The sequence below is a fragment of the Trachypithecus francoisi genome, unplaced genomic scaffold (genome assembly GCF_009764315.1).
Source record: "Trachypithecus francoisi isolate TF-2019V2 unplaced genomic scaffold, Tfra_2.0 Lachesis_group4, whole genome shotgun sequence".
NCBI lineage: Eukaryota > Metazoa > Chordata > Mammalia > Primates > Cercopithecidae > Trachypithecus > Trachypithecus francoisi.
Genome location: NW_022681469.1, coordinates 118915849 through 119055543, shown reverse-complemented (window position 1 = coordinate 119055543; position 139695 = coordinate 118915849). Strand labels below are relative to the sequence as shown.

Sequence of the window (139695 nt, the reverse complement as noted above, 5' to 3'; positions counted from 1 at the left end):
GGAGGCGGAGCTTGCAGTGAGCTGAGATCCGGCCACAGCACTCCAGCCTGGGTGACAGAGCGAGACTCCGTCTCAAAAAAAAAAAAAAGAAAGCCAAACACACCCACCCCTTCTCCAGACAGACAGAGGCACACACACGGCTCTCTGAGCCCCAAACCAAACCCCTCACCTCAAGAGTTCTGCTTCTCAGATGGCCAGAGTAAGAGGCTGCTTAGGGGGCCGGGTGCGGTGGCTCACGCCTGTAATCCCAGCACTTTGGGAGGCTGAGGCGGGTGAATCATCTGAGGTCAGGAGTTCGAGACCAGCCTGACCAACATAGCAAAACCCCGTCTGTACTAAAAATACAAAAATTAGCCAGGCGTGGTGGTGGGCGCCTGTAATCCCAGCTACTCGGGAGGCTAAGGCGGGAGAATAGCTTGAGTCCAGGAGATGGAGGTTGCAGTGAGCCAAGAAGGCACCACACTGCACTCCAGCCTGGGGCAACAGAGCAAGACTCCGTCTCGAAAGAAGAGGCTGCTTAGGGACTTCAGGGAGCTAGACAGAGAAGAGAAGGAGCCTGGGGGCAACAGAGATAGGGAAATGGCAATTGGGGAGGGGTGAATGCCAGTAACCCCACTGCACAGGAAGAAAAACACAAACTGAGTTACATGGTTTTTTGGATTTTTGTTTTTTTCACAGGAAGAAAAACACAAATTGAGTTACGTAGTTTTTTGTTTTTTGTTTTTTTTTTTTTTTTTTTTTGAGACGGAGTCTTGCTCTGTCGCCCAGGCTGGAGTGCAGTGGCCGGATCTCAGCTCACTGCAAGCTCTGCCTCCCAGGTTCACGCCATTCTCCTGCCTCAGCCTCCCAAGCAGCTGGGACTACAGGCACCCGCCACCATGCCCGGCTAATTTTTTTGCATTTTTTAGTAGAGACGGGGTTTCACCGTGTTAGCCAGGATGGTCTCGATCTTCTGACCTCGTGATCCGCCTGTCTCGGCGTCCCAAAGTGCTGGGATTACAGGCTTGAGCCACCGCACCCGGCCTTCTTTTTTCTTTTGTTTTTTTCTTTTTTAAAGACAGGGTCTCACTATGTTGGCCAAATTGGTCTTGAACTCCTGGCCTCAAGCAATCCTCCTACCTCGGCCTCCCAAAGTGCTAGGATTACAGGCGTGAGCCCTCACACCTGGACTGTTTTTTCCTTTTTTAAAAAGCAGGTCAGGTGCGGTGGCTCACGCCTGTAACCCCAGCACTTTAGGAGGCTGAGGCAGGCAGATCACGAGGTCAGGAGTTCGAGATCAGCCTGGCCAACATGGTGAAACCTCATCTCTACTAAAAATACAATGATTAGCTGGGTGTAGTGACAGATGCCCGTAATCCCAGCCACTTAGAAGGCTGAGGCGGGAGAATGGCTTGAACACGGGAGGCAGAGATTTCAGGGACCCAAGACCGCAGCATTACACTCCAGCCTGGGCGACAAGAGCAAAACTCCATCCAAAAAAAAAAAATAGAGACAGGGGTCTCCCTATGTTGCCCAGGCTGATCTTGAACTCCTGGCCTCAAGCAATCCTCCCGCCTCTGCCTCCCAAAGTGCTGAAATTACAGGTGCGAACCACGGCACCCCACCTCAAATTGAGTTTTAACTCACCAGGGCCAGGCACTGCATGGTCACAGGCACCTGAGGTGTGGGTGTTTTTCCCACTTGCAGGAAGCTCTAAGAGGAAATTTCCTGTCCACGAGCACCAGCTGCCCCCACCCTTCCCTCTTCTGCCTCCTGCCCCCAGTACTGTCTCCACACTTCAGGCTCTGTCTCTGAGAACACACATAAATATCGGTGTCTCAGCCTAGATGTCAGTATAACAAAAGTTAGCTGGGAAATCACCCTTCCAGGAAGTCCCTGGAGTCCATGGCCATACTTGTCAAAACAGCCCAGCACCTGGATACACAGCCGGAGCACCCAAGATGCAAACCTGTTTGGAGCTTCCTGTATATGCAATGACTTCTTTAGTCTGTCTCACCCAGTCTGGAGTGCAGTGGCGTGATCTCAGCTCCCTGCAGCCTCCGCCTCCCAGATTGAAGCAATTCTCCTGCCTCAGACTCCCGAATAGCGGGGACTACAGGTGTGCACCACCACACCTGGCTAATGTTTGTATTTTTAGTAGAGATAGGGCTTCACCATGTTGGCCAGGCTGGTCTCAAACTCCTGACCTCAGGTGATCCACCCGCCTCGGCCTCCCAAAGTGCTGGGATTATAGGCATGAGCCACTGCACCCGGCAGCAATGACTTATTTTTCCCCTTCTGACCAAGGCTTCCCAGGGCAGGGCCAGCCTCCTTCAGAAGCGTCTCCCAAAGGCATGGCCATGTCTCTCCAATCAGACTAACGCCTCCATATAGAAGATAGCAGAGGTGCTAGATATGATTATTTTGATGGAAAGCAATCAAAACACAATGCCTAACTTAAGCCAAGGAAGAAAAGTGTGGGTGTTGGAGACACTGGCTATAGGATGGATTTTATATAGCTATATATGAACACATATATATGAATGTATATATGTATAACATAAACTAATGTTAAGGAAAAAAATTATTCAATAATACTTGAGGTTTTTTTTGTTGTTGTTGTTTTGTGTTTTTGTTGTTGTTGTTTTTGTTTTTTTATTTTTTGAGACGGAGTTTTGCTCTTGTCACCCAGGCTGGAGTACAATGGCACAATCTCGGCTCCCTGCAACCTCTGCCTCCCAGGTTCAAGCAATTCTCCTGCCTCAGCCTTCTGAGTAGCTGAAATTACAGGCACACTCCACCATGCTCAGCTAATTGTTTTGTATTTTTAGTAGAGGCGGGATTTCACCATTTTGGTCAGGCTAGTCTCGAACTCCTGACCTCATGATTCACCTGCCTCTGCCTCCCAAAGTGCTGGGATTACAGGCGTGAGCCACCACACCCGTCCTCAATGATACTCGTTAAAGCACAGTAAGGAAGACTTTATTTAGGATTATTGCTTTTGGTTTTGTTTTTTGCTTTGTTTTTTGTTTGTTTGTTTTTTGAGACAAAGTCTTGCTCTGTGGCCCAGGTTGGAGTGCAGTGGCATGATCTTGGCTCACTGCAACCTCCACCTCCTGGGTTCAAGCAATTCTCATGCCGCAGCCTCCCAAGTAGCTGGGATTACAGGCATGTACCACCATGCCCGGCTGATTTTTGTATTTTTAGTAGACAGGGTTTCACCATGTTGGCTGGGCTGGTCTCAAACTCCTAACCTCAGGTGATCCACCCACCTTGGCCTCTCAAAGTGCTGGGATTACAGGTATGAGTCACCATGCCTGGCCTATTTGGGACTATTGTAATCACTATTAGGGACACTTAATAAGGGCACTGCAATTGGGTCTTGCACTGGGGAAGAGAAAGACATTCTTTTTTCCTTTGAACAATACAAGTCCAGTTTTTGGTTCAGTCATCAAGCACAATAAATTATCCTGATAAAATAGAAAATCTTTATTTTCTAGGTCAGTTACTTAAAAGGAAAAAAACAAAACAAAACAAAATCTTCACATTCTCAGACCAATAGTTCAAGAAAATTTTGTCATTTTTTACAAAGAAGACCAAATTCTACTTTTGCATCAATGTACTACCAGAACTAATTGTTAATCAAATTTCATGAATAAATCTAGCCAATCTTAGCTGGTTCATTAAGGACCAGCGAAATCATCTGTTGGGACTTGTTAGTGGAGATCTCCTAGATAGTGTAAGTGTAAGTCAGCAGGTTTTTAATAAGGGAAGTTTAGTTTCTATGAAAATAAAAGAAAAACAAGGTTAATAGTGGGAACAAACTGTAAACTCAGTTTCTAAATCCAAAGGGCAGCCGGTCCAGAAGATTTCTAGATGCTGGGCCTGAACCATCTTCAGCAAGCAGTGGAAAATGACAGATTTCCCTGGTTTGCTGTTTGGCTATCATGAAGGCTGGCCATACATAAACTGTTGTGGCAGCTTCTCTGAAGTTTGTATCAAGTTGTCAGCTTCAGCTTGCAGGGTTTCAGGAAAAGAGCAGTTTTAATTTCAGTGATTCCAAACCAGAAGGGTGGGAGAAAATTGGAAATATTCGTTTGAAGAGTTGTAGTCAGATGATGGAGAAAATGAACAGAATTCAAGAGCTCATTCAGATTGTAGGTAGATAAGAAAACTTCAAAAAATAAATAAAGAACAGTGCAAGCATCTAATAACATAATAACGGATGGACTATAGTTTTCTTCTGAAACATATTTTTTCTCTTTATAGTCACCCCCATTTCTAACAAAGATAATCAAAGACTGGTTTGTTTGCAAAATAAGTTTAGTTCATTAAATTTGGTTTGATTGGCCGGGTACGGTGGCTCACGCCTGTAATCCCAGCACTTTGGGAGGCTGAGGCGGGCGGATCACGAGGTCAGGAGATTGAGACCACCCTGGCTAACACGGTGAAACACCGTCTCTACTAAAAATACAAAAAATTAGCCGGGCGTGGTGGCAGGCGCCTGTAGTCCCAGCTACTCAGGAGGCTGAGGCAGGAGAATGGCGTGAACCCGGGAGGCGGAGCTTGCAGTGAGCTGAGATCATGCCACTGCACTCCAGCCTGGGCGACAGAGTGAGATTCCGCCTAAAAAAAATACATATATATATATTTGGCTTGATTATTTACTTAAGTGCAACAAGAATAGTGATTGACCACATAAGTTCCTTTTGAAGTTTGCTTTGCTAGAACTTTTGATAATGAATCTCAGATTAGACTTTTAAAAGCCTCTCAGCCGGCCACAGTGGCTCACTCCTGTAATCCCAGCACTTTGGGAGGCCAAGGTGGGCGAATCACGAGGTCAGGAATTCGAGATCAGCCTGGCCAACCTGATGAAACCCCGTCACTACTAAAAATACAAAAATTAGCTGGACATGGTGGCAGGCTCCAGGAATCCCAGCTACTCGGGAGGCTGAGGCAGGAGAATCACTTGAACCCAGGAAACGGAGGTTGCAGTGAGCCGAGATTGTGCCGTTGCACTCCAGCCTGGTTGATGGAGCAAGACTCCATCTCAAAAAGAAAAAAAAGAAAAAAACAACTAATGAATAGCTTCTGAATTCTGGAGGGACTAGGTAGGGAGAAAAAGTAAATGTTTCCATTTTTGTCTAATAAAGTAAACTTTACCAAGTTGCTGTAAGCTATAGAGAGTTTAAAAGGGGGGGGGAGCCAACTTTAAATTTTTTATTTACTTAATTTTTTTTTTTTTAGATGCAATTTCGTTCTTGTTGCCCAGGCTGAAGTGCAATAGCATGATATCAGCTGATTGCAACCTCCGACTCCCGAGTTCAAGCGATTCTCCTGCCTCAGCCTCCCAAGTAGCTGGGATTACAGGTGCACACCACCACATCCAGGTAATTTTGTATTTTTACTAGAGATGGGGTTTCACCATGTTGGCCAGGCTCATTTCAAACTCCTAACCAGGTGATCCACTTGCCTCAGCCTCCCAAAGTGTTGGGATTACGGGCATGAGCCAAGGCACCCAGCCAAAAAATATCTTTTTTAAATGTGGAAAATAGGCCGGGCACAGTGGCTCATGCCTGTAATCCCAGCACTTTGGGAAGCCAAGGCAGGTGGGTCACGGGTTAAAAGATTGAGACCATCTGGCCAACATGGTGAAACCTCATCTCTACTAAAAATACAAACATTAGTTGGGCGTAGTGACACGTACCTGGAGTCCCGGCTACTTGGGAGGTTGAGGCAGGAGAATCACTTGAACCCGAGAGGCGGAGGTTGCAGTGAGCCGAGATCATGCCATTGCACTCCAGCCTGGGTGATAGAGCAAGACTCTGTCTAAAAAACAAAACAAAAACTCATGAATAGCTTCTGAATTCTGGAGGGATTAGGTAGGGAGAAAAAGTAAATGTTTCCATTTTTGTCTAATAAAGTAAACTTTACCAAGTTGCTGTAAGCTATAGAGAGTTTAAAAGGGAAAAAAACACCTTTTTAATTTTTGTTTATTAAATTAAACACCTATTTAATTTTTTTTAGATGCAGTTTCGTTCTTGTTGCCCAGGCTGGAGTGCAATAGCGCGATCTCAGCTGACTACAACCTCTACCTCCTGGATTGAAGTGATTCTCCTGCCTCAGCTTCCCAGGTAGCTGGGATTACAGGCACCCGCCACTATGCCTGGCTAATTTTTTTGTATTTTTAGTAGAGACGGGGTTTCACCATGTTGGCCAGCCTGGTCTCGAACTCCTGACCTCCAGTGATCCGCCCACCTCGACCTCCCAAAGTGCTGGGATTACAAGCATGAGCCACCAGCGCCTGGCAAAAATAACTTTTTAAAGTGAAAATTATCTTCATCAGTTTATTCAGCCCCATGTAGTTAATATTTGTTCTGCTTGATCTTGAGATCACAGTTTCATGAGCCCATCATTTTCACTAGAGTTCTGGAAATTCTAACCCAGCCCAATGGTATTATCTTAAAGTTATCAGAAACCTGCATTCCAGGATAACTGACACAGTGTTTTTATTAATTTCCTTGACAAAGGAGCAACTTTAAACTGCAGCTAAGTGTTGCAAATGCTTTTACAGAATAATTAAAGTAAAATAACTGTCTATGGATGATAAAGATGTAAAATGGCCATGGTTAAAGATCTGATGAGAGTTCATTATAATAGTGATACAATTACGAAAATTTGATTTCTGTGGCATACAACCTTTTAACATAATAATCAAAATTATGATTGATAACATACTACATTCTAGGAATTTCCTATAGTTCCTGGAGCACATATAAATAACATGTCTATACAAATTTAACTCAGACAAGGTTAAACATTATTTCTTATTTCACAATGCTTCCTGTATAATTTGACATGTGAAATAAGTGTAATTATTTTAATGTCTTTCTTTTACTAGGTGAGAGATATACCTTTTGAGATATCCTGGGGTCCAACTGGAAAATACCAAAGTTAACTTGAAGTTAAAAAGACTTAATTTAGAGTATGATTTTGGGAAGTTTATTAAAAATGTCAAAAGGGTTAAAGCACTTAATTACACATAATCTCGGTTATCTAATCAAAATGATGATAATTTTTTTTTTTTTTTTTTTTTGAGACAGAGTTTCGTTCTTGTTGCCCAGGCTAGAGTACAGTGGTGCAATCTCAGCTCACTATAACCTCCGCCTCCCAGGTTCAAGTAATTCTGCTGCCTCAGCTTCCCAAGTAGCTGGGATTACAGGCGCACACCATCACGCCAGGCTAATTTTTTTGTATTTTTAGTAGAGACGGGGTTTCACCATGTGGCCAGCCTGGTCTCGAACTCCTGACCTCCAGTGATCCGCCCACCTCGACCTCCCAAAGTGCTGGGATTACAAGCATGAGCCACCAGCGCCTGGCAAAAATAACTTTTTAAAGTGAAAATTATCTTCATCAGTTTATTCAGCCCCATGTAGTTAATATTTGTTCTGCTTGATCTTGAGATCACAGTTTCATGAGCCCATCATTTTCACTAGAGTTCTGGAAATTCTAACCCAGCCCAATGGTATTATCTTAAAGTTATCAGAACCTGCATTCCAGGATAACTGACACAGTGTTTTTATTAATTTCCTTGACAAAGGAGCAACTTTAAACTGCAGCTAAGTGTTGCAAATGCTTTTACAGAATAATTAAAGTAAAATAACTGTCTATGGATGATAAGATGTAAAATGGCCATGGTTAAAGATCTGATGAGAGTTCATTATAATAGTGATACAATTACGAAAATTTGATTTCTGTGGCATACAACCTTTTAACATAATAATCAAAATTATGATTGATAACATACTACATTTCTAGGAATTTCCTATAGTTCCTGGAGCACATATAAATAACATGTCTATACAAATTTAACTCAGACAAGGTTAAACATTATTTCTTATTTCACAATGCTTCCTGTATAATTGACATGTGAAATAAGTGTAATTATTTTAATGTCTTTCTTTTACTAGGTGAGAGATATACCTTTTGAGATATCCTGGGGTCCAACTGGAAAATACCAAAGTTAACTTGAAGTTAAAAAGACTTAATTTAGAGTATGATTTTGGGAAGTTTATTAAAAATGTCAAAAGGGTTAAAGCACTTAATTACACATAATCTCGGTTATCTAATCAAAATGATGATATTTTTTTTTTTTTTTTTTTTTTGAGACAGAGTTTCGTTCTTGTTGCCCAGGCTAGAGTACAGTGGTGCAATCTCAGCTCACTATAACCTCCGCCTCCCAGGTTCAAGTAATTCTGCTGCCTCAGCTTCCCAAGTAGCTGGGATTACAGGCGCACACCATCACGCCAGGCTAATTTTTGTATTGTTAGTAGAAACAGTGTTTCACCATGTTGGTGACCATAAAATATTTTAAAGGCAAATACCACAGATTACATAGTTGTGAAGAAGAACTTAGGTTTTTTGATATTGAGAAGACTTAGTTTTCTCAAGTAAGCAAAGACCTGATAAAAGACAACATCAAGCACAAGAAATTCTCTTGATAAGACATAAAATTTTTATTTTCTAGGCCAATACCTACAGGAAAAAAGAAAACCCTTCACATTCTCAGATCAATAGTTCAAGGAAACTTTGTAATTTTTAGAAAGAGGACCAAATTCTACTTTTGCATCAATGTACTACTAGAACTAATTTTTAATAAAACTTCACAAATAAATCTAGCCAATCTTAGCCAGCTTTGACCACACATGACAAGATTCCTTTTCCATAGCTGAGTCTAGATTTTTAATGAATATCAATTATTCAATTTTAGTTAACACAACTTTAAGGTTACAAGTCGTCACAAAAAGATTTTTGAAACTATTTTCAAGTAGACATCTTTTAAAGCATAATTATTTTTTAAGAGTTCATTTACAAACTTTTATTCTACTACATTCACCTAATTTATTTATTCTCAGCAATTGTTTTTTAACTGCTCATGAAAAATTTCATGAAACATTAGACAAAGGTAGGCACTATTTTAAAGTATTTTTCCTGTAATAAATCAGATAAGTATCAAAAACATCACAAAAGCAATGAAACTAAAAAGTTAACAAGGTTCTTTTTTTTTTTTTACTTTTATGTCTGACATGCACAAAGCAATTAAGCAATTCATTTTTCTTGTACATTCTGTTCCTAGATTGTTCCTAGATTTATAGTTTTATGACCTTAAACATCTAGCAAATACAACACAAACGTATCTTACCAGCATACTCAGGAAAAACTGTATGTCTGTATTTCATGATAACAGTTCTAAAGACATTCCTATTTTCATTTCACCAACAATTTTAAAACTAGCTTTTATTTACTAAAGACTATCCTGGATCATGTGAACTTAAAAAAAATTATTCAGTTTTTTATTTTTTCTGATAATTTTATGAATACTTGATTTGTTTGAGTGCCCATTTATCCCTAAGACAATTTGCTATTTTAGTTTTGTATTAGCATTGAAGTTAGAAAAATATCATGTAGGCCGGGCACCGTGGCTCAAGCCTGTAATCCCAGCACTTTGGGAGGCTGAGACGGGCGGATCATGAGGTCAGAAGATCGAGACCATCCTGGCTAACACAGTGAAACCCCGTCTCTACTAAAAATACAAAAAATTAGCCAGGTGAAGTGGCAGGCGCCTGCAGTCCTAGCTACATGGGAGGCTGAGGCAGAAGAATGGCGTGAACTCGGGAGGCAGAGCTTGCAGTGAGTCGAGATAGCGCCATTGCACTCCAGCCTGGGCAACAGAGCGAGACTCCATCTCAAAAAAAAAAGAAAAATATCATGTATACATAACAAACATGCATATATACATACATGTATACACACATAGACATACAGACAGATGTAAACAGATCTTATAGCTTTTCATCTTAAAAATTTGAATCATGAGGCAGTAAACCAGGATAATACAAATTCACTGGTTTATCTCCACTTTATATTTTATCCAATTATGTTTCTGATGAAAATGGGACAAATTAAGGTTACCAACCCAGTAAGGACTAAAAATTTTTACCAATATCTGTGAAGGCAGCTTTTAAGATTTTTCATTTGTCCAGTTTTCTTTTTCTTTGCTTTGCTTTTTTTTGATTTTTATTTTTGAGACAAGGTCTCACTGTTACCGAGGCTGGAGTGCAGTGGTGCAGTCACGGCTCACTGCAGCCTCGACCTACCGGGCTCAAGTAATCTTCCAGTCTCAGCCTGCCAAGTAGCTGGATCCGCAGGTGTGTGCCTTCAAACCTGGCTAATTTTTAAGTTTGTTATAGAGATGGGGTCTCGCTATGTTGCCCAGACTCATCTCAAACTCCTCAGCTCAAGGAACTCTCCTGCCTCAGCCTCCCAAAGTGCTGGGATTACAGGTGTGAGCCACCACACCCAGCCTCAGTTTTCAAACAGTTCTATTTGTTGTTGTTTTTCTCTTTTCAGCTTCAGATGCTTGCTTGGGGGATGAGGTGCTGAGTTCCTTGAGAGCCCTCACTGAAGGGTAGGGGACCTAAGGTACAAGAGACTGAGGGGCTGGAGTGGAGAGGAAAAGGGCCTGGCAGTGGGGTACACAGTTGGCAGAGGATAGAGTCAGCAGGGGTTTGAGAAGAGAGCTTTCAGGTGACAGAAAAGTTCCCACAGGAGAAGCAGGATCCAATAGAGAGAAGAGAGAGAATAGGGAGGCCTCACAGAGAGCCAGGAAGAGGACTTCCAGCCCAGAAAGTACCTTTCAAACGAAGCCTGGGACTCTAACCCAGCTTCAGCAAATACACCCATAATTTAAGAATCAAAGTCTGGCCAGCAGTGGCTCATGCCTGTAATTCCAGTACTTTGGGAGGCCAAGGCGGGCAGATCACAAGGTCAGGAGTTCGAGACCAACCTGGCCAACATGGTGAAACCCCGTTTCTACTGAAAATACAAAAATTAGCCGGGCATGGTGACACATGCCTGTAGTCCTAGCTGCTTGGGAAGCTGAGGCAGGAGAATCGCTTGAACCTGGGAGGTGGAGTTTGTAGTGAGCCGAGATCACACCACCGCACTCCAGCCTGAGTGACAGAGCAAGACTCCATCTCAAAAAAAAAAAAAAAAAAAAAAAAGAATGTACCAGGCATAGTGGCTCATGCCTATAATCCCAGCACTTTGGAGGCCAAGGTGGGAGGATCACTTGAGCCAAGGAGTTCAAGAACAGCCTGGACAACATAGTGAGACCTGTCTCTACAAAAAACAAAAAATAAAAAATTAGCTAGGCATGGTGATGCACACCTGCAATCCCAGCTACTTGAGAGGCTGAGGTGGGAGGATCACTTGAGCCCTGGAGTTTGAGGCTGCAGTGAACTATGACTACACCACCGCACTCCAGCCTGGGTGATAGAGTGAGACCCTGTCTCAAACAAAGAAACAACAAAAACCACAGAATCAAAGTCTGTCCTCACCTGCTTCAACGGATGTTTGTCTGGAGCAATGGTTCGGGAGTCTGACTTCCTGACCTGTCAGTCAGGAAGGAAGACAAAGACTTCAGAGGCACTCACTTAATGTCGTAGGGAGAAGCTAGCTCCAGGGATAAATCTGGTCCTATCTGAGTCGCAGCACCGTAACTGTTAAAACGTTATTCGATAATACATGTTAAAGCATGGCAAGGAAGACTTTCTTCAGGACCATCGTGATAGGTATGGGAACCACTGCACCAGGATCTTGCGGTGGGGAAGAGAGATTGGGCTCAACTCTGAACACAGCATGGGCAAGTAGGAATTTATAACCCAGGAGCAGAGTGGGAGTCGGTGGATGGAAAATTACTAAGAGAAAACATCAGGAGTGAAGGGAATCCTAGCTAAACCGACCTAGCAGGATTGTTGCTGAAGACAGGCCAGGGTAATCAGACATCACGTGGGATATCATGGAGGGTGGGGAAGTGATTAGATACTAAGGATGATCAGGTATTGAGGACGGAGAGTTCTTGCTAAACTGACCTAGCAGGATTCTTGCCAAAACTGAGTTTTATAAGAAAGTACATGGATGGGCTTTGGAGAAGACTCAGAAACCTGACTAAAGTTTGGACAGGCAAAGAACCTTTCGTCACTAAATATCTAAATGTGGAGAAAAGAACTGTAAAACACTTAGAAGAAACTATAGGAGAATACCTCCATTTCTTGGATCTAGAGAAGTATTTCTTAAGTAAGACACAAAAGATACATGAAAAAGAAAAAATTGATGGAAATGGACATATTAAAAACTTGCATGACGCCAGGCACGGTGCCTCACGCCTGTAATCCCAGCACTTTGGGAGGCCAAGGTGGGCGGATCACGAGGTCAGGAGTTCGAGACCAGCCTGGCCAACATGGTGAAACCCCATCTCCACTAAAAATACAGAAAATTAGCCAGGCATGGTGGTGTGCACCTGTAGTCCCAGCTACTCGGGAGGCTGAGGCAGGAGAGTTGCTTGAACCTGGCAGGCAGAGGTTTCAGTAAACCAAGATCGTGCCACTGCACTCCAGCCTGGGCGACAGAGCAAGACTCCATTAACAAAAAAAGAAAAACAAAAAACAAAAACAAAAAAACATTGCATGACAATACATGTAATTTTTAAAGTTTTAAAATAAGCTAAATGCAACCCATATAGCCAACAAATGTCTAGTAATCAGAGTATATAAAGAACTCAGCTGAGTATGGTAGCTCACGCCTATAATCCTAGCACTTTGGGAGGCCAAGGCAGGTGGATCACCTGAGGTCAGGAGTTCGAGACCAGCCTGGCCAACATGGTAAACCCGTCTCTACTAAAAAAATACAATGCCGGGCACAGTGGCTCATGCCTGTAATCCCAGCACTTTGGGAGGCCGAGGCGGGCGGATCACGAGGTCAGGAGAGCGAGACTATCCTGGCTAACACGGTGAAACCCCATCTCTACTAAAAATACAAAAAATTAGCCGGGCATGGTGGTGGGCGCCTGTAGTCCCAGCTACTCGGGAGCCTGAGGCAAGTGAATGGCGGGAACCTGGGAGGCGGAGCTTGCAGTGAGCCGAGATTGTGCCACTGCACACCAGCCTGGGTGACAGAGCAAGACTCCATTAACAAAAAAAGAAAAACAAAAAAAAAAAAAATACAAAAATTAGCTGGGCATAGTCGTGGGCACCTGTGAGGCTGAGGCAGGAGAATCGCTTGAACTCGAGAAGTGGAGGTTGCAGTAAGCATAAATAGTGCCATTGCACTCCAGCCTGGCAGCAAGAGCAAAACTCCATCTCAAAAAAAAAAAAAAAATGCAAGAGCATACATATAATTTTTAAAGTTTTAAAATAAGTTAAAATGCCAACAAATGTATAGTAATCAGAATATATAAAACAGCCGGGCACGGTAGCTCACACCTGTAATCTCAGCACTTTAGGACTTGGGATTTTTTTTTGGTTATAGAAATGTTCCAGGTCTTGATTTGGGTGGTGGTTACACACGTGTTCACAAATGTAAAAATTTTATCAAGCTGTACCTTTAAGATTTGTGTATTTTACGGGCGTGGTGGCACATGCCTGTAGTCCCAGCTACCTGGGAGACTGAGGCAGGAAAATTATTTGAACCTGGGAGGCGGAGGTTGCTGTGAGCTGTGATTGTACCACTGCACTCCAGCGTGGATGACAGAATGAGACTCCGTCTCAGGAAAAATAAAATAAAATAAAATAAAATAGTGCATATGTCTCAAAAAGGAAACTTCATGGCAAAAAAAAAAAAAACATAGAACAAAATGGCCAAAGATAAGCTATCATCTGTGAGAAAATATATGTAAGCCTTATAATCAACAAATGATTAGTACTCAGAATATACAAAGAAATTCTACAAATTGCTCAACATCACTCATCATCAGAGAAATGCAAATCAAAACCAAAGTAAGATACTATCTCACACCAGTCGGGGAGCTATTACTAAAAAGTCAAAAAATAACAGATATTGGCAAGGTTGGGGAGAAAAGGGAACACTCACACAGTGTTTGTGGGAGCGTAAATTAGTCCAGCCACTGTGAAAAGCAATTTGGACACTTCTCAAAGAACTCAAAATACAGCTACCATTCCACCCAGCAATCCCATTACTGGGTATATATCCAAAGGCATATAAACTGTTTTACCAAAAAGACACATGTGGCTGGGCACGGCGGCTTACGCCTGTAATCTCAACACTTTGGGAGGCCAAGGTGGGCAGATCACTTAAGGTCAGGAGTTCAAGACCAGCCTGGCCAACACAGCAAAATCCCATCTCTACTAAAAGTACAAAAAACTATGACCGGGCGCGGTGGCTCACGCCTGTAATCCCAGCATTTCGGGAGGCCGATGCTGGTGGATCACAAGGTCAGGAGATCAAGACCATCCTGGCTAACACAGTGAAACCCCGTCTCTACTAAAAATACAAAAAATTAGCCGGGTGTGGTGGCGGGTGCCTGTAGTCCTAGCTACTTGGGAGGCTGAGGCAGGAGAATGGCATGGACTCAGGAGGCGGAGCTTGCAGTGAGCCAAGATTGCACCACTGCACTCCAGTCTGGGCCACAGAGTGAGACTCCGTCTCAAAAAAAAAAAAAAAAGCCGGGCGCGGTGGCTCAAGCCTGTAATCCCAGCACTTTGGGAGGCCGAGACGGGTGGATCACGAGGTCAGGAGATCGAGACCATCCTGGCTAACACGGTGAAACCCCGTCTCTACTAAAAAAATACAAAAAATTAGCCGGGCGAGATGGCGGGCGCCTGTAGTCCCAGCTACTCGGGAGGCTGAGGCAGGAGAATGGCGTAAACCCGGGAGGCGGAGCTTGCAGTGAGCCGAGATCGCGCCACTGCACTCCAGCCTGGGTGACAGAGCGAGACTCCGTCTCAAAAAAAAAAAAAAAAAAAATTAGCTGGGCGTGGTAACATGCACCTGTAATCCCAGCTACTTGGGAAGATGAGACGGAAGAATCACTTGAACCCAAAAGGCAGAGGCTGCAGTGAGCCGAGATCTGGCCATTGTACTCCATCCTGGGTGACAGAGCAAGAGTACGTCTCAAAAAAGCAAAAGAGGACACATGCATTCACATGTTTATTACAGCACTAGTCACAATAGCAAAGACACGGAATCAATCTAGGTGCCCATCAGTCGTGGACTGGATAAAGAAAACGTGGTTCATATACACCATGGAATACTACACAGTCATAAAAAAGAATGAAATCATGTCCTTTGTAGCAACATGGATGCAGCTGGAGGCCATTATCCTAAGTGAATTAACACAGAAACAAAAACACATATTAGGCAAGTGGTACAGCAGGGGCTTCGGCAGAAAGTTAAGATTGTTGATCTGAGAATACAAGATTCTTAGAGTATCACGTGTTCTCACTTACAAGTGGGAGTTAAACGTTGGGTACGTGTGGACACAAACAGAAGGACAATAGACACTGGGGACTATTGGGGATGGGGTTGGAGAGACGGAGCAAGGGTTGAAAAATCGCTACGTTCGTTGTTTGAATGGTGGATTCAAAGTCGAAACCTCAGCATCACGCAATATATCTGTGTAACAAACCTGCGTGTGTACTCCCTGAATCTAAAATGAAAAAAGAAAGAAAGAAAGAAATTCTACAAATAATGAGAAAAGGACAAACAACCCAATAGAAAACTATCTAAACTTGGCCGGACGCAGTGGCTCACGCCTGTAATCCCAGCACTTTGGGAGGTGTGGGCGGATCCCCTGAGGCCAGGAGTTTGAGACCAGCCTGGCCAACACGGCAAAACCCCATCTCTACAAAAAATACAAAAAAATTAGCTGGGCGTGGTAACATGCACCTGTAATCCCAGTTACTCTGGAGACTGAGGCAGGAGAATCGCTTGAACCCAGGATGTGGAGGTTGCAGTGAGCTGAGATCGTGCCAGTGCACTCCAGTCTGGGTGACAGAGTGAGATTCCGTCTCATAAATAAATAGCCCACAGAAGAAAACACTGAAATGAATAAACATAGAAACGATACTCAATGCCGCTAATAATTAGAGAAATGTGAGTTAAAATGAGATGCCGCTGGACACCCACAGAATGACACACAAAAAAACAACCTCTCTGATATGCTGAGGGAGTGTCAGTGGGTACTGCAATTTTAGAGAATCATTTGGCAATATCTGGGAAGGCGGGAGGTGTGTTTACCTGACGACCCAGCAATTTCATTTCTAGGGGAACACATGCGCATCTGGAGGTATTTGCAAGGACGTGCATTACACCTTATTTGCCGCAGCAAAAACACTGGAAACTATCTAGATGCTTACCAAGAGGTGAATCAGCCGGGCGCAGTGGCTCACACCTGTAATCCCAGCACTTTGGGAAGTCAAAGCGGGTGGATCACTTGAGGACAGGAGTTCAAGACCAGCCTGGTCAACATGGTGAAACCCTGTCTCTACTAAAAACTAAAGATAAAATAACATAAAAATGAGCCTGGCGTGGCGGTGTATACCTGTAGTCCCAGGTATGCAGGAGGCTGAGGCAGGAGAATCACTTGAACCCGGGAGGCAGAGGTTGCAGTGAGCTGAGATCACACGGCTGCACTCCAGCCTGGGCAACAGAGCAAGACTCCATCTGACAACAAAAAAAAAAAAAAGAAAAGAATTGGCACTGTTTTGCTGCCAGTGGGCTCTGGCATCAGCCATAGTGAGAGAAAACCCTGCACGGCCTCCCTCCCTGCATACCATGGCCACTGCGGTCAGAGCCCACAGAGCAGGCACTGGGCTGGCTGGGGAAGAAAGCAGCTGCTTGACACCCACAGGGCTGTTCAAGTAGATTCTCTTTTCTATTGGAGCTCAGGGCGCACCCAGGCAAGGGAGCGTGGCCTTTGTCAGTGATAAGGCAGGAGCCAGAAACAGTTGAGTAACCTCCGATAGGACCCTATCTTAAATCAACTTCTCTCTCCTTAGGCCTTGAAAGCTGCTTTGTTTAACTTTGTGCTGTTAGGATCAAGCATATGATAAGGCCCACACGTTTAAATAAACTTGTAAGTCAACAGAGTCTATTACTCCGGGAAGAAGGCTTAAGAGAGAGATGAGGACATATGCCCCCACAGAGGCTGGAGATGGAGGTCTCTTAGCCCCGTCTCACCTGAAGTACCCCTGTCCCCACCCCCACCCCAATCCAAACTGAGATTCCCTTGGATTTCTTTCTTTTTTGGAAAAAAAAAAAGTTTTTGTAGAGATGGGGTCTTGCTATGTTGCCCAGGTTGGTCTCAAACTCCTGGCCTCAAGGGATCCTCCTGTTTTGGCCTCCCAAAGTGCTCACAGTTGTGAGCCACCGTACCCGGCCAGGATTCCTTTCTTTTCCTTTTCATCTTCTTTGCTAGTAAGGAACCCAGAGCCAAAACACCAAACTGCAAAGGCCCAAATAATCTCAAACCCAGATGGTTACAGGAACTGAACGGGTAACTGAAATGTGTACAATAAGCCGGGTAAAAACAATGGGCGCGATATTTCGACACGGTAAAAACATAGATTTGGTCTCTGACCCCAGTTCTTGAGCCAGAGCTCCTAACACCCACATTGATAGAGATGCTGGGAGAATCTTAGGTTCTAATATTTGGTCTCTGCCCTCGCGGTTCCTGACGCAGAAGCTCCTAAATCCCCGGGAATTTTCTGCGTGGTAGGATCATCTTTTGTTCTGATGAGGTGACTCTTGGTGGATTCCTGGAGAGCCTCGGGATGGGGGCTGGTTGCCAGGGGAAGCAACCCTGTGATTGGAGGGTTGGACCACTCAGCCCCACCCCCTAAGCCTCTGGGGAGAGGAGAGAGGCTGAAGGCTGAGCTGATTGCCATTGGCCAGTGATGCAATCAATCATGCCTATGTAATGAAGCCTCCATAGCCCCCACCCCCATTCCCACAAAGGACAGGGTTCTGGGAGTTTCTGGGTTGCAAAACCTGTGGAACTGCTTGGAGGATGGCATATCAGAAAAAGCAGGGAAGCTCCTCACCCTGCCCGCACTTTGCCATATGCACCTCTTCCATCTGACTGTTCATCTTTCATCTCTACCCTTTGTAATACTCTTTTTATTTTTTTTTTTTTTTATTTTTTGAGACGGAGTCTCGCTCTGTCACCCAGGCTGGAGTGCAGTGGCCGGATCTCAGCTCACTGCAAGCTCCGCCTCCTGGGTTCACGCCATTCTCCTGCCTCAGCCTCCCGAGTAGCTGGGACTACAGGCGCCGCCACCTCACCCGGCTAGTTTTTTTTTTTTTTTTTTTTTTGTATTTTTAGTAGAGACGGGGTTTCACCGTGTTAGCCAGGATGGTCTCGATCTCCTGACCTCGTGATCCGCCCGTCTCAGCCTCCCAAAGTGCTGGGATTACAGGCTTGAGCCACCGCGCCCGGCCTCTTTTTTTTTTTTTTAAATGGAGTCTTGCTCTGTTGCTCTGGCTGGAGAGCAGTGGGAGGATCGTGGCTCACTGCAGCCTAAATCGCCTGGGCTCAAGCGATCCTCTTACCTCAGCCTCTCCAGTAGCTGAGACTACAGGCGTGTACCACCATGCACTGGAATGGTATGTTTTCTATTTGTAGAAAACAAATATTTTTTAAGTTGTAGAGAGGAGGTCTGGCTATGTTGCCCAGGTTAGTCTCAAACTCCTTGGCTCAAGCGATCTTCCCAGCTCAGCCTCCAAAGTATTGGGATTACGGGCATGAGCCACTGTGCCCAGTCTGTAATATCTCTTTTATAAAAAATGGGTAAATATAAGTAAAGTGTTTCCCTGAGTTCTGTGAGCCACTCTAACAAATTACTTGAACCCAAGGAGGGGGTCATGGGAAGCCTAGATTTATAGACGGTGGGTCAGAAATACAGGTCACAACCTGGGACATGCAAGTGTCACAGAAGTGGGCGTGGTCTTGTTACAGGAAAGGGGCCTCAATCCAGAACCCAAGAGGGGGTTCTTGGATCTCACACAAGAAAGAATTCAGGGAGGCCGGGCGCGGTGGCTCAAGCCTGTAATCCCAGCACTCTGGGAGGCCGAGACGGGCGGATCACGAGGTCAGGAGATCGAGACCATCCTGGTTAACACGGTGAAACCCTGTCTCTACTAAAAAATACAAAAAACTAGCTGGGCGAGGTGGCAGGCTCCTGTAGTCCCATTTGCTGGGGAGGCTGAGGCAGGAGAATGGCGTGAACCCGGGAGGGGGAGCTTGCAGTAAGCTGAGAGCAGGCCACTGCACTCTAGCCTAGGCGACAGAGCGAGACTCAGTCTCAAAAAAAAAAAAAAAGAAAGAGAGAATTGAGGGCGAGTCCGCAGTGCAAAGTGAGCACAAGTTTATTAAGAAAGTAAAGGAATAAAATAATAAAATAAAATGAAAGAAAAGAAAAGAATGGCTACTCCATAGACAGAGCAGCCCTGAGGGCTGCTGGTTGCCCATTTTGTGGTTATTTGTTGATGATATGCTAAACAAGGGGTGGATTATTCATGCCTCCCCTTTTAGACCATATAGGGTAACTTCCTGACGTTGCCATGGCATTTGTAAACTGTCATGGCGCTGATGGGAGCCTAGCAGTGAGGACGGCCAGAGGTCACTTTCGTCACCATCTTGGTTTTGGTGGGTTTTAACTGGCTTCTTTACTGCAATCTGTTTTATCAGCAAGGTCTTTATGACCTGTATCTTATGCTGACCTTCTATCTCATCCTGTGACTTGGAAGGCCTTAACCATCTGGGAATGCAGCCCAGTAGGTCTCAGCCTCATTTTACCCAGCTCCCGTTTAAGATGGAGTTGCTCTGGTTCACACGCCTCCAACATTTTCTCCCTCCCTTTTATAAAAGAACCCTTAATCCTAAGGGTTGCAGAGGGACAAAGATCCATCTTCTTCTTTTTTTTTTTTTTTTTTGAGATGGAGTCTGGCTCTGCCGCCCGGGCTGGAGTGCAGTGGCCGGATCTCAGCTCACTTCAGCTCACTGCAAACTCCGCCTCCCGGGTTCACGCCATTCTCCTGCCTCAGCCTCCCGAGTAGCTGGGACTACAGGTGCCCGCCACCACGCCCGGCTAGTTTTTTGTATTTTTTTTTAGTAGAGACGGGGTTTCACCGTGTTAGCCAGGATAGTCTTGATCTCCTGACCTCGTGATCCACCTGTCTCGGCCTCCCAAAGTGCTGGGATTACAGGCTTGAGCCACCGCGCCCGGCCGGAAGATCCATCTTCTATAACTTCTTATGGCTGAATAGGGGCGATGATATTCCTGCCTAACTATGAGGGTCTCTTGCATTCAGCGTAGAGAGGAGCTTAGTCAGAAAGCGTCAGTATGCTAAGGTCCATTCATAACTCTTGAGTTTTGACAAAAGGTGACATCTGGAAAATTAAATGGTGTTTAATTTGAAGCCAGGCACGGTGGCTCACTCCTGTAATCCCAGCACTTTGGGAGCCTGAGGCTGGTGGATCACCTGAAGTCAGGAGTTCAAGACCAGCCTGACCAACATGGTGAAACCCCATCTCTACTAAAAATACAAAAATTAGCCAGATGTGGTGGCAGGCGCCTGTAATCCCAGTTACTCGGGAGGCTGAGGCAGGAGAATTGCTAGAACCCGGGAGACGGAAGTTATGGTGAGCCGAGATCGAGCCATTGTACTCCAGCCTGGGGGACAAAAGCAAGACTTCATCTCAAAAAAAACCAAAAGACAAACAAACAAACAAACAAACAAGTGTTTAATTTAAGAAAACATTCAGTAAGCTTGTCCTGTATTCCTACACAAAGAGTATAACAGCAACATGTTCCACAAGAGTAAAGAAAAATAAGTAAACTTATTCCAAGTAAACAAAATTAGAAGGCTTTCCACGAAGTGGGCAACTGCTGGAACTAAGCTGATATGGGGTTGTTAGCTAATTCTAATTTGCCCAGAATTAGAATACTGATCCAGATTTTTATATTGCCCACCTCTTTTTTTTTTTCTTTTGAGATGAAGTCTCGCTCTGTCGCCCAGGCTGGAGTGCAGTGGCCGGATCTCAGCTCACTGCAAGCTCCGCCTCCCGGGTTCACGCTATTCTCCTGCCTCAGCCTCCGGAGTAGCTGGGACTACAGGCGCCCACCACCTCGCCGGCTAGTTTTTTGTATTTTTTAGTAGAGACGGGGTTTCACTGTGTTAGCCAGGATGGTCTCGATCTCCTGACTTCGTGATCCGCCTGTCTCGGCCTCCCAGAGTGCTGGGATTACAGGCTTGAGCCACCGCGCCCGGCCTGTTATTTTTTTAATTTCTGAACAACACTGAGATCACTGGTTGGTTCACAGGAATAGGCAGGGTTAGCCTAAATTGCAGAAACAAACTTAAAAACAACTAATGAGACTAGAATTTAATAACAAGTGTACCATAGTTCTTGAAACATAATATTTCTCTCTCCAGTTTCCCATTTTTACTAAAGACAAATCATGGTAAGACTGATATGCTTTATTATACTTGACCTGATTATTTGTATAAAGTGCAGCAAGAATAATTGTTTTTCACATAGGTCTTTTTCAATTGGCTTTGATGGAACTCTATTCCATAGAAGAAATTTTAGAAAAGACTTTTTAAAGCCCAGCCCAGCCATGGGTTTGTACTCTCAAATACCTATGAGTTGGGTACATTTCTTTCCTCTTGAGGTCCCAAGATAACTTGCAGCTCTGGACCTATTAGAAAGTGACATTCTTTTCTTGCCACAGGTCAGAAGCCCTGTATAGGGATTGTTATATGCAAGGTATGAGGCCGGTTCCCCATGGGGCTTTTATTGGCTTTATAAGTCACGTTTAATTCCTTAAAGGAAAACACACCATTCCAGTCAAAGCCTTGGTTTAATAACCGATTTTTTCAACTGTGTCCTGTTACAAAAAAAAACAGATTCTTATTGCACTTATGCAAATAACTATATTGCCACAAGTTGAGAATGCTCACAACTAGTTTTTAAATTTTGGAGAAATTAGGTAGAGAGTAACAAATATATTCCAAATTTTGTTCATAGCAGTATACTTTACTCAATTGTTACAAGCTGTAAATAGCTTAAAAGAAAAATTTCCTTGACTCTGAAAAACAAAACAAAGGATCAGCAATGTTTTAAGCAAAGTTAAAAAGATTACTTCAGTTTTCTATTGGTTCAGTTAATTCAGTTAACTTGTTTGATATTTATGAGCATTCCAGCTCTTCATGAGAGTTTTAAAAGTTGTTTCCTCTATTCTAATATTACATTTTTCAAAGTTATTAGAAACCTGCATTTAAAAACACCTGCTAGAGTTCTATAGTTGATTATAAACTACCTTCTAGAGAGGATTAAAATAAGACAACAATTGTCTGTGGATGATAAAAAGTCTTAGGACAGCCACTATTAAAGCCAAAAATGATAAGAAAACTTGGTTACTTCTGTGGCACACAAAATTTTACGTCACAATTAGAATTATTAATAACATACGCTGTCATATTAGAGTTATAGAAGTTTCCCATAACTTTGGAACATATACCAAGAACACATTTATGCAAATATAGTCCAAATAAAGCAAAAAAAACTATTTTATATTTGACAGTGTTTCCTGTATGATTTTTGTACCAAATAACCCAAATTTCACCTTTATATTAATGTGCTATTAATGTTAAACCCAATTTTTAATAAAACCTTATGGGCGGCCGGGCGCGGTGGCTCAAGCCTGTAATCCCAGCACTTTGGGAGGCCAAGGCGGGCGGATCACAAGGTCAGGAGATCGAGACCATCCTGGCTAACGCGGTGAAACCCCGTCTCTACTAAAAAATATAAAAAATTAGCTGGGCGTGGTGGTGGGCGCCTGTAGTCCCAGCTACTCGGGAGGCTGAGGCAGGAGAATGGCGTGAACCCGGGAGGCGGAGCTTGCAGTGAGCTGAGATCCGGCCACTGCACTCCAGCCCAGGCGACAGAGCGAGACTCCGTCTCAAAAAAAAAAAAAAAAAAAAAAAACCTTATGGGCATATTTACCCAATTTTAATGTTTGAGTTTGTTGTTGTTGTTGTTGTTTTGAGACAGAGTCTTGCTCTGTCACCCAGGCTGGAGTGCAGTGGCATGATCTTGGCTCACTTCAACCTCTGTCTCCCAGGTTCAACCGCTTCTCCTGCCTCAGCCTCCCAAGTAGCTGGGACTGCAGGCACCTGCCACCATGCCTGGCTAATGTTTTGTATTTTTAGTAGAGACAGGATTTCACCATGTTGGCCAGGCTGATCTCGATCCCCCGACCTCAGTGATCCCCCCACCTTGGCCTCCCAAAGTGTTGGGATTACAGGCGTGAGCCATGGCGCCCGGCCCAATTTTAATGTTTAACTATAAGGTAAGATTCTTATAAACCTTTAATAACCCTTTACATTTTTTTGTGAAAGAGCAGATGAGTGCTCTAAGAAAACCCTGCTCTGCTTCTATTCCAATGTTCAGCCGGTATGTTACACACAGAATCTCTTACAATTTGTTTAAACCTTTAGATTTTTTCTTACTTAAAACAATCCTTTTAACACTTTAGGCAGAAAAAAAATCCACATTCCCATGTCTTCTTATGATCTTTTTTTTTTTTTGACACCAAAAACACATTTCACTTTTCTTACACACCTTGCGTGTAAAACTGTTTCTTCAATAGTCTTTTTGTTTTTTGTTTTGTTTTGAGACAGAGTCAGGCTCTGTTGCCCAGGCTGAAGTGCAATGGCACAATCTTGGCTCATTGCAACCTCCGCCTCCCAGGTTCAAGCGAAGTTCCGTCCTCAGCCTCCTGAGTAGCTGGGACTACAGGCGTGCACCGCCACACTCAGCTAACTTTTGTATTTTTAGTAAAGACAGGGTTTTGTCATGTCGGCCAGGCTGGTCTCGAACTCCTGACCTTAGGTGATCTGTCTACCCTGGCCTCCCAAAGTGCTGGGATTACAGGCGTGAGCCACTGCACCCGACCTCTTCAGTAGTCTTAATTACATGTTACAATGTTAAGTCTTAGCAACTTTTGTTTTTGGTGAAAACCTTGGCAAGTAAGGGATTTTAATTATGTACTGGGTGTGGAGCCTGCCTGGGACACACCAGGCAGAAGTGCAGATAAAGGCTGACTCTCCAGCATAGCTAGGGGGTGTAGCTAACTCCACACGTCCCCAGGCCTTGCCTAGATTCTAATGGCTTTAAGGTAGGAAAATTAAACAATTTTCAAAGTTAAAGAAACAGTTTGAGGTCAGGTGCGGCGGCTCATGCCTGTAATCCCAGCACTTTGGGAGGCCGAGGCAGACCAGCCTGGCCAACATGGTGAAATCCCATATCTACAAAAAGTTAAAAAAAAAATAAAATAAAGTAGCCGGGCACAGTGGCATGTGCCTGCAATCCCAGCTACTTGGGAAGCTGAGGTGGGAGGATTGCTTGAGCCCGGGCCATCCCGGTTGCAGTGAGCCAAGATCAAGCCACTGCACTCCAGCCTGGTTGATAGAGTGAGACCGTGTCTAAAAGAATAAAATAAAAAATAAAGGAGGTTCTGACATAAGCTACAACATGGATTAATTTTGAGGACATTATGCTAGGTGAAATGAGCTAGTCAGAAAAAAAGACACTATATGATTTCACTTATATGAGTTATTTAGAGTAGTCAAAATCCTAGAAGCAGAGACCAGGCATGGTGACTCATGCCTGTTATCCCAGTATTTTGGGAGGCCAAGGTGGGAGGATCGCTTCAGCCCAGGAGACCCAGACCAGCCTGAGCAACATGGCAAGATCCCATCTCTATTTAAAAAAATTTTTTTAAAGATTAAAACAAGAGTAAAACAAAAAAAAAAATTTTTTTTAATTATCAAGACAGAAAGTGGAATGGTGTTGACAGAGTAATGCCCTCAAATGCAAAAAAAAAGAAAAAAAAATAGTGGAATGGTAGCTGCCTGGGACTGAGGGGCAGAGATTATGAGGCTTTATTGTTTTTTTTTTTTTTTTTGAGATGGAGTCTTGCTCTGCCACCCAGGCTGGAGTGCAGTGGCCGGCTCTCAGCTCACTGCAAGCTCCGCCTCCCGGGTTCACGCCATTCTCCTGTCTCAGCCTCCCGAGTAGCTGGGACTACAGGCGCCCGCCTCGTCGCCCGGCTAGTTTTTTGTATTTTTTAGTAGAGACGGGGTTTCACCGTATTAGCCAGGATGGTCTCGATCTCCTGACCTCGTGATCCGCCCATCTCGGCCTCCCAAAGTGCTGGGATTACAGGCTTGAGCCACCGCGCCCGGCCGGCTTTATTGTTTAGTAGGAATAGAGTTTCAGTTTTACAAGATGAAAAAAGTTATAGAAATGGATGTTGGCAATGATTGTAAAACATTATGAATATATTAATTAAACTGAACTGTACATCTAACATCAGTTAAGATGATAAATTTTATGTTATGTTTATGTTGTTGTCGTTGTTGTTGTTGTTGTCGTTAAGACGGAGTTTTGCTCATGTTGCCCAGGCTGAATTGCAATGATGCCATCACGGCTCACTGAAACCTCCACCTCCCGAGTGAGAGCAATTCTCCTGCCTCAGCCTCCCAAGTAGCTGGGATTACAGGCATGCACCACGATGCCTGGCTGATTTTTGTGTTTTTGTAGAGATGAAGTTTCGCCTTGTTGGCTAGGCTCTGTAGAAACCTGAAACCTCTACTCCTGAGCTCAGGTTATCCACTCGCCTTGCAGGAGTGAGCCACCACGCTTAGCCTCATCAATAATAATTTAATTGTACATTTAAAAATAACTAAAAGTGGCCAGGCGCGGTGGCTCACGCCTGTAATCCCAGCACTTTGGGGGTCCGAGACTGGTGGATCACGAGGTCAGGCGATAGAGATCATCCTGGCTAACACCGTGAAACCCCGTCTCTACTAAAAATACAAAAAAATTAGCTGGGCGTGGTGGCGGGCACCTGTAGTTCCAGCTACTCAGGAGGTTGAGGCAGGAGAATGGCCTGAACCCAGGAGGCGGAGCTTGTAGTGAGCCGAGACTGTGCCACTGCACTCCAGCCTGGGCGACAGAGCAAGACTCAGACTCAAAAAAAATAGTAATAATAAAATTAAATTTAATTTAAAAATAACTAAAAGTGCCGGGCATGGTGGCTCACATTTGTAATCCCAGCATTTTGGGAGGGCAAGGCGGGTAGATCACTTGAGATCAGGAGTTCCCGACCAGCCTGGCCAACATGGTGAAGCCCCCTCTCTACTAAAAGCACAAAAATTAGCTGGGTGTAATGGTGGCGCCTGTAATCCCAGCTACTCAGGAGGCTGAGGCAGGAGAATCGCTTGAACCAGGAGGTTGGAGGCTGCAGTGGAGGTTGCAGTGAGCCGAGATCGCACCACTGCACTCCAGCCTGGGCAACAGAGCAAGACTCCCACTCAAAAAAAAAAAGGCCAGGCACCATGTCTCACACCTGTAATCCCAGCACTTTGGGAGGCCGAGGCGGGTGGATCACGAGGTCAGGAGATTGAGACCATCCTGGCTAACACAGTGAAATCCCATCTCTACGAAAAATACAAAAAATTAGCCAAACGTGGTGGCGGGCGCCTGTAGTCCCAGCTACTTGGGAGGCTGAGGCAGGAGAATGGTGTGAACCCGGGAGGCGAAGCTTGCAGTGAGCAGAGATCAGGCCACTGCACTCCAGCCTGGAGACTCCGTCTCAAAAAAAAAAAAAAAAAAAAAAAATCTAAAGGCTAGAATTTGATTGTTTGTAACACAAAGGATAAATGCTTGAGGTGGATCCCTCATTTGTTTTAATGTGATTATTACACATTGAAGCCTGTATCAAAATATCCCACATAACTCATAAATATATACACTTACTATGTACCCACAAAACTTAAAAATAAAACAAAATTGTTAATGTAAATGGTCTCAGTATGCCAATTAAAAGAAATTGGGGCCAAACGCAGTGGCTCACGCCTGTAATCCCAGCACTTTGGGAGGCCAAGGCAGGTGAATCACCTGAGGTCAGAAGTTTGAGACCGGCATGGCCAAGGTGGTGGAACTCTGTCTCTACTGAAAATACAAAAGTTAATTGGGCATGGTGGTGAGTGGCTGTAATCCCAGCTACTCAGGAGGCTGAGGCAGGAGAATCACTTGAACCCGGAAGGCAGAGGTTGCAGTGAGCCAGGATCACACCACTGCACCCCAACCTGGGTAACAGAGTGAGACCCTGTCTCAAGAAAATATAAATAAATAAATAAATGAGTTTGGAAGAGTGGATTATAAACAGGACCCAACTATATTCTGTCCACAAGAAATTCACTTCAAATGTAACAATATAGGGAGGTTAACTGGAAAAAGCAATAGTATGCAAACATTAATCCAAGGAAAGTGGGAGTAGCTATATTAGTATAAGATAAAGTAAGCTTTAGAGCAAAGAAAATTATCAGAGACAGAGAGGGACATAATGTAATGATTGCAAAGCCAATCTACCAAGAAAACATAGCAATCTTTGTGTGTTTACATTAAACAATAGAGCTGAAAATATGTGAAGCAAAAATTGACATAACTGAAAAGACACATAGAAAAAAAACACAATTAGAGCTGGAGACTTCAATGCTCTTTTCTTTTTCTCTTGTTTTGTTTTTGTTTTTGAGATGGAGTTTTGCTCTTGTTGCCCAGGCTGGAGTGCAATGGCCTTATCTTGGCTCACTGCAACCTCCACCTCCCAGGTTCCAGCGATTCTCCTGCCTCAGCCTCCCGAGTAGCTAGGATTACAGGCATGTGCCACCACACCCAGCTAATTTTGTAGTTTTAATAGAGACAGGGTTGCGCCATGTTGGTCAGGCTGGTCTTGAACCCCTGACCTCAGGTGATCCACCTGCCTTGACCTTCCAAAGTGCTGGGATTACAGGTATCAGCCACTGTGCCTGGCCCAACACTCTTTTTCCAACAGTTGATAGAACAACTAGACAGAATAATGCAAAGGTATAGAACTCAATACCGTCAACCAATAGGATCTAGTCGACCTTTATAGAACATTCCACCCAACAACAGCAGAATACACATTCTTTTCAAGAGCCCATGGAACATATACCAAGATAGACCACATCTTGGGCCAAAAAACAAATTTCAACAAATGTAAAAGAATTGAAATCATATACAGTGTGTTCTGTCACACACTGGAATCAAACTAGAAATGAATAACAGAAAAATAACAGGAAGATCTGCACACTCTTGCGAACCAAACAACATACTTCTAAATAATCCATGGTTTCCTCTTGCGTATTTTCAGAAAATACACTTAAGTAAATGAAAATTAAAATACAACATATCCAAACGGTGGCACACACATAAAGCCATGCTGATAAGGAAATTTATAGCACTAAATGCATATCAGAAAAGAGGGAAAGTCCCAAATCAATAATCTAATCTGTCACATCAAGAACCTAGAAAAAAAGCCAGGTGTGGTGATGCATGCCTGTAGTCCCAGTCACTTGGGAGGCTGAGGCAGAAGTTCAAGGAAAAAGTTGCCTGAGCCCTTGGCCGGGCTTAATGGCTCACGCCTATAATCTATTGCCAACATGATGAAACCCCCATCTCTACCAAAAATACAAAAAAATTAGCCGGGCATGGTGGCGCATGCCTGTAATCCCAGCTATTCAGGAGGCTGAGGCAGGAGAATCACTTGATCCTGGGAGGTGGAGGTTGCAGTGAACCAAGATCACACCACTGTACTCCAGCCTGGGCAACAAGAGCAAAACTATGTCAAGAAGAAGAAGAAGGAGAAGGAGAAGGAGAAGGAGAAGGAGAAGGAGAAGGAGAAGAGGAGGGGAGGAGGGGAGGAGGAGGGGGAGGAGGAGGAAGAGGAAGAAGAAGTGGTTGCCTGAGCCCAGAAGTCCAAGGCTGTAATAAGATATGATCACACTTTTGTACTCAAGTCTGGGTGAAAGACCAGGACAAGACTCTATAAAAAATCAAAATAGAGAATAGAAGAACCTAGAAAAGAAGAGCCAAATAAATACAAAGCCAGTAGAAGGAAGGAAATATAAAGGTAAGAGCAAGAACTAGTGAAACTGAAAACAGAAATTTTTTGAATAGAAAAATATAAATGAAACAAAAAATAAATCTGAAAAAATCAGCAAAATTGACAAACTCATAGCAAGACCAACAAAAAAAGAAGACACAATTTATCAATAGAACTGAAACACAGGGCCAGGTGTGGTGGCTCACGCCTGTAATCCTAGCACTTTGGGAGGCTAAGGCAGGCAGATCACCTGAGGTCAGGAGTTCAAGACCAGCCTGACTAACATGGTGAAACTCCACCTATACTAAAAATACAAAAATTAGCCGGGCATAGTGGCAGACACCTGTAATCCCAACTACTTGGGAGGCTGAGGCAGGAGAATTGCTTGAACCTGGAAGGCAGAGGTTGCAGTGAGCTGAGATCATGTCATTGCATTCCAGCTTGGGCAACAGAGCAAAACTCAATCTCAAAAAAATAAAAATTAAAAAAAAAGAGTCTGAGCACAGTGGCTCACACCTGTAATCCCAGTACTTTGGGAGGCCAAGGAGGGTGGATCACGAGGTCAGGCGATTGAGACCATCCTGGCTAACATGGTGAAACCCTGTCTCTACTAAAAATACAAAACATTAGCTGGGCGTGGTGGACGCCTGTAGTCCCAGCTACTCGGGAGGCTGAGGCAGAAGAATGGTGTGAACCTGGGAACGGGAGCTTGCAGTGAGCCAAGATTGAGCCACTGCACTCCAGCCTGGGCGACAGAGCAAGACTCCATCTCAAAAAAAAAAAAAGAGAAATGAAACATGGGCTATTACGACAGATCCTACAGACACATAAAGGCTAATAAGAGAACACTACGAACAACTCTATGAATAAGGGAACACGTAAATTCAACAGCTTAGTTAAAATAGCCCAGTTCCCCCAAAAAACATAAACTACAACAACCCACCCATTATGAAATATATAATTTGAATGGCCTTATATCTATCGAGGAAATTAAATTTGCAATTTTAAAACTCTCAAAAAAGAATCAACAGGCCAAATTTTCTTTGGAAAATGCTACCAAACGTTTAAAGAATTAATACCATTTGATATAGTTAGGATGCTTGTCCCCACTCAAATCTCATGTTGAGATGTAATCCCAATGTTGGAGGTGAGGCCTGGTGGGAGGTGTTTGGATCATGGAGATGGATTCCTCGTGAATAGCTTGGGCCATCCTTTTGGTAATGAATGAGTTACTGCTCTGGGTTCACATCAGACCAGGTCATTTAAAAGTGTGTGGCAGCTGGGCACAGTGGCTCACACCTGTAATCCCAGCACTTTGGGAGGTCGAGGTGGGTGGATCACTTGAGGTCGGAAGTTCCAGACCAGCTTGGGCAACATGGAGAAACCCTGTCTCTACTTATAATACAAAAATTAGCTGGGTTGTGGTGGTGCACTTGCCTGTAATTCCAGCTACTCAGGAGGTGAGGCAGGAGAATCGCTTGTATCATGCCATTGAACTCCAGCCTGGGCAACAAGAGTGAAACTCAAAAAAAAAAAAAAAAAAAAAAAAAAAAAGAAGTGTGACATTCTCCTGCACTCTCTCTCTTTTTCCTGCTTTTGCCATGTGACATGCTTGCTCCCTCTTTGCCTTTGCTATGATTGGAAGCTTCCTGAGGCCTCCCCAAAAGTCAAGCAGATGTCAGCACTATGCTTCCTCTAAAGCGTGCTGAACCATGAGCCGATTGAACCTCTTTTCTTATAAATTACCCAGTCTCAGGTATATCTTTATAGCAATGCAAGAATGGCCTAATACACCATTTCTATGCAGTCTCTTCCAGAACACAGAAGAAAGGAGAATATTTCCCAGTTCATTTTATTTAGTATTACCCTGATATCAAAATTAGACAAAGACAGTACAAAAAAAAAAAAAAAACAACTTCAGACTAATAGTCTCTCTCATGAATATAGACTCAGAAATCCTTAACAAAATGTTTTCAAATAGAATTCAGCAATGCACAAAAAGAAATACACACCATGATCAAGTGAGTTTACTCCAGGCACACAAGCCTGGCTCAATATCCAAAAGTCCATGTGATTAACAAGCTAAAGAAGAAAAACCACATCATTTCGATTGACATAGAAAAGCATTTGACAAATTTCAACCCCATTCGTTATTTTTTGTTTAATCCCTCCAAAAAATAGGAGTAGAGGCCAGGCATGATAGCTTACGCCTACAATCCCAGCACTTTAGGAGGCTGAGACAGGTGGATCACTTGAGGCCAGGAGTTCAAGACCAGCCTGGCTGACATGGTGAAACCCTGTCTCTACTACAAATAGAAAAAATTAGCAGGGCCTGGTGGCATGTGCCTGTAATCCCATCTACTCAGAAGGCTGAGGCATGAGAATCACTTGAACCTGGGAGGCAGATGTTGCAATGAGCCAAGATCACACCACTGCACTCCAACCTGGGAAAAAAGGGCAAAACTCTGTCTCAAAAAAAAAAAAACAAAACAAAAAAGCATAGTCACCAACACCTAGCCCTGTTTGACAGTTTCTTAAAAAGCTAAACATGCAACTGCCATCTAAATCAGAAATTACACTCCTGGACATTGATTACGTAAAAATGAAGACTTGCATTCACACAAAAACCTGCACATGAGGCCAAGCACTGTGGCACACGCCTGTAATCCCAGTACTTTGGGAGACCGAGGCGGGTGGATTGCCTGAGCTCAGGAGTTCGAGATCAGCCTGGGCAACATGGTGAAACCTCATCTCTACTAAAATACAAAAAAATTATCCAGGTGTGGTCACAGTCGCCCATAGTCCCAGTTACTCGGGAGGCTGAGGCAGGAGAATCACTTGAATCCAGAAGGCGGAGGTTGCAGTGAGCCAAGATTGCACCATTGCACTCCAGCCTGGGCAACAGAAGGAGACCCTGTCTCCACCACCCCACCCCGCAAAAAAAGACAAACCTGTACACGAATGTTGATAGAATGTTGCTCCTAACTAGAGACAACCCAAATATTCTTCAACTAAAATATAAACATCCATACCATGAAATACTGTTCAGCCATAAAAAGGAATGAACCTTTTTTTTCTAGGGACAGGGTCTCACTTTGTTGTCCAGACTCGAGTGCAGTGGCGCCATCATAGCTCACTGCAGCCTCAACTGCCTGGGCTCAAGTGATCTTCCTGCCTCAGCCTCCCAAGTAGCTGGGATTACAGGCATGAGCCACTATGCTGGTTCATTTTTTCTATTTTTAGTAGAGACAGGGTTTCACCATATTGGCCAGGTTGGTCTCGAACTCCTAGGCTCAAGCAATCCTCCCTCCTCAGCCTCCCAAAGTGCTGGGATTACAGGCATGAGCCACCACGCCCATCTAAGGAATGAACTACTGATACCCCTAACAACCTGGATGAATCTCCTGAGAATCTACTGAGTGAACAAAGCCACTCCCAAAAAGTTAGATACTGTACGATTCCTGAAATGACAAGAGTATAGAAATGGAGAAAAGATTAGTGGCTGCGGGGTCAGGAAGGGGTTGAGTTAGGAGGGAAGTAGGTATGGCTGTAAATGAGGAACAGGAGGGATCCTTACGGGGAAGAAAATTCTGTATCTTACTACTGTCAATATCCTGGCTGGTGATATCATACTACAATTTTCCAAGATGTTATCATTGGGGAAAACTAGGTAAAGTTTACAGGATCTGTTTCTTTTTCTTTTTCTTTTTTTTTTTTTTTAACAATTGCATGTGAATGTACAAATCTCTCAAAATTAAGAATTTAATGAAAACACAAAAGAAAATAGGTGTGTTTTATCTCAGTCCAGAACTTTTTTTTTTTTTAAAGCAAAAGAGACCAGGTGCAGTGGTTCATGCCTATAATCCCAACACTTTGGGAGGCAGGGTGGGCAGGAGTTCAAGACCAGCCTGGCCAACATGACGAAACCCCGTCTCTACTAAAAACACAAAAATTAGGCACGCGTGGTGGTGCGTGCCTGTAGTCCCAGCTACTCAGGAGGCTGAGGCAGGAGAATCTCTTGAACCAGGGAGGCAGAGGTTGCAGTGAGCCAAGATCGTGCCACTACACTCCAGCCTGGGCGACAGAGACTCCGTCTAAATAAAAAAAAAAAAAAAAAAAAAAGTGAGAGAAAGGAAGGAAGGAGGGAGGGAAGGAAGGAAGGAAAAAAAAAAAGAGAGACAGAGAGAATAGGTGTGGAATGCCAGTAGTAAGTGAAGTATGCGTACCCCACCTAGAGGCATTCTATTTCAGATTTGAGAAAAACTTTGTACTGGCCAAACAAAATTATTTGCAGATAAAATTCTGCCCCTGGGCTGCAGTTTGCAACCTCTGGCCGAGACCTGAGAACATAGCTCAGTGCTGAGAGCAAATGAAACTGACAAGAAGGTTTAAAACATATATTTAGTTGTTGTTTTTGTTTTGTCTTGTTTGTTTGTTTTGTTTTGTTTGGGGGAGTCTCACTCTGTCGCCCATCCTGGAGCACAGTGGCGAGATCTCAGCTCACTACAACCTCTGCCTCCCAGGTTCAAGTGATCCTCCTGCCTTAGCCTTCTGAGTAGGTAGAACTACAGGTGTGAGCCACCACGCCTAGCTAATTTTTGTAGTTATAATAGAGATGGGGTTTCACCATTTTGGCCACGCTGGGCTCAAACTCCTGACCTCAGGTAATCTGCCCTCCTTGGCCTCCCAAAGTGCTGGAATTACAGGCGTGAGTCACCGAGCCTGGCCTAAAACATATTTGGTGACATGCATTATCGTTACTGTTCATTTCTTATCCCCACACACCCAGACACACCACACACAAATACTGCACACCCACCGATACACACATAGGCACACAATCAGCCACAAATGTCATGCTCAGTTACCTGCATTTGGTCACATGCCACACACACATCTACAGTCATGCACACTCCCATGCACACACTGACACCCACATTCTGCAGCCAGATAAGGGGTGATGTTTCTTCAGTGTCTCAGTGACCACAGTATGCATGCACCGGCTTCCAGTGCACGCGCTCTCCATGGGCTTTGCACGGTGAGTCCCCCAGCCAGAGCAATGGAGGACCCAAAGCCCCACAGACACTAGGCTCCTCTCCTCCACGGTTCTGCACACAATTTCATCTCTCTTTTTCTCTCTCTCCCTTTTTTTTTTTTTTTTTTTTTTTAGAGACGGAGTCTCGCTCTGTCGCCCAGGCTGGAGTGCAGTGGCCGGATCTCAGCTCACTGCAAGCTCCGCCTCCCGGGTTTAGGCCATTCTCCTGCCTCAGCCTCCTGAGTAGCTGGGACTACAGGCGCCCGCCACCTCGCCCGGCTAGTTTTTTGTATTTTTTTAGTAGAGACGGGGTTTCACCGTGTTAGCCAGGATCTCTCTTTTTTTTTTTTTAGACGGAATTTCTCTCTTGTTGCCAGGCTTGAGTGCAGTGATGCAATCTCAGCTCACTGCAGCCTCCGCATCCTGAATTCAAGCGATTCTCCTGCCTTAGCCTCCAGAGTAGCTGGGATTACAAGCACCCGCCACCACACCCGGCTAAGTTTTTGTATTTTTAGTGGAGTTGGGGTTTCGCCATCTTGGTCAGGCTGGTCTCAAACTCCTGAGATCAGGGGATCCGCCCACCTCGGCCTTCCAAAGTGCTGGGATTACAGGTGTGAGCCACTGGGCCTGGCCAATCCTCATCTCTTCTGATGCTAGAGATTGCAGGATCCTGACCCTCGTAGATATTGCCGACTGGGGAAAAGAGAGGGACAGGCTGGTACAGGAGGAAGAGAATGTGGTAGTTGCAGTAGGGGAGAGGCATGGTGCGCTGGGGACTTTCTTGGGGGATGGACACTAGGTGGGAGATAGAGAACAGGCTAATCTCCCAGCTGTGGGTGCTGTTCTCTCAATTCCTCTTTTTCTAGCCCTTTGTTCCTCAAAATCTCTCTTCCACACACACACCCTTCTGTGCAAATATACCTCTTCACCTCCACCAGCTCCTGATCAGCCTCCTACAGGAAGCCCTCCTGGACCAAAGCAGCTGCAGAGCTCCCCTTCCCTGTGGACACTCAGCACTGACTGCAGGGCTCCACTCCTGGAGCGGCTATCCCACTGCCAGGTCATGCTGTTGCTTCTGGACAGGAGGTTTGGGAGTGGAGGAGGGGCGTCCATTATGCCTGGAGACTCCAGGCCTCACTCTCGCTCCACCCCTTCATACCATTCCCATTAAAAAGCGGCTGTGAACTATGGCCCATGCCTGTAATCCCAGCACTTTGGGAAGCCAAGGCGGGCGGATCATCTGAGGTCAGGAGTTCAAGACCAGCCTGGCCAATATGGTGAAACCCCATCTCTGCTAAAAATACAAAAAATTAGCTGGGCGTGGTGGCGGCCACCTGTAATCCCTGCTACTTAGGAGGCTGAGGCAGGAGAATCGCTTGAACCCGGGAGGCGAAGTTTGCAGCGAACTGAGATCGCACCATTGCACTCCAGCCTGGGCAACAAGAGTGAAACTCCGTCTCAAAAAAAAAAAAAGCCACCTGCAGGCTGGGCATGGTGGCTCACACCTATAATCCCAGTGCTTTGGGAGGCCAACCCTGGAGGATCTCTTGAGTCCAGGAGTTCAAGACCAGCCTGGGCAACATAGCAAGATCTCCATATCCACAAAACATAAAAATAATTAGCTGGGCATGGTGGCACTCACCTGGATTCCTAGCTATTCGAGAGGCTGAGGTGAGAGGATTGCCTGAGCCTAGGAGGTTGAACCTGCAGTGATGAGCTATGATCATGCCACTGCATTCCAGCCTGGGCAACAGAGCAAGACCGTGTCTCAGGGGAAAAAAAAAGAAGAAGAAGAGGAAGAGGAAGAGGAAAGAAAGAGGAGGAAGAGGAGGAAGAGGAAAAGAGACACCTGCATTGTACTCTCTGGGCACCCACACACTCAGGTGACACACTCAGACACACACTGCAGGCCTGAACACCACACTGGTTTTTATTTTAACAGATTTATTGAAATACCATTTCCATACCATACAACTCACCAATTCAAATGGTAATCTGTTTGAAAAGTGGGCCCATCAGGTGGTGTGGCTGGGCTTAGACTGGGGGCTGAGGCACAGAGTGATCCCCCACTGCACTGCCAGTTGTGCCTGGATTGGGTACTGCATGCTCTATTCCTGCTGGCTTTGAGGCTGGTGAAAGTCACATCGCCTCTCTTAGCCTCAGTTTCCTCCTTTATCAAATGAGGGAAATGGTGTCTGCACGACTCACTTCCAGGGTTATGGTGAGAATAGAGGAGATGGTTAAGTGTGCCATAAAGCAGAAAACAAGTTGGCCTGGTGTGCGCAGTGGTTGGCGCCTGTAATTCCAGCACTTTGGGAGGCCCAGGCGGGTGGATCACTTGAGGTCAGGAGTTCGAGATGAGCCTGACAAATATGGTGAAACCCCATCTCTACTAAAAACACAAAAATTAGCTCGGCGTGGTGGCGTGCTCCTGTAGTCCCAGCTACTTGGGAGTCTGAGACAGGAGAATTGCTTGAACCCAGGAAGCAGAAGTTGCAGTGAGCAGAGATCATGCCACTGCATTCCAGCCTGGGGGACAGAGCGAGACTCCATCTCAAAAAAAAAAGTACAAGTCAATGATTTTTAGTATATTCACAGAGTTATACAACCATCATTACCACAATCAATTATAAAACGTTTTCACCACCTCCAAAGAGAAACTCTGTCCCTATTTTCTCCCAACATCCTCACCCCAGCCCCTGATAACCACTGCTATACTCTTTGTCTCGGTAGATTTCCCTATTCGGATTTTTTTTTTTTTTTTTTTTTTTTGACAGAGTCCATCTTCATTGCCAGGCCAGAGTGCAGTGGCGCGATGTCAGCTCACTGCAACCTCCACCTCCTGGGTTCAAGTGGTTCTCCTGCCTCAGCCTCCCGAGTAGCTGGGACTACAGGCAAATGCCACCACGCCTGGCTAATTTTTGTATTTTTAGTAGAGACAGGGTTTCACCACGTTGGCCACGATGCTTTCAATCTCTTGACCTCGTGATCTGCCCACTTCGGCCTCCCAAAGTGCTGGGATTACAGGCATGAGCCACTGCGCCTGGCTAAATATTTTTTAATAAATGGAATCAGGGCCAGGGGTGGTGGCTCATGCCTGTAATCCCAGCAGTTTCAGAGACTGAGGTGGGTGGATTACCTGAGGTCAGGAGTTCGAGACCAGCCTGGCCAATATGGTGAAACCCCATCTCTACTAAAAATACAGAAATTAGCAGGCATGGTGGCACATGCCTGTAATCCCAGCTACTCGGGAGGCTGAGGCAGGATAACTGCTTGAGTCCAGGAGGAGGAGGTTGCAGTGAGCCGAGATCATGCCATTGCACTCTAGCCTGGCTGACAGAGCGAGACTCTGTCTCAAAAAATAAAAAAATAAAAATAAATAAATAAATAAATGCAATCATACAATAAATGGTCCTGCCTCTTTCACTTACTGTAATGTTTTCAAGGTTCATTCATGTTGCAACATGTATCCGTACTTTATTCCTTTTTAATGAATGCATAGTATTCTGTTGTGTGGATAGACCATATGTTATTTACCCATTCATCAGTTGATGAACATTTAGGATGTTTCCATTTTTTGGCTATTATGCATAATGTTGCTACAAACATTCAGGTACAAGTTTTTTTTGTCTGGCCTGCTCATATGCTTTTGTGTGTCTTGGGTACTTGAGTATTCCTAGAGGGAAACTGCTGAGTCTTATGGTAACATGAGTCAGCAATGTAATCTTTCGAGGGATCACCAGATTGTTTTCTACAGCAGTTGCCCCACTTACATTGCCACCAGCAATGTATCAGGGTGTCAATTTCTCCACATCCTCACCAACATTTGTTATTTGATTACTGCCTCCCTAGTGGGTGCAAAGTGGTATCTCTTTGTGGCTTTGATTTGCATTTCCCTAATGACCAATGATGTTGAGCATCTTTTCATGTATTTACTGGACTTTTTTTTTTTTTTTTTTTTGACACAGTGTCTCTGTCTTGCCCAGATTGGAGTGCGGTAACACAATGATAACTCACTGCAGCCTCAAAACTCCTGGGGTCAAGCAATTCTCCCACCTCAGCCTCCCAAGCAGCTGGGACTATAGGTGTGCACCACCATCCCTGGCTAATTTTTTTTTTTTTTTTTAAGTAGAGACACGGTCTCGCTATGTTGCCCAAGCTAGTCTTAAACTCCTGGCCTCAAGCGATCCTCCTCCCTCGGCCTCACAAAGTGCCGAGATCACAGCCGTGAGATACCACCCCCGGTCACACTTATTGGCCATTTTTATATCTTCTGTCTCTATTCTAAATGTCCGCTCAGTTTCTTTGGCCATTTTTTAATTGGTTTATTTGTCTTTTTGTTATTGAGTTATAGGAATCATGGTAGATATTGAGCAAAAAGCTGATTGGAGCTGTGTTTGCCCAGAGGCAAAGTCTTATTTGCAAAGTCCCTGAAGTTTGGCCCCGGGCACAAAGCTCTGTCCTGCTGGCCGCATCTCAGTGCAGCCCTGCCCAGCAGGTCCACCTGCCCTAGGCTCAGGGACGAGCCCCAAACCCAAGCAACTTAGGACAACTCTCCTCTCACAGATGGGGAAACTGAGGCTCAAGGTGGTAAAAGGACTGGCTTAAGCTCTCGTGACCCAGGAGAGCAAAGCCAGGCTCAAGTTCAGATCTATCTTTTCTCTGCACAATTTCTCTGCACGTATACATGCACTGCCTGGATGTTTTCTGCTTTTATAGCACACTTAACATCGCCTCTATTCTCACCATAACCCTGGAAGTGAGTCACGCAGACACCATTTCCCTCATTTTATAGAGGAGGAAACTGAGGCTAAGAGAGGCGACATGACGTTCACCAGCCTCAAGGCCAGCAGGAGTAGGGGTCATGGTACCCAATCCAGGCACAACTGGCAGTGCAGTGGGGACCACTCTGGGCCTCAGCCCCAGGTCTAAGCCCAGTCACATCACCTGGAGGGTCCACTTTTCTTCTGGCCCAGAGCCACCCCCACTCACCAGGAAACCGTAGCAGCCAGTAGTCCACTGAAAGACCTGGGCTATATGAACTTCCTCTAGAACAGCTCCACCCAGCACCAGCTGGCCCTCTGGACTGGCACTCCCAGATCTGCCCAGGCCCTGCCCAACAGGCCCAGCCCAAGACCTTTGCTCCTGAAAGAAGTAGGACCCTGGTTTCCATGAGCCCCTGATACTGTTTCTTGTTTCTTACTCTTCTTCTCTTCTTTTTTTTTTTTTTTTTTTTAGATGGAGCCTCGCCCTGTCACCCAGGCTGGAGTGCAGTGGTGCGATCTCAGCTCACTGCAAGCTCCGCCTCCTGGGTTCACGCCATTCTCCTGCCTCAGCCTCCCAAGTAGCTGGGACTACAGGCACCCGCCACCATACCCGGCTAATTTTTTTTTTTTTTTGTATTTTTAGTAGAGATGGGGTTTCATCGTGTTAGGTAGGATGGTCTCGAACTCCTGACCTTGTGATCCACTCTCCTTGGCCTCCCAAAGTGCTGGGATTACAGGCGTGAGCCACCGCACCTGGCCAATTTTTGTATTTTTAGTAGAGACGGAGTTTCACCATGTTGGCTAGGCTGGTCTTGAACTCCTGACCTCAAGTGATCCACCCACCTCGGCCTCCCAAAGTGCTGGGATTACAGATCCACCACACCCAGCCATGTTTCTTGCTCTTCTGTCACTCCAAGGCTTGGGCATTTACGGAAGAGGGCACAGGCTGCATGCCTGTGATTTGAGATATGGAGGCAACCCTGAAAAACCCCAAGGCCCAGCTCAATGGGTCTCTCTTCTCTCTGGAAGAGCCCTTGACTCCTACAAGATGACCAAGCCCCCTTGACTCAGCACAGTAGTATCCCTTTATCAGTCATTTATGCCAGTAGGAAAGCCTGGGTAGGTAAGGTTGTAGGAACATGAGAAAGTCTTCCCTTCATTCAAGTCACTAAATCGACTTTCTCTTGAGTACCCAACACCATTCTAGGCAATGGGAATGCAGCAGTGAATAAAACCAGCAAAATTCTTGCCTTTTCTGGGACACTACAGATGTCCCAATGGAGTTGACATACTGGAACAGAAAGTAAGAAACAATTTAAAAATAGGCTGGGCGCAGTGGTTCACACCTGCAATCCCAGCACTTTGGGAGGCCGAGGCAGGCAGATCATGAGGTCAGGAGTTCGAGACCACCTGGCCAATATGGTGAAACCTCGTCTCTACTAAAAATACAAAAATTAGCTGGGTGTGGTGGCACGTACCCATAGTCCCAGCTACTCAGGAGGCTGAGGTAGAAGAATTGCTTGAACCTGGGAGGTGGAGTTTGCAGTGAGCTGAGATTGCACCACTGCACTCCAGCCTGGTTGACAGAACGAGATTCCATCTTAAAAAAAAAGAAAAAGAAAAAAAGACTGAGTGTGGTGGCTCACACCTGTAATCCTAGCACTTTGGGATGCCAAGGTGGGGGGATCGCTTGAGACCAGGAGTTCAAGACCCACCTGGGCAATACAGTGAGACCCCATCTCTACAAAGAAATGAAACAATTATGTGGGCTTGGTGGTGTGTGCCTGTAGTCCCAGCTACTTGGGAGGCTAAAGCTGTAGTATTGCTTAAGTCCAAGAATTCAAGACTGTAGTGAGCTATGATAGAACCACTGCACCCCAGCCTGGGTGACACAGCAAGACACCGTCTCTAAAATAAATATATGAATAAGTCATTGAACGTTCCCAACACAAAGAAATAAAAGTTTGAGATGATGAATATGCCAATTACCCTGATCTGATTACTATACATTCTATGTACTAAAACATCACTGTGTGCGCCACATGTATGTACAATCATTGCCAATTTAAAATTTTTTTAAGTACAATGAAACATAAATAAGAAAAATAGGGCCGGGCGCGGTGGCTCAAGCCTGTAATCCCAGCACTTTGGGAGGCCGAGACGGGCGGATCACAAGGTCAGGAAATCGAGACCATCCTGGCTAACACGGTGAAACCCCATCTCTACTAAAAATACAAAAAACTAGCCGGGCAAGGTGGCGGGCGCCTGTAGTCCCAGCTACTCCGGAGGCGGAGGCAGGAGAATGGCGTAAACCCGGGAGGCGGAGCTTGCAGTGAGCTGAGATCCGGCCACTGCACTCCAGCCCAGGCGACAGAGTAAGACTCCGTCTCAAAAAAAAAAAAAAAAAGAAAAATATAGAATATTGTCTGATGGTGTAAAATGTTAAGCAGAATATAAAGTATTAAAGGGGGACAGGCCATTGTGGGATAAGAAACTGCAATTTTATTTTATTTTATTTTAATTTCAAGACAGAGTCTGGCTTTGTCGCCCAGGCTGAAGTGCAGGGTGTGATCTCAGCTCACTGCAACCTCCACCTCCTGGGTTCAAGCGATTCTCTTGCCTCAGCCTCCCGAGTAGCTGGGATTACAAGTGTATACCACCACGCCTGGCTAATTTTTGTATTTTTAGTAGAGACAGGGTTTCGCCATGTCGGCCAGCTGGTCTCGAACTCCTGACCTCAAGTGATCCACCCGTCTCAGCCTCCCAAAGTGCTGGGATTACAGGCTTGAGCCACCATGCCCCAATTTTAAATAGGGTGGTCAGGGAAAGACTCACTGAGAGCAAAACCTGAAGGCAGTTAGGAGTAAGCCATGTGGATGTCTGCAGGCATGTTCCATGTACAGGGGGCAGCAAGTGCAGGAACCCTGAGGCAGGGGCATGTGGTATGCAAGGGCTGCCCTGAGGGGAAGAGAGGGGATGGGGCTAGGAACAGCCCAGGCTGAACCTCCAAGGCCAAGTCTGAAGGGCTCTGAGCTTGGTGAAGAAGGGGGAACGATTGCCCAGGTGTGTGAGCCAGGGCTTTGAGGGTAGTGTTTCTGACTTCCCAACTTTTTTCTTTTCTTTAAAGACAGGGTCTGCTCTGATGCCCAGGTTGGAGTGCAGTGGTGCGATCATAGCTCACTGCAGCCTCGAACTCCTGGGCTCAAGTAATCCTCCTGCCTGAGCCTCCAGAGTAGTAGCTGGGACTACAGGCACAGGTCACCACACCTGGCTAGTTTTTAATCAAAATTTTTTGTAGAGACGGAGTGAGCCACCACCGTACTCTGTCCGGTCTGACTTCCCACTTTTGCCGAGATCGAATCTTTCACCACCATTTCATTAAGGTGTACCTCAGCCCCGACTAGGGCTCAAAGGGAGGGAGGACAGGGCTCGGAAAGGGGAGAGGACTCAATGGGAGGAGGGGGGACTCCTGGGAGGGGAGGGCAGCTTAGCTAAAGGCATGCAGGCTCACGGCCAGCGATGGGAACTGGAGGGAGAGCTGGACAGGAATTTGAGCTTAGTTAGGCTTAAAGGCACCTTTTCCGTACCTTTGCAGGCAGTCCCTGGCTTCTGGGCCCAGCATCTCCTGAGCTGGACAACCCCACCGCCCGGACTCAGGCCGAGCCTGTGCTACGTTTGTGCCGGAGGGGCCCAGCAGCAGGTGCGCGGCTCCTGCAAACAGCCGCGGCCACGCCCACCCTGGCCCTCCCCGCCCCGCTGTTCCGGGGTAATTGGCAGCGCCCCCATCCCCACGCGGCCAGTGCCAAAAGCGCCCAAAGTGGTGAGGAGGGAGAAGCCCTGCCAAATTCTTTGGGATTTGCACCCCAAGACCCTGACGCATCTCATCCTCGTTTTTGCCCTGGAGAATTCATTCCCGAGCAGAGAGGGACAAGGACCGAGGGGCGGGGGCTGGGGCAGGTCCCGCCCTTCCTTGGCAACTCCCCTACCTTGGTGTTGTGGCCTGCGCGGGGCCAAGTCCTTCCTCCCAGGACGCTCGGTGAAGGTGGGAGGCGGGGGCCACGTCACTGTCCCCAGGCCCTGGAGAGCGCTGCTCCGCCCCTCCCGCCCCCAACGGAGCGCTGGGCACTTAGTTAAGACGCACCGGCCCCAGCCCAGGGCCAGCCCAGTCGCCGCCGCCCGCCCACAAAGCCATAGGCAGGTGCAGGCGCAGCCGCGGCGCGAGTGTGTGGAGCCGAGCCGTTAGCGCGCGCCGTCGGTGAGTCCGTCCGTCCGTCTGTCAGTCAGGGCGCCGCAGCTCCCACCAGGCCCAGCGGCCCCGGCCCCTCGTCTCCCCGCACCCGGAGCCACCCGGTGGAGCGGGCTTTGCCGCGGCAGCCATGTCCATGGGCCTGGAGATCACGGGCACCGCGCTGGCCGTGCTGGGCTGGCTGGGCACCATCGTGTGCTGCGCGCTGCCCATGTGGCGCGTGACGGCCTTCATCGGCAGCAACATCATCACGTCGCAGACCATCTGGGAGGGCCTGTGGATGAACTGCGTGGTGCAGAGCACCGGCCAGATGCAGTGCAAGGTGTACGACTCGCTGCTGGCGCTGCCGCAGGACCTGCAGGCGGCCCGCGCCCTCATCGTGGTGGCCATCCTGCTGGCCGCCTTCGGGCTGCTAGTGGCGCTGGTGGGCGCCCAGTGCACCAACTGCGTGCAGGACGACACGGCCAAGGCCAAGATCACCATCGTAGCGGGCGTGCTGTTCCTTCTGGCCGCCTTGCTCACCCTCGTGCCGGTGTCCTGGTCCGCCAACACCATTATCCGGGAATTCTACAACCCCGTGGTGCCTGAGGCGCAGAAGCGCGAGATGGGCACGAGCCTCTACATGGGCTGGGCGGCCGCGGCGCTGCAGCTGCTGGGGGGCGCGCTGCTCTGTTGCTCGTGCCCTCCGCGCGAGAAGAAGTACATGCCAACAAAGGTCGTCTACTCCGCGCCGCGCTCCACCGGCCCGGGAGCCAGCATGGGCACAGCCTACGACCGCAAGGACTATGTCTAAGGGACAGACGCAGGGAGACTCCCCACCTTCACCATACGAGCTGGAGCGCGCACCAGGCCATCCAGCATGCAGCCTTGCCTTGGAGGCCAGCCGACTCCCAGATGCCAGGAAGCTCCCGCGCTGGACTGGGAGGGGGCGGCTCGAGGACCCCTCCCCAGCAGCCACCGCTTTTCAGGCCAGGGAGTCGACTTCAGGGCCCAGGGACCAACCTGCATGGACTGTGAAACCTCACCATTCTGGAGCACGGGGCCTGGGTGCCCGCCAATACTTGACCGCCCCGTCGAGCCCCATCGGGCCGCTGCCCCCATGCTCGCGCTGGGCAGGGACCGGCAGCCATGAAAGGGGGCACTTGATATTTTTCAATAAAAGCCTTTCGTTTTGCACTCGCTGGAGCCTCCTTGTTCCGAGCGCCTCCACCTCCCTGCAGAGCGCCCCCTCGGGGCGGCCTTGGCTGGATCTCGCTCTCCGGGATGGAGCTTAGAGGAAAGGTGGGGTTGTAAGCTGAGCTCGGTGATCACGGAGTGGTCACTCGCCCACTCCCTGGGGATTCGGAAGACAGCCTGTGCGGCCAAAGCCAAGGTCCAATCTAGGAAGCAGGCATGAGCACTTCCCGCCCCTGGGTCTGTGCTGGAAGCCGACAATACCCCACACATTCGTGGCTCGGGATGGGAGGGGGAAGGTGGCAGAGATGTGCCCCTGGGTCTGTGCTGGGAGCCGACAATACCCGACACATTCGCAATCTCCCGTGCGCCTTGTGAAAGAGCGCGTTCCGTACTGCCATTTCCTACTGGAAAAAAGAAAACAAAAAGACCTATTGTTTGGATAAAACACGCTACCAAAAGTAAAACCGGGCCAAATCTTCTCACCTAGGGGAGAGATGAGAAAGGGGCCCTATCTCCTTCCTGAGAACCTCAAGGGAGGGAAAGAGGGAGGACTTAAAAGGGGCATCTCAGAGGGGCTTGAGGCCGGGACTCCCTGGCTCACTCCCAGAGGAAGAGGTGGGAGGCTCCCTTGAGCCCAGGAGTTCGAGACCAACCTGGGCTACATAGCAAGACCCCATCTCTACCAAAAAAAAAAAAATATATGTATATATATATACACACACACACACACACACACACACACATATATAGCTGGGTATGATGGCATACACCTGTAGTCCCAGCTATTCAGGAGGCTGAAGCAGGAGGACGGCTTAAGCCCAGGAGGTCGAGGCTACCTGAGCTGATTGTGCCACTGCACTCCAGCTGGGGCCAACAGAGTGAGACCCTGTCTCAAAAACACAACGACAAAACACACACACACACACCCCAGAGGTGTGGTTGAGGTAAACAGTGTGGAGAGGCACTGGTGCCTTGGAGAAAACATAGGAGATTCAGGCAGGAAAAGGGGCCTGAGCCCAGGCAGGGCGACTTGGTGGGGGCGAGATTCAAATGACTAGATGGAACACAACCGGAGACAGGAAGTGTCAATGAAGCCCAGGAGTCCAGCAGAGGCCAAGTCGTGGAGAGTCCCGTATGTGGGATTACGAACTTTGAAACTTACTCTGGGTGTAAGGAGTCATGAAAGGGGAAGTACCTGGTCAGATACTTTTAACCTCTCCAGCAGCCCCTGCGGAACTGGGACTCAAGGAGAAAGATAAAGGAGGGGAACCACCTAACAGGATATGCCGCCATCTTGTAGTGAAATGATGGTGGTCAGAAATTAGGCAGGGGCAGGGAGTGGGGACAGAACCTGAAGGGGGTTGTTAAAGTGGGCAGGACCCAGTAGCCATTTGGTTGTGCAGGGTGAGAGAGGCGAGAATCTAGCAAAGAAAACTGGAATCTGGGAGTTTCCACCTTAGGTCACTGATTGGATAGTGTTACATTTAGCGAAATAGGAGACCAAGTTTCTCAGGGAAGATGATGGGTTCCATTTTGAGTGTATAGAGTTTGGTGAGGCCGGGACGTGGTGGCTCAGGCCTGTAATCCCAGCACTTTGGGAGGCCAAGGCTGGAGGGTAACTTGAGCCTAGGAGTCTGAGACCAGCCTGGGTAGCATAGTGAGACCCCATTTCTACAAAAAATTTAAAAATTAGCTAGGTGTGGTGGTGCATGCCTGTAATCTCAGCTACATGGGAGGTTGAGGTGGGAGGTTTACTTGAGCCCAGGAGATTCAGGCTGCAGCGAGTCGAGACTGCACCACTGCAATCCAGCCTGGGCGACAGAGTGAGATCTTGTCTCAAAAAATAAATAAATAAATAAAAATAAAATAAATGTAGAGCTTGGCAAGCCTGGAGAACGTCCTGGCAGAGACGTCCAGGAAGTAGGATGACGTCTAGAGATCTCGTAAACCTGGAAGTCGTTAGCATAGGGATGGCAACCGAAACCAGGGTAGGGAAGAAGTCAGTCTAGAAACTCACAGAACAAAAAGAGTTTCAAGGAGGTGGGCGTGGGCAACAGTGTCTGAGGCTGCAGGAGTGCTCAGGCAAGATGAGACCTGAGGAATAGCCGCGGAATTCACAGTAGCCAGGTGGTCACTGGTGGCCTTAGCGAGAGGCATGGAAACGGAAACACTAGATGGAAAAGGGAGTGGGAGGCGAGAGTTGAAACGAGGAGCTGTAGACAATGTGTGCAAGAGATTTGCATAGAAAGGGAACTGTGGCTGGGAGCAGTGGCTCACGCTTGTAACCCCAGCACTTTGGGAGGCCGAGGCGTGGCGACAGTTGGGGATAGCTTGAGCCCAGGAGTTTAAGACAAGCCTGGCCAACATAGTGAAACCCCGGCTCTACTAAAAATACAAAAATTAACCAGGCGTGGTGGTGGGCACTGTAGTCCCAGCACTTTGGGAGGCTCACTTGAGGTCAGGAGTTCGAGACCAGCCTGGCCAACATAGTGAAACGCCGTCTCTACCAAAAAGATTAAAAATTAGCCAGATGTGGTGGCACATCCCTGTAATCCCAGTTACTCAGGAGGCTGAGGCAGGAAAATCACTTGAACCTAGGAGGAAAAGGTTGCAGTGAGCTGAGATCACATCACTGCACTCTAACCTGGGAAACAGAGCGAGACTCTGTCTAAAAAAAAATAGAAAAAGAAAAAAGGCCGGGCACAATGGCTCATGCCTGTAATCCCAGCATTTGGGAGGCCGAGGCGGGTGGATCATGAGGTCAAGAGATCAAGACCATCCTGGCCAACATGGTGAAACCCCATCTTTACTAAAAATGCACAAAAATTAGCCAGGTGTGGTGGTGGGTGCCTGTAGTCCCAGCTACTCAGGAGGCAGGAGAATCACTTGAACCCAGGAGGCGGAGGTTGCAGTGAGCCGAGATTGTGTCACTGCACTCCAAGCTGGCGACAAAGCAAGACTCCATCTCAAGGAAAAAAAAAAAAAAGTAGGGGGGAATTGTGGCTGGGGGCAGTGGTTCATGCTTGTAATCCCCACACTTTGGGAGGCTGAGGCAGGAGGATCACCTGATGTCAGGAGTTCAAGACCAGGCTGTTCAACATGATGAACCAGTTGCAGTGAGCTGAGAGCTCACCACTGCACTCCAGCCTGGGTGGTAGAGCGAAACTCTGTCTCAAAAAAAAAAAAAGGGACTTGTAGGTCGAACCAGCAACTTGAAGGGAAACAAAGGTTGCACATGTATTTGGCCACTGGGGAGACTTGATTTTTTTCTTTTTTTTTTTTTTTTAGACAGAGTCTCACTCTGTCACCCACACTGGAGTGCAGTGGCATAATCTCGGCTCACTGCAACCTCCACCTTCGCATGCCACCACACCTGGCTCATTTTTTGTATTTGTGGTAGAAACGGGGTTTCACCACATTGGCCAGGCTGGCATCAAACTCCTGATCTCAGGTGATCCGCCTGCCTCAGCCTCCTAAAGTGCTGGGATTACAGTACAGGTGTGAGCCACTGCGCCTGGTTTTTTTTTTTTTTTTTTTTTTTTGAGATGGAGCCCAGGCTGGAGTGCAATGGCATAATCTCGGCTCACCGCAACCTCTGCCTCCCAGGTTCAAGCAATTCTCCTGCCTCAGCCTCCCAAGTAGATGGAATTACAGGCGTATGCCACCACGCCCGGCTAATTTTGTATTTTTAGTAGAGACAAGGTTTCTCCATGTTGGTCAGGCTGGTCTCGAACTCCCGACCTCAGGTGATCCGCCTGCCTCAGTCTCCCAAAGTGCTGGGATTACAGGTGTGAGCCACCGTGCCCAGCTGGACTTTTTTTTTTTTTTTTTCTAAATTATTGTATCTCAAATGTTTTGGATACTGGGCATGATGGCTTATGTCTGTAATCCCAACTCCTTGGGAGGCCAAGGCGGAAGGATCATTTGAGGCCAGGAGATTGAGACCAGCCTGGACAATATAGCAAGGACCCCGTCTCTACAAAAAATTTAAGTTAGCCAGGCGTGGTGGTGCATGCCTGTGGTCCCAGTTACTCGGGAGGCTGAGATAGGCGAATCTCTTGAGCCAAGGAGTTCAAGACTGCAGCAAGCTATGATTTCACCACTGCACTCCAGCCTGACTGACAGGCTGTCTCTAAAAACACAAACACAGCCTAGGCAACATGGCGAAACCCCATCTCTACAAAGCATACAAAAATTAGCTGGGCGTGGTGGCAGGCCCCTGTAATCCCAACTAATCGGGAGGCCAAGGCAAGAGAATCGCTGGCACCCGGGATGCGGAGGTTGTATTGAGCCGAGATCACACCACTGCACTCCAGCTTGGGCGACAGAGTGAGACTCCATCTCAAAAACAAAAACAAAAACAAAAAAACAGCCGAGTGTGGTGGCGTATGCCTGCAGTTCCAGCTACTCTGGAGGCTGACATCAGAAGATCACCCCAGCCTAGAGAAGTCGAGGCTGCAGAGACATGATCATGCCACTGCACTCGAAGCAGCTTGGGTGACACAGCAAAACCCTGCCTCAAAAGATAAATAAATAAACAAATATATTTTTTAAATGTTTTTGGCCGCAGTAAAGCTGAAGCAAAAAGGGCAAACGATCCCTGTGGCAGCTAGCTGGGACTACAGGCACATACCACCATGTCCAGCTAATTTTTTTTTTTTTTTTAATGAGACAGTCTTGCTCTTGTCACCCAGGCTGGAGTACAATGTTGTGATCTCGATCTGGGCTCACGGCAACCTCCACCTCCTGGGTTCAAGCAATCCTCCTGTCTCAGCCTCCTGAGTAGCTGGGATTACATATGCCCACCACCATGCCCGGCTGATTTTTTTCTATTTTTTGTATTTATAGTAGAGGGGGTTTCACCATGTTGGCCAGGCTGGTCTCGAACTCCTGACCTCAGGTGATCCGCCTGCCTCGGCCTCCCAAAGTGCTGGGATTACAGTCATGCGCCACTGCACCTGGCCAATTTTTGTATTTTTTATAGAAATGGGGTCTCACCATGTCGCCCAGGCCACTTTCAAATCCCTGGGCTCAAGTGATCCTCCTGTTTCGGCCTCTGAAAGTACTAGGATAACAGGCATGAGCCACCACGCACAGCCTAGATTTCATGACAGAACATTCCACTTAACTCCAGAAATTTCCCCTCCAAGTAAGAAACACCAATGTGTAGTCACCCCGATGATCCAAGGAAGAGGAAGTGGGTTACTATTAATAGCAAGTGAGGCTGGGTGCGGTGGCTCATGCCTGTAATCCCAGCACTCTGAGATGCCAATGCAGGTGGATCATCTGAGGTCAGGAGTTTGAGACCAGCCTGGCCAACATGGTGAAACGCCGTCTCTACTAAAAATACAAAAAATTGGCCGGGCACAGTGGCTCACGCCTGTAATTCCAACACTTTGGGAGGCCGAGGCAGGCAGATCACGAGTTCAGGAGATCGAGACCATCCTAGCTAACACGGTGCAACCCCGTCTCCACTAAAAATACAAAAAAATTAGCTGAGCGTTGTGGCGAGTGCCTGTAGTCCCAGCTACTTCGGAGGCTGAGGCAGGAGAATGGCGTGAACCCAGGAGGCGGAGCTTGCAGTGAGCCCAGATCGCACGTCACTGCACTCCAGCCTGGGTGACAGAGTAAGACTCTGTCTAAAAAAAAAAAGTACTTTGCTTTATGATAGTAAGTGTAGCTTTGCTTGGTCAGTCGCTGTAAGATTCTAGGAAAGGACTGGGTGTTTGGATTACTCTCTCCCCAGCAGATTTCCCTTTGGGAACTGCTCTTCTAGTCTCTGGAGGGAGTCAGGGAGAGTGAAACTGATTACACAGGCACCAGGAATGATTGATGGAGATGGGTCCTGGAGAGAGTTTGAGAAAGGGGATGCAGGCAGCTTGGGCAACATAGTAAGACCCCAACCCTATAAAAAAATTAAAAATTACCCAGGCGTGGTGGTGCATGCTTGTAGTCCCAGCTACTAGGGAGGCTGAGCCTGGAGGATTGCTTGAGCCAAGGAGTTTGAGGCTGCAGTGAGCAATGATGGTACCTGCACTTCAGCCTGGGTGACACAGCAAGACAAAGAAAGGAAAGGGGAAGGGAGGGGAGGGGTGGGAAGGGGAGGGGAGGGGAAGGCCGGGTATGTTGGCTTACGCCTGTGATCCCAGTACTTTGGGAGGCCGAGGCAGGCAGAATCACCTGAGGTCAGGAATTTGAGACCAGCCTGGTCAACATGGTGAAACCCCATCCTACTAATAATACAAAACTTAACCGGGCATGGTGGTGGGCACCTGTAATCCAGCTACTTGGGAGGCTGAGGCAGGAGAATTGCTTGAACCTGGGAGGCGGAGGTTGCAGTGAGCCAAGACCACGCCATTGTACTCCAGCCTGGCAACAAGAGCAAAATTCTGTCTCAAAAAAAAAAAAAGGAGGAGAGAAAGAGAGAGGGATGGGAGAGAGAGAGGAAAAGGGGAGAGAGAGGAGGGGGTCTCAAAAAAAAAAAGGAGAAAGAGGGATGGGAGAGAGAGAGAAGAGAGAGAAAAGGGGAGAGAGAGGAGGGGGGGAAGTGGGGGGAGAGAGAAGAGTGTGAAAGTGAGAGAGAGGAAGGAAGGGAAAAAAGATAAAAAGAAAGATGGGGAGGGAGAGAAAGAGAGAAAAAAGAGAGAAAGAGAGGAAGGGAGAAAGGGAGGGAGGAAGAAAGGAAGGGAGAAAGGGAGGGAGGGAGAAAGAAAGGGAGAAAGGGAGGGAGAAAGGAAGGGAGAAAGGGAGAGAGGAAAGGAGAGAGAAAGAGATAGAAAGACAGGGAGGAAGAGACAAAGATAAAAGAAAAAGAAAAAGAAAGGGAAGAAGAAAGAAGAAAGAAAGAGAAAGAAAGAAAAAAGGAAGGAAAGAAGGAAGGAAGGAAAGAAAGAAAGGAAAGAAAGAAAAGAAGGAAAGAAACGAAAGAAAGAAAGGGAGAGAGGAAAGAGAAAGAGTAGAAGGGGGGGAAAGAGAGGGAAGGAAAGAGAGGGAAGGAAGAGAGGGAGGGAGGGAATGAGGGTGAAAGGATGAGGCTGGAAAGGGGTAGGGTTAGGGGGCTTAGAGGGAAGGGGGCTTAGAGATGGGAGGGGGCTCAATGAGGGGGCCGGGCTTAGTGAGAAGGAAGGATTCAAGAAGGAGATTGCCTTAGACAATGAAGGGGCTTAGGGATAGGAGATGAAAGGGAGGGAACCAAGAGGAGGTTTCTCTGGGCCTGTCTGGGATGAGATTTGCAGGCATGGGCAGAGGACCAAGGGGTTGCATCTGCCTCCACCCCCAGCAGTCCCTGGCCAAGAGAGCAGGGAAGCCGTGGAGGCAGGAGCAGGGTTATTCATTTACCATCAGCTTCAAGAGGGCAGCCTGGACGCCATCCCTCCTGGCTGCACTGTGAGGCCCAGGTATCGTCTGCCTCCTTAGCCCACCCCAGCACCCCCAAGCCAGGGGGATGTGGCAGAGAAGGGAGACAGACCCAATCCCCAATGGCAGGGCTACTGGGTCTCAGAGTCTCCCCTGGTTTCTCCCAACCCCTGGGCACCCCCGGGGCCTCCTTGGGGAGGGACAGGGGAAGGGAGGTGTCCTACTCCATCCTACAGCCTCCACCACGTGCACACGGATCTGTGTCTGGCTTCGGGTCCATCCTAACTTACTTCTTTTTTGATCCTTAAGCAGAGGTGGTAGAGCTGGTAACACACAGACCACAAACTGAGCAGGATCCCAGGTAAGTGGTTTCAGGAAGTCTTCCAACAGCCAGAGAAGAGAAAGGCATTTAGCATCAGGAAGCACACCCCAGGCAGGAGTCAGGAAATCTGATCACTCTAGGACCAGCCTGGCCACTGCTTTCCTGTGTGACTCCAAGAAAATCCCTTCCCCTTCCCCGTCTGTTTCTCCCCGCTTTTTTTTTTTTTTTTGAAACGGAATCTCGCTCTGTCGCTCAGGCTGGAGTGCTGGTGTGATCTCGGCTCACTGCAACCTCCGTCTCCCAGGTCCAAGTGATTCTCGTGCCTCAACCTCCCAAGTAGCTAGGATTATAGGCACAACCACCATGCCTGGCTAATCTTTTGTATTTTTAGTAGAGACAGGGTTTCACCATGTTTGCCAGGATGGTCTTGAACTCCTGACCTCAGGTGATCTGCCCACCTCAGCCTCCCAAAGTGCTGGGATTACAGGCGTGAGCCACCATGCCTGGTCGTCCCTCAGATTTTCAAACTCCACAGCCTTGGAGCCCGCTGCCAGACCCTGGGGTGGTGCCACATGAGAGAGATGGCCAAGTGTGGGAGATGGCTAGGTTGTGAGAAAGTCCCTAGGTTTCTTCAAACTACATACCCCCAAAGCCCCCTGCCAGGCCATGGGGTGTGCCACACGAGAGAGATGGCTGAGAAAGTCCCTAGGTTTCTTCAAACTCACAGCCCTGGAGCCGTCTCACCCATCTCCCACAGAGGTGCCGCAGGCTGCCCACTCTTGCCACACCTGTTCCAGCTCTTCTTCCTGCCAGACCAAAAGCCAACTGCTTTATCAAACAAACACAGCATTTATTGTGGCTCCCTCAAGGTCTGTGGCTGGCCTGGAAGAACAGATAGTACCTCCCTTCCCCCTCCCATACCAGGATTGCCCGAAAGGTCACCCATGCTGAGACAAGAACACGCTGCAGAGCCAGGACAGAGTGAGAGCATGGGCGCCCAGTACCCACTGCGGGGCCTTGACCATGTCACTTGCTGCCTCTAGCTCATAACTATAGAAGAAGGGGTATTGGCCAGGTGTAGTGGTTCACGGTTGTAATCCTGGCACTTTGGGAGGCAGAGGTGGGAGGATCACTTGAGGCCAGGAGTTTAAGACTAGCCTGGGCAACAAAACAACACCCTGTCTCTATAAAAAACGCAAAAATTAGCCAGGCACAGTGGTGCACGCCTGTAGTCCCAGCTACTCAGGAGGCTGAGGTGGGAGGATTGCTTGAGCCCAGGAGGTTGAGGCTGCAGTGACCCATGATCGTGCCATTGCACTCCAGCTTGGGCGACAGAGGGAGACCCTGTCTCCAAAATAGAAAAAAAAAAAAAAAAGGAGGTGGTGCCGGGCACGATGGCTCACCCCTGTAATCCCAGCACTTTGGGAGGTCGAGATGGGCCTGAGGTCGGGAGTTCGAGACCAGCCTGACCAACATAGTGAAACCCTGTTTCTACTAAAAATACAAAAATTAGCCGGGCAAAAATTACACGCGCCTGTAATTCCAGCTACTTGGGAGGCTGAGGCAGGAGGATCACTTGAACCCGGGACGCAGAGATTGCAGTGAGCCAAGATAACGCCACTGCACTCCAGCCTGGGTAACAGAGCGAGACTCAGTCTCAAAAAGAAAAATAAATAAATAAAATAACCAGTCCCTAAACTGTCAACCTTCTCTTTATGTCAGGATACATCCACCTCTCTTCTCCACTCGCACTGCCGTGACTCCAGCCGGGACACCACCCTCTTTCTGTAACAGCCTGGAGAGGATTTCTGGTCTCCAGGCTCCCTCCCTACACTCCCAACACAGCTATGCCCCTTTCCAAGCCATTAGTCGCAGTGCAACCCTGAGTCTGACCACGTCACTCCCCTACTTAAAATCCTTCAGGCCCTCTACCCCCAGATAGCCCTCCACATCCCACTCAGACTTCATGCCATGCCTTAGGAGCCCCTGTGAGCACAGGCCATGCTCGCCTCTCTGTTTCCGCCCGTGTTGCCCAAACTGCCCTACCACATCCCAGCCACCAAGTCCAACCCCCACTTGACATCCTTTCTCTCCTCAAAAACCCTGCACTCTCCCCCTGCACTCTCTGGACCATAGGCTTCAGCACAAGTTCTCCCTTCTTTGTCTGTAGAAAAAAAAAGTCTCACTCTGTCACCCAGGCTCGAGTACAGTGGCACGATCTCAGCTCACTGCAACCTCCGCCTCCCAGGTTCAAGCGATTTTCCAGCCTCGGCCTCCTGAGTAGCTGGGATTACAGGCGCATGCCACCACACCTGGCTAATTTTTGTATTTTTTCAGTAGAGACGGGGGTTTCACCATGTTGGCCAGGCTGGACTCAAACTCTTGACCTCAGATGATCTGCCCGCTTCAGCCTCCCAAAGTGCTGGGATTACATGCCCGGCCCTCTCTTCTTTTTTTTTGAGATGGAGTCTCACTCTGTCCCCCAGGCTGGAGTGCAGTGGTACAATCTCAGCTCACTGCAACCTCCGCCTCCCGGGTTCAAGCGATTCTCCAGCCTCAGCCTCCTGAGTAGCTGGGATTACAGGCACGTGCCACTGGGTCTGGCTAAATTTTGCATTTTTAGTAGAAGTGGGGTTTCACTATATTGGCCAGGCTGGTCTCAAACTCCTGATCTCAGGTGATCCTCCCACCTCAGCCTCCCAAAGTGCTGGGATTACAGGCATAAACCCTCATGCCCAGCCACAAGTTCTCTCTTGTTGGCAGTTTATCCTACCTCACCCCACTCTACTTGCCAAGCTTAGAGATCAGTTTATAGACTGGGCCTGGTGGTTCATGCCTGTAATACAAGCACTTTGTGGGGCCAAGGTGGGAGGATCACTTGAGATCAGCCAGGGCAACATAGCGAGACCCCCATCTCTACAAAAAATGTTAAAAATTAACTGAGCATGGTGGCACGTGCCTATAGTCCTAGCTACTTGGGAGGCTGAGGTGAGAGGATCGCTTGAGCATATCAGGTCATGGCTGCAGTAAGCTATAATTGTGCCACTGCTCTCTAGCCAGGCCAGAGAGCGAGATTGTTAAAAAAAAAAAAAAAAAAAAAAAAAAAAAAAAAAAGAAGGTCATTCAGCCGGGTACGGTGGCTCACGCCTGTAATCCCAGCACTTTGGAAGGCCAAGGCAGGTGGATCACTTGAGGCCAGGAGTTCGAGACCAGCCTGGCCGACATGGTGAAATCCCATCTCTACTAAAAATACAAAAAATTAGCCAGGCATAGTGGCATGGGCCTGTAATCTCAGTTACTCGGGAGGCTGAGGACGAGAACTGCTTGAACCTGGGAGGCGGAGGTTGCAGTGAGTCGAGATTGCACCACTGCACTGCCTGGGTGACAGAGTGAGACTAGGTCTCAAAAAAGAAAAAAAAAAGAGGTCATTTCACATCTCAGTTGAGAAAGGTTCCCTGACTCCTGTGCATCTTGCATCCAGGACCATACGATGCCATTTGTTACACTGGTCCAGAATCACCTCTTAGCTTATCTTTCCTCTACCCCCAGACCATCAGCTCTGTCAGGGAGAAGCCCCTAAACATCTTGTCATCCTCAGTATGCCCTGAGCCTAGCAGAATGCCCTGCTCAGAGCTGATACTCTGTAAAGGGAAGACAAGGCCCACTCCCATTATGCAGTTTGGAAAAGAAACTAATTATGTCTTACGTGCAATCAAGGAATAGCAGATTGGTTCCAGAAGAGTTCGAAGGTCATAGAGGGGTGTAACAGTCTAAAAAAGACTTCATAGACTGAGCCTAGAGTAAGTAGGGGTTTTTTATTTTGGTTTTGGTTTTTTGGTTGTTTTTTGTTGTGGTTGTTTTTCTTTGAGATGGAGTCTCGCTCTCTGGCCCAGGCTAGAATGCAGTGGTGCAATCTCAACTCACTGCAACCTTCGCCTCCCGGGCTCAAGGAATTATCCTGCCTCAGCCTCTCAAGTAGCTGGGATTATAGGCACCCACTCCCATGCCCAGCTAATTTTGTGTTTTTTTGTTTGTTTGTTTGTTTTTGTTTTTTTGAGACGGAGTTTACCTCTTGTCGCCCAGGCTGGAGTGCAATGGCACGATCTCGGTTCACTGCGACCTCCACCTCCCGGATTCAAGCAATTCTGCTGCCTCAGCCTCCCAAGTAGCTAAGATTGCCGGCGTCCACCAGCATGCCTAACTAATTTTTGTAATTTTAGTAGAGACGTCGTTTCACCGTGTTGGCCAGGCCGGTCTCGAACTCCTGACCTCAGGTGATCCTCCCACCTCAGCCTCCCAAAGTGCTAGGATTACAGGCATGAGCCAGCATCCCTGGCCAAATGTTTTGTATTTTTAGTAGAGACGGTGTATCATCATGTTGGCCCGTCTGCTCTCAAACTCCTAACCTCAAGGGATCTGCCCACCTCAGCCTCCCAAAGTGCTGGGATTACAGGCATGAACCACCACGCCTGGCCAGTTTTTGCTTTGGTCGGGTTTTTTATTAACTTTTATTTTAGGTTTGGGGATACATATGAAGGGTTGTTACATAGGTAAACACGTGTCACAGGGGTTTCTTGAACAGACTATGTCATCACCCAAGTATTAAGCCCAGTACCCAATAGTTGTCTTTTCTGCTCCTCTCCCTCCTCCCACCCTCACCCTTAAGTAGACCCCAGTGTCTGTTGTTTACCTCTTTGTGTTCTTAAGTTCTTATTATTTAGCTCCCACTTATAAGCAGGAACATACGCTATTTGGTTTTCTGTTCCTGTGTTAGTTTGCTAAGGATCATAGCCTTAAGCTCCATCCCCATTCCTGAAAAAGACATGATCTCATTCTTTTTTATGCATAAGCTGCATAGTACTTCATGGTGTATATGTACCACATTTTCTTTATTCAGTCTGTCACCAATGGGTATTTAAGTTGATTCCACACTTTTGCTATTGTGAATAGTGCTTCAGTGTTGGGGGTTTTGTGTGTGTGTGTGTGTGTTTTAATTAAGTTTCTTTTTTTAAATAGAGACAGGGTTTTGTCATATTGCCCAGGCTGGTCTGGAACTCCTGGTCTCAAGTGATCCTCCCACCTCAGCCTCCCAAAATGCTGGAATTACAAGCGTGAGCCACCATGCCCAATCTATAAGTAGGTTTCTGAGTCTTAAGTAAGTTTGAGATGGGCAGAGCTGACAGGGGAAGTCTTCCCAGGCAGGATTCACTGATGGACAAGAGCAAGGAGGTGGGCAGAAAAATGTTGTACGCAAGAGTGACCAGAGGCCAACCTGGTTGAAGCAGGAAATTCATATACAGAAATAGTAAGAGGCCAGGCACGGTGGCTCACACCTGTAATCCCAGAACTTTGGGAGGTCGAGGCGGGCATATCACCTGATGTCAGGAGCTCAAGACCAGCCTGGCCAATATGGTGAAACACTGTCTCTACTAAAAATACAAAACTTAGCCAGGCATGGTGGCGCAAGCCTGTAATCCCAGCTACTCAGAAGGCTGAGGAACAATAATTGTTTGAACTTGGAAGGTAGAGGTTGCAGTGAGCTGAGATCGTGCCACTGAGCTCCAGCCTGGGTGACAGAGTGAGACTTTGTCTCAAAAAAAACAAAACAAAACAAAAAAAACCCAAAGTTGGAGGACTCATACTTTCTGCTTTCAAAAGTTACTACAAAGCTACAGTAATCAAAACAGTGGTACTGGCATGAAGACAGACATATAGACCAATGGAATAGAATAAAAAGCTCAAAAATAAACACTCATGTATGAGGACAAATAATTTTCAATAAGGATACCAAAACCATTCGGTGAGGAAAGGGCAGTCTTTTCACAGATAATGCTGGGAAAACTGGATATTCGCATGCAAAAAAAATGAAGCTGGCACTCTGGGAGGCCGAGGCGGGCGGATCATGAGGTCAGGAGATCGAGACCATCCTGAGTAACACGGTGAAACCCTGTCTGTACTAAAAAATACAAAAAATCAGCCGGGCGTGGTGGTGGGCGCCTGTAGTCCCAGCTACTCAGGAGGCTGAGGCAGGAGAGTGGTGTGAACCCGGGAGACAGAGCTTGCAGTGAGCAGAAATAGTGCCGCTGCACTCTAGCCTGGGCGACAGAGTGAGACTCCGTCTCAAAAAAAAAAAAAAAAAAAGAAGTTGGATCCTTACTTAACACCCCGAGATGGGCAGATCACGAGGTCAGGAGATCAAGACCACCCTGGCTAACATGGTGAAACCCCGTCTCTACTAAAAATACAAAAAACTAGCCAGACGAGGTGGCGGGCGCCTGTAGTCCCAGCTACTCGGGAGGCTGAGGCAGGAGAATGGCGTAAACCCGGGAGGCGGAGCTTGCAGTGAGCTGAGATCCGGCCACTGCACTCCAGCCTGGGTGACAGAGCGAGACTCCGTCTCAAAAAAAAAAAAAAAAAAACTATAAAACTTAGATGGCTGATAAACCAAGTTTATGGGATATTATAAATCCTTTGTTGCCATTTCAACAGTGTTCAACAGGATCTTCACCAGGAGTAGTTTCCGTCTCAAGAAACTACTTTCTGGCCAGGTGTGGTGGCTCACGGCTGTAATCCCAGCACTTTGGGAGGCCGAGGTGGGCGGATCACGAGGTCAGCAGTTCCAGACCAGCCTGGCCAACATGGTGAAAACCCCGTCTCTACTAAAAATACAAAAATTAGCTGGGTGTGGTGGGGGGGGCTCCTGTAATCCCAGCTACTCAGGAAGCTGAGGCAAGAGAATCACTGGGCGACAGAGCGAGACTCCATCTCAAAAAAAAAAAAAAAATTACAACCCCTTGCCAGGCACAGTGGCTCATGCCTGTAATCCCAGCAATTTGGGAGTCCAAGGCAGGCGGATCACTTAAGACCAAGAGTTCGAGACCAGGCTGGCCAACAAGGCGAAGCCCCCTGTCTAAAAAATATACAAAAAGTAGCAGGGCATGGTGGTACACGGCTGTGATCCCAGCTACTCAGGAGGCTGAGGCATGAGGATCTCTTGAACCCACGAGGCGGCGGTTGCAGTGAGCCAAGATCACACCACTGCACTCCAGCGGGTGACAGAGCGAGACTCTGTTTCAAAAAAAAAATAAAACATAACAAAGAAACAACTTGTCATCTGTTGAAGTTTGATCATGAGATTTTAGCAATTTAGTCCCATCTTCACACTCTGCTTCTAATCCTAGTTCTTTTGCTATTTCCACCACATCTGCAATTCCTTCCTCCACTGAAGTCTTGAACCCCTCAAAGTTATCCATGAGGGTGGAATTCACTTCGAAACTCCTGCTAATGTGAGTATTTTCACCTCCTCCCATGAACCCTGAATGTTCTTAATGGCATCCAGAATGGCGAATTCTTTCCAGAAGGTTTTCAATTTACCTTGCCCAGATCCATCAGAGGAATAATTGTCTATGGCAGCTACAGCCTCACAACATGCATTTCTTAAATAATAAGACTTAAAAGTCTAAATTACTCCTTGATCCATGAACAGCAGAATGGATGTGTTGTTAGCAGGCATGAAAACAACATTAATTTCTTTGTACATCTTCAACAGAGCTCTTGGGTGACCAGGTACGTTGTCAGTGAACAATAATATTTTGAACAGAATCTTTTTTTTTCCTGAGCAGGAGGTGTCAACAGTGGGCTTCAAATATTCACCAAACCATCTCGTAAACAGATGTGCAGTCATCTAAGCTCCTTTGTTTCATTTCTAGAGCACAGGCAGAGTAGATTTAATGTAATTCTTCTTTTTTGAGACAGAGTTTTGTTCTTGTTGCCCAGGCTGGAGTGCAATGGCGCGATCTCGGCTCACTGCAACCTCTGCCTCCCAGGTTCAAGCGATTCTCCTGTCTCAGCCTCTCGAGTAGCTAGGATTATAGGTGCCTGCCACCACACCTGGCTAATTTTTGTATTTTTAGTAGAGACGGGGTTTTATCATATTGGTCCGGCTGGTCTCGAACTCCTGACCTTAGGTGATCCACCCACCTCAACCTCCCAAAGTGCTGTGATTACAGGTGTAAGCCACTACACCTGGCCAATTTAATGTAATTCTTAAGGGCCCTGGGATTTTCAGAATGGCAAAGGAGCATTAACTTCACTTTTTCTTTCTTTCTTTCTTTTTTTTTTTTTGAGGCGGAGTCTCGCTCTATCGCCGGGACTGGAGTGCAGTGGCAGGATCTCAGCTCACTGCAAGCTCTACCTCCCGGGTTCCCGCCATTCTCCTGCCTCAGCCTCCAGAGTAGCTGGGACTACAGGCGCCCGCCACCTCGCCCGGCTAGATATTTGTATTTTTTTAGTAGAGACGGGGTTTCACCGTGTTAGCCAGGATGGTCTCGATCTCCTGACCTCGTGATCTGCCCATCTCGGCCTCCCAAAGTGCTGGGATTACAGGCTTGAGCCACCGCGCTCGGCTGGCTTTAACTTCAAGTCACTAGCTGCATTACCCCAAACAACAGTCAGCCTGTCCTTTGAAACTGTGAAGCCAGGCATTAACTTCTCTCTAGCTATGAAAATCTTAGATAAACCAGACACAGTGTTGGCTCATGCCTATAATCCTAGTACTTTGTTTTCTTGTTTGTTTGTTTGTTCAAGACGAAGTTTCACTCTTGTTGCCCAGGTTGAAGTGCAGTGGCACGATCTTGGCTCACTGTAACCTCTGCCTCCTAGGTTCAAGTGATTCTCCTGCCTCAGCCTCCTGAGGAGCTGGGATTTCAGGTACCCACCACCATGCCCAACTAATTTTTGTATTTTTAGTAGAGACGGGGATTCACTGTGTTGGCCAGGCTGGTCTCGAACTCCTGACCTCAAGTGATCCACCGGCCTCAGCCTCCCAAAGTGCTGGGATTACAGGCATAAGCCATGGTGCCTGTCAACCCTTCTGGTCTTAAAGCTTGAGACTTACATTTACTTTGTCTGAGTTCCTTCTTCAGGAAATGACTGTCAGCCCTCTCAAAATGTATCAAATAACTGAAACTCACCAGATCATGGCATCTAGACAACGAAATGCCGGGCCCCTCATTCATCGTGATTGCTTCCTAACCCGTCCCGAGTTCCTGTTTTCCTATACATGGTTACAATTGTTCCCTGCTATATAAGACCCTAACTTCAGTCAATCAGGGAGATAGATTTGAGACCAATCTCCCATGTCAGCCACAGCACCCGATTAAAGCCTTCTTCCATGGCAATAAATGTCTCAGTGATTGACTTTCTGTGCAGCAAGCAGCAGGACCTAGCCTGAACTCCTGGTGTTTTGGTAACAAGAACAGTGCTTGGCATTTGTTAAGCATTCCATAAGTGGTAACTGTTCTAATATCTCAGGGGTATCTCAAACATATAGAGCACTGTGTAGGGAAAAGAAAGAGAGATCAGACTGTTACTGTGGCTATGTAGAAAAGGAAGACATAAGAAACTCCATTTTGATCTGTACTAAGAAAATTGTTTTGCCTTGAGATGCTGTTAATCTGTAACTTTAGCCCCAACCCTGTGCTCACAGAAACATGTGCCGTGTGGAATCAAGGTTTAAGGGATCTAGGGCTGTGCAGGATGTGTGCCTTGTTACCAATATGTTTACAGGCAGTATGCTTGGTAAAAGTCATCACCATTCTCCATTCTCGATTAACCAGGGGCACAATGAACTGCGGAAAGCCGCAGGGACTTCTGCCTAAGAAAGCCTGGGTATTGTCCAAGGTTTTCCCCCACTGAGAGAGCCTGAGATACGGCCTTGTGGGAAGGGAAAGACCTGACCATGCCCCAGCCTGACACCCGTAAAGGGTCCGTGCTGAGGATTAGTAAAAGAGGAAGGCCTCTTGTGGTTGAGATAAGAGGAAGGCCTCCATCTCCTTCATGTCCCTGGAAACGGAATGTCACTGTATAAAACCTTATCGTACATTCATTCTATTCTGAGATAGGAGAAAACCACCCTGTGGCTGGAGGCAAGACATGCTGGTGGCAATGCTGCTCTGTTATTCTTTACTACACTGAGATGTTTGGGTGGAGAGAAGCATAAATCTGGCCTAAGTACACATCCAGGCACAGGACCTTCCCTTGAACTTATTTGTGACACAGATTCCTTTGCTCACGTTTTCCTGCTGACCTTCTCCCCACTCTCACCCTGTTCTCCTGCCGCATTCTCCTTGCCGAGACAGTGAAAATAGTAATCAATAAATACTGACGGAACTCAGAGACCAGTGCTGGTGCGGGTCCTCCGTTTGCTGAGCACTGGTCCCCTGGGCCCACTGTTCTTTCTCTATACTTTGTCTCTGTGTCTTATTTCTGTTCTCAGTCTTTCATCCCACCTGACAATAAATACCCGCAGGTGTGGAGGGGCTGGCCCCTACAGCATTAGGGTGAAAGCTAAGATAAATTACAGAAAATAATTTCATTGCGGCCGGGCGTGGTGGCTCACGCCTGCAATCCCAGCACTTTGGGAGGCTGAGGCAGGTAGATCACAAGGTCAGGAGATCGAGACCATCCTGGCTAACATGGTGAAAGCCCGCCTCTACTAAAAATACAAAAAATTAGCTGGGCATGGTGGCGGGCACTTATAGTCCCAGCTACTCGGGAGGCTAAGGCAGGAGAATGGCGTGAACCTGGGAGGCGGAACTTGCAGTGAGTCGAGATCGTGCCACTGCACTCCAGCCTGGGTGACAGAGCGAGACTCTGTCTCAAATAAATAAATAAATAAATAAATAATAACAATAATAATTTCATTGCACATCTAAGTTTGTTACTGACATTCGGTAACTGCTAGAATGTCCCAAGTGGACACTCTAGAGTCTCCTTACTTGCATCCTATAGAGTGGAAAAAAACAAACAAAAATCCATCTTCCCCATCTCAGTAAATAACGCAACTACTCACCACCCACATGTTCAATCCAGAAACCTGGGAGTTGTCCTTGGTTTCTTCCTCTCCCTCACCACCATCTTCCTCCCTACCCATCCCATTCCTCATCAAATCCTGTTGATTCTAACTCCAAAATACATCCCAGATCTATCTTTCCTTCCCTATTTCTACAGCCACCTTCCAGTCATGTGACCATCATGTCTCAGTTGAATGTCTACAATAGCTTCCTGATTTTGCCGCTTCTCCTCCACTTCCCCTCTAATCTGCCTCACACCTTCTTTTTTTTTTTTTTTTTTTTTTTTTGAGATGGAATCTCACTCATCACCCAGGCTGGAGTGCAGTGGCACGATCTCGACTCACTGCAAGTTCCGCCTCCCAGGTTCACGCCATTCTCCTGCCTCAGCCTCCCGAGTAGCTGGGACTACAGGCACCCGTCACCACGCCCGGCTAATTTTTTGTATTTTTATAGAGATGGGGTTTCACCGGCTTCACACCTTCTTCTACACAGCCAGACAGTCCTTTAAAAATGTAAATCGGGCCGGACACGGTGACTCACGCCAGTAATCCCAGCACTTTGGGAGGCCGAGAAATGCAGATCACATGAGATCAGGAGTTCAAGACCAGCCTGGCCAAGATGGGAAAACCCCGTCTCTACTAAAAATACAAAAATTAGCCAGGCGCCTGTAATCCCAGCTACTCGGGAGACTGAGGCAGAGAACTGCTTGAACCTGGGAGGCGGAGGTTGCAGTGAGCTGAGATGGCGCCACTGTACTCCAGCTTGGGAGACAGAGCAAGGCTCCGTCTAAAAAAAAGAAAAAAATGTAAATTGGCTGGGCATGGTGGCTCACACCTATTATCCCAGCACTTTGGGAGGCGGAGGTGGGTGGATCACTTGAGGTCAGGAGTTTGAGACCAGCCTGGCCAACATGGTGAAATCCTGTCTCTACAAAAAATACAAAAAATTAGCCAGGTGTGGTGGCTCACACCTGTAGTCCCAGGAGACTGAGCCAGAAGAATCACTTGAACCCAGGAGGTGGCGGTTGAATGAGCCGAAATTGCACCATGGCACTCCAGCCTCGGTGACAAGAGCAAAACTCCATCTCAAAAATAAAAATAAAAATAAATGTAAATCACAGTGGTGCACACCTGTAGTCCCATCTAGTCCAGAGGCTGAGGAGGGAAGATCGCTTGAGCCCAGGAGTTGAAGGTCAGACTGGGCAACATAGTGAGACCCCCATCTCTAAAACTAAAATAAATAAATATGTAAAATTAGCCAGTGTGGTGGTACACACCTGTAGTCCCAGCTACTCAGGAGGCTAAGGCAGGAGAATCACTCGAGCCAGGAAGTTGAAGGCTATAATGAGCTATGATTGTTTCCCTGCACTTCACACTCCAGCCTGGATATGACAGTGTAAAACCCTGTCTTTTAAAAAAGAAAAAAAAAAGAAGCTAAGTTCAGTGTCTCACGCCTGTAAACACTTTGGGAGGTTGAGGTGGGAGGATCACTTGAGCTCAGAAGTTTGAGATCAACCTGGGTGATGTGGTGAAACCCCGTCTCTACCACAAATACAAAAATTAGGCTGGGCGTGGTGGCACACACCTGTAATCCCAGCTATTTGGGAGGCTGAGGCAGGAAAATTGCTTGAGCTCAGGGGGCAGAGACTGCAGTGAGTCGAGATCGCACCACTGTATTCCAGCCTGGGTGACAGAGCAAGACTCCTATATTGCTGCCTCCTCTTGGACTTGTCCATTTTGGCCCACTCCAGACATTTCCCTTCCTGGTCATCAGCATGATCTTTTAACAACATAAAATATGCTTCTATGTTAATCTATTTGTTCTTTTGTACATTTTCCTGTTTTTCTGGGCTCTGTGTTCTGGGGTCTCAAACAAGCAAACAAAAAAAATTAGCCAGGTGTGGTGGATGCACCTGTGGGTCCAGCTACTTGGGAGGCTGAGATGGGAGGATCTCTTGGGTCCAGGAGGCAGAGGCTGCAGTGAGCCGAGATCCTGCCACTGCACTCCAGCCTGGGCAACAGAGCCAGACTCTGTCTCAAAAAAAAAAAAAAAGAAAAGAAAAGGTAAGTCAGTTGGTTGTGGACCAATATGTATGGCATTCTAGCAGTTACCGAATGTCAGTAACAAACTTAAACGTGCAATGACATTATTTTCTGTAATTCATCTTAGAGTCCATCCTCAATGTCTATTCTGCAGAGGCAGCTGGAAACAATTTTTTTTTTTTTTTTTTTGAGATAGAGTCTCGCTCCTTCAACAAGGCTGGAGTGCAGTGACTCAATCTCGGCTCACTGCAACCTCCACCGCTCAGGTTCAAGCAATTCTCCTGCCTTAGCCTCCCAAGTAGCTGGGATTATAGGTGTGCGCCACCACGCTGGCTAATTTTTGTATTTTTAGTAGAGACAGGGTTTCCCCATGTTGGGCAGGCTGGTCTCAAACTCCTGACCTCAAGTGATCCACCTGCCTCAGCCTCCCAAAGTGAGATTTCTCAGCCTCCCAAAGCTGAGATTACAGACGTGACCATCACACCCGGCCTGGAAACAAATTTAACCTCAGTCCTCCTGAGACTGGGCCACAATTCCCAGATACTCAACAGGGCCAGATTTGCTTAGAGAGGAGGGAGGCTGCAGGGAATTGTACAGCATCCAGCCCTCAAGCAACAAGGACAAGATATCCATCATCCTGTGTCAACGGCCCCTTCAGTCCTGCAGGCTGCACTGTGTCTGCTCTGAACCCGGACAACACGGGAATATTTTGCAAGCTGGTGATGGCCCTGCCTGCCTGGCAGGCTCATGAGCCATTCTTCTCTGGGGACCCTGCCAAGAAGCAGGTGGCAGATCTTCCTTCCATTCTTGGCCAAGATACTGTCTCTGCTAAGGCATTCCCTTCCCTTAAGGGCTTCAGCTTTCGAAACACATAAACCAGCTTTTCCACTCTTAGGTCCAGTCTTATGCATCCCCTAGGGCAATGAGCCCAGAACACAGAAAAATAGGAAAATGTACACAAGAAGAAAATAGATTAACATAGAAGCATATTTTATGTTGTTAAAAGATCATGCTGATGACCAGGGAGGGAACTGTCTGGAGGAGCCAAAATGGACAAGTCCAGGAGGAGGCAGCAAGGCAGAGGGGCAGAGGAGAGATGGGGCCCTAGAGATGGAGGGTGCTAGATGGAAATTAGAGCTTGGCCGGGCCCGGTGGCTCAGGACTGTAATCCCAGCACTTCGGGAGGCTGAGGCCGGAGGATCACTTGAGCCCAGGAGTTTGCGACCAGCCTAGGATACACGGCAAAACCCCATCTCTACCAAAAATACAAAAATTAGTCAGGCAAGGTGGCACAAGATGGCAAGGTCCCAGCTACTGGGGATACTGTGGTAGAAGGATCACCTGCGCCCAGGAAGTTGAGGTTGCAGTGGCTAATACTGCACCACTGCATTCCAGCCTCGACAACAGAGTGAGACTCTGTCTCAAAAAATAATAATACAATAAAAATGGGCAACAGAGTGAGACCCTGTCTCAAAAAGTAATAATAAAATTAAAATAAAATTTAAAATTAGGCCGGGTATAGTGGCTCACGCCTGTAATCCCAGCACTTTGGGAAGCAGAGGCAAGCAGATTACCTGAGGTCAGGAGTTCGAGACCAGCCTGGCCAACACGGTGAAACCCCAGCTCTACTAAAAATACCAAAATTAGCCGGGTGTGGTGGCACACGCCTGTAATCCCAGTTACTTGGGAGTCTAAGGCATGAGATAATCACTTGAACCCGGGAGGTAGAGGTTGCCGTGAGCTGCAATTTTGCCACTGCACTCCAGCCTGGACAACAGAGTAAGACTCTGTCTCTAAATAAATAAATAAATAAATAAATTTTAAAAAGCAATCACAGCTATTTAGGGGATCAAAATAAACAGAACCAGTGGGGCACAGTGGCTCATGCCTGTAATCCCAGCACTTTGGGAGGCCAAGGTGGGTGGATCATGAGGTCAAGAGATGGAGACCATCCTGACCAACATAGTGAAACCCCATCTCTACTAAAAATACAAAAAAAATAGCTGGGTGTGGTGGCACATGCCTGTGGTCCCAGCTACTCAGGAGGCTGAAGCAGGAGAATCACTTGAACCAGAGGTTGTGCAGAGGTTGCAGTGAGCTGAGATCACACCACCGCACTCCAGCCTGGCAACAGAGCAAGACTATGTCTCAAAAAAAAAAAAGAAAAAAAAAAATCAACAGAACCAGACAAAGTATTAGATGCGGACATGTCATCAATTATAGACTGGCTTAAGAAAATGTGGCACATATACACCATGGAATACTATGCAGCCATAAAAAAGGATGACTTCATGTCCTTTGTGGGGACATGGATGAAGCTGGAAACCATCATTCTGAGCAAACTAGCACAAGGACAGAAAACCAAACACCACATGTTCTCACTCATAGGTGGGAACTGAACAATGAGATCACTTGGACACAGGAAGGGGAACATCACACACCTGGGCCTGTGGGGTGGGGGGAGGGGGGAGGAATAGCATTAGGAGATATGCCTAATGTAAATGACGAGTTAATGGGTGCAGCACACCCACATGGCGCATGTATACATATGTAACAAACCTGCAGGTTGTGCACATATACCCTAGAACTTAAAGTATAAAAAAAAAAAAAAAGGATTAAATTGGTGAAAAAGAAGATGGAAGGAGAGAGGAGGCCTCAAGAACTACTCCTAGCCAAATGTGGTGGTGCATGTCTGTAGTCCCAGCTACTCAGGAGGCTGAGGTGAGAGGATTGCTTGAGCCCAGGAATTGGAGGCTGCAGTGAGCTACCACTACTCCAGCCTGGGCAAAAGAGCAAGATCTCATCTCTAAAAAGAAAAAGAAAAAAGTGGTGGCCAGGCACAGTGGCTCATGCCTATAATCCCAGCATTTTGGGAGGCTGAGGCGGGCAGATCACCTGATCACCTGAGGTCAGGAGTTCGAGACCGGCCTGACCAACATAGAGAAACTCTATCTCTACTAAAAATAAAAAATTAGCCAGGCATGGTGGTGCATGTCTGTAATCCCAGTACTGTGGGAAACCGTGGCTGAAGGACTGCGTGGGCCCAGGAGTTTGAGACCAGCCTGGGCAACAAAGCAAGACTATCTCTAGAAAAAAGATTTAAAAATAGCCAAATGTAGTGGCACACACCTCTACAGAAAAAAAAAAAAAAAAAAAAAAAAAGCAGGGCATGGTGGCACACACTAATAATCCTAGCAACTTGGGAGGCTGAGGTGGGAGGCTCTCTTGAGCCCAGAAGTTAGAGGCTACAGTGAACTCTGTTTGTGCCACTGCACTCCAGCTGGGTGACAGAGAGAGACTGTAAAAATTACATTAAAAATAAAAATTGGCCGGGCGCGGTGGCTCAAGCCTGTAATCCCAGCACTTTGGGAGGCCGAGACGGGCGGATCACGAGGTCAGGAGATCGAGACCATCCTGGCGAACACGGTGAAACCCCGTCTCTACTAAAAATACAAAAACTAGCCGGGCGAGGCGGCGGGCGCCTGTAGTCCCAGCTACTCGGGAGGCTGAGGCAGGAGAATGGCGTAAACCCGGGAGGCGGAGCTTGCAGTGAGCTGAGATCCGGCCACTGCACTCCAGTCCGGGCGACGGAGCGAAACTCCGCCTCAAAAAATAAAAATAAAAAAAATAATAATAATAAAAAAATAATAAAAAATAAAAATAAAAAAAATAAAAATTAGGCTGGCGTAGTGGCTCACACCTGTAATCCCAACACTTTGGGAGGCTGAAGCAGGTGAAACATCTGAGGTCAGGAGTTCAAGACCAACCTGGCCAACATGGTGAAACCCCACTGTCTCTATTAAAAATACACAAATTAGCTGGGTGTGTTGGTGCGCACCTGTAATCCCAGCTACTCAGAAAGCTGAGGCAGAAAAAATCACTTGAACCTGAGAGGCAGAGATTGTAGTGAGCTGCGATTGTGCCACTGCATTCCAGCCTAGGCAACAGAGCAAGACTCCGTCTCCAAAAAATAAAGACACCAGGGTCAGGCGCAGTGGCTAACTCCTGTAATCCCAGCACTTTGGAAGGCTAAGGCAGGCGGATCACAAGGTCAGGAGTTCGAGACCAGGCTGGCCAACATAGTGAAACCCCATCTCTACGAAAACTACAAAAATTAGCCAGGCATGGTGGCGTATGCCTGTAGTCCCAGCTACTTGGGAGGCTGAGGCAGGAGAATCGCTTGAACCCAGGAGGCAGAAGTTGCAGTGAGCCAAGATGGTGCCATTGCACTCCAGCTTGGGCGACAGAGTGAGACTTCTCTCAAAATAAATAAAGAAAGGCCGAGTGCAGTGGTTCACGCCTGTAATCCCAGCACTTTGGGAGGCCGAGGTGGGCGGATCACGAGGTCAGGAGATCAAGACCATCCTGGTTAACACGGTGAAACCCCATCTCTACTAAACAAAATACAAAAAATTAGCTGGGAGTGGTGGCGAGCGCCTGTAGTCCCAGCTACTCGGGAGGCTGAGGCAGCAGAATGGTGTGAACCCGGGAGGTGGAGCTTCAGTGAGCCAAGATCACGCCACTGCATTCCAGCCTGGGCAACAGAGCGAGACTCCATCTCAAAAAAAAAAAAAAAAATCACGCCTGTAATCCCAGCACTTAGGGAGGCCAAGGCAGGAGGATTATTTGAGCCCAGGAATTTGAGACCAGCCTGGGCAACAATAGCCAGACCCCGTCTCAATAAAAAAGAAAAAAAGAAAGAATCTGTATGTGTGATGAGACGTTCCTGGGAGACACTGGGTCTTCCGCAGAGTCAGGAGGCAGGAAAAAGTAGTTGACAACCAGCAGGGCACGATGGCTCATGCCTGTAATCCCAACACTTTGGGAGGACGAGGTGGACAGGTCATCTGAGGTCAGGAGTTTGACACCAGTCTGGCCAACATGGTGAAACCCTGTCTCTACTAAAAATACAAAAATTAGCCGGGCGTGGTGATGTGTGCCAGTAATCCTAGCTACTCTGAAGGCTAAGGCAGGAGAATCGCTTGAACCCGGGAGGTGGAGGTTGCAGTGAGCCAAGATCGCGCCATTGCACTCCAGCCTGGGTGACAGAGCGAGACTCCATCTCAAAAAAAACCAAAAACTGCCAACTGTTACTGTCAGCAGGGCCTGTTGGAGGTTAGGGAGCAGAAGGAGGAGTGACTGGAAGTATGAGAATCTGTGGGGCTGGTGAGAATCTGTGGACAATCTGTGGGAAGGCTTGGTGGGGAGCAGGTGCAGGTGAGGCAGGGAGGTGGCAGAGAGAGCTCGTGGACATGTTCTGGACACCAGAGCCCTGGCCTGATCCTGTGCCGTCCCCACCTTCTCCGGATGGCTGGGGCCAACCTAACCTGCTTCGAAGAAAATAAATACTCAGACACAATCCTTTGTTGTGAGATTGATTAATTTGTTGTTTTGTTCACGGCTGTGTCTACGACGGTGCTTGGTGCACAGTGAGAGGCTCTAATGGATCTGGGCTTGTTGAAGCAAGGCAGGAAGGAGCCAGTGTTCTCAAAGTGTTGGGTGAGTCGTAGGGGAGGCGCACCCGGCAACAGACCTGCAGGGATTACCATTCCCACGTGGGAAAGGTTGCTGTGCAGATTAAACGAGATAATGTATATGAAAATCCCGACTGCTTAATACATCGACTCAGGTTCAAAATCTGGGAGGAGAGAAGCTGGGCTGATGTGGGGGTTGAGTTGGGAGGAGGTTTTGAGGGGAGTCACATAGGGGCCCACTGGGGACAGCCCCACAGGAAAGCTCCAGGGGTCTTCCGGGAAGCCCCAGCTGGTGCCAGCACAGCTGACACTCCTGCCCCACCTGGCCCGGCCAGCAGGAATTTGCCCCATGACCTCCTCTGGCACGCTGCTGTCACCATGGCGACCTGCCACAAAACAAGCAGCCCAATTGTCCCTGCTCAGCGGGGCAGGTGAAACCCTGGCCACGTGACCGATACTGGGACAGGTGCGGTTAAGGGACACCCGCCACCTCCCCTCCTTAACCCATTCAATGCCACCGCCACTTAGGCGCAGTGTCCTGGCTGCCTCAGGCCGCACCCCTTCGGCCCTTGGTCCCCACAGCCTGAAGGGTGGTGACAAAATACACGGAGCAGCGCATTAAGAGTCAGTGAAGGAAAGAATCCGGGCCATGTCCTGGCTAAGTGACTTGGAGCTGGGTTACTTCGCCATCCAAGCCTCTCTTTCCTCATCAGCAAAATAAGGATGGCACCTTCCCACTTCACAGGAAGGCTGGGAACATGGATGGGGCAGTGTAGACTCGACCTCCAAAGAGCGATAGCCCATTTCACCTCCCACCTTCACCTCCGCAGGTCAGGGGCTCCGGAAGGCCTCCCCTCTGGCCTCCCCCAGAAGGAGGCCTTCGCCAACCGACAGCAAGCTTCTTGGCCAGGTAGCAACAACCCCTCCCCTGAGCCCACCTCTTTCTCTGGAACGTTCAAGTGGAAACATCAAACCAACTGGTTTTTCTGCTTGTCTTCACCAGCCACCTGATCAGGGCTGGGGCCCCGGACTCTGAGTAAATATCTCAAGGCTGCTTCTGCCCCTAGATATGGGGCTTTTGCGCCAGGCTGAGATTACCTTGTGGATTGTGGGGTGTGTGGCACGGAGCAGTTTGCAAGCACCTTTGAGGCCAGGCACAGTGGCTCACTCCTGTAATCCCAGCACTTTGGGAGGTCGAGGCAGGAGGATCACCTGAGGTCAGGAGTTCAAGACCAGCCTGCCCAACACGGTGAAACCCAGTCTCTGCTACAAATACAAAAATTAGCTGTGCGTGGTGGCGCACACATGCAATCCCAGCTACTTGGGTGGCTGAGAATCGCTTGAACCCGGGAGGTGGAGGTTGCAGTGCACTGAGATTGTCACACTACACTCCAGCCTGGGCAACAGAGAGAGACTCCGTCTCAAAACAAACAAACAAACAAAAAGCACCTTTGAAATACTATTGTTCTGAATCTTCAACCCTCATGCCCTTCATCCGCCAACTCTAGACAAACACCCTCCAAGGACCCCTCCCAGGCCTGGGACCAGCCCCCATCCAGGGCTCAAATGTCCTCATCACTCCCCTAATTATTATGTGAGAAACAAATGATCGCACCACCTGGTGTGCTTAGAGTCCCCGGTGACCTCAGCCCTCCTCAGATTAGAACCAAACACCTAAGAGTCCCATTAGGCAGGAGATGGAGCTTTACAGAGTTAGGACACATCCTTAGCTCTGCCAACATGGTGAAACCCCACCTCTACCAAAACCAGTAAAAATCAGCCGGGTGTGGTGGTGCACGCCTTTAGTCCCAGCTACTCAGGAGGCTGAGGCATAAGAATTGCTTGAACCCGGGAAGCGGAGGTTGCAGTGAGCCGGGTTCTAGCCTGGGTGACAAAGCCAGACCCTGTCTCAAAAAAAAAAAAGTAATGGCCGGGCGCAGTGGCTCATGCCTGTAATCCCAGCACTTTGGGAGGCTGAGGCGGGTGGATCACCTGAGGTCGGGAGTTTGAGACCAGCCTGACCAACGTGGAGAAACCCAGTCTCTACTGTATTGTAAAAATACAAAATTAGCTGGGCATAGTGGCGCATGCCTGTAATCCTAGCTACTTGGGAGGCTGAGGCAGGAGAATCACTTGAACCCAGGAGGTGGAGGTTGCAGTGAGCCGAGATCACACCACTGCACTCCAGCCTGGGCAACAAGAGCGAAACTCCGTCTCAAATAATAATAATAATAATAATTAATTAATTAATTTTTTAAAAAAAGAGTTAGGACTCATCCTGTGGGTCCTGGACCGCCCTAAGGAGGTGGGGGAGGGGCCAGTATAAGACTAGCTGGCCCAGGTGTCATCTCCAGGAGAGCCACTAACCCAGCCACCTGCAGAACTTTCACATAAGCATTTCCCAGCGACCTGAACCTCTCGATGACTATTACCACTTTGCACCAGATGAACAAGACATGGCTCCTGCTGTGGACGCACACAGGGAGGGCCACCTCTATAATACTACACAGTAGCCTCTGAGAAATGCTTCGAGAACGTTCGATCAAAGAGATTAGTTTTAACTCAGAAAATCTGGGAAGGCTTGAGGAGGCAGCAGTTATACAAGGCCTTAAAAGGCCTATAGCTGGCCAGGTGCGGTGGCTCAAGCCTGTAATCCTAGCACTTTGGGAGGCCGAGGCGGGCGGATCACGAGGTCAGGAGATCGAGATCATCGTGGCTAACACGGTGAAACCCTGTCTCTACTAAAAATACAAAAAAATTAGCTGGGCGTGGTGGCGGGCGCCTGTAGTCCCAGCTACTCGGAAGGCTGAGGCAGCAGAACGGCCTGAACCCGGGAGGCGGAGCTTGCAATGAGCCGAGATCCGGCCACTGCACTCCAGCCTGGGCGACAGAGCGAGACTCTCAAAAAAAAAAAAAAGCCTATAGCTGAGGCCAGGCATGGTGGTGCACACCTGCTGAGCAGTTCCATCTGCTCTGGAGGCTGAGGCAGGAGGATCACTTGAGTCTAGGAATTCCAGACCAGCCTGAAACTGTCCCCTTGCTATGCCTAGAACATAGCAAGACCCTATCTCTACAAAACAGAAAAAAATTAGCCAGACATGATGGCGCACACCTGTGGTCCCAGATATTCGGGAGGCTGAGGCAGGAAGACTGCTTGGGCCCGGGAGGAAGAGGTTGCAGTGAGCCATGATTGTGCCACTGTACTCCAGCCTGGGGTGACGCAGTGAAACCTTGTCTCAGAAAAAATAAAATAAAAGCCATATACCTGAGATGGGAGGGTTGCTTGAGGCCAGGAGCTGGAGACCAGCTTGAGCAAGGTAGCAAGACCCTTCTCTAAAAAAAATTTTGTTGGGCCAGGTGTGGTGGCTCATGCCTGTAATCTCAGCACTTTGAGCTCGGAGTTCGAGATCAGCCTGGGCAACATAGTAAGACCCTGGTTCTATTTAAATTTTTTTTTTTTTTTTTTTTTTTTGAGATGGAGTCTCGCTCTGTTACTGAGGCTGGAATGCAGTGGCAAGATCTTGGCTCACTGCAACCTCCATCTCCCAAGTTCACACGATTCTCCTGCCTTAGCCTCCCAAGTAGCTGGGACTTACAGGGCCGTGCCACCAGGCCCGGCATTTTTTTTTTTTTTTTTTTGAAACGGAGTCTGTCTCCATTCCCGAGGCTGGCGTGCAGTGGCTCAATTTCCACCCATTGCAACCTCGGTCTCCTGAGTTCAAGCGATTCTCCTGCCTCAGCCTCCCGAGTAGCTGAGATTACAGGCACCTGCCACCATGCCCAGCTAATTTTTGTATTTTTAGTAGAGACGGGGTTTCGCCATGTTGGCCAGGGTGGTCTTGAACTACTGGCCTCAGGTGATCCACCCGCCTCAGCCTCCCAAAGTACTGGGATTACAGGAGTGAGCCGTCACGCCCGACCTAAAAAAAAAATTTTAACCATGATTCTGAAAGAAAGAAAGAAAAAAAAAAAGTTAAAATTAGTCTGCGCCTGTAGTCCCAGATTCTCGGGAGGAAACGGCGGGAGGATCGTTTGAGCCCAGGAAGTCGAGGCTGCAGGTGAGCTACGGTCGCGTCACTGCACTCCGGCCTGGGCGAGGGTAAGACCCCCCACCAAAAAAAAAGTATAGGACTCGGGCAACTGGCTATCTGGAAGACAGATAGCACCCCAGCAGGAGGAGGTGGGGTGTGGAGAAGACCTTGAAAGGCAGGGTGCCTGATAGGGGAGTATGAGAACGGGGAGTATGGGCGGAAAAGCAGGCGGGATCAGACTGGGAGAGGCTCCCCCAAATGTAAAGGGGACAGAGGGGCTTGGGGAAGAGCTCTATTCTAGATCGACGACTCCAGGATGTGTGGGTGCCTGTGCTCCGGCCGGCCCGGGCCCCCAGCAGTGGAGCACGGCGCCACCACACTGGCGCTCCGCCGCCCAGAGCCACCCTGGCGCCGCTCGCCCCCGCCGGCGGCACAGAAACGATGGCAGCCACCCAGGTCAGTGAGCGACGACAGGTGTGGGGCGACAGGCCCAAGCTGCAGCACAGAACCGAGCACGCGCAGAGCAGCGCAGACCAAATTCCCAGATCTTAGGGCCGGAAGGTAGCGATTCCCCGCGCGGATTCTATGCAGGGCGGAGCTTCGCGAGGGGCGGGGCAAGCACCTTGGGTGGCCCCCGCCTAGGGCGTAGCCAGGTGCGGCGCTCAGGGCGACCGGCGCAAGGCCTGCGGGATTACATAATGGCGTAAGGGGCGGGGATGGAGGCGGGGCCGGACCGTTCTCGGGGACTACGTAAGGAAACGTGACCGAGGGCGGAGAATCCGCGATGGGGGCGGGGAGAGGGCGCGACTCAAGTCGGAAGTGGGCGGGACTTCAAGACGGAAGTGGGCGGGGCTCCGAGCGAGGGCAGAAGAAGGAACGTGGGTAGGCCGTACCTCGCGAGGTGCGAGCAGGAAAACGGCTTGCAAGCATGCTCCGCTGGACCCGAGCTTGGAGGCTCCCCCGTGAGGGGCTCGGCTCGCACAGTCCTAGCTTCGCGAGGGTGCCTGTCGCACCCAGCAGCAGCGGCGGCCGAGGGGAGGCCGAGCCGAGGTCAGTCAGGGGCACCGGGCAGGAGGCGCCCTGTCCTCCTTTTCCTGCCGGGCCCCGACGGCCCCATCTCCTCCCCTTGGACCCGTCGCCTCCCAGGCCTCTCCCCCAAAGCCCTTTCCCCTACCCCTTTCCCCGCCTCCGCCGGCTCAGACCCTGACCCGGATCCTTCCCCTGCCAGGCCGCTTCCGCTTTCCTACAGGCTTCTGGACGGGGAGGCAGCCCTCCCGGCCGTCGTTTTTCTGCACGGGCTCTTCGGCTGCAAAACTAACTTCAACTCCATCGCCAAGGCCTTCGCCCAGCAGACAGGACGTAGGGTGCGCTTCCGAGTGGGCGGGGCCTGGGAGGAGGCGGGGCTGGGGCGTCCCGGTTCTCGGGGTCCCGCTCCTCACGCTGAGTGTGGACCCTGAGCGGCAACCCCGTTTATTCCTTCACGTTGCCATCTTCATTAATTCATGTTGTAGATCTCCATCGGCGCTGGCCAATGACTAGGCGCCTGCACCCTTTCCATGAAGGGGCCTGCTTGTTTCCTAGGGATGACCGGGAGCTCACCACCTCTTATGGCAGCCCGTTCTTCTGTGCTCCTACTGTTGGAAATTCCTGGAGTCTCGTTCCTGGCATTCTCCGGGATTACCCCCCAGCCTGGCCAGCCCTTCAGAGACGTGGTCACAACCCTGGGGCCTGCTCTTCTCTGGCAGAGTGGCCCTAGGTTCTTCATCTGGGCCTTCTAGGTCTGGAAACTGGGCCTTCCCACCGTCTGGGCCCTTCCCCTCTGCGGGGTGTATCCCCAGGCTCTCCACACCCTTGACCTGCTGTCCCTACAAGGCCTTTGGCTGTCTACCCTAGAATGGGGATACCAACGCAGCTCCGTCTCACCCCACTCCCCAGGTGCTGACAGTGGATGCTCGTAACCATGGTAACAGCCCCCACAGCCCAGACATGAGCTACGAGATCATGAGCCAGGACCTGCAGGACCTCCTGCCCCGGCTGGGCCTGGTGCCCAGCGTCATCGTTGGCCACAGCATGGGAGGGAGGACAGCCATGCTGCTGGCATTACAGAGGGTGAGCCGCCCCTGTCTGGGGCCTCCTCCCATTCGGTATATACCCTGAGTGCCCCACAGGCAACCTGGGACTCAAATGATCCTTGGATGACCACATTCAGACTCCAGGAGCCGTGCCTGAGACTCACTGTGTCTGCCTAAGACTGGTCCCAATTCGGTTCTCTCCCACAGCCAGAGCTGGTGGAACGTCTGATTGCTGTAGATATCAGCCCAGTGGAAGGCACAGGTTCCTCCCACTTTCCTGCCTATGTGGCAGCCATGAGGACCGTCAACATCCCAGATGGGCTGCCCCACTCCCGTGCCCGAAAACTGGCAGATGAACAGCTCAGTTCTGTCGTCCAGGTGATACACCCAAGCCCCCCTTATGCTATTGTAGACCGGGACCTGTCAAGGGAAGAGTGGTACCCTCAGTTCGCACAAGGAACCCCCCCAACTGCTGCACCCCCACAGAACCTAGCCGTACGGCAGTACCTGCTCACCAACCTGGTAGAGGTAGACGGGCGCCTCGCGTGGAGGTTGAACTTGGATGCCCTGGCCCAGCACCTAGACAAGCTCTTGACTTTCCCACAGAGGCAGGAGTCCTACCTCGGACCAACACTCTTTCTCTTCGGTGGAAACTCCCAATTCGTGCAGTAAGCCAGCTTGGGTAATGGGAGGCGCATGCTTTACTTGCCCAGGCCCTAGCCTGGGGACCCTACCAGGGGAGGCCTTGGGTATGGAAGGGGGGTGGCTGAGAGGCCAGAAATACCACTGGGCATGTGGGCTCATGCAGCTCTCTCTGTTTCTCCCCACTCTGCTTACACTTGTCTCTTTCACTCCTCCTCATCCCACTTTCACCCATTTTCGATGGCCATCACTGCGATGCACAGTCCCAGCCACCACCCTGAGATTATGCGGCTCTTCCCTCGGGCCCAGATACAGACGGTGCCGAACGCTGGCCACTGGATCCACGCTGAACGCCCACAGGACTTCATAGCTGCCATCCGAGGCTTCCTGGTCTAAGAGTTGCTGGCAAGAAGGGGGCTGGGCGCAGTGGCTCATGCCTGTAATTCCAGCACTTTGGGAGGCTGAGGTGGGAGGATCACTTGACGCCAGGAGTTCGAGACCAGCCTGGCCAACATGATGAAAACCAGTCTCTACTAAAAGTACAAAAATTAGCCTGACGTGGTGGTGCATGCCTGTAATCCCAGCTACTCAGGAGGCTGAGGCAGGAGAATCACTTGAACCCGGGAGGTGGAGGTTGCAGTGAGCCGAGATCACACCACTACACTCCAGCCTGGGCAACAGAGCAACACTCCGTCTCAAAAAAGACAAAACAAAACAAAGAGGAAGCACAAAACCCCAGGTTTCCAGTCCCTGCAGCCTGCTCCACATTTGGGCACAGAAGGACTCAGATGGGCACTGAGTAGGCACAAGGTTTTACAGGGGTGGTCAGACCTCAGGCTTTAATGAATAAAGACATTACTCCCAAAGTCCTGGGCTGAGGTCTGTGTCACCACCAACGTCCCCGACCCAGGGAGAATCTGGACCGGGGGGTCCTGGCAGCTCCAGCGTCCATGTGGTGTCCCCGAATACCCTCGGTCTCTCTCTGCAGCTGATGCTGGACCTGCTGCCACACCAGTTGCTGCACGTCCTCCTATGGACAGGAGAGCAGGTTCAAGGCTGAGCCTGTGCCCTCTTCCCCATACCTCCCAGGCCCTGACGGCATTTCCCCTACCTCCCAGGCCTCCAGCTCCCGCCTCAGCCTCAGTTTCTCCTCCAGGACCTCCAGCAGCTGGGCCTCCATGGTGCGTAGCCTGGCTTTGCACCTCTGCAGCTCTGCCTCCACTGCCTGCTTCCTGTGGGTGGCAAAGAGAGTAGCTGAGGCTCGGACCCTGTGGGTCTGGTTATGGGGTCCTGGGGGTGGACGAGTGTGGCCACAGACCCGGCCTCAGTGACAGGGCGGCTGCTTGTGTGGCTTTCTTTCCAGAATACCTGACTAGCCCTCTGCTCCTCCATTAGCAGGACAAGGCCCTGCAGGGGAGCCCCCAACTCCCCTCCTGGCCCCCAAAAGTAACTTCCGCTTACTTGGCAATGGCTTCATCCCGCTCCTGGAGGACTTGGTCCAGGGAGGGTTCTGTCCTGGTGTCCCCCAGTGCTCCAGCCGCCTGGTACTCTGGGCTGTGTCGCAGGGTGACAGAGGAGGCAGCGGCGACCAAGGCTTGTCTGGAAGAGATGTCTCACTCTGGGCCCTCCTGCCTTGGCCTCGGCTTTGATGCTGCTGTCAGGTGGGGAGGGGGCTGAGGTGCTGTGTACCTTCCCCTGCTTCTGCCCCACTCTCATGGACCTGTGGAAAGGAAAAGGAGGGGGCTGCTGTGGCCACTGCCAGCCTCAGTGCAAGCAGCATGAACAGGGTATTTGGACCCCCAAGGAGCAAAGAATTCTCACCCAGTCATCGGGGAAGGACGAGGCAGCTGTGTTCAGAACACTTACCCTCAAGGGCTGGGACTCAGGGTGGCCTGGTGACTGGGACTCTTGGCAGTCGGGTGGGGCAAGCGAAAGACATGGCCCTTTGCCCTCCCTTCCCAGCAAGGCACTCCTTGGCAGGCCCCACCCCCGTCAGGCCAAGGAGGAGGCCCTGCTGCACCCTAGAAACCTTCCGTCAGGCCCAGAGCACACTCAGCCCCCTTCCTCCCTTCACCGCAAGAGGGTGCTCTACCCACGTCTTGTGAAAGGAGGGGTAGAGCCAGGCACGGTGGCTCATGCCTGGCATCCCAGCACTCAGGGAGGCCGAGGCAGGAGGATCTATTGAGCCCAGTTCAAGGCAGCAGTGAGCCATAGGATCACACCACTGCACTCCAGCCTAGGCAACAGAGCAAGACCTTGTCTCATACAGAGAGAGAGGGAAGGAGAGGAGGGAAGAAGGCATCATGTCTCCAATGCTGGGAGACATAAGGTACCCCAGCCTCCATCCTGAAGGATTAGCTTTGTACCTTGAATGGCATCATCCACACATATAAATACAACCTTACCCCTGCAGAAAAACAGAAGGAAAAAAGTGTATTCCTGGCAATTCCTCCTCACATTTTATTTATTTATTTATTTATTTATTGACCTTTTGAGACAGAGTCTTGCTCTGTCGCCCAGGCTGGAGTGCAGTGGTGCCATCTCAGCTCACTACAAGCTCCGCCTCCCGGGTTCACGCCATTCTCCTGCCTCAGCCTCCCAAGTAGCTGGGACTACAGGCGCCTGCCACTACGCCCGGCTAATTTTTTGTAATTTTAGTGGAGACCAGATTTCACCATTTGTTAGCCAGGATGGTCTCAATCTCCTGACTTCGTGATCCGCCCGCCTCAGCCTCCCAAAGTGCTGGGATTACAGGCATGAGCCACCGCACCCGGCCACATTTTTTTAATTTTTTAAATTTTTTTATTTTTTGAGATGGACTCTCACTCTGTCAGCCAGGCTGGAGTGCAGTGGTGAAATCTCAGCTCGTTGTAACCTCCACCTCCCAGTTCAAACGATTCTTCTGCCTCAGTCTCCCAAGTAGCTGGGACTACAGGTGCCTGCCACCACACCCAGATAATTTTGATTTTTTTTAGGAGAGATGGGGTTTTGCCATGTTGGCCAGGCTGGTCTCAAACTCCTGACCTCAAGTGATCTGCCTGCCTCAGACTTCCAAAGTGCTGGAATTACAAGCGTGACCCACATGCCCAGTCCACATTTTTTGTTCTTAGACTCAATGTGTTGCCCAGGCTGGAGTGCAGTGGCACAGTCGTAGCTCACTGCAGCCTTAGACTCCTGGGCTCAACAGATCCTCCCTCCTCAGTCTTCCAAGTAGCTGGTACTATAGGCATCCACCACCATGCCCAGCAATTGTTTTTAAAATGTTTTGTAGACATGGGGTCTCTCTGTGGTGCCCAGGCTGGTCTTGAACTCCTGACTTCCAGTGTTAGCCTCCCAATGCACCCAGCCCTCCTAACATCTTGAATACTACCTCTAATATTCCCAGCATTCTGATCCAAGAGCATGGGTAGGTCTGCTGTGCCCTCAGGGGTCTCAGTACCCCCCACAAACCTTGAGGTGACCACCACCTCCACAAGTACCCAGAGTATACCAACAACATATTAATAAATGTGTAAAAAGAAATCTCCATTTCAGCAAAGGCCTTCTCAGCAAAGTTACATATTAGGGATTAGTTCCTCAACCCAGCTCAAACAGTAAATGTCATCGGGTGCAGTGGCTGTAGTCCCAGCTACTTGGGAGGCTGAGGCAGGAGGATCGCTGGAGCCCAGGAGTTCCGGGTTGTAGTGCAGTATGCCTGTAGTGCAGGTAACTGTACTTGCACTAAGTTCACCGCCAATTTGGTGACCTCCCAGGAGCAGGGGACTAGCAAGTTGCCTAAAGAGAGGTGCACCAGGCCGGGCGCGGTGGCTCAAGCCTGTAATCCCAGCACTTTGGGAGGCTGAGACCGGCAGATCATGAGGTCAGGAGTTGGCCGGGAGGACAGAGCAAGACTCTGTCTCAAAACAAAAACAACAACGAAAACAAATTTAAAACTGCTCTCCAATGTCCAAAAAATTTCAACCTTTAAGGTGAAAAAAAAAAAAAAAAAACACACCACAAACTGGCCAGGCACTGTGGCTCAAACCTGTAATCCCAGCACTTCGGGAGGCCACAGTGGGCAGATCACGAGGTCAGGAGTTCAAGACCAGCGTGGCCAACATGGTAAAACCTTGTCTCTACTAAAAATACAAAAATTAGCTGGGCGTGATGGTGCGCTTCTGTAATCCCAGCTATTCGGTAGGGTGAGGCAGGAGAATCGCTTGAACCCGGGAGGCGGAGGTTGCAGTGAGCCGAGATTGTACTGCACTCCAGCCTGGGTGACAGAGCGAGACTCCGTCTCCAAAAAAAAAAAAACACTGGTAAGTTGTGAAACCCTGTACCTAGTTGTCACGTCTTTATTCTCCCTCAATCTAGAACAATTTGCAGCCTTTGAGTTTCATGACTTTGATATTACAGGGAAGTGATTTTGTAGACTGTCCTTCCATTTCGGTTTGTCCACTTCTTCCTGACGATGAGACCACCGTGACACATTTTGGACAGAAATACCACAAAACTGATGCTATGTTCTCATGTTCTCACTGTAGCCAAATGTCCGTTGGAGCCATCACTTCATTAAAATGTCCGTCACTTCATTAAGATGCTTTTTTTGGCTGGGCGCAGTGGTTCACGCCTGTAATCCCAACACTTTGGGAGGCCGAGGCGGGCAGATGACGAGGTCAGGAGTTCGAGACCAGCCTGGCCAACATAGTGAAACCCCGTCTCTACTAAAAATACGAAAAAATTGGCCAGGCACGGTGGCTCACGCCTGTAATCCCAGCACTTTGGGAGACTGAGACGGGCGGATCACTTGAGGCCAGGAGTTCGAGACCAGCCTGGCCAAAACGATAAAACCCCGTCTCTACTACAAATTTTAAAAAGTAGCCAGGCATTTTAAAACTGTAATCCCAGCTACTCGGGTGCCTGAGGCAGGAGAATCGCTTGAACCCGAGAGGCGGAGGTTGCAGTGAGCCGAGATGGCGCCACCACTGCACTCAAGGCTAGGCAATAGAGTGAGATTCTGTCTCAAAAAAAAAAACAAAAACAGAAAAACTACAAAAAAATAGTTGGGCATGGTGGCAGGTGCCTGTAATCCCAGTCAAGAGGCCAAGGCAGGAGAATTGCTTGAACCCACGAGGCGGAGGTTGCAATGAGCCGAGATTGCGCCACTGCACTCCAGCCTGGGCGACAAACTGAGACTCCAGACCAAACCATGCTTTTTTTTTTTTTTTTTCTTTTTTTGAGACAGGGTCTCACTCTGTCACCCATGCTGGAGTGTAGTGGCACAATCATAGCTCACAGCAGCCTCGACCTCCCAGGCTCAAGCGATCCTCCCTTCTCAGCATCCCAAGTAGCTGGGACTACAGTCATGAGCCACTATGATGGCTTTTTCTGTCATTTATTTTGATGCTCAAATTGTCCCAAATTTGATCAGTGGATGCCCCTTGCTGACCTCTTGTCATCTTGACCAACCCCGTCATTCTTTAATCACTTCCTTTCTTTCTGGCTCAACAAGATATTTCAGGCTCATCTTGTTTCTCCCTGTCCTGGCCCTGAATTTGCCATTTCTTCAAGAATACTTGGTTTCTTTTTAAGGAGGAATAGTATTTAGAAACCAGGATCTCCGTGGTAGGCACATTCAATGCAATTAGGGTCATTCTACGCCAGGGTCCACTCTGTGGGCACACATTTATACACACACAGAAACATACATATTTATGTCTGTTTATTTCTTTATCTGTCTACATAAACTGGGGGAAATTTAAATTCCACTTTAAAAGCACAAGTTTCATCCTTGCCTTTTTTTAACCTTTCCATATACATACTATATATATATATATATATATATATATTATTTTTTTTTTTTTAAACAGGGTCTCACCCTGTTTCCCAGGCTGGAGTGCAGTGGTGTAATCATGGCTAACTGCAGCCTCAATCTCCTGGACTCAAGCCATCCTCCCACCTCAGCCTCCTGAGTAGCTGGGACCACAGGCACTCGCCACCATACCCAGTTAATTTTCTTTTCTTTTACTTTTTTTTTTTTTTTTGAGACAGAATCTTACTCTGTCGCCCAGGCTGGGGTTCAGTGGTGTAGGGTCCAGCCCTAATGGCCTTAGCAGGTATTCTCCCCATGTGCAGAGACGAGAGATTGTAAGAAGTAAAGACACAAGACAAAGAGATAAAGAGAAGACAGCTGGGCCCGGGGGACCACTACCATGAAAACGCGGAGACCCGTAGTGACCCCGAACGGCTGGGAGCGCTGATATTTATTACATACAAGACAAGTGGGGTAGGGTAAGGAGGGTGAATCTTCTAAGTGATTGACAAGGTGAAGCAAGTCATGTGATCACAGGACAGGGGGCCCTTCCCTCTTAGGTAGCCGAAGCAGAGAGAGATAAGACAGCATACGTCAGTGTTTTCTTCTATGCGCTTATAAGAAAGATCAAAGACTTTAAGACTTTCACTATTCCTTCTACCGCTATCTACTATGGACCTCAAAGAGGAACCAGGAGTACAGGAGGAACACGAAAGAGGACAAGGAACGTGACCATTGAAGCACAGCACCACAGGGTGGGGTTTAGGCCTCCGGATGACAGGCAGGCCTGGATAATATCCAGCCTCCCACAAGAAGCTGGTGGAGCAGAATGTTCTCTGACTCCTCCAAGGAAAGGAGACTCCCTTTCACGGTCTGCTAAGTAACGGGTGTCTTCCCAGACACTGGCATTACCGCTTGACCAAGGAGCCCTCAAGCGGCCCTTATGCGGGTGTGACAGAAGGCTCACCTCTTGCCTTGTAGGTCACTTCTGAGAATGTCCCTTCAGCACCTGACCCTATACCCGCCGTTTATCCCTAGGTTATATTAGTAATTCAATAAAGAGTAATATTAAAAGCTAATGATTAATGATGTTTATAATAATGATTGATAATTGTCCATGACCATCTCAATATCTAATTTGTATTATGACTATTCTTATTCTAACTATTTTCTTTATTATACTGAAACAATTTGTGCCTTCAGTCTCTTGCCTCGGCACCTAGGTAATCCTCCGCCCACAAGTGGCAAGATCTCAGCTCACTGCCACCTCCGCCTCCAGGTTAAAGCGATACTCATGCCTCAGCCTCCTGAGTAACTGAGATTACAGGCACGGACCACCACGCTTGGCTAATTTTTGTATTTTTAGTAGAGATGGGGTTTTGCCATGTTGGCCAGGCTGTTTTTGAACTCTCAACCTCAAGTGATCTGCCCACCTCGGCCTCCAAAAGTGTTTTAAGATTACAGACGTGAGCCACCATGCCTGCCCTAATTTTTTTTTTTTTTTAGAGACAGGATCTTGCTATATTGCCCAGGCTGGTCTCAAACTCCTGGGCTCAAGCAGTTCTCCTGCCTTAGCCTCCCAAAGTGCTGGGATTACAGGCAAAAGCCACCGCACCCGGGTCTCTCTCCTTTTTCTATTTTATTTATCTATTTTCTTTTTTTTTTTTTTTTGAGACAGGGTCTCACTCTGTTGTCCAGGCAGGAGTACAATGGCATAATCTCGGCTCACTGCAACCTCCGCCTCCTAGGTTCAAGTGATTCTAGTGCCTCAGCCTCCCGAGTAGCTGGGATTACAGGTGGGCTCCACCACGCCCAGCTAATTTTTGTATTTTTAGTAGAGACAGGGTTTCACCATGTTGCCCAGGTTGGTCACGAACTCCTGAGCTCAGGCAATCTGCTGCCTTGGCCTCCCAAAGTGTTGGGATGACGGGCGTGCACCATGGCTCCCAGTCAGACTAGCACATGTTTCTAAGAGCTTTACAGTCATTCATTCAGCCCACAAATATTGACTGAGTACCTACTGTGTTCAAAGTATGTTTCCAAGTGACAGACGTAAATCAAGACAAAGTTCCTTGAGCTCATGGAGCTCACATTCCAATGAGGGGAAATAGACGGTAAACAGATTAACAAGTATATCAGATGGCAAGAAGTACACTACTGTGGAGAAGAATTAAGCAGGGAGAGGAAATGAGGAGGGAACAGGCGATTGCTATTTTATTTTATTTTGTTTTGTTTTGTTTTGTTTTATTTTTGAGACTGAATCTTACTGTGTTTCCCAGGCTGGTGTGTGGTGGTTTGATCTTGGCTCACTGCAACCTCCACCTCCCGGATTCAAGCGATTCTCCCGCCTCAGCCTCCGAAGTAACTGGGACTACAGGCGCCCACCACCACACCTGGCTAATTTTTTGTATTTTTGGTAGAGACACAGTTTCACCACGTTGGCCAGGCTGGTCTTGAACTCCTGGCCTCAAGTGATCCACCTGCCTTGGCCTCCCAAAGTTCTGGGATTACAGGTGTGAGCCACTGCAGCCAGCCCAGTTGCTATTTTACATAATTCTGTGGTTACCCTAAGGAGATCACAAATAATCACCTACCATTTAGATTAAAAACAACCAACCTAATCACTCTCATGACTCAGAGTGATATTTTCAGTGACAGCATCATTAATAGGCTCAGAAAGTGCTGTGTTCCACAAGTATGAGTTAGCAAAACATTAAAAACAGAAAAATAGGCCGGGCGCGGTGGCTCACGCCTGTAATCCCAGCACTTTGGGAGGCCAAGGCGGGCAGATCACAAGGTCAGGAGATCGAGACCATCCTGGCTAACACAGTGAAACCCCGTCTCTACTAAAAATACAAAAACTTAGCCAGGCGTAGTAGCAGGCGCCTGTAATCCCAGCTGCGGGGGTGACTGAGGCAGGAGAATGGTGGGAACCCGGGAGGCGGAGCTTGCAGTGAGCCGAGATTGCGCCACTGCACTCCAGCCTGGGCAACAGAGCGAGACTCCGTCTCGAAAAAAAATAAAAAGAAAAAAGAAAAATAAAAAAGTGCTGTGTTTCCAAGCAAAAGCGAAGATGATGTGTTTGAGGAAACTAGGGAACTTGAAAGAGGCACTAGGGGATGACACATAGCAATGACAATGACCATGGGAGGCAGAAATGCAAATAAAGAGTTTGCATAAACTTTCAGAAACCACAAGACTGGAAAAGCAATGTTTCTAAATAAAATTATTCTTTAAAATATGATTTTAGGCCAGGTGTGGTGACTCACGCTTGTAATCCCAGCACTTCGGGAGGCCAAGGTGGGCAGATCACTTGAGGTCAGGAGTTTGAGATCTGCCTGACCAACATGGTGAAACTCTGTCTCTACTAAAAATACAAAAAATTAGCCAGGCACAGTAGTGCACAGCTGTAATACCAGGTACTCTGGAGGCTGAGGTGAGAGGGTCACTTGAACCCGAGAGGCAGAGGTTGCAGTGAGCCAAGATGGCACCACTGCACTCCAGCCTGGGAGACAGAGCAAGACTCCATGTCAGAAAAAAAAAAAAAAAAAAATTAAAATAACGCTGGGCGCAGTGGCTCATGCCTGTAATCCCAGCATTTTGGGAGGTCGAGGCAGGCAGATCACCTGAGGTCAGGAGTTCCAGACCAGCCCGACCAACCTGGAGAAACCCCGTCTCTACTAAAAAAATACAAAATTAGGCGTGGTGGTGCATGCCTGTAATCCCAGTTACTCAGGAGGCTGAGGCAGGAGAATCGCTTGAACCCAGGAGGCGGAAGTTGCAGTGAGCCGAGATTGTGCCACTGCACTCCAGCCTGGGTGACAAGAGACTCCATCTCAAAAGAAAGAGAGAGAGAGAGAGAGGGAGGGAGGGAGGGAGGGAGGGAGGAAGGAAGGAAAGAAAGAAAGAAAATATGGGATTTTTAAAGTCTAAATTTTAACTATTTAAATATTATAAGGGAGTTGATTATTCATCTGTATCTCTAAAAGTTTAAATTAGAATTTGGGACAAATTTTTTTTAATCTCATTGAGAGAAAGAGGAAAGGAATTTACATTCAGGCATATAGTAAATTTCATCCCAAAGCACTATGCAAATGTCACACACTAAGCACCAGGACTCCTTCCCTGGCCGCCCACATCCTGCTCCCACATGATGGCTGAGTCCAGGCCTGGGGTTGAGCCAGGAGACGGTTCCCAGCTAATGGTGAACTGGGATGGGGAGAGAGAGCTACCAGGCGGGCTGAGGGGCTGGGCATGGTGATCAAAACACCAGGGATTGGCAGGGCCTGGCAATTTAAGCACTGCCACCCAAGCCTTATGACTTTGTATGCCTCAATGTCCTCATCTGTGAAATGGAGCTAGTAGAGGGCCTCCCTAACAGAGTCATAGTAAGGGTTAAAGGAGGCAGGTGCCTCACACCGTGGCCAGTGCTTTGTATAAAGCACAGGTTAGGGCGCCAAACGCCCTTTGAGAGGCTGAGGCGGGGGGATGGCTTGAGCCCAGGAGTTCGAGACAAGCCTGGGCAACATAGCAAGACCCTGTAATTTTATTTTTTTTCCTTCTTTCCTTCCTTCCTGCCTTCCTTCCTTCCTCTCTCTCTCTTTCTTTCTTTCTTTTCACCCTGCAATTTTTAAAAATTAAATTACAAAAAGAAAAACAAAATGGACCAGGGCCAGCTTCCCAGGAGAGGAGAAAAGGGGAATAAGCCTGCCAGACCTGATAAAGCAACAACAAGAGAATCTCAACTACACACACACACACACACACACACACACACAGACACACACACACACACAGACACGCAAACAGAACACACACACAGACACACACATACACACACAGACACACACAGACACACACAGACATACACAGACACACAGACACACACACACACACACACACCACACACACACACACACACACACACAGCCATGCAGCCTGGGTCAGCTGCCCTTCCCATTCCCCAGCCCCCACAACCATGCTCCAGGAACAAATCTGTTCCTGAATCCTACAAAAGCTTCCTCCTCTTCCTCCTCCAGACCCCAGCAGCCCCTGGGCCTCCTCATCGTTGTCCTGTCACTGTCACTGTGCCTCTCCTACCAGCCCCAGAGCTTCTGGAGGACAGGTGGTGACTGTCTTCATGCCAACCACCCCACACAGGTACAAGGCAAGGCAAGGCAATACCGGCCTTGCCCAGCAGGTGGCAGCAGCGCTCAATGTCAGGATTGCAGTGGGCCTGGGCTCATCCCAACCCTTCCAGCCTATGGAATGGAAACACCAAGCTGTGCCCAGGATCTCTGGGAGTTCCCAAATGCCCAGCCTTTGCCCTGTGCTTGCTTTGTTTGTTTGTTTGTTTGTTTTGAGACAGTCTCACTGTGTCACACAGGCTGGAGTGCAGTGGCGTGATTTTGACTCAGTGCAACCTCCACCTCCCGGGTTCAAGCAATTCTCCTGCCTCAGCCTCCCAAGTAACTGGGAGTACAGGAACCTGCCACCACACCCGGCTTGTTTTGGGGTTTCACCATGTTGGCCAGGCTGATCTTGAACTCCTGACCTCAAGTGATCCGCCCACCTCAGCCTCCCAAAGTGTTGGGATTACAGGTTAAGCCATCTCCCCAGCATTTTTTTTTTTTTTTTTTTTTAAGATGGAGTCTGGCTCTGTCACCAGGCTGGAGTGCAGTGGCAGGATCTCAGCTCACTGCAACCTCCGCCTCCTGGGTTCAAGCGATTCTCCTACTCAGCCTCCTGAGTAGCTGGGATTACAGACACACACCACCACGCCTGGCTAGTTTTTGTATTTTTAGTAGAGACGGGGTTTTACCATGTTGCTGGTCTGGAACTTGAACTCCTGTCCATCCACCAAGGCCTCCCAAAGTGCTGGGATTACAGGTGTGAGCCACTGTGCCCGGCCTGGCCTCACTTCTTTCAAGAGCATTCTCTTCCCTCCTCTACTCCAGGCCTCCTCACCTCCTTGCTGTTTCTCATTCACACTAGGCAGGCTCCTTCCTCATGGTTGTTGCACTTGCTGTTCCCTCTGCCCAGAAGTCTCTTCCCCAGATACCTACATGACTCACTCTCTCACGTCCTTCAGAGATTTACTCAAATACCACCTTCTCAGCAAGGACCTCCCTGACCAAATCATCTAGAATTGGAGCTGGGCGCAGCGGCGCTCACCTGGAGTCTCAACTACTCAGGGGGCTGAGGCAGGTGGATCACTTGAGCCCAGGCATTAAAGACCAACCTGGGAACATATCAAGACCCCATTTCTGCAAAAAATACAAAAATTAACCAGGTGTGGTAGTGTACACCTGTAATCCCAGCTACTTGGGAGGCTGAGGCAAGAAGATCACTTGACCCCAGGAGTTCCAGGCTGCAGTGAGCCATGATCATGCCACTGCACTCCAGACTGGGCAACACAGCAAGACCCTGTCTTTAAAAAAAAGAAGAAAAAACTTGAACTGTACCAAAACTGGAATTCCTCCCTCAAACCCAGTAAGTAGTTCCTACCCTGTCTTTCCTTGATCTTCCTTGTAGCATATCATCACCATTATATATGTTATTTATTTGTGTGTTTGGCATCTTTACTCGACCACAGACTCCATGGCGGCAAGGGCTTGTCCATCTTGTTTTTTGCTGTATTCCCAGCATCTAGAATAGTGGGCACATAGTAGATGCTCAATAAATACTTTTTATTTTTATATATTTTTGGACAGGGTCTCACTCTCTTGTTTAGGCTGGTGTAGAGCAGCACAATCATGGCTCACTGAAGGCTCAAACTCCTGGGCTCAAGCAATCCTCCCACCTGAGCCTCCTAAGTAGCTGGGAGTACAGGTGTGCACCACCATGCTCAGCTAATTTTCAGAAAAATATTTTTCTCTAGAGACAGGGGTCTCCCTGTGTTGCCCAGGTTGATCTTGAACTTCCGACCTCAAGTAATCCTCCTGCCTCAGCCTTCCAAAGTGCTGGGATTACTGGCATGAGCCACCACCACACTCAGCCGAATAAATACTTTTTAAATAAAGGAATGAAGGCTGGGCATGGTAGCTCATGCCTATAATCCCAGCACTTTGGGAAGCTGAGGTGGGTGGATCACCTGAGGTTAGGAGTTTGAGACCAGCCTGGCCAACATAGAGAAACCCCATCTCTACTAAAAATACAAAAAAATTAGCCGGATGTGGTGGCTCATGCCTGTAATCCCAGCTATCTGGGAGGCTGAGACAGGAGAATTGCTTGAAGCCGGGAGGCGGAAGTTGCAGTGGCCCAAGATTGTGCCATTTTACTCCAGCCTGGGCGACAAGAGTGAAACTCAGTCTCTAAATAAATAAATAAAGGGATGATAATCTGGCCCTCAATGGGCTTCCCTTGTCTGCACAATAGTTTAGCATCCAAGGCCACCTCCCTCCTTGGGCTCATCCCCCACCTATGTCTACCCATTCCCACCAGAGTGCCACAGCAGGCTCCTGAGGGGCTCCCGGTAGAGTGCTCCATTTTGAGAGCTCCCCACCCCCACCCCTGCCCCAGCGTCCTTCCTTTGTCCACTCCCTGCTGCAATCCCACTGCAAGAACCTGTTCGAATGTCACCACCTCTGGGAAGCCACTCTGGTTCCCTAACCCGCTAAAACCATGTCTGTCTCCCCAACTGCAGTGGGAACGTCTTGAGTGCAGAACAGTGGCCCCAGAGCATGGTTTCCCATTTAATGTTTGATGAATGAATGAATGATTAAATGAGGGAAATACTTAGCAGAAAAGCAGAGTTTAAAGTGAAGGGCAAGGCCAGGTGCAGTGTCTCATGCCTGTAATTCCAGCACATTGGGAAGCGGGTAGATAGCTTGAGTCCAGGAGTTCGAGACCAGCCTGGGCAACATGACGAAACCCCATCTCTACCAAAATACAAAAATTAGCCAGGAGTGGTGGCTCATGCCTGTAGTCCTAGCTACTCAGGAGGCTGAGGAGGGAGGTTCGCTTGAACCCGGGAGGCGGAGGTTGCAGCGAGCTGAGATTGTGCTATGGACTCCAGCCTGGACAACAGAGTGAGACCCCATCTCAAAAAAAAAAAAAAGAAAGAAAGAAACCGGGCACAGTGGCTCACACCTGTAATCCCAGCACTTTAGAAGGCCGAGGCAGGTGGATCATTTGAGGTCAGGAGTTCAAGACCAGCCTGACCAACATGGTGAAGCCCCATCTCTACTACAAATACAAAAATTAGCCGGGAGTGGTGGTGGGTGCCTGTAATCCCAGCTGCTCAAGAAGCTGAGGCAGGAAAATCAGTTGAACATGGGAAGTGGAGGTTGCAGTGGGCCTAGATTGCACCATTGCACTGCAGCCTGGGTGAGAGAATGAGACTCAGCCTCAAAAAAAAAACCCACAAAAAAACCCACAAACAAACAAAAAAAAAGAGAGTGAAGTGAAAGGCACACATTCTTTTTTTTTTTTTTTTAGAGATGAAGTCTCGCTATGTTGCCCAGGCTGGTCTTAAACTCCTGGCCTCAAGCAATCCTCCCTCCTCGGTCTCCCAAAGTGCTGGATTATGGGCATGAGCCACTGTGCCTGGCCACGTTTATATCTTTATTCATTTTTCATGCTACTATGTAATATGCGTCTCAATGAGTGATGCTTGGTGTGACACCAGGGGCTCTCAGAGGGCAGGAACTGAGCCTCCCTTTCCTGCCCTCTCCCCGCAGGGCCAGACACTGGGCTCCGGGGACATACGTGTGACCCACCCCACTGACTCACCCTGCAGGCTAGACCAGGAGTCAGGCAGCCTCCCCTGTCACTTGTCATCTCTGGACAAGTTCCTCTAGCACTTACGTCCTTGCTTTTCCTATGTCAAATGGGACCCCATCAATGCACATTCTGTGGGGCACCCAAAGTTGAAGCCGGGACAACTGGAAGGAGGTGTGGCTGTCCCCCCTGCCAGGCCACATCGGACCGTCTTGGGCCAGATTTTCCAGGGAAGAAGGGAAAGCTGGAACAGTGTCCCTAGCTTGCCTGGCAGCCAGCTAACCTGTGCCCATAGTCTGGGAGAGGTGCCAGGCCCAGACACACTGGGCAGCAGGGGGCTGGATTGGCTCCAGAGCTCCAATGCTTTGGCAGTCCTGGGTAAGGGAAGGGGTGTGCTTGGCTTAGGGTCAAGAGGACGTGGGCCACAGAAGCGACAGCTGGGGGTGGTAGAGGGCACAGCGGGCTTATGGGGGTGTGTGCGAGACCACTATTGCAACAAGATGCTGGCAGGGACCTTCAAAAGAACATCTGCTGTTGACTGGCCCCCCCACTCCCACTCCTCCACAGGTTTTCCCATGAGTCCTAGAGGAAGCCAGGCCCCAGGCTTCTAGACAGAAAATAGAACCTACCTTGGCCAAGCATAATCTCAGTGTTTTGGAAGGCCAAGCCAGGAGGATCGCTTGAGGCCAGGACTTCAAGACCAGCCTGGGCAACATGAGGAGAACCTGTCTCTACAAAAAAGAAAAAAGAGAAAACAGAACCTCAGGCCTAGAGGCAGAGCTCAGGATTGGGGACGCAGGGAAAGGAGAAGGAGAGGGGTCTAAAATTAACATCTCTTTCCCAAAGACAGAGGAGTTCCTGACTGGATACAGTGGCTCACACCTGTAATCCCAGCACTTTGGGAGGCTGAGGCAGGCGGATCACAAGGTCAGGAGTTCGAGACCAGCCTACTGAACATGGCGAAACCCCATCTCTACTAAAAATACAAAAAATTAGTCAGGCGTGGTGGCAGGCGCCTGTAATCCCAGCTACTTGGGAGGCTGAAGCAGGAGAATCGCTTGAACCCAGGGGGCGGAGGTTGCAGTGAGCCGATATCGTGCCACTGCACTCCAGCCTGGGCAACAAGAGCAAAACTCCATCTCATAAATAATAAATAAATAAATAAATAAATACATAAATTAGAGGCGTTCCTGCATCCTGCAGGAAAAAGGGGTGGGTCACACAGCATCAGAGCTGTGAACTGAGAAATCCTAGGGAAAGAAGGAGCCAGTGCCTGAGTCCCGACTGGACGATGGGAGCAAGGGGGAATGGTGGAGGCTTCCAGGCTGGAACTCTCCAGGAGGTTTTTGGCTGGGGAACAGAAGGGAGTGCAGGAGGTCCCAAGGTAATGAAATGAAGGAGGGAGTTACAACCTCCAGCAAATTCTGGGGAAGTGAAGGGATCTGGGGATGAGGACCAGATTCTGGGACAGGAATGCTAAGCAGCTATGTAGGGAAGAGGCTGGAAGCCGGGCACTGTGGCTCACGCCTATAATCTCAGAGCTTTGGGAGGAGGGAGGATCGCTTGAGGCCAGGAGTTCGAGATCAGCCTGGGTAACACAGCAAAACTCTGTCTGTACGAAATATTTGAAAATTATTCAGGAGTAGTGGCGAGCAACTGTAGTCCCAACCACCTAGGAGGCTGAGGCGGGAGGACTGCCTGAGCCCAGGAGCTCAAGGCTGCAGTGAGCTATGGTTGCACCACTGCACTCCAGCCTGGCCGACAGAGCGAGACCCTGTCTCCAAAAATAATAAATAAAAAATGAGACGGGGCTGGGACAGAGGAGGCAGCAGGGTCTCTGGGGACCCATGCCCGCGAGCGATCACCCATGCGGAACGTCCAGGAGGAGACCCCAGGGTTTCGATCCCCAGGGGGCTGCTCTTGTGGGGTGGGGCGGGGTCGGGGCGGGGTATGGGCGGGGCCCGGGCAGGGTGGGGCGGGGCCGGGGTCCCGAGGGCCGGGGCGGGGCCGGGCTGGTGCTGCGCAGCCGCGGGGCGGCCGTCGCGCATGCGGAGCTCATACGGCTGCAGCCGGCGCTGCTGCCACTCCCGGGAGCATGAAGGACCGAACCCAGGAGCTCCGCACGGTGAGTCCGGCCCCCGCGCGCGGCCGCCCGCCGCCCGTGCCAACGCGCCGGACACTCCCCGCCCGGCTCTCGCGGCCAGGAGGGCGGCCACTCCTGCGCCCCCAGCCGCGGCTGGAGGGAGCGGGGCCAGCTGGGGACCCTGACCCCCCTCCGGGTTCCGCCCCTCGGACCCACTCGGGGTCACGGGCTCGCGTGAGCTCGGCCGCGCTGACAAGTGGACGGTCGGCTGGAGTCCGGGGTCCTGGATAAACTTTTCGGGGCCCCCTTGATTTGGGGGGTTCGGAGGGTATGATGGGATTTCGGTGGCGGGACCTCTTCCCCCTCCCGCAGAGCAGGCCCTGTCTCTGGCCCCCCCACTGTCCCTCATCTCTGACCTCTCGTCCCCTCTCGGTGTAGACAGACGAGGGGACAGCGGTGGGAACCCCCTTGGTGTAGACAGACGAGGGGACCGCGGTGGGCCGGGGCCGGTCCCCTGAGCGGGGCCCCGCTGCGGGGCGCGCTGCGGAAACCTGGCAGTCGGGTGGGGGCGGCCTCCTCGTGCCGCCCTGGTCACCTGTGGCTCCCATCACCTGTGGCTCCCCCTCCGCTAGGTCGCGGTAGGGATCCACTGCCCGCCCCAGGTTTGGGGGTGGGGGGCGGTCACACCCGCCCCCGGTCCACCTGTCCACCTTCGGGCTTCCGGGCAGCCCTGGCTGGCGTTTCAGACCCTTCAGGGTTCCTTGAGACTTGAATCTATTTTTCCACCTGTATCTCAGAAACCCCTGGGGTGTGGCTCCTGGGGCGGGGTTTGAGGGAAGTAGGAGGATGCACAAATGTTCTGAGTCAGAGCTCACCCTCTCCCAGCCCAGGGACCCCTGCAGCCTGCGTGGGTCCCCTTCCCCTGGCCTCTGCCCTTAGGGATGAGCAGCCCAGGAGAATGGTGACAGGGAGTGGAGGACAGTGACGGAAATGAAGCCTCCCTGGGTGTGTCCCGTGGGGCGGGGAGGATCAAGGCTCAAGACTACATTGAGTCTCATCTGGTCATCTGGTCACCTGGCTGGCAGCCCTGCCTGCTGATCCCTGGGAGCCCCCCAACCCCACCCTAACCCTGCTCCCTCAGCTAGGAACTAGAACCCTAAGGTCCCCTCCTGTGGAAAATGTCAAGTGTCCTTTGGGTGTTTGACCCCACGGCTTGTCTCCTCGACCCAGAGGCTCCCTGAGTTGGAGCCTGTCTGCCCCATTATGTCATGGTTGCCTCCTGGGCATCCTGGAACCGGGACCTGGGCTCCCCTGCTTTCATCTCCCTGACTTGCTCTGGCACCACAGCCTACACTTTGCCTCCAGACCTGTTATTCCTGGCCCAGCGCCCGGCCCCTGGGGTAAACCCCATGAGGTTTCAAAGGAAGAAGATGGTCCCTCAAGTCGCATATGGGCTCTAAACACTTCCCCCGCGGCCCCTGTGGTTGCCCTCAAGTTTCCTGAGCTCCGTTGAGTCAGAATCAGTGTTTTCCTGGTGATGGATGACTGTGTGGTGTAATTTGCTGATGTTTGGGCGCCTGGTAGGTTACCCGAGGGTATGTGTGGGAACCAAGTGGTCAGGGGAACCATGGGCCCTTACATAGGATAACAGCCTCTGGCACGTCAGCCTTCATCCCCCTAGCTGAAGGGGAAACTGAGGCACAAAGGAGACGCGGCTTGCCTGCTAGAGGGAGGGGTGGTAGAAAAGGGCTTTGCCTCATCCCTGAAGATAGACTCAGGCCTGGCTGGCACTGGGGGACAGCCAGTGGAGCTGGGGTTGTGAAGCGTTTGAACCCAGATCTTTTTGCTGTGATGTCTGTCTCTGTTACTATCTCCTCGCCCCCTGATTAGATGGTGAAGCCAGGCTTTGGTTTGAATGGTCTGAGGCTTCCGCTCCAGACGCCCCCACCCTCCCCACACAAGGCATTCAGAGCCCAGGGAGGCTGTACCCATTGCTGGGTGGCCCTGCCCAGGGAGGGCTTTCTAGCAGACAGGAGGACGGCTGGCAGGAGCCCACACGGGGTGGGATGAGACAGTCAGTCTTGGTGGGGCCGCCATTCCCACAGGGCTGCTTTCCCTCTAGACCTGGGGTTCCCATCTGTGAAGTGGGGATGGCAAAGCCTAGAATTTAGTTTCTCCGGGCAAGAGGCGGGACCACAGGTCTCCTGACTCCAGCTCCGCATTTGTAGGAGACCTGAAACCCCAGGAGTCAGAATTTTCAGCCCAGAATCCCCAGGAAGGAAGAGGCCAGCACTGGGTGAGCTGGACTGGGCTGGACTGGGCTAGACTGGGCTGGACTGGGGCCGGCTGGGCTGGGCTGAACAGAGATGGTGCTGGGGACAGCGGCTATGCACCGCTCCCAGCCCGCCCTCCCTCCCTCTTCCTCCTCCTCCTCCCTCTTCTTTCTCCTTCTCCCCCACCCAACGCCACCACATTTGGAAGGAGGCGAAGGGAGCTTATTTATAAAAGTCACACTTGGGGAAGGAGCTGGCGCATTTCCTCACTCTGCAGGCCCGGCCCAGCCCTTCAGCCTTCTCTAGCCTTCTCCAGCCTTCTCCAGCCTTCTCCAGCCTTCTCCAGCCTTCTTCAGCCTTCTCCAGCCTTCTCCAGCTCCCACCTCTCCCTCTGCAGATGGGGAGTGAAGGGGGTCACTGGGGACTAGCCAGGGGGCCTCAATGCTGTTGCAGGTCCTCAGAGATCAGAAAGGTCATTTGCAGGTTACAGGTGGCAAACAGAGACCGAAGACAGGGCCAGGATCACACAGCCAGGGAGAGACTTTTGGGTTAGGGCATCCCCAGGGAGCCCTACTTGGGCTGTAGCTGCCTCCTCCCCTCAACTCAGACTCCCTGATTTTCTTCCTGGGGACTTTGCAGAGCTGACCTATCCCTCCCTGGGCCCAGAACGGTGTTTGTCCATGTGTCAGGTCATGTGGGACAGACACATGGGACCTGTTGCAGGAGGCTGAGGACGTAGCAAGGAGGGAGAGTTGGAGCAGTACAATGCTGGAAGGCTTCCTGGAAGAAGAGACCCTGGGATAGGCCAGGAGCAGGAGCTGGATTTGAATAGGAGGAGAAATGGTGATCCAAAGGAGGGGACAGCTTAGTGAAGGCAGAGAGGTCGGAATGCCCAACCAGGAGAGAATAGCAGGTGGTCCTGACAGCTGGTGTCTGGGGCCCCCTGAGTTGCCTTGAGGTCTAGACCGGGGCCCAACTCACCAGGCAGGCCTGGATGGGGAGGCCCAGAGCCCTGCTTTGCCCACCAGTTCCCCTTCTCTCTCTCGTTGCTGGGAAGAGTCTGGCGGTTGAGAGGCAACACCGGGCAGGTTCATCCTTAATCTCCCTCTGCTCACTTCCTCATCTGCAGAATGGAGCCAGTGTTACCTGCCTTGCAGAGTGGCAGGCATGAGGGTATAAGAACAGGAGTTGGACAGGGCTCCCCCAATCCTTCCTCCACTACCTCCCAGGGGTTTCCCAGCATGAACGATGCATTTGGGTACATTTTCATCTGGGGTGCAGATGGAACGGCTTCCTGGGACCATGTAGTTCAACCTCCTATCTTACAGGTCAGAAAACAGGTCCAGAAAGGGCCAGGTGTTTATCTGAGGCCACGCAGCCTGTGGGGGCAGAGCCTGGCCCCTTGCATGGCCTGAAGCTGCCTCCCTGAGCCGCTCTGGGGCCCTGTGAAGGGGCAGACTCTGCAGGGCGGGGACCTGGTATACACAGACCTGGAGGCTGGGGACAGGGTGAGGAGACGCAGATTGCACAGCCGTCTTTCCTGGAGACCCAGCTTGGCCTCTCGCACACCCCTGACTCAGCTCTGGGCCTCTCTGCACTAGTGATATTGACTTTGATTAGTCATTTAAAAGAAGAAGGGAAAAAAATAGCGCTTGAGGCAGACAACAGCCACTGTGCTTAGCAGTGATGAATCAACCTTGCCGGCCTGATGGCTCCCCTGGGATAGGCCTGGAGGCTGCCTGGCCTCTGCACCTCTTGGAGGAGTCAAGACTGTTGCATCCAGGAAAGTGTTTGGAATCCTGGAGTCCCTGCTAGGAGAGACCATCAGGGCTGCCCTGCCTCTGCCAGGGGAAGCTCAGGGCATCCAGCCCCCTTTGGTTCCAGCAAGTTCTGGTCTTCCTAGCAGTCTCCGTGGTAGGGAGGTAAGGAAGCACTCCCAGCCTTTCTGGTTGGAGGTGGTGATTTTTTTGTTGCTGTTTTTTTGTTTGTTTGTTTGAGACGGAGTCTCACACTGTCGCCAGGCTGGAGTGCAGTAGCGCGATCTCAGCTCACTGCAGCCTCCACCTCCCAGGTTCAAGTGATTCTCCTGCCTCAGCCTCCTGAGTAGCTGAGACTATAGGTGCGCGCCACCATACCCGGCTAATTTTTGTATTTTTAGTAGAGACGGGGTTTCCCCATGTTGGCCAGGATGGCCTTGATCTCTTGACCTCCTGATCTGCCCGCCTCAGCCTTCCAAAGTGCTGGGATTACAGGTGTAAGCCACTGCACCTGGCCAATTTTTTTTTTTTTTTTGAGACGGAGTCTTGCTCTGTTACCCAAGCTGGAGTGTAGTGGTACGATCTTGGCTCACTGCAACCTCCACCTCCCGGGTTCAAGTGATTCTCCTGCCTCACCCTCCGGAGTAACTGGGATTACAGGCATGTACCACCACCACACCGGCTAATTCTTGTATTTTTAGTAGAAATGGGGTTTTGCCATGTTGACCAGGCTGGTCTTGAACTCCTGACCTCAGGTGATCCACCCACCTTGGCCTTCCAGAGTGCTGGGATTACAGGCATGAGCCACTGCACCCGGCTACCCCTATAAATTTTGATTCAGTCTCTTTGGGATGGATCCCTGGAAGCTGTTTTTTGTTTGTTTGTTTTTGTTTTTTCTTTTTTTTTAAATCCCCCCAAAGGATTCTGGTGCTCACCCAGCTTTGACAACTGCTGAATGCAGAACAAAAAAACACCAGGATGTTAGCTGGGCTTGGGGGCTCACACCTGCAGTACCATCTACTTGGGAGGCTGAGGCGGGAAGACGGCTTGAGCTCAGGAGTTCGAGACCAGCCTGAGCAACATAGTGAGACAACCATCTCTACAAAAATGTAAAATTAGCCAGGTGTGGTGGCAGGCATCTGTAGTCCCAGCTACTCTGGAGGCTGAGGCTGGAGGATTGCTTGAGCCTGGGAGATCAAGGCTGCAGTGAGCTATGATCTTCCCACTATACTCCAGTCTGGACAACAAAGCGAGATCCTGTCTCAAAAAAAAAAAAAAATAAGGGCCGGGCACGGTGGCTCACGCCTGTAATCCTCGCACTTTGGGAGCCGAGGGAGGCAGACCAACTGAGGTTAGGAATTCAAGACCAGCCTGGCCAACATACTGAAACCCCATCTCTACTAAAAATACAAAAACTAGCTGGGTGTGGTGCAGGCGCCTGTAATCCCAGCTACTTGGGAGGCTGAGGCAGGAGAATCGCTTGAACCTGAGAGGCAGAGGTTGCAGTGAGCCGAGATTGCACTACTGCATTGCAGCCTGGGCAACAGAGTGAGATTCTGTGTCAAAAAAAATAATAAGAAATAAGAAAAAAAAAAGTGCCAGGATAAATTGGATGTTGGTTGGATGGGAGAAGAGGAGGAAGATGGCAGATGTCCTAGGTTTCCAGCTTGGGAGCCCTGGAGCACCTTGGAGTTCTGCGCTAGGCAGTTCGGAGGAGGGGACTCTGGCAAAACAGGTGGAGCCTGGTTTTGGCCAGGAGGCAGGCAAGGTGCCCGTATGATATCTGGGCACATCCGTCCGTAAGACACTTGGGCCTTTGCGTTTGTGCCCCACAGTTCCAGCTGCCACCTGCACAGCGGAGGGTTCCAAGTCCCTAACTCCAATCCAGCCCCCTCTCCAGAGCTATAACTGCCGCTCAGAACACACTGGTAGATCCCCAAGGGAGCTGGGCCCTAATTATTCCACAGAAATCTGGGTGTCCGCCTTTTTTTTTTTTAAGACAGGGTCTTGCTCTGTCACCTAGGCTGGAGTGCAATGGCACAATCATAGCTCACTGCAACCTCGACCTCCAGGGCTCAAGCAGTCCTCCCACCTCAGCCTCCTGAGTAGTTGTGATTACAGATGCATGGCACCACGCCCAGCTAATTTTCGTATTTTTTGGTAGAGATAGGGTCTTGCTATGTTGTCCTGGCTGGTCTCAAACTCCTGAACTCAAGTAATCCTTCCACCTTGGCCTCCCAAACTGCTGAGATTACTGGTGTGAGCCATCATGCCTGGCTGCTTTATGTATACAGTGCTCACCCTGGCCAGCCCAAGACACCAGGAAGACAGCATGCCAGGATAGCCACATCACCTAGTTACATTTTGGTCAAGAGTGTGTCTGGGCTGGGAAACAGAGGAGGTGAGGATGGCAATGGGGCTCTGCCATCCCGCATCCTTATCAGTTTATTCCATGTCCAATGAGAACCGATTACATGCCAGAGTTAATTTGGAGGACATCTCTAGAATGTTGCCACCAGGCTCTGGCTTGGATGTGGATGAGGATGCAGGGGGCAACTGAGTCAGGAGCCATCAGAATCCAACAAACTGAAATAAGCATCGGAACAAATGAAGAAACAGGAAAAAGGTCCTTTACTCGAACCCCAAATCCACTCCACAGACGGTAGTTGGGAAGGGCTTGGGGCTTTTCTTGACAGGAACCGCTACGTGATCACTTATCTCATCGCTGGCTGTATTAATAGAGGTAGATCATATAGAAAGAGGGAGGGGATGGGCCAGATCTTTAGCATTGCCCAGACCACAGTCAGCAGCAGATTCAGTCTGTGTGCTGTACGACAGGAGACAGAGGCACAGTGGAACAAGTCTTGGGCAGGGGCTGTAATTTGGGGTCCCTGGAAAGGATCTGAAAGGGAAGGAATACTTGAGAAGAAAAATCTAGGGAGGATGTGGATGCCACCTTCAGATCTATAGCAGGGGCACCCCAGGGAGAGCACCCACAGGTTCTTTATGGCCTGGAACCAAACCACAGGAAAGAGAAGGACTCTAACAGTTAGGGCTGCCCGAGATGGGTAGAGCTGTTTGGGGAAGCTAGTGAGCTCACCGTCACAGGAGGTATGCAAGCTGAGGCTGGAAGCTGAAGCCAGGGGGACTTTTCAGGTCCCTTAGGGCCTGAGAGTATTCACTCATGGCTCCGATAGGAATGTGAATGGTGTATGGAAGAACGAGATGCGAGATACTGATCTGGGGGGACAGGGAGGCTTGTGGAAGAAGGTGGCATCGAGGAAGAGGGGAATGTCACCTTCATGGAATCAGCATCCTGGGCAGAGGGATGTACCTGGGGGAAGCCTGGGGGCAGAGGGTGGATCGTAGGGCCAGGAACCGGTTGTAGGTGTGGTGGAGTGAGGTCTGATCCCAGGTGAGGGCAGCGGGATAAAGAGCAGAGCTGGCGGTGAAAATTCCCAAGAATGAAGTAGGAGGATGTGGGGAGGAAAGGCCCCCTTGGCCCATCCCCTCTAGTTTTGCTCCGAGCCGCGGCTGGTTTGACCATGCCTCAGAGGTCAGGCCCTCAGCCCTCCGACTGACTTTGGGGCTAATCTCAATGCCACCTCCAGGGTAGACTTGACCTGGGTGCCCCCCTCAGAGCCTGGCCCTGGTCTCCCTTTCCCCAACCCCACCCTCATAGACGGAGGGTCCAGAGGAGGATGTGAGCATCTCCCCTGCCAGCCCTTCTGTTAGAGAAGCTTCCTGGTCCAGCCTTCAGCCTTTGGAGAAGATAGCAGGTCAGAGCTGGCCGGATGCCTGGAGACAGTCTGCCCCCATTACACAAATGGGCAAGCTGAGGTCAAGAGAGGCACCAGACAGAGGCCAGGGGTCTCTGAGGGCAGGACGGGTTCGGTGGGGCTGGTAGTGACGCTTGTCTCTGGCCATGGGAAGGGAGCTGGATCATTCTCCATCCACCCTTTGTCATCTACCCTGATCCTCTGAGCACCAGGGCCAAGAGGGCAGGACGCTGGATGGCAGAAGCTCCTGGGGCCGCTTCCCAACCTGGCAGCCTGCCCAGGAAGAGGAACTGGGCTCCTCCTGATAGCGCTCTGCCTCAGTTTCCCTGGGGGGGGCTCCTCTGACTCAACTCCTAGGCCTGTCACAGTCTAAAAGCGTGAAAACGGCTCCTGGATTTTCTGTGTCTGTAGGGAGCTTGGTAGGGGAGGGGGTGCCACCTGGTGACAGCTGCAGGCACTCGGTGGGGAGTGGGAATGAGGATTTATTTTAGCTGCTGGGGAGGTGGTGTGATATCTTAAAGAGAGGAGGCCCCTCTGAGCCGCCTCTTATCAAAGCTCCTAACTACCCCCTCTCCCGATGAGTCCCCACTTTGATGGGGTAATGGGAGCTGTGAGCCCCAGGGGCACAGCCCCTCATGGAACATGCCCAGGCCGGGCGCGGTGGCTCACACCTGTACTCCCAGCACTTTGGGAGGCCTAGGTGGGAAGATCACTTGAGCCCAAGAGTTCGAGACCAGACTGGGCAACATAGTTGGACCCTGTCTCTACAAAAAAAAAAAAAAAAAATCAAAAAATTAGCTGGGTGTGGTGGCATGCATCTGTAGTCCCAGCAGCCTGGGAGGCTGAGGTGAAAGGATCTCTTGAGCCCAGGAGGTCGAAGCTGCAGTGAGTTATGTTTATGCCACTGCACTCCAGCCTGGGTGACAGAGAGAGACCCTGTCTCAATCAATCAGTCCATTCATCAGTCAAACAAACATACATGCCCTGCTTCCCCACTCTTTCTCAGCCCTCCCTCCATGCAGCCAGGTGTCACTGTCCCCATTTCACAGAAGAGTAAACAGAGCCAGAGGGGTCAAGGCCCAGCCTGATGAGTCCCCTCAGCTCTCTCAGCCCCTCAACCTCCGCCTGCTTCCATCCTGACGAGAGAGCACCGAGGTGGGCAGAGCCAGGCAGTGGCCGTTCCCATGAGGCACTCAGAAATGAGGTGGGAACAAGACCAGATGCGGTGGCTCATGCCTGTAATCCCAGCACTTTGAGAGGCCAAGGTGGGTGGATCACCTGAGGTCAGGAGTTCGAGACCAGCCTGGCCAACATAGTGAAACCCCTATGTTTTATGTATTTTAGTTCTCTACTAAAAATACAAAAATTAACTGGGCATGGTGGCGTGCACCTGTAATCCTAGCTACTCGGGAGGCTGAGGCAGGAGCATTGCTTGAACCCAGGAGGTGGAGGTTGCAGTGAGCCAAGATCGCGACACTGCACTCCAGCCTGGGTGACAGAGCAAGACTATCAAAAAAAAAAAAAAAAAAAAAAGAGGTGGGAACAAGCCCTGAGCCCCAGGCTGAGAGACCTCAGTCCCTGCCCCAGGGTGGCCATCCCGGATATCCTTGCCTTGGCTGCGGAGAGAGACCTGGCCTTGCCAGCAGAGTGGGCTGACCCTGGCTGACTCACGGTGTGAGGTAGACAGTAATGATTGTGCCTGGCATGCCGAGAAGTCAGAAGTATAATTACAGCTTTTGTACAGCTGCTCCTGGGGCAGTGGGGTGGGGCCTGCACCTGTGGCTGAGGCCTAAGGCAGGACCCGAGCCAAGTGGCAACATGACTGCCTCCTGTGCCTGCTGGGCCTAGGACTGGGACTGGAAGGAGGCAGACCAAGGTCCAATGTCAAAATCGACAGGGAGGCCAAGTGCAGTGGCTCACACCTACAATCCCAGTGCTTTGGAAGGCTGAAGCAGGAGGATCGCTTGAGGCCAGGAGTTCAAGACCAGCCTGGGCAACACAGTGAGACCCTGTCTCTTCAAAAATAAAAATTAAATATAAAAACTGTTTTTAAAAAAAGACTGACAGGAGCTGGGCGCAGTGGCTCATGCCTGTAATCCCAGCACTTTGGGAGGCTAAGGCAGGCAGATCACGAGGTCAGCAGATCAAGACCATCCTGGCTAACACGGTGAAACGCCTTCTCTACTAAAAATACAAAAAATTAGCCGGGCGTGGTGGCGGGTGCCTGTAGTCCCAGCTACTCGGGAGGCTGAGGCAGGACAATGACATGAACCTGGGAGACGGAGCTTACAGTGAGCCGAGGTGGCACCACTGCACACCAGCCTGGGCGACAGAGCAAGACTCTGTCTCAAAAAAAAAAGAAAAAAAAGACAGGAGATTCCTAAGAGATATGATCCATCCCTCCTCGGGGCTGGGGTTTAGGGGTGCCCAGGCCTGGGACAGAGCAGGCAGGTCTACCCTTACAGGGCCCACTCTGGAAAGGGAGCTTGGGGCCTCTGGGCTCCACCTGAATTAAAACCACTGGGGCCAGGCGTGGTTGTATACACACACCTATAATTCCAGCTACTCGGGAGGCTGAGGTGGGAGGACTGCTTGAGCCCAGGTGTTCAAGGCTGCAGTGAGCTGTGATTGCACCACTGCACTCTAGCCTAGGTGACACAGCAAGACCTCAACTCTAAAAATGTGTGTGTGTGTGTGTAAACCACAGGGCCAAAAGAGTAGAGAATGCACTTTCCAGGCAGCTTTCCCAGGGGCCTAGGGGACCCAGAGGGCCCAGACAGAGCGGCTGGCCCCAGGCTCGCTTGCCTCCCCAGCTGCAGGGAGGAGGCAGGCGGATAGGCAAGGGAGGAAGTCCCTGGCCTGGAGGCTGAGACTTGGCCTTGACACCAATGTGCCAGGCAAGGTCCCTGTCTCTGTGCTGGGTCCCCAGTGGTCTGCCAGATCTTACTGTGGCTGGGAGCGGAGGGCACAGCCAGGCCTGTTCTTGTCCCTGCCCAGAGGCCCCCAGGGAGACGGGGAGGGGTGGGGCCCTGGCACTGCACCCTGGGCACCTGTGTGTGTAGAGGTAGGTCCTGTACATACGTCCGTTCATGTGTGCACAACCCCACACAGGCCAAGGACAGCGACGATGATGATGATGTCACTGTCACCGTGGACCGAGACCGCTTCATGGATGAGTTCTTTGAACAGGTGGGAGCCAGCACACCCCCCCCTTCCCGCACACTGGCAGACCTTGGGGGGCCACTCTCACCTCTGAGCCAGGTTCAGGGATCTTTCACACCTGCACCTGGCCCAGCAGCTCTAGGGTGCCAACGAAGGAACCGTTTTGTGGGTGAATAAATGGAAACTCAGAGCAGAGCTAAATGTACGATCGCACTCCTCTCCATCCAGGTCTGGAAGGACGCACCCCCACTGCACCCCAGCACCCGGAGCCTGGCCCGTCCTCCCCCTGAGCCCTGACCGCAGCCCTACTCTGGGCCATGCCTGGGCCCCAGAAGCCTTCTCCCCCAATTTCCTCCTCCTGATCACCCGGCCTTGGTCCGCAGGTGGAGGAGATTCGAGGCTTCATTGACAAGATCGCAGAGAACGTGGAGGAGGTGAAGCGGAAGCACAGTGCCATCCTGGCCTCCCCCAACCCCGACGAGAGTGAGTACATGGGGTGGGGGACAGGTTTCAGGCCCCACAGGCCTCCGGGAGGGACTGCTGCCAGGGAGGCCTCACAGGACCCCAACAGCCTTCATGGCTGGTGGACGTAGGAGTGCCTGGGCAGGCCAGGGTCAGGAGAATTTCAGGAGAAGCCTTAGGAAATGCAGCTGTCCCCAGCCTGGAATTGGAGGGTCAGAACCCAGCATCCCAGGCCGGCCAGACCAGGTCTCCCCGAAGACCTGGGTGATGGGAGAGGCGATCGGCCCCACCCTTCTCAAGTGAACTTTTTTTTTTTTTTTTTTGAGATGGAGTCTTACTCTGTCACCAGACTGGAGTGCAGTGGCATGATCTCAGCTCACTGCAACCTCTGCCTCCTGGGTTCAAGCGATTCCCCTGCCTCAGCCTCCCAAGTAGCTGGGATTACAGGCACACACCACCACACCGGGCTAATTTTTGTATTTTAGTAGAGATGGGGTTTCCCCATGTTGGCCAAGACGGTCTTGATCTCCTGACCTCATGATCCGCCTGCTTCGGCCTCCCAAAGTGCTGGGATTACAGGCATGAGCCACTGCACCCAGCCGAACTGGCTTTTTTCTAAGGCAACTGGGCTGGCTGCAGCCCTCGGCTTTTGGGAGCAAGGGAAGGAAGGAGGGAAGGAGGGAGCTGTCTGATCAATAGGAAGGCCTCTCAGTCCAGCCCTGCCCCGCCCCTCGCCTCCCAGGGGAGCAGATGGCAGCTCTGAGGCGTCAGCGCTGTGGGAGGGCAAGCTGGCCAAGCAGGCAGAGCTTCCGGAAGGAGCTGGCAGCCCTGGCACCTGGCCACGTGGCACCCCGGGGCGGGCATTCTCAGGGCTCTAGGAAGTCACCCCTCTCCCTCCGCACTGGGAGCCTGTGTGTCAGGCTTGCACTCCGTCCCCAGACAGGTTCCCCCAACCCGGTCCTCACGTTCCTGTTGAGATGTTGGTTACTACACTGAGAGGTGCCAGGCTGATGGCATAGGTGCCCTCCCCTGGAGGGGGGCTCACCCTGAGTCCCAGGGATGCAGCCGTCAGGTGTTTGAGGGAGGCAGGCCCTGGCCACACAGGTGCCCGAGGTCAGATTTTCTTCTCGCCTCCAGCACGGCCTCCTGGTCTGTGACCCCTCACCCCCAAGCCCACTGGCATCTTCAAGAACCCAGAGTAAATCTTTCCACAGCCCCAAATTGTGCATGAACCCAGGTCAATGCCACACCAACTAAGCCAGTACCCCGCCCTCAGAAGGCAAAATGGGTCAGGTGGGAGCAGGGTGGACTGCCTCAGGAAGGGCAGGAGGGAGAGAGGGACGCCCAGGGCTCACCATGCTGCGCTCCTCGCCCTAGAGATTTGTTGGATGGCGGCATGAGATGGATGTCTGTGCGCCCAGTGGTATCTGGGTCACCGTGTGTCCCTGTGTGGGCTGTTCCTGCTCAGGGTCAGGAGGTGGCTGACTTGTGGGGTGGGCGGAGGGCTCTAAAGAGCAGGGGAGCAGGCCTCTCGCTGTTGGCAGGTGGGGCGGGCATGGGGCAGCAGAGCTGTCTGCTCCACACCTTGGGTCCTGCAGGCCACCTCCCGCACCATCTCCCGCTGCGGTGTCATGCACAGTCATAGGGACCGGTTCTGAGTCACCACCCGTGAGCTGAGCAGTCCCAGGCTCTCGCTAAGGGGAGGGGGCTCATGTTGGGGGTTCTAGGGCACAGGCGGTACAGAGTTAAGGAGAAGTCTCCAGGAAAGATGGCAGTGAGTGGGGGGCTCTCCCGGGCAAGGCGGGCTCTGCCTCCTCTGGGGGCTGCCATCCGGCCTGGGCTATTTTGGGTCTGAGCAAAAGAGGCTGAGACGTCAGAGCAGCTGGTAACCGACTTTTCCTTTGTTCCTACGGATGAGGCGCCCTCCTCCGCGCCTCGGAACCCCCACTTCCCCACTCCACCCCACCGCATTCCACTTGGGAGGTGACCCCATCCGGGGCCTTCCTGATAGCCACTCTCGATACCCCTCCCTGTCCCCTCTAGGACGAACCCCAGCCCCAGAGGCAAGCAGAGGGGCGGGTGGGAAGGTGACAGCCAGAGCTCAGTCCCAGCTTCTCCCGGGGCGGAGTCCTGGGGGTGTCCTGAGACTGGGGTGTTGCCAGGAGCACCCCCAGGGGAGGCAGCTGTCTTGCCCCACTTTTCCAGCCAGCTACTCTCAGGCAGGGGGGCAAGCTGGGCACCCCCATGGCCTCTGCCAGCTTTAGGGAGTTGGTTCTAGTTGGAACAAGGGTCACAAAACACTATGCCACCACCCTCCTCCAATTTCACCAGGGCCCCAGCTACCTGCCACGGCCAGGGCCGACTATGCCCACCTCTTTGGACCTCAGGGCCCACATCAGCGCCCACCCAGGCCATCCACCCCTTGCCCCCTTCCATCCGCCGGGCACTTAGCACCCTGGGAGGCACAGCTTTGTGGGAACAGCAAGGTCTGCCCCACCCAGAGTGTTTGAGCCTGCGACTCAGGGAGTGCGGGATGGTCCCCTGTCAGCCCCCTGGCTGGCTGCCTACCCTCCTGAGCCACCAGGTAACACCAGGTGAGCCCGCACCACCCCCCCCACCTTCAACTCCAGCAACATCAAGTCACTGTTCCCGGTGCCAACTCCAGCATCGCCAGCTGCTCCACAATTATTTCTGCCTTAAATTTAGACCCATCTGTTATCTCCAGGGGGTGGGGGCGCCGGCAAAGGAGGAAGGGAGGCTCCTCCGAAGACAGCACAAGAGGGGGTGAGGTTGCAGCTGGTGCATCCCTGGCCCAGAATTAGGGAGGGGGCAGGCAGAGCCTTAGCCAGGGGAGCAGGGGAGAACTGGGATCTACCCAGAGCCCCCACTGGGGCCCCTGTGCTGGAGGCTGAGTCTGCACATCAGTCCCCGGCGGAGCCTAGGGGGCCACCCCCACCCTTTCTACCTCCCCAGAGACGAAGGAGGAGCTGGAAGAACTCATGTCCGACATAAAGAAGACAGCAAACAAAGTTCGTTCCAAGTTAAAGAGTGAGTCAGGCTTGTCTGGGGGTGGGTGGGGGGCATTCTAGGCCTGCTTCCTCTGGGGAGCCCATGGGGTTTTGCTCACCCTGAGGGGGTGCGCCGGATCTTGCTTTCCTTTCTGAGGGTGGCGTCATGTGCCCATTCACTCAACAGCTACTTGGCAAGGCCCGTTGGTGCCAGGCTCTGAGTTGGGCCAGGGACACACCCGCCCGAGGCTTTGTCGAGGGAGGGCTCCACTCTGGATGGGCACTGCCCCTCACCTCTGCTAAAGAGGGTTAAAGAAGTGGCCAGCACTTCCTGGTCTCATGCAGAAGCCCTGTACGCTGGGTGAACAGACAGGTACACCCCGTGAGTGCCAAGGCCTCGGGGCCACATGCCCTGCAGCAGGGGCCCCCTGGCTCTCCCCGCTGTGGGCACGGCCCCTCGTACACAGCCTCTCTGAGCAGAAAGGGAGCAGTACCCAGGCCAGAGTGGCAGGAGCTGCCAGACCTCACACACACACACGGCTTGGAGTGGGTGTGCATTTACACACGTGCACACACCACACAGCGTCACAGCTGGAAGGGCCTCTGTAGGCCCCTCCTCCATCAGTGCCTGGCACTGACCCCACCAGCCACAGGTCACACACATACCCTAGGAGATGTGGGGAGTCGGATAGATGCCGGGTGTGCGGGTCCGGGGCGGGGGTAAAGGGGGCTGGTTTTGACTCAGCACCCACCTGTGCCCCCAGGCATCGAGCAGTCCATCGAGCAAGAGGAAGGCCTGAACCGCTCCTCTGCTGATCTGAGGATCCGGAAGACACAGGTGCGGTCGGGAGTCTAGGGTGGGCGGGCACCTGAGACTCTGGGTCGGTCCCCGCGGGGCCTGATCCCTGCACCTCCATCTCGGGCCCCCAGCACTCCACGCTGTCCAGAAAGTTTGTGGAGGTCATGTCGGAGTACAACGCCACGCAGTCCGACTACCGCGAGCGCTGCAAGGGCCGTATCCAGAGGCAGCTGGAGATCAGTGAGCTGGGGGCGGGACCTGGAGTGGGCGAGGCGTGGAGGGGTGGGGCCCGAGGCAGCCGCTGAGTTAGGGGCTGGAGGGGCGGAGGCCTGAGGCTGCTGCTGTGTTAAGGGCCGAAGGGGCGGGGCCTGAGGCTGCTGCTGATCTCGGGGCTGGGGGGAGCCCGGACCTGGGACTGGAGGGGGCGGGGCCCGATGCTGCTGCTGAACTCCTCGGAGAGGGCTGGGCTCAGTGTGACCCCACTCGCTTGCAGCCGGTAGGACCACTACCAGTGAGGAGCTGGAGGACATGCTGGAGAGTGGGAACCCCGCCATCTTTGCCTCTGGGGTGAGTGTGGGCCCCACCCCTCCTGCCATGATCCCCTCACCATGTTCCCCACGTTCATGACCCCTAGTGCAGGGTCTGGACAGTATTTGGACACAGATCCCTTGTAAGGCAGGTTTTAAGGAAGGAGGAGTCCCAGAGAGGGGAAAACACCAGGCTGAGGTCACATAAATGTCTGTGGCAAAGGTAGACTGAAGACCCCTGTCTCCTGATGCCTCCCAATTGGACCCACTTCCTTTTGCCGGCCGCCAGGGGCTTCTCCTCTTATCCGTGGGCCTTTTTCCCCTCCTGGAGGACATTTGGCCATCTCTGTGTTCACGTGAAGCTGGGCAGGGGTGCTCCCTGAAGGAGGTGGCACACAGGTGTTAGAGGCAGGCTTGGGGCTGTGAGTTCCAGGAGAGAGCGGGGGAGCAGTCACATTCAGTGGGGGGGTAAGGGACGGGAGAAAGGCGGTTCCAGGCCTCGGTCCACGGGGCAGTCAACTTAGGCTCTGCAAAACGCTGGTGGTAAGGACTGTCACTGAGCACTCGCTCTGTGGCCAGCACAGGTGGAAAGTGTCACTAGCCCCAGGTTACAGGTAGGAGATTGGGTCGCAGAGAAATTACATAACAGCTAGCAGGTGGCAGAGCCAGGTAGCAAGGCGGGCAGGGCTGTGGCTGGGGAGGAAGCCTCGGGTCCCCTTCCGGAGCAGCTCTGCCCACCCCAAACGCCCTCCCCCTCGGCCCTCTGCCCTGCCCCTCAGCAAGCCTCTGGGTCCCAGCCCCCTGCTCCCACCCCCAGATCATCATGGACTCCAGCATCTCGAAGCAGGCACTGAGCGAAATTGAGACGCGGCACAGCGAGATCATCAAGCTGGAGAACAGCATCCGTGAGCTGCACGACATGTTCATGGACATGGCCATGCTTGTGGAGAGCCAGGTGAGCGCCGGGCCCCCCTGCCCTCCACTCCAGCCCACACCAGCACCCAGGGCTGCACTAACCTCACCCTTTCTGCCCGACACGCTGCCCTGCCGGGGAGAGACCAAGTTCTCAGGTAACCAATCACCTGCTGTTGAAACTGCCACCAGGACCCTGCCCACCCGAAGGTCCCTGTCCTCTGCATGGCTCTGCTTGACCTTTAAGGACCCCAGGCCCTGCATGGCCCCACCCCCTACACCCCGCCAGCTATCATTCCCCTACTGTTTCCTCATGGGGCCACTGTGGGCCATGCATTTCCCCAGTGACCAGGACAGCTGAGGGACCTGCTTCCTGGAGTGAATGGCTTTTGGGCAAAAGGGCTGCCAAAGAACAAATGGAAGGTTCTTCAGTGGGGCTCAAACTTGAATGAGTCACCTGGAGGACTTACAAGTTTCCAGGTCCCTGTCCCAGAGTCTGGCAGGTGAGGTGAAGGCCCGGGAAGATGCCTGTCTGACAAGCTCAAGGGTGGTGCTGCAGCCACTATGGTTCCAAAGTTACACTTGGAGTAACACTGTGACCACGATGGGGCGGCTGCCTTTGTTGGAGTGAGTGGTCAAGGAAGGCCTCTCAGGAAGGGGCATTTGAACTGATGCCAGAAAACGGTGAAAAGGAGCCAGCTGTGAAGACTTCACAGGGGAAGATGAAGAGCTGGCCCCAGCAACACTAAGGTCCCAAGCCCAGCAAGACCCAGACTTATTTCAGAACAGGAAAAGGAGGTCCATGGAGCTGGGGCACAAGGAGTGGTCGGAACCGAGATGAAGCTGGAGATGAGATGGACGGGGCCTTGGCAGGCAGTGTGCTGAGGAATTTGCAGTCTCTTCCAGATTGGAGGGGGTTTGGGTTGTTTGTTTTTTGTTTTAGCAAAAGATGGGATCTTGCTGTGTTGCCCAGGCTGGTCTCGGAACTCCTGGGCTCAAGTGATCCTCCCACCTCAGCCTCCCAAAGTGCTGGGATCATAGATGTGAGCCACAGCACCCAGCCAGGTTGGAATGTTTTAAGTATGGGAGTGATGTGACCTTGGTTAGGAAGTAGGGAGGCTGTCAGGAGGCTGCTGCTGCCGCCATCTGGTGAGAAACAGACCACAGTGACGTGGACGCCAGGGAAGGCAACGGATGGACTTGGAGAGGGAGACATGCCCTAGGAGTCTTGTGGGGCAGTGTCATGGTCAGACTGGCCTCTGGGGTATCATGGGACCAGATCACAGGGCTCAAGAGGGCTGTGGGGCTGGGCAGGGTTTTTTTGTTTTTTGTTTTGTTTTGTTTTGTTGTTTTTGTTTGAGACGGAGTCTCACTCTGTCGCCAGGCTAGAGTGCACTGGATTTCGGCTCACTGCAACCTCTGCCTCCCGGGTTCAACTGATTCTCCTGCCTCAGCCTCCCGAGTAGCTGAGACTACAGACGCGTACCACCATGCCCAGCTAATTTTTGTATTTTTAGTAGAGACAGGGTTTCACCATGTTGGCCAGGATGGTCTCGAACTACTGACCTCGAGTTCTTAAAGACTGAAGACCCCAGACAGCAGACAGAGCTGGATGGAGCCATCATGCCTGAGGATGTGGGTGTGGGGAGGCTCACCCGTGGCCACCTCAGGAGCTATGGCCAGGGCAGGCCCAGACTCTAGCACACCCACTCCTGCTCCCACCTTCCTCTGCCTGACACTGCCACCTCTCTGACAGTGTTCTCTGCATGGTCCCCAACCCTCAGCTGAGACTGCATGGCCAGCTCCACCCCCAGGATTGCTGCTCTGCGGGGAGACGTGGGAGCTGCCTTGGGGAGCCTGCCTGGCCCTCTAACAGCCCGCCTAGGGTACCTGGGCCAGATGAGAAGCTGTACCCCATCCTCCTCATGCCCCCTTTTTCTCTCTGGCCTCAGGGTGCTTTCCTGAAGTCCTGCCCCGAGCCCCAACCCAACCCTGAGGAGGGGGCCCTCTGGAGCTCGGGTGCCCCCGGCCCCACAGGGGGAGATGATTGACAGGATCGAGTACAACGTGGAACACGCGGTAGACTACGTAGAGAGGGCCGTGTCTGACACCAAGAAAGCTGTCAAGTACCAGAGCAAGGCGCGCCGGGTCAGTAGCCCAGCCCTGCCCAAGCCCATGCCCCAGCACCCATTAGGGACCCCCAAACATCCCACATCCCTCCCCATCCCACCTCTCTCCCTGCTCTCGGGAGCTCCCCGTGACCACCCCCTCCCAGGCCATCACTTTCCCCTGCTTGGATCCCCGGCGACTGTCCAGCCCTCAGCCCTCAGTCTTCGCCATAGTCCCACCCCACCTGCCACCACCAGTCTGAGGCCTCTCCTGCCCGCTCCCCACGCAGAAGAAAATCATGATCATCATCTGCTGTGTGATCCTGGGCATCGTCATCGCCTCCACTGTCGGGGGCATCTTCGCCTAGAAGCCACCCAAACTGCCACTCCACTCCGGGTGGGCCACTCTGAGGAGGCCCTGGCTGCTGCTACTTGGCTGGGCTGCCCTCCAACCCCCGCCTCTGGCTCAGAGCACCCTCCCTCCTGGCCCCCATGCTCCCTTCTCTGCCATGGGCCCTCCGTCCCCGCCCCGTGTCGTGTGCATGATCTCTGTGTGCGTCTGTATGGAAGAGGCAGAGGGAGGCAGCCAGCGGGGCGGGACGCAGTGTGCACAGTGAGGGGCAGACCCAGGCAGGGCCGCCAGGGTGACACAGGCCATCCTTCCTTGCCTTCAGTAACTCGGTGGGCCTGGGTTCTGCTCTTCCCTGGGGACCCTGACCTTGCCTCCAACTGACCTGCCCTGTCCTCTGGCCTCTCCAGCTGTCCCCACAAGCAGAGCCCTGAGGGGTGGGGACCAGCTGGCCACATGGTGCTGCTTTTCAGGTTAGGGGAGAGGTGTGCCCTGAGGGACAGCCCAGCTCTGAGCCTCAATCGCTGATCACTGCCAGGGAGACTCAGGCTGCCATGGCTCCAGGCTCCCTCCCCTGCCTAGGGGCAAAGTCCATCGGGTCCTGGGCCTCAGCTTCCCTTCCCACATTCCTCCAGCCCCAGGAGCAACCCCTTGGGCTGGGCCTGACCCCAGGTGTCCCTCTGGAAGGGGCTGGTTGGTGCCCCATCTCCAGCCACCCCAGCAGCCAGGGAGGCAGAGCAGGCTGCTGTCAGGCCCTCGAGCCAGCGTTGCATGTTTGGGATGGTGGCCCCTGCTGTCTTGCGCTCTGGGAAGTCAGATGTCATTTCAGGCCTGCAGTCTCATCCTGCCCTTGCCATTCCCCATCGATGTGCCACGTGGGTGTCAGGTGTCCCGGATGCAGTATTCGGCAGCCAGCCAGGGAGGGCTACCTCGTCCTCCTCACCACCTTGGGGCTTCTCATGGGAAATGTGCCCCCGCCCCAGCACCCCCTCCCTCGTGGACAGGCAGGGAGATGCATGCGAGTGCATGCAGCAGGGGATGGGGCCGTGTCCGTGTGCCCCACCCTCCCTCGGCTTTACTCCTGCCCAGTGACTGTGACCGTCCGTGTTGCCTTCTTGAACAGCGATTTCCCCCAACCCCTTCACCAAAGGTCTTGGTACAACCAGCTGCCCATTTTGTGAAATTTTTATGTAGAATAAACATTTGTATCTGTACCAGGCCTCTGTTCTAGGTTTCTTCCCCAGGTCTCCTGGGGGAAAACCTTAGGAGGGTCCTCACTGTTGCCCAAGCTGGCCTGTGACTCACCTCAGCCTCCCATGGAGCTGGGACCACAGGTTATGCCTGGCCTGGCTGCCCTAGACTTCTTGCCATCTGCAGTGTCACAGTCTTAGAACTTGAGGATGAATGGATGTGGCACTAAGAGGAAGGGCTCAGAGGCGAGGATCCCAACTCAGCCTCAACCCCACCCTGGACCTTGAATTTCCTCAGACCTGTCTACCGCCATACAGTGGAGAACATCCAGGCCTTACTCCCTGATAACAGGCCCAGAGGCCACACTCGAGGCCTCAAATCTGACACCTGCAGGAGACCCCACTGCAGGGCTTGGATCCTCAGGCCCCAAGCCTCACCCCTCTCCCAGACACCCGGCCCCTCGGGCCCCTGCACCAATTGCCTAATGTCTTAAGCTGCTGAACACCTGATCCAGCTCTGTAGTGCAATGCCCAAGATCTTGCCTCTCCCCACATGCACACGGCTCAGGCAAACCATTCCACCTCCTCTCCTATCACAGCCTGCCGGGCAGCCCCACACCGCCCCAGAGCAGGACCCGCCCTTTTCCACCACCAGTGACGGCCGAGAGATCAGCCCAAGACATCTGAGCGCTGGGCTGGTCGGCAGCTGACCATGCAGCAGCTCAGTGCCACAGTTCAGGCCGGGGCCACTGGACTGGCAAGGCCTTCACAGGAAGGGAAGCCAGAGATTGGCCAGCGGGCACCACAGACACATTTCATCCGGGCCCTCTTCCCAACTTCGCTTGCTGTGATTATGGTATAGTTATGTATGAGCCCCAAATTAAAGGACTCTGTTCCTTGCAAATGGAAAGAATGCTTTCATGCACGTGAAGTTTTTTTAACCTGATTACTGCCTGGGGAGTCAAGCAGTAGCCCACCAGGAGGAACCGGAGTTTGGTGAGAATCACAGAGCTGGGAGATGCCAGAGCTCCACAAAAGGAATTTTTATTTCTTGCTTTTAAACAAAGTAAGATGCTTCCAGAGCTTTTTTTTTCCCCCCCTTAGAAACGAAGTCTCATTATGTTGCCCAGGCAGGTCTTAAACTCCTGGCCTCAAATGATCCTCCTGCCTCAGCCTCCCAAGGTGCTGGGATTACAGGTGTGAGCCACCACACCCGGCCCAGAGTACTTTTTTTTACTGCAGAAAACATTTTTAGAACTTGAGAACTTTTCTAAAATACTACTTTGTCAGCTGAACAATATAGAAAAGTACAGAGGCAAGTGCCTGTCCAGAACCGTGTGGTGACTTAGAAGCGGGGCTTGCGCTTGCGGCCGGTGTACTGGGTGTCAGGTCTGACTTCCCTGTGCAAAAAAGGAATAGGACAGTCTCAGAAAAAAAAGATCAAAGCAGCCCTGGACCCTTCAAATGCAGGAGAGCTCTTAGTGGCAATAGGCACCCCACCCACCCACCCGCCAGCTGCCAGGCTGGCACTCACCTGCCCTGGCGCCTATGCCGCTCCTTCTTCTCCAGCACCCATGCCCGGCTCTTCCTCACCATTCCCCGCCGCGACATCCTGAATGGGACCCTGTGGTGGAGACAGCGATGAGCTGGTGGATGGCTGATGGATGGGGCTGCCCAGCTGGCCCCCACTTGAATCCATGGCAAGCTTACCTCTGAGTCTGGTGGCCTCAGATGCCCCTTCCCTCAAATGTTCCACCTTCCCTACAACACAAGTCCCCACTCTGGACACCCTCCTTCCCAATAACATCCACCCAGGCCACAGAGGTTGTTGGGTGGGGAGAGGAGAGGGCTGGGCCAGGCATGGAGATCTCAATGCCAGCAAGCAGTCTGTTCCCTCTTTGGGAAGCAGCTAAGCAGCAGTAAGCAGGCCGCTTTCTACCAATGCAGTGACACATCATCACCTGAACTTCAAGAGCACAGTGGACAGTTCACGGCAGGAGCTTAGGGTCCACAGCTCGGGGGCAGGAAGACAGGGATGGAAAGGAGGGGCTGAAAAGGAAGGACTGAGGGGTGTGAAGGAAGAAGGAAAGAGGGCTGGGGTAACCCCAAACACCCCTGTGACCATCCGTAGAAACTAGAGACAGGGCAAGCCAAGGAGCTGCCATTCGGGTGCCTGAGCCTGATGGGCCAGCACAAAGCAGGAGCAGTTGCAGAGCAGGACTGGGACACAGGAGTCATCATCTCAAGGTTCTACAAGGAGTACAAAGCAAGGGCTGAGTGGCGAAGACGGGCCAACAGGTGGGCCATGGGAGAAGCAGCGAGGGGGGAAGTCATCAAGGGAGCTAAAGGGAGGAGGTGAAGACAGAGAGTGCCCCAAAACACAGGTCCCAAGAGAAGTGGGGGCCCAGCCCTGCAGGAGGCACATGACAGGCATGGGAGGGAGGAGGCCAGGAGGAAGGAAGGAACAGGCCAAAAAAAGCCTGGAGACTGATTAGGTAAAAGCTTAAAAGACTTCTTAATTCACCTATTTATTTAAAATAAACAAGTGTCCTGAATGTGGTTAGACGGAGGTGACAGTAACAGAGGACCTTCCCTGCTCTCTACCTCATCTGAGGAACTGAAAGTGTGAGCCTACAGAACGAGGGATGGCAAGGTATGTGCTGGGCACCCTGAACACACTGCCAAGATGGGTGGCACTACCCCCACTTTTCAGATAGCTGAGGAATGGAGGCTCACGTCATTCAGCTTACCCATGTTTACTTTTAGGACATGTCGTCTGAAGACACCAGTGTGAGGACAAAAGGGATCCTAAGATGCATGGAGTAGATGAGGCAATGTGTACCTCCCCTGTGAGGGAGGAGATGCGAGTGCACCCTGGGAGCACAAGACGGACACCTGAGAGAAGAGGTCATCCAGAAGGCCCCAGCTGCCCACGGGGAATGAACTAGGGAAGCTAAGGGAAATGAGCAAAGACCAAGGGGGTCAGGCAGCATAAACCTATGGTGGACGCGAGGAACGTGCCTGACTGCGCCCAGCTGTGGGCCTTTCCCAACACACGCATTTGGGGCTCATTTTTCCTCTTAAATGTCTTAAAGGTCTTAAGACCTTTCCCTCATGTCAACTGGAACTCAGAAATAACCTCCCTCTTCACTACCTTATCATCAACTATTCATTCAGAAAAATACTGAGCACTTTTTACTAACAAGACACTATTTTCAACGTCAGGGATACAATACCAGTCCTCAGCAAGTTTTCATTCTAGCTGGAGATACAAATAATAACCAAGTCAACTGGTATGTATGACTCAGAGCAGCGAAGGGTGTTAAGGAAAATCAACCTGAGTGGGGAGCGGAACTGCAAGGAAGACACTGAAAGACTAATGTCAAGATACAACTTACATTTTAGAAAAAGAGAAAAAGACCAGTCTTGCTGCTATGCAGAAAATAATCTACAAGAAGCAAAGACTGGAAAGGCAGGGAGACAAGGTAGACAGCTGTTTCAGCAATCCAGGCTAGGGGTAGTGCTGGATTAGGCTCTGCTGGATTAGACTCATTGGAAGCAGGGAGGGCCAGCATGGGGGTACACACTGAGGGGCGGACAGCAGGGCTCAATGACAGGCTGACGGGATGTGAAATGTAGGGAAAGACAGGAATGATCAAGAATGGTCAAGAATGGAGGATGGGCCGGGCGCGGTGCCTCAAGCCTGTAATCCCAGCACTTTGGAAGGCCAAGGCAGGCAAATCACGAGGTCAGGAGTTCAAGACCAGCCTGGCCAACATGGCAAAACCCCTCTCTACCAAAAATACAAAAAATTAGCTGGGCGTAATGGTGGGCGCCTGCAATCCCAGCTACTTGGGAGGCTGAGGCAGGAGAATTGCTTGAACCTGGGAGGCGGAGGTTGCAGTGAGTTGAGATCAAGCCACAGCACTCCAGCCCGGATGACAGAGTGAGACTTCATGTCAAAAAAAAAAAAAGGAGGATGGCCAGGCATGGTGGCTCACATGCTCACATCAGTCATACCAGAACTTTGGGAGGCTGAGACAGGGGGCTCGCTGGAGGCCAGAAGTTCAAGACTAGCCTGAAAAACATGGCAAGACCCCATCTCTACCAAAAACTTTAAAAATTAACCAGGCATGGTGGCATGCACTTATAGTCTCAGCTACCTGGGAGGTGGAGGCAGGAGGATCATTTGAGCCCAGGAGTTTGAGGCTGCAGTGAGCTAAGATTCCACCACTGCACCCTAGCCTGGGTAAGAGAGCAAGACCCTGTCTCAAAAAAACGAAAAAAAAAAAAAAAAAAAAAAAAAAAAAGAACACTTAGGGGATGAAAACCAAGAGCTGTTCTGTTTGAGATACCCGTGTAAAGTCCAGGTGTGGACACTGAGGAGGCACTGGGAAACCCCAGGTGGCAGAGAATGAAGATACACATTTAGGAGTCAGGAACTTCTGGCTGGCATTTACACACCACAGATAGAGAAGGGATCCAATCCAGGCTGGGCCCAGGACTCGAGGAGGAAGCAGCAGTGGACTGAGGAGCAGCCAGGAAGGCTGAGGAAACCACGACGGTGGGTGGAAGGCCAAGTGAAGGAAGTGTCAAGGAGGAAGCGCGCTGCTGCCTCCGACCCTACTGAGCAGGCAGGACAAGAAAAAAGGTCGGAAGTGACCAGACGTGGCTTGACGGAAACTGGTGGTGGCCTGGACAAGAACGATTTTTGGTAAGACATAACTGTCAGCCTGAGAAGTGGAATGAGAGAATGGCAGGAGGGAAGAAGAAAGAGGCAGGTGAGTCCTGCTATGAAGGCAAGCACATCAATGGGGTGGTTAGCAGTTGTTACGGGGTTAATTAAGGCATGAACTTTTCTAGAAAAGGACAACTTGTGCAGCATGCCTGTGTGCCGACCGGAGTCACCCAGGAGAGTCAAGATGAGCATGCAGGAGGGAAGGGGGAGCCACGGCACCCAAGGGAGAGGGTCCTGGATGCAGGTGGAGGGCAGCATCAGGAAGGAAGGAGACAGCCTACCAGGTGTGGCAAGAGGAAGGGGTACGTGTTGGCTCACAAAGGGAGCTCCAAGCTGCATGGCTGCCTGCAGACATCCAGGACCCCAAACTCCTAGCCCCAAACAGGCACAGTCCAAACGGGGCCTGATGTTTCTACCACCACCTTGGTGTCCCTGCTGCATGTGACCTGAGAGGCTTGGGTGAGGGTGGAGAGAAGTCCATGTCTAACAAATATGGCAGCCCCTGCTACAGCTGGGATAGGGTTCAGCAGTTGCTTTACCTCTCATTGGTGAACACAGACTCTCTGGGTTCATCTTCATCCTGATTTTCACTCAGCCCCTGCAGGAACCAAAGTGCACTTAGGTCACCTTGAAGAGTTCTCAACCCATCTGCCCCACTCCAGAAGCCCGGGCACCCAGGCCGGAGCCCTTCCAACAGGGACAAGGTCCAGTCCCACGAGAAGGGACCGACATGCCTTTCTGGGACCTGAAGAGCAGAGGTCTCTGCCTCCGGATTCCAGAGGACGTGAGCACTCCAGGCTCTGCACTCTGGGGCTGGGCCCTGCTTCCCCATCAGTGTTCTCCCAGCAGGCTCTACAGGCTGAGCCCCACTGCCTGGAAGTCAAGACACAGGCCTGCTGGCAAACCCAGTGTCCCTCACCTCTGGTATAAAGGTCGAAGGCCCAGAAAACAAGCAGAGGTAGAATCTGAAAGGAGAAAGTGCAACGTGAGGACTGGGTGGAGAAACCCCATAGGGAGACAAGTTCTCGCCACCCCGTCTCCCCACCCCGCCTGCCTGGACCCTGGTGACCCACACCCCAGCACTCCTCTGCACCACTGAGTGGCCTGAAAGGGCTATGCCACTACCCTCCCTCCTGCAGCCCAGGCAGCACACCAGCCCCCAGTGCTCACTTCTTTGCTTTGGCACTGTTAGGGTAGTCCACCACCATGCCACCGGAGAAGCCCGCCTTTGTGGCCTGGGTTGTGATCAGCTCCAACTGAAGAAAGAAAGGCAGTGGGTCAGGCAGCGGAGGTGAGAGGAGCAGACAGCTTTATCTCCCTCCCCTCCTTCAGAAACCAGTCTGCCCCAGGACGAATCCTGCCTGGGAGAACTTAAGGTCGCTGTAAGCCACGTAGAGAAAAGTGCAGGCATGGCCCACACCTTGCTCAGGAGAATTACAGAACAAAGCAACTCCTCTCATTCTCACTTTCCAGCGCAGGGACCCAGCTCTCCACTCAAGTTTAGGAAGGAGATGGCCACAACTGGAAGCCAGACTCATTCATGTTATTAGTCAGGGACAGCTCTTCACTTATCTTTCAACATCTACATCCTACTCCGCCATTCCTTAATTATACATCACACAACAGACAACTATCGGTGCCCTCTCCCCCTTCCTAAATGGCATTCACTTATTTGGTTATGGAAATCAGTCGTATCACCTTATCTATAATACCATGTCATCTGCCAAGAGAAGGCATCCCACCCCACCTCCGCAAATGCCACCCCCTTAGGATATCAGGTCATCAAATGTGCCATCAGGGGCCACACTAGGGTGCGTGTTTTCTCCTTTTCCCGCCAATCTGCATAAAGTTCTTTGTCGCTTCCCCAGGACAGCTTACCTGTTGAGTTCCCCCTCTCCCCTGCACACCCAGTAGCCAAGGGACTCACCTGCTCTGAGTTCTCAGGGTATAGCTGCAGGACAGCTCGGGATCCCCGGACCTGAAAGAAACAGGAACATCACTGTCTTACAAATGACCGCATCAGCTTAGGGCCTGGACACCCTCCCTTCCTTCATTCACCGAGTATTTCCTGAGTTTCCATTATGGATAAGGCACTGCTGTTAGGGCTGGGGATAGTCATGAACAAAAGAGATCACCCTGAACTTTGGAGCTCACATTTTAATAGGGGAGGCAACTCATTCACAGTAGCAATTTTTTCTTTGTTCCAAAAAGAGGAATTGGACAAAGTGACAAGAGTTTCCTTTCAGTTCAGTTTACTTTCGGTTCCAAAAAGGTCTATTTCAGATGGACACTTGAGCAGAGATTTGAATGGAGTGAGGAGCTGGCTGTTTAAAGGTAGAGGGGAAGAGCCTTCCAGCAGGGAGAAGAGGAAACATAAAGGCCCTTGGAACTACAATATTAACCCAGTACGCCAGGAGGAAAACTCATGTGACACACAAGACCAGCGGCCAGATTGGCAGGAGCAGTCCACCCCAGAAAAGACCAGTGGCCAGATCGGCAGGAGGAGTCCACCCCAGGAAAGACCAGCGGCCAGATCGGCAGGAGGAGTCCACCCCAGAAAAGACCAGTGGCCAGATCCGCAGGAGAAGTCCACCCCAGGAAAGACCAGCGGCCAGATCGGCAGGGGCAGTCCACCCCAGGAAAACTAAGGGTGGGCTGGACCAGGCTAAGGAGGCAAAAACCACTCAGATCCTTCAAAACGGACTCATTTTTAAGCTGGCACAGTGGCTTACACCTATAATTCCATCACTTTGGGAGGCTGATGCAGGAGGATTGCTTGAAGCCAGGAGTTTAACACCAGCCTGGGCAACATACCTAGACACCATCTCTAAAAAAAAAAAGAAACTAAAAAATTAGCCTGGCATGGTAGTGTGTGCCTGTAGCCCAAGCTACTTGAGAAGCTGAGACCAAGATTTTGAGGGCGCAGTGGATCACACCATTGCACTCCATCCCAGGCAACAGAGCAAAAATCTGTCTCAAAAAACAAGTAAGATTTAAAAAGAACTCATTTTTAGGACTTAAAATCTCAGACTATCATTTAATCCTAGTGAACAACTGAAATTAACATCATAAGTTAAAAAGGCAAGATAAAGCTAATATCGGCTCTCTCTGCGGTAAATAACTATCCTGTTCCCCATCCGAGGAAAAGGATCAGCATTAGGTGGAGGGAGAAGTGAGGAGTCAGAAGCATGTGGGCACTTTGGAAGGTACCCCTCTGGATGGTCTCAACACGACATCTCTTGTCCTCACTCTGCTCAGTCCATGCCCTCAAACCAACTTCTGATCCCCAAACCAACTTCTGACTACAACTCAGAGTAATAGACATAGGAATACCAATCAACAGAAGTAGGCCCTATTACAAGTTAATAAATTGGTCTCCGATTTTGCCATCAGTGACTTCTGGGTTTGATTAGCGTGTATCAGTCCACTGAGCTTGAACTTCGTTAGGCTGAGAACCTGGACAGAAGCAACCACAGTAAGGTCCTGCTACCCCATGCGGTCCCATATGAGTAGCGCTCCCATCATGGGACACCTCAATTTCCTCACTCTACCTGCAGGGCTACGGAGGGACAGGCAGCTAACCCAGATGGGGAGAAGACTTTATACTCACGAGAACAGAAAAAAGAGAAGCAAAAAAGCAGTACAGGCGCTTGGCAGGGTTTTCAGACTTCTTGTTAGCATTACACAGCCACTGCACAGCAGAAATGCTAAAAAGGAACGGACCTAGTCAGGCAAGGGAGCAATCCGCATTGCTCCCCCAACCGCTTCAAGCTTCTCGACATCATTCGTCTTGTTGGATCTCCAAGAGAAACCCCTCCTCCCACAGCTTCCCTTCTTAGAAAGTGCAGGTTCAGGCCACGTACAGTGGCTCACGCCCTGTAATCCCAGCATTTTCTGAGGCCAAGACAAAATTGCCTGAGGCCAGGAGTTCAAAACCAACCTGGACAACATAGCAAGACCCCATCTCTACTCAAAAGTATTTTAAAGTTTAAAAATTTAAAGACAAAGAAAAAAGTGCAGGGCCACTGCAGGTCATGATTCTACAACACTAGAAAAATAGAACATACAGAAGGACAGCATTCACGTCCCTCAGTCAGTCCCAGAAACCTTTCCTCAACCTTGTTTCCATCTGCATCCCGAGTTGAAAATTTCTCCGTGTCAAGACTGTCTGCCCACACACCCCTCCTTGTTCCCTTCCTCCAATTCAAGGAAACAGGCTTTAGACTATTCACACATACACAGCCACCCCATCACCCTTCCTCTTAAATCACTCCCTTCCACTCTACCTATTAAGTGTTTTCACAACCCCCAGATTTAAAACCTCAAGCAACCGAGCACGGTGGCTCACACCTGTAATCCCAGTATTTTGGGAGACTGAGGCAGGTGGATCACCTGAAGTCAGGAGTTTGAGGCCAGCCAGACCAATACGGTGAAACCCCGTTGCTACTAAAAATACAAAAATTAGCTCGGTGTGGTGGCATGTGCCTGTAATCCCAGCTACTCAGGAGGCTGACGCAGAAGAATCACTTGAACCCAGGAGGCGGAGTTTGCAATAAGATGAGATTGCACCACTGCACTCCAGCCTGGGCAACAGAGCAAGCCTCCATCTCAAAAAATAAACTAAAAAAACCCTCAAGCAGTCACTATGTCTTCCTTCCTGCCCTTCCCCTCCCTCTCTGCTGTACACACACATGCAGAGCCCTACCTCCACTCCCACAGTCGCTCCCAACTTTCACGTCCCCCCACCAATGCTCAGCGCTACCAGCTCAAATGCTTCCACCTAACTCCCTCTCCTCTTCCATCTGAAAATCACCTTCCTTAAACACACATCTGATCCCGTCACCTGCCAACTCCCTATCATCTATTCCATCAAGCCCAAACTTCTTAGGACACACTTAAGTGCCTTCTAGGAACCAACCACACACAACGCCATCTTCTGTGGAATCTCTCATTCATCACTCTCATCTCAGGCCCCTTTCCCACTAGTGTCAGTGCCTCTGCCCACTGTTCCCTCACTCAGAAACCCTCTCCTTGACTATCCAAATTCCTCCCAGCCTTCAAGGCGCAGCCCCTCCACCCAAGGCTTTCCTGTGCTGTGGCAGCCCCACGACTCTCTAGAGCACACACCACTCATGGCCTTATATTCAGTTGCCTGGTCCAAGTCCTAAAGCACCTAATAAACTGTGGAAAGTCTTAAACGCAGAGACTGTTTCATTTCCCCGTACTCCACAGCAATGTGTATGTCTTACATGTAGCAAATGTTTACAAAAGAAAGTCTGGGCCATGTGCGGTGGCTCACACCTGTAATCCCAGCACTCTGGGAGGCTGAGGAGGGCGGATCACGAGTCAGGAGTTCAGTATCAGCCTGGCCAACATGGTGAAACCCCGTCTCCACGAAAATACAAAATCAGCCGAGCATAGTGGTGAGCGCCTGTAATCCCAGCTACTTGGGAGGCTGAGGCAGGAGAACTGCTTGAACCCGGGAGGTGGAGGTTGCAGTGAGCTGAGATCGTGCCATTGCACTCCAGCCTGGGCAATAGAGACTCCATCTCCAAAAAAAAAAAGTATGCTATACCACCTCACCTCTCCCCCAAAACAAACAAAACTGACCACCCCCCCTTCCAAAACATACAGACCATACTGCTGGCCTTCAGCTTTTCAGCTTAAAACACCTCACCTGACCATTACCAAAAAGCATCTGCTACCCTTGAAATTATTCCCCAACCCCTCTGGGTCTTGTTCCAAGATGTAAAAGGAAAATCCTCCAATCCAAATTTTTACCTCTCACCTGGCTCCCCACTTCACATCCCCACCACTCAACCTAGGGTAACCAAAGGAGGTCTCCCCTGCAAGTAATGATTTGTAACTTCCTCCCCTATTTTCTTACCTTCACTCTCACACCGCACCAAAAACTAAACAGAACTGATCGCAGCAGCCTAAGGAAAACTTAATCAATTTTAACGCTCTAAGATCTGTTATCAAAGTGCTATGGGGATGTTTAATCTGACCCTGATTACAGAGAAAGGGCTCTGGAGCGCTGAAGAGATTAGAGCAGGCCCCGCCGCTCTCCACCAGAGTTATTTGTTGGCAAATAAAGATGGCTGTTGGGGCCCACAAGATGTCTGCTAAATGGCCACTTGAGGCTAAAAGACCACCTCCCCTCCCCCACCAGACACACAAAGCCAACACAGAATCCGTACCAGTGGTGCCTGATCCCGGCAATGCAAAATAATCACAATAGTAGACAAGTTTTACTTTTGAGATGAAGTCTTGCTCTGTCGCCCAGGCTGGAAGTGCAGTGGCGTGGTCTTGACTCACTGCAACCTCTGCCTCCCAGGTTCAAGCAATTCTCCTGCCTCAGCCTCCTGAGTAGCTAGCTGGGACTACAGGTGCCCACCACCGTGCCTGGCTTTTTAGTAGAGACTGGGTTTCACTGTGTTGGCCAGACTGAAAAGTTTTAGAATCCAAAAAAATACACTCTTAGGCCTTGTTCTAACCTTGTAAATCTGAAAATCCCATGGGATGTGTATTTGTAAATATCTGCATGACTGCTGCACAGTCAGGTTTGGGAAGCACTGGCCTACAGGACTAAAAGCAGGAAGTGGCCGGGGTGGCTCACACCTGTAATTTCCAGCATTTTGGGAGGCCCAGGTGGGTGGATCACCTGGGCAACATGGCAAAAATCCATCTCTACAACAAATACAAAAAAAAAGTAAGCTGATTGCGGTGGCTCACACCTGTAATCCCAGCACTTTGAGAGGCCGAGGCGGGTGAATCACGATGTCAGGAGATTGAAACCATCCCAGCCAACATGGTGAAACCCTGTCTCCACTAAAAATACGAAAATTAGCTGGGTGTGGTGGCACGCTCCTGTAATCCCAGCTACTTGGGAGGCTGAGACAGGAGAATCCCTTGAGCCTGGGAGGCAGAGGTTGCAGTGAGCCCAGATCGCACCACTGCACTCCAGCCTGGTGACAGAGCAAGACTCTGCCTCAATAGAAAAAAAAAAAAATTAGCTAGGTATGGTGGCATGGGCCTATAGTCCCAGCTACTCAGGGGCAGATCACCTGAACCCAGGAGGTGGAGGCTGCAGTATGAGCCATAATCACAGACACTGCACTAGAGCCTAAGTAACAGAGTGAGACCCTGTCTCTAAATAAATAAAAGCAGGAAGTGAAGACCCTCACCTGATGCAACCATCAAATGTGCCCGGCTTGAATGGGATGCCCTGGCCCATATCCCCCAGCAGTAGGTCTCCCTCTATCTCTCGGTCCACAGCCTCATCTACGTTAGAGAAAAGGCAGTCAGAGAAAGAGACAATATCTGTGGCTTCTCCACACCCATCAGGGTAATCTACCCTGGTGCCAAACAGGACATACTTACCCAGCATGGCAGGGCTGATATCCAGGCCCACCCAATAGTGCCCTTCATCTGAGAGATAACTTCCACTCAGCCCAGTGCCACAGCTGGAAGACACGATCATAGACTCAGGATCAGTTTGCAAAGGTACTTCACCACCTTAGACAATCTGAACCAGGCCCCAGAATCTCACCCAATATCCAGCAGGTAACAGGGCTTATTCTCTGGCAGATAAAGAAGCTCCAATGCTCGCCCAGCCATCCTGGTCTGGATATCAATCATCCGTGAGCTGGGAAGGCAGAAACACAAGTGGACATGGTAAAGGAGTTCTGGGTGAATACCTCCCCGAGACCAAAAAAAAAAAAGCCAAGTTAAAAAAAAAAAAAAAGGATCCATCATCCCAAGGTACTCCTTTCTGACCCCTTCTAAATTGGGATCAACAAATTCAACTATTTAAAAGTGACCCCAAAATTCCATGTAATTCAGGACCATGTTATTTGGTGGTAAATTATCATTGTACCAGCTGCCAAGCAGATGTGTAAATGGCAAATCACTTTCCTAATAATAAACAACCATTGGGATCTGCAACTCTATTAGGCTGGGCTGCTCTAGCATTTGTTGAAAACATTTTCTGCAAGAATTATTCTCCATAGTTTCTCTCATCTAGAAGGATCAATAATGCACAAAAACCTACAGAAGCACAGTCTGTGAGAAACACAACACGAGCCATGTGTGGCCTCCCAACAGCCAGTCAAAAAGAAACTTAAACAGAAAGAAACTGGAGTCATATTTTTAACCCCATATATTTGATAACGTATTTTCTTTAACCCAGTATGTTCAAAGTACCACTTCAACATATAATCGACATAAAAAGTCAGCAGTAAGGACCGGGCCTGGTGGCTCACGCCTATAATCCCGGTACTTTGGCAGGTCAGGGCGGACGGATCCCGTGAGCAACTTACCAGATCCTTGGGCACCAGGGCCAAAACCCCCTCTACACAAAAAAAATTACACAAACTTGCCGGGCGTGAAGTGGCGCGCCTGTAGTTCCCAACTACCCGGGAGGCGAGGTTGCAGCCACTGCAGCACTTCAGCCTGGGCGACAGAATGAGACTCTGTCGCACACTCTCACAAAAAGATCAAGCTATTTCAGCCGGCGTGGTGGTGAGTACCTCTAGTTCCGGCTACTGGGGAGGATGGCTTGAGGCTGCAGTCGGCAGGGATCATGCCATGGTACTCCTGCCTGGGCAACAGACAGACCCTGTACCTAAAAAAACAAACGGTATCCAATAGCTATTTATTTACTGATTGACTGAGTCAGGGTCTCACTCTGTCGCCAAGGCTGGAGTGCAGTGGTGCGATCGCAGCTCACTGCAACCTCTGCCTCTCAGGTTCAAGCGATTCTCCTGCCTCAGCCTCCCATAGGCCAGCTAATTTTTGTATTTTCAGTAGAGACCGGATTTCACCACGTTGGCCAGGCTGGTCTCGGAATTCCCTACCTCAAGTCATCCATCTGCCTCGGCCTCCCAAAGGGCTGGGATTACAGGCGTGAGCCACCGCGCCCAGCCAATAGCCATTTACTTAAATAGGGCTAGTCTCTCAGTGAGAAAGCATGGAAAAACCACAAAATACTTTTTTTTTTTTTTTTTTTTGAGACAAAAGTCTTTCTCTGTCTCCCAGGCTGGAGTGCAGTGCCGTGATGTCGGCTCACTGCAACCTCCCCGTCCCGGGTTCAAGCGAATTCTCCTGCCGCAGCCTCCCGACTAGCTGGGATTACAGAAGCCCACCATCGCGCCCGACTAATTTTGTATTTTTAGTAGAGCTAGGGTTTCGCCATGTTGGCCAGGCTGGTCTCGAACTCATGACCTCAGGTGATCCGCCCGCCTCGGCCTCCCAAAGTGTTGGGATTACAGGCGTGAGCCACCGCGCCCGCCTCCGCCCCCACCTTTTTTTTTTTTTTTTTAAAGAGACGAGGTGCGGTGGCTCACGCCTGCAATCCCAACAGTTAGGGAGACGAAGGCGGGAGGATCACTTGAGCCCTGGGATTGGACCACCTTGGGCAACACGGCGAGACCCCGTCGCTACAAAAAATTTAAAAAATACGCCACACGCGGTGGCGCGCGCCTGAGGTCCCAGCTACTGGAGAGGCCGAGGGGAGCCACCACGCCCGGCTAATTTTTTTATTTTTGGGGGGAGACGGGGGCTCGCTACGTTGCCCAGGCTGGTCTCGAACTCTCAAGCTCAAGCGATCCTCCCGCCTCAGCCTCCCAAAGCGCTGGGACTGCTGAGATTACAGGCGTGAGCCACCCCCACCTGGCCACAACTCTAGCTCATACAAACCACCCTCTATGAAATTCAGACAGTAACACACCAACGGCTGTCGTAGAGATTTATTGGCAAACAAGGCGCCACGATAAGCATCCTACGGACATTAATTACTTCCTTCCCCACACCAAGACTGACCCCTCGCCCGTACCCACCGCCCAGCGCCTCTTTTACCACATGCTTACGACAAGTTGTCACACTCGACTTTAAAAACCACCCGCGGAAAAGCAAGCGCGATCATCCCATCTCAACGCTGAGATACCGAGGCCCAGAGAGGTCGGCAAAGTTGATTTACCAAAGACAGAAAAGACACCCACCCGGGTCCTTCCCTCCCCGCACCCCCAAATTCTGCGGGCTTTCCGGGCAACGCCAGCAACCGGGACAACTTGCCGCTTCCCGACCCCCGGACACCGCGCAGTACTCGAGCTCCCCTCACTTGCGAATGTATTTCCGGGCTTCATTCTCATCATAAAACTGCGAAAAAAAGAAAAAGAAATGGCAGGTAGAGGAGGAATTCAGACGCGGTGGCCGTAGAAGTGGGGAGAGGCGTGTCCGCAGACCCTGGAACTTACCAGCTCCGGTGGTCCACCGTGCTCCGGACGCCGGCGGCGAGACGCCATTCTCACGCCTCAGCAGCACGTCTGCGAGTGGCGTTTCCCGGAACCCGCTTTTATGTCATCAGCCCGGCGACCGCTTGGTAATACACATGCTCCACCCCTCCTCGCCCGCCCCCTTACGTGATTGGCTACAGGGCGACCAACCGGCGCCTCTCATTGGCCAGTTTCTCTTGCACCGCCCGCCTAATCAATTCAAGATGGCAGCCATGCGCAGGGGATGGTGGTCGCCGCTGTTACCGTGGAGGTTGCTGCAGGCCGGTGGCTTTCCACTAAATTCTACACCCGGCCTGGGCCTGGGAACGAGGACTTATTCTCAGGGCGACTGCTCGTACTCGCGCACGGCGCTCTATGATCTGCTTGGCGTCCCCTCCACAGCCACGCAGGCCCAAATCAAGGCGGCTTACTACCGTCAGTGCTTTCTCTACCACCCGGACCGCAACTCTGGGAGCGCGGAGGCTGCCGAGCGCTTCACGCGCATCTCCCAGGCCTACGTGGTGCTGGGCAGTGCCACCCTCCGTCGTAAGTATGATCGCGGCCTCCTCAGCGACGAGGACCTGCGCGGACCCGGCGTCCGGCCCTCCAGGACGCCCGCACCCGACCCCGGCTCGCCGCGTCCCCCGCCGCCCACCTCTCGGACCTACGCCGGTTCTCGGGCCGCCCCCGGCGCCAACCGCACGATGTTCAACTTTGACGCTTTCTACCAGGCCCACTACGGGGAACAACTGGAGCGGGAACGGCGCCTGAGGGCCCGGCGGGAGGCCCTTCGCAAAAGGCGGGAGCATGCGTCCCTGAAAGGCCTCCGCTGGGAGGAGACCCGAGACACGGCTGCCATTTTCCTCGTCTTCTCAATCTTCATCATCATTGGCTTTTATATTTAATCGGAGAGAGGAGGGAAGGGGAGTGTCCCCAGCCAACCCCCCAAAAACGGCCATTTTTCCTGCCTCTGAACCCTTGGCCATTGATAGTCTAACCTCTGCTGGGATCCGAAGGAACTGTACTCCCCCTGCCCTCCCCGACCCGCCCAGCTTAGCCGATGACCTGCACATCCCTCCACTATGGTCCAGAAAAGGAGGTCTCTCGACGTCTAAGAAAAAGGCCCCCACGCTGAAGAGTCCCGAAAGCTCAGGAGTTAAGGGGTTCCTGGAGTCTCTAGGGTACTTCTTCCAGAGTTTGTCTTCCTGCTTCCAGATGTAGTCAACTTCTGGAACACTCGCTGTAGCTTTATTGTAAAGCCCCTAGCAAGATTTATCTGCTCTTGCCCCGCTTGTGTACGGTGGGCCTCCTCTGTAACCTTGAAATGTGCAATGTGACCAGTTGTTGGCTGCCAAAAGAAAAGATTCGGGGTTATACGAAACTTGTCTTTCTGTGAGTTCCCCAAGCCGCAGGTGAGACCTGGTCCAGGGTAAGAATGGGATCAGTGGAGAGCCTGCCATTCCTCCAGCTAAGGTCAGGCCCCTGGAGCACTCCCCCTTCTGTTGATAGCATGTGGGAGTGAGAAAACAAAGTCATTGAGCATAAGGAATGAGTGTTCCTGTGCCCGTATTTAATGTGTGACCTTGGAGAAGTTACTCTGTGGGCATGACAGCAGAGGAGAAAATCATTTGGCATCTTAAGGTCTGTCATGCTTTATTATTCATAGTTTTGGGGGTTTTTGTTTTGTTTTGTTTTGTTTCTGAGATGGAGTCTCGTGCTCTGTTGCCTAGGCTAGAGTGAAGTGGTGCGATCTTAGCTCACTGCAACCTCCACCTCCCAGGTTCAAGTGATTGTCCTGCCTCAGCCTCCTGACTGTGTAGCTGGGATTACAGGCTCCCGCCACCACAGCTGGTTAGTTTTTTGTTATTTTTAGTAGATACAGGTTTCACCATCTTGGCCAGACTGGTCTGGAACTGCTGACCTCAGGCTGTCTACCCGCCCGGCCTCCCAAAGTGCTGGGATTGCAGGCATGAGCCACCACGCCCAGCCTATTAGCCATAGTTCTAATCCATAGGGATTATAGCATGATGCTAGCAGGGCCAGGTTCATCCTTGGGACAGTATGGCTGTCACCTGGTCCTCCCTTTACCAGCCAGCCCCATTGCACACTGTGCAGCCCCTCCCTTCCCAGAAACAGAGTGACAAACTCCGCCGCGCTTGAGTCCCCTGTTCCTGTTTAACCTGCAATGCTTATCACAGGCCCTTTTTTAAATTTTTTAGATGAGGCTGCTTGAGGCTACGGTAAACTTTGGGGCTTTGGGAGTACACAGGACTACTGAGGGACGGGGGCTTGGTGTTTAAGGTGGAGACTTGGTTCTTAACGCAGAGCTGGTTAAAGGTGTGTTGTTTTTTCCACTCTGTTTCTAATTCATGTTAAGTAGTTGGTCATCACTTTGGTCAGAGCTGCTGCTGTAGCTCTCTTAACTGTGCGTCACTGGATGTCGGCAGTGAGTTGGCTGTGAGATTGTAGGTGCTCAAGTGTTTATGCACCGGACTGAGTGTAAATCTGTAAAAGGGGAAAATCCTCACAAGAGGTCTATGAGAGGGATGAGGGCCCAAGTCTAGGGTCTAAACAAAGCTAGGAGTGGTTTGGTGTATTACTGAGTGCAATAATTGCATGCAATTCCTGCACTCAATGTATTGTGTAAAATCCTCTGGTAAAATGGGATAAACCCACAGCTGGTCCTACTTGGCCTCTTGAAAACCATTCCATCGTTGTGCCAGTCTCCGGAAAAGGAAAAAAAAAAGGAAAACCATTCGATTGTCTCTTGCCTTGGAGGTTGGGGTATGCTCCTAGTCAGGGCTTTGCAGCGACCATATGATGCAATAGTGAAGATCTAGGGCCTGGCACAACACTTTGAGAGGCCGAGGGGGGGTGGATCTCTTGACCTCAGGAGTTGGAGACCAGCCTGGGCAACACGGCAAAACCCCACCTCTACAAAAATCACGAAAATTAGCCAGGTGTGGCAAGTGCCTGTAGTCCCAGCTGCTCAGGAGGCTAAAGTGGGAGGGTGGCTTGAGCCTGGGAGGCTGTGGTTGCAGTGAGCTGCGATCCTGCCACTGCATTCCAGCCTGGGCGACAAAGCCAGACCCTATCTCAAAAAAAAAAAAAGATTTGAGCCCAATCTGGTTCAGACCTGTTTGGCTCAGTGAGCCTGGACTTGGGGGGAGGGGATACGTACTTTTTAAAAGCTGGACTTGGGGGGAGGGGATATGTACTTTTTAAAAGAACATTTATTGTTACTATGTTTCCTATTTGGAAAACAGGACAGAGACTTTTTTCCTGGAAAAACAAACTGCACCAGGTGGAGTTTAGCAAAATGTCCTGAAACTAGTGCTTCTCAACCAATAAAGCAGGCACAACGGAAACAGTGGGGCGAGGGCTTGTTGTTCTAGTGAAACAGGTGGCCTTGTTTTGATGTGGGTTTGTAAAGCACTAGTGGTCTAATAGCATGGGCTCCTTGAGCTCGGCCTCTGAAGTTTGTTTTCTCAGTCAGGATCCCAGCCAAGAAGGTTCCCTGTGAGCCCCAGAACCTAGGGTACATAGAAAGGTCCAGAAGGTTCAGACCGGGGTTGGGTCCAGACTAAGGTAAACTTCTGGGACATTCCGTGAAACTCTAACCAAAGTAGTGTATAAAAACCATCATCCAACCCTAAGCCTCTCCCCCTGGTCCAGAACAAGGCCCAGGCCATAATGCCCATCCCTTTTTTTTTTTTTTTGAGACGGAGTCTGGCTCTGTCGCCCAGGCTGGAGTGCAGTGGCCGGATCTCAGCTCACTGCAAGCTCCGCCTCCCGGGTTTACGCCATTCTCCTGCCTCAGCCTCCCGAGTAGCTGGGACTACAGGTGCCTGTCACCTCACCCGGCTAGTTTTTTGTATTTTTTAGTAGAGACGGGGTTTCACCGTGTTAGCCAGGATGGTCTTGATCTCCTGACCTCGTGATCCGCCCGTCTCGGCCTCCCAAAGTGCTGGGATTACAGGCTTGAGCCACCGCGCCCGGCCCAAATACCCATCCCTTTACGCCTCAGGGTTTTGTAAGGCCAGGGCTAACCTCTGAGGAGCCCCACTCCCTGCCTGCCTTGAAACTAAGCCTGTGCTCTTCATGGAAAGGTGAATGTGTAGGAGGCTTTTTGAAGGACCCCCAAAAGGTTTCCATGGTCACGTTTCTCCCCCACCCACTCGGATTGGCTTCAGTCTTTCTCTGCTGCTACGTGGCAAGCAGAGGCTGAAATCGGCCATGACCTTAGCCCCTGCCTTCTAGGGGCTATTCCATAATTCCTGGTTGTGGAGGATGGCTCAGACATGCCCAGCCTTAGTACATTTTCTTTGTTTTTCACAAACAAGCAAAACTCCCTAGAAGTTTGGACCTAGGATGCGAGAGTAGGGTAAAGGGGCCCAGCCTGGCCCAGGCTGTGCTCAGTGCGGTGGGGAGGAGGTACTGTTTGGACAAACGGAGGCAAGATGGCGCAGTTCCGGGTTCTTCACTGTCAACTTTCCTGCCTCCGGGAAAGACGGGTCGACTGCCCAGGCGCAACCCGACCTCCCACGGAGAAAAACTGGAACCCGCCTAGCCACGCCTACCGCCTGGCCCCCGACCTGCCTATGTCCCGCCCACTGCCCTCCCACTCCCAGGCCCAGGACATAAAAGCCGCTCCCGGCAGGCGCGCTGCGGGCACTTCCTCAGCCCCCACTCCTGTCGGGACTGCAGGAACTCCGCCCGAGAGCCCCACCTGGTGACTCCCTTGGCCTCCCCTGCTAGAGACCGACGGACCTCACCCCTCCCCCACAAAGCTGGCTGACCAAAAAATAAATTTGCAGTTTTGCTCCTAGCCCTGCCTACTCACTGGTCCTTTAATACTCGCCCTGGTGAGCCTAGAAAGCAAATCAGTTTCCTGGAAAGCAAATCAGTTGCCTAGAAAGCAAATCAGGTACAAGTATAGCACAAGGCCGAGTGAGCAGCAGGCGTGCTTCCTAAATGGGGAGGCAGGCCACAAGACAGGAACCAAAGGCGCACATGTCTAGGCAGTTGTGTCGTCTTTGGGCTTGACTGGGACTTTATTTCTTCTGAGCCAAACTGTTCTTTCTCCTCTGTTGCCCTTTATTTATTGCTGGGTGAGATGGCCTTTTACAGGTCCCAGTGTCCAGGAAGTAGTGTTTCTCCCTCTTCCTTCTGAGGTTCCGGCATTTCGTTCATTGAGTGCACTTCTTTACGAGCTAAGTTGATTGGGAGTAGCTTACCTTAGGCCACAGAGCTGTCCTACTGGATCACGATTGACTTGGAGTGGCCACCAGCACTCGCTTTTTTGGAAATGGAAGAGGTCTGTGTTTCAAACCGTTGGGCTTCCTGGAAGGTCACCAGACCCCGTGCAAACAGGCCGAGAGAGGGATGGCTGGTAAGTGGTGGTGCTACCTCAGTTCACACTCAAATTAAGTGCACTAGAAAAGCTGGCCCTGTCCTGGCCTTTGCCTCCTTTCAGTTCCTCAGCACCATGATGAAATCACACCCTGCCACCTGCCCATGGGGAAGATCATGAGGGAAAGCCAGGCACAATGGTGTGCACCTGTGGTCCCAGTTACTTGGGAGGCTGAGGCAGGAGGATCGCTTGAGTCCAGGAGTCCAAGACTGTAGTGTGTAAAGATCTCGTCTATGAATAGCTACTGCACTCCAGCCAGGGCAACACAGCAAGACCCCATCTCTAAAAAGAAAAACAGGCCAGGCTTAGTGGCTGACCTCTGTAATCCCAGCACTTTGGGAGGCCAAGGCGGGCAGATCACCTGAGGTCAGGAGTTCGAGACCAGCCTGACTAACATGGAGAAACCCCCGTCTCTACTTTAAAAAAATACAGGATTACCCGGGCATGGTGGCGCATGCCTGTAATCCCAGCTACTCGGGAGTCTGAGGCAGGAGAATCACTTGAACCTGGGAAGCAGAAGTTGTGGCGAGCCAAGATCGCGCCATTGTACTCCAGCCTGGGCAACGAGCGAAACTCCGCCTCAAAAAAAAAAAAAAAAAAGAAAAAATCATGGGAGAACACCCACCTTGCCTTCCCTCAGCAGCTCAGCTCTCAGGTCCAGCTTGCAGCCGTCGTGGTTTTGTGCAAAGCAGCTGAGTGTCCCTCTGTTAATGTGTGCAAACCATGGTGAGAACTGAGCCTGGATCTCAAGACCTTGCATATGCCAGACATGCTCAGTGCATGCAGAGAGCTCATCTCTCACCATCTGTCCTGAGGTCACAGCCGCGCTGTGGATCTGGATCTAGCCATGGCACCAGTGCCTCTTAAGGCTAGGGTCCTGTCAGTAGTCTTGTGGTGGGGGGTTGACTCTCGCATCCTGCCTTTGTCCCTTCAGCATTCACATCCTTAGCCCTAAGAGGGGACTGCCACTTTAGACAAAAGAAGGTATTTCAGGGTCTGGCACGGTGGCTCTTGCCTGTAATCCCAGCACGTTGGGAGGCCAAGGCAGGCAGATCAGTTGAGGTCAGGAGTTCAAGACCAGCTTGGCCAACATGGTGAAACCCTGTCTCTACTATAAACACACAAAAAAATGGCTAGGTGCGGTGGCTCACGTCTGTAATCCCAAAACTTTAGGAGGCCGAGGTGGGCGGATCACTTGAGGTCAGGAGTTCAAGACCAGTGTGGCCAATATGGTGAAACCCCGTCTCTACAAAAATATAAAAATTAGCCGAGCATGATGGCGGGTTCCTGTAATCCCAGCTACTCGGGAGGCTGAGGCGGTAGAATCACTTGAACCTGGGAGAAGGAGGTCATAGTGAGCCGAGATCGCACCACTGCACTCCAGCCTGGGCGATAGAGCAAGATTCCATCTAAAAAAAAAATTTAAGGCCGGGCGCGGTGGCCCAAGCCTGTAATCCCAGCACTTTGGGAGGCCAAGACGGGCAGATCACAAGGTCAAGAGATCGAGACCATCCTGGCTAACACGGTGAAACCCCGTCTCTACTAAAAAAAATACAAAAAACTAGCTGGGCGAGGTGGTGGGCGCCTGTAGTCCCAGCTACTCGGGAAGCTGAGGCAGGAGAATGGCATAAACCCGGGAGGCGGAGCTTGCAGTGAGCTGAGATCCAGCCACTGCGCTCCAGCCTGGGCCGTGACAGAGCGAGACTCCATCTCAAAAAAAAAAAAAAAGATTTAAAACATTGGCTGGATGCAGTGGCTCACGCCAGTAATCCCAGCACTTTGGGAGGCCGAGGTGGGTGGATCACGAAGTCAAGAGATCAAGACCATCCTGGCCAACATGGTGAAACCCCATCTCTACTAAAAGTACAAAACATTAGCTGGGCATGGTGGTGCGTACCTGTAGTCCCAGCTACTCAGGAGGCTGAGGCAGGAGAATCTTTTGAACCCGGGAAATGGAGGTTGCAGTGAGCCAAGATTGCACCACCGCACGCCAGCCTGGTGACAGAGCGAGACTCCATCTCAAAAAAAAAAATTAGCCAGGCATGGTGGCACACACCCGTAATCCTAGCTACTCAGGAGGCCAAGGTGGGAGGATAGCTTGAACCCAGGAGGCGGAGGCTGCAGTGAGGCAAGATCATGACACTGGACTCCAGCCTGGGAAAAAAACGGCGGGAAAGGCCTGTTAGAGGAGTACGAAGAGCAGACTGGGATTTGGGGTTCACAGGCCACAGCCACTTTGCAGACAGTATTTGGCTGGCACAGTGTCCTAAAACAACTTTACCCAACATTCAAAACTTGGGCATAAGAACAGATTTCTTTTTTTTTTTTCTGTTTTTTTTGAGGCGGAGTCTCACTCTGTCGCCCAGGCTGGAGTGCAGTGGTGCAATCTCAGCTCACTGCAAGCTCCACCTCCTGGGTTCAAATGATTCTCCTGCCTCAACCTCCCAAGTAGCTGGGACTACAGGCACGTGCCACTACGCCTGGTTAATTTTTGTATTTTTAGTAGACAGGGTTTTGCCATGTTGGCCAGGTTGGTCTCGAACTCCTGACCTCAAGTGATCCACCCTCCTCAGCCTCCGAAACTGCTGGGATTATAGGCATGAGCCACCACCCCCATAAAAACAGATTTCTAATCTCTCAAAAAATGAGAAAATCTGCCACCATTCAGTTCACATACCTGCATTAGCACTGTGGGGGAAGCTCAGTAGCATTTCCCCTTTTAGGGCAGGCACAGTGGCTCACGCCTGTAATCCCAGCACTTTGGGAGGCCAAGGTGGGCGGATCCCTTGAGCCCAGGAGTTCAGGACCAGCCCGGGCAGCATGGCAAAACCCCATCTCTACAAAAAATACAAAAATTAGCCAGGCATGGTGGCGCTCACCTGTAGTCCCAGCTACTTGGGAAGCTGAGGTGGGAGGATGGGTTGAGCCTGGGAGGTTGAGATTGCAAGTCAGTTATGATCACATCACTACATTCCAGCCTAGGTGACAGAGTAAGACCCTGTCTCAAAAGAAAGACAACAAATTTTGTCCATTTAGATGAGACATCACGCCCCAGTTTGCTACACTTCCACCAACAAGGGTGAAGTGTAAAAGGCCTTTTATCTACACACTTGCACCGTTTTTCCCATAGCAGAAAAACATTTCTGTACCCTACATCCAGAGGGAAAGCAAAAAAGTAAAGAGGGACCATACATTTTTCAGAAGAATAGGGGCAGGAGTGTTTCTTCCTGGAAAGGGACTGCTTTGCACCTCTGTGTTACCTTCCTGGCCCCTGTAGGCATTTGAGTTTGCAAATTCCTATATCATATGTTGCTGCAAAGAGCCTGCACTTTATGCAGGGAGGTTGAGTGAAATCTTACTTTCATTGTGGGACAAGGAGAATCTCTGGAGAGGTCTACAGCAATGATAAGCTTAGACACGACCAGAGGCCCTTTGGTACAGTAACACCAGTTCCCTCCGTTTTTTGTGTAAAATCCTTGTATACACTGAGATAAACCTGCAGCAAGTCCAACTGGGTCTCTTAGAAACCATTCGATTCTCTAGCCTTGGAGGTCAGGGGCAAGCTCTTAGCCATGGCTTTGCAGGGACTACATGATTCAGTGGTGAAGGTTTGAGCTCACACTGGTTGGAGCCTGCTTTGCTCAGTGAGCCTTGATTGGTTAGAAAAAGGAAAAGTACATTTAATGTTACTATGTTTCATATTTGGAAACCAACAGGGGGAAGGTTAGAAAAATGCAGAAGCTAGTGATTCCCAAACAAGGAGGTATACATAATAGACTTTCCTGAGGAACAGGGAGCTCTGTTTTTATTAAAAGGGGTGGGAGTGTTATTTGGAGACTTCTTTGTTTTTGTTTTGTAAAAGCAAGATGGTATCTAATAGGTAGGACCTTTCTCATGAGCCCCCTGATGCAGACCCTCAAGTTTGTTCTCTCTCACAGAAGATCACAGCCAGGGACATTCCCGGGGCCCCCAGAATCTGGAAGCAGCAAGTTCCAGAAGGTTTTAGACAAAAGGAAGGGCACAGAGTGCTACACTTTCCAGAACCTTCCAGAACATTCCATGTACCTTCAAGCAAAAGGGGTTGATGATTTTTCAAACCATCCAACTGGAAGCCTTTCCATGGCCACCCACAACTGGGCCCACTCCACTCTGGTAATGTCCATCCTCGCCTGCCTGCGATCATTTTCAGGCTGAAGCTGAACACAGAGGGGTCTCACTGCCTGCCCCTCTAAAGCAGAATCAGCTCTGTGCAAGACGAGGTGTGTGGGAGGCCTTCTGAAGGACCCCATCTGGTTCCCATGGTAACACTTCTTCCTGGTCCCTCTCTTGTCCATGTCTCAACTTTCTCTGCTTCTTACCTGCCCTGGGGATGGGAGGCTCAACCTGGTAGCTGCTGCCTCCTAAAGGCTGCTCCCCAATTCATGATAGTGGAGAAAGGCTCAGACCTGCCCAACCTTTGCCCCTTTTTCCCTTTCAGTTGCAAACTCTACCCCATGTCCATCATGAAGGAGAGCCAAAAAAAAAAAAAAAGTCCGGGCACGGTGGCTCACGCCTGTAATTCCAGCACTTTGGGAGGCCAAGGCAGGCGGATCACCTGAGGTCAGGAGTTCGAGACCAGCCTGACCAATGTGGAGAAACCCCGTCTCTACTAAAAATACAAAATTAGCCGGGCTTGGTGACACATGCCTGTAATCCCAGCTCCTTGGGAGGCTGAGGCAAGAGAATGGCTTGAATCTGGGAGGTGGAGGTTGCGGTGAGCTGAGATCACTCCATTGCACTCCAGCCTGGGCAACAAGAGAAAAACTCCATCTCAAAAACAAAAACGAAAAAACAGCAGAGGCCCGTGCATTTTCAGAAAAATGGGGCAAGAGTACTTTTTCGTGGGAATAGACTGCTTTGCACCCTGGAAGCTTGCACCAGGAACGGGAAGCCAGGGCAAAAGGGGACCAGCCTGCCCCCGACTGTGCTGAAGAGAGCACGGGGGAGAGGTCTTCCAAGGCTGCTCAGTCTTTGGTCATCTCAGCAGGAACTCAGCAGTTCTGGTGTCCCTTGGCCTCCAGCAGCGCAAGTGCCAGCAGTGAAGAAAGTAGAACCGAGGCCAAGGTGGGATGGAGGTTCTGAAGTGGGTACTCCCAGTGCTTGAACTGTGCCCATACTAGCGGGCCACTCTGTCTAGGCCTGAGGTTCTAAAGCCCCCACAGCCCAATCCCTCTAGCGACAGCCGACATCTCTAAAAGGCCCATCAAGCAGTTGCTGCCCCCATGTCATCAGGGATGAGGACCATCCATCTCATAGAGCACCCCTAACATTTTTTTTGGCGGGGGACGGAGTTTCACTTTTGTTGTCCAGGCTGGAGTGCAGTGGCGTGATCTCGACCCCCTGCAACCTCTGCCTCCCGGGTTCAAGCAATTCTCCTGCCTCAGCCTCCTGAGTAGCTGGGATTACAAGTCCCTACCACCATGCCTGGCTAATTTTTCTATTTTTGGTAGAGATGAGTTTTCACCATGTTGGCCAGGCTGG

The 139695-nt window shown here is 50.6% G+C and overlaps 5 protein-coding genes and 2 long non-coding RNA genes across 16 annotated transcripts; 4 read left to right on the top strand and 3 right to left on the bottom strand.

Moving 5' to 3' along the window:
• Positions 1-9599: 9599 nt before the first annotated feature.
• On the bottom strand, positions 9600-21311 carry LOC117072841. The gene is made up of 3 exons (XR_004432964.1): positions 21148-21311; positions 17320-17324; positions 9600-9610 (listed from the first exon to the last, which is right to left on the bottom strand). It is a non-coding gene; the product is annotated as an uncharacterized LOC117072841 (long non-coding RNA).
• Positions 21312-42635: 21324 nt separating this feature from the next.
• CLDN3 (claudin 3) lies at positions 42636-44037 on the top strand. The gene has a single exon (XM_033193201.1). It carries the CDS (start codon positions 42992-42994, stop codon positions 43652-43654), a length of 663 nt encoding a protein of 220 aa, XP_033049092.1. The 5' UTR covers positions 42636-42991; the 3' UTR covers positions 43655-44037.
• A 30907-nt stretch (positions 44038-74944) lies between these two features.
• On the top strand, positions 74945-77695 carry ABHD11 (abhydrolase domain containing 11). Of its 4 annotated transcripts, XM_033192773.1 has the most exons (7): positions 75047-75165; positions 75344-75479; positions 75697-75893; positions 76051-76224; positions 76395-76565; positions 76674-76855; positions 77093-77695. In XM_033192773.1, exons 4-7 carry the CDS (start codon positions 76102-76104, stop codon positions 77223-77225), a joined length of 609 nt encoding a protein of 202 aa, XP_033048664.1. In that variant the 5' UTR covers positions 75047-75165; positions 75344-75479; positions 75697-75893; positions 76051-76101; the 3' UTR covers positions 77226-77695. The 4 variants fall into 4 exon arrangements, with proteins under 4 accessions (XP_033048662.1, XP_033048665.1, XP_033048664.1 ...); XM_033192771.1 differs by lacking the exon at positions 75697-75893 and having other exon boundaries at positions 74945-75165; XM_033192772.1 differs by lacking the exon at positions 75047-75165 and having other exon boundaries at positions 75424-75479; positions 75627-75893.
• A 61-nt stretch (positions 77696-77756) lies between these two features.
• LOC117072519 lies at positions 77757-93934 on the bottom strand. The gene is made up of 6 exons (XR_004432830.1): positions 93841-93934; positions 91971-92072; positions 89128-89268; positions 78291-78549; positions 77941-78061; positions 77757-77859 (listed from the first exon to the last, which is right to left on the bottom strand). It is a non-coding gene; the product is annotated as an uncharacterized LOC117072519 (long non-coding RNA).
• On the top strand, positions 93357-113779 carry STX1A (syntaxin 1A). Of its 4 annotated transcripts, none has more exons than XR_004432829.1 (10): positions 93357-93466; positions 104345-104422; positions 104779-104878; positions 107831-107905; positions 108630-108703; positions 108796-108904; positions 109158-109231; positions 110009-110146; positions 112056-112251; positions 112502-113774. XR_004432829.1 is itself a non-coding variant. In XM_033192780.1 (10 exons), exons 1-10 carry the CDS (start codon positions 93437-93439, stop codon positions 112577-112579), a joined length of 867 nt encoding a protein of 288 aa, XP_033048671.1. In that variant the 5' UTR covers positions 93357-93436; the 3' UTR covers positions 112580-113779. The 4 variants fall into 4 exon arrangements, 3 of the variants coding, with proteins under 3 accessions (XP_033048671.1, XP_033048672.1, XP_033048673.1); XM_033192780.1 differs by having other exon boundaries at positions 112141-112251; positions 112502-113779; XM_033192781.1 differs by lacking the exon at positions 93357-93466 and adding an exon at positions 93556-93752 and having other exon boundaries at positions 112141-112251; positions 112502-113779.
• A 999-nt stretch (positions 113780-114778) lies between these two features.
• BUD23 (BUD23 rRNA methyltransferase and ribosome maturation factor) lies at positions 114779-128882 on the bottom strand. Of its 4 annotated transcripts, none has more exons than XM_033192776.1 (12): positions 128745-128882; positions 128609-128646; positions 126041-126136; positions 125872-125954; positions 125676-125772; positions 122099-122195; positions 120416-120466; positions 119659-119744; positions 119408-119453; positions 119028-119086; positions 115285-115374; positions 114779-115150 (listed from the first exon to the last, which is right to left on the bottom strand). In XM_033192776.1, exons 1-12 carry the CDS (start codon positions 128790-128792, stop codon positions 115096-115098), a joined length of 846 nt encoding a protein of 281 aa, XP_033048667.1. In that variant the 5' UTR covers positions 128793-128882; the 3' UTR covers positions 114779-115095. The 4 variants fall into 4 exon arrangements, with proteins under 4 accessions (XP_033048667.1, XP_033048666.1, XP_033048668.1 ...); XM_033192775.1 differs by having other exon boundaries at positions 128512-128646; positions 128745-128844; XM_033192777.1 differs by having other exon boundaries at positions 128563-128646; positions 128745-128818.
• A 78-nt stretch (positions 128883-128960) lies between these two features.
• Positions 128961-130143, top strand: DNAJC30 (DnaJ heat shock protein family (Hsp40) member C30). Its single transcript, XM_033192783.1, has one exon. The coding sequence runs from the start codon at positions 128987-128989 to the stop codon at positions 129665-129667; it is 681 nt and encodes a 226-aa protein (XP_033048674.1). The 5' UTR covers positions 128961-128986; the 3' UTR covers positions 129668-130143.
• Positions 130144-139695: the final 9552 nt, after the last annotated feature.

What these genes read in the sequence shown, in the direction of transcription:
- CLDN3 (XM_033193201.1), top strand. Translation starts at nt 42,992, where the DNA reads ATGTCCATGGGCCTGGAGATCACGGGCACCGCGCTGGCCGTGCTGGGC.
- ABHD11 (XM_033192771.1), top strand. Translation starts at nt 75,044, where the DNA reads ATGCTCCGCTGGACCCGAGCTTGGAGGCTCCCCCGTGAGGGGCTCGGC. An exon ending in CGAGGGGAGGCCGAGCCGAG is followed by an intron (nt 75,166 to 75,343) that starts GTCAGTCAGGGG and finishes TTCCCCTGCCAG; the next exon opens with GCCGCTTCCGCTTTCCTACA. An exon ending in AGCTCAGTTCTGTCGTCCAG is followed by an intron (nt 76,566 to 76,673) that starts GTGATACACCCA and finishes GCACCCCCACAG; the next exon opens with AACCTAGCCGTACGGCAGTA.
- STX1A (XM_033192780.1), top strand. Translation starts at nt 93,437, where the DNA reads ATGAAGGACCGAACCCAGGAGCTCCGCACG. An exon ending in TGAGGATCCGGAAGACACAG is followed by an intron (nt 108,704 to 108,795) that starts GTGCGGTCGGGA and finishes TCGGGCCCCCAG; the next exon opens with CACTCCACGCTGTCCAGAAA. An exon ending in CCAGAGGCAGCTGGAGATCA is followed by an intron (nt 108,905 to 109,157) that starts GTGAGCTGGGGG and finishes ACTCGCTTGCAG; the next exon opens with CCGGTAGGACCACTACCAGT.
- BUD23 (XM_033192775.1), bottom strand. Translation starts at nt 128,642, where the DNA reads ATGATGAGAATGAAGCCCGGAAATACATTCGCAAGTGAGGGGAGCTCG. An exon ending in CTTCTCTTTTTTCTGTTCTC is followed by an intron (nt 120,467 to 122,098) that starts GTGAGTATAAAG and finishes TGTTTCTTTCAG; the next exon opens with GTCCGGGGATCCCGAGCTGT. An exon ending in CGGCATAGGCGCCAGGGCAG is followed by an intron (nt 115,151 to 115,284) that starts GTGAGTGCCAGC and finishes TTTTTTGCACAG; the next exon opens with GGAAGTCAGACCTGACACCC.
- DNAJC30 (XM_033192783.1), top strand. Translation starts at nt 128,987, where the DNA reads ATGGCAGCCATGCGCAGGGGATGGTGGTCGCCGCTGTTACCGTGGAGG.